Source organism: Leptopilina heterotoma, unplaced genomic scaffold (assembly GCF_015476425.1).
Source record: "Leptopilina heterotoma isolate Lh14 unplaced genomic scaffold, ASM1547642v1 Lhet_465, whole genome shotgun sequence".
In the NCBI taxonomy this organism is placed as follows: domain Eukaryota; kingdom Metazoa; phylum Arthropoda; class Insecta; order Hymenoptera; family Figitidae; genus Leptopilina; species Leptopilina heterotoma.
In genome coordinates this window covers 46,516-179,207 of record NW_025111095.1, presented here as the reverse complement: position 1 = coordinate 179,207, position 132,692 = coordinate 46,516, and the positions used below count along the sequence as shown (strand labels likewise).

Sequence of the window (132,692 nt, the reverse complement as noted above, 5' to 3'; positions counted from 1 at the left end):
AAACCTAAAACTAGGGGCCCGTCACCACCGTCCTTGGCTTACCCTCACCCTATTAAATTTTTGATCTTTTGATAATTTTTTAATATCCAAGGTCACTCGAACTGTCAGGAAGTTTGATATTTTTGATTAGTTTATATTGTCAACTAGCGCAGTAAAAGAAGGAAAGGTAGAAAAGTCAGGATAACTCAAAACTATTAAATTGATAATTTTGATAATTTTTTAAATATCAAAGTTCACTCGACTGTAAGGAATTTTGATATTTTCGATTAGTTTAAATTGTCACTAGCTTAGAAAAAAAGAGGGGGAAGGTTAGAAAAGTCAAGAATAACCTAAAACTATAAAAATTGATAATTTTCCATAATTTTTTAAATGTCAAAGGTCACTCGAACTTGATATTTTTGATTAGTTTAAATTGTCACTAGCTTAGAAAAAAAGAGGGGAAAGTAGAAAAGTCAAGGATACCTAAAACTATTAAATTGATAATTTTGATAATTTTTTTAAATATCAAAGGTCACTCGAACTGTCAGGAAGTTTGATATTTTTGATTAGTTTATATTGTCACTAGCTCAGTAAAAAGAAGGAAAGGTAGAAAAGTCAAGGATAACTCAAAAACTATTAAATTGATAATTTTGATAATTTTTTAAATATCAAAGGTCACTCGAACTGTAAGGAATTTTGATATTTTCGATTAGTTTAAATTGTCACTAGCTTAGAAAAAAGAGGGGAAGGTAGAAAGTCAAGAATAAACTAAAACTATGAAATTGATAATTTTGATATTTTTTTTAATATCAAAGGTCACTTGAACTAGAAGGAATTTTGATATTTTCGATTAGTTAAAATTGTCACTAGCTTAGAAAAAAGAGGGGAAGGTAGAAAGTCAAGAATAACCTAAAACTATTAAATTGATAATTTTGATAATTTTTTAAATATCAAAGGTCACTCGAACTGTAAGGATTTTGATATTTTCGATTAGTTTAAATTGTCACTAGCTTAGAAAAAAGAGGGGAAGGTAGAAAAGTCAAGAATAACCTAAAACTATGAAATTGATAATTTTGATAATTTTTTAAATATCAAAGGTCACTCGAACTGTAAGGAATTTTGATATTTTCATTAGTTAGATTGTCACTAGCTCAGTAAAAAGAGGAAAAGGTAGAAAACTCAAGAATAACGTAAAACTATGAAATTGATAATTTTGACAATTTTTAAAATTTTAAAGATCATTTGAACTGTCAGAAATTTTTATATTTTCGATTAGTTTAAATTGTCACTATCTCAGAAAAAAAAGGAAAAGGTAGAAAAGTCAAGAATAACCTAAAACTATGAAATTGATAATCGATTTATTACTATTTTTGGTAATGAAAAAATACTTTTTTCAACTTTGGCAAAACATGGGCAAAGTATGGGAGAAGGAAAAAACGATAGTTTCCTATTTTTGGAAAAAAAAAAGTTAGGAATTTCAACTTTGGCAAAAACATGGGCAAAGTATGGGAGAAAGAAAAATCGATTTATTCCTATTTTTGGTAATAAAAAAATTACTATTTTCAACTTTGGCAAATACATGGGCAAAGTATGGGAGAAAAAAATCGATTTATTCCTATTTTTGGTAATGAAAAAAATACTATTTTCAACTTTAGCAAAACCATGGGCAAAGTATGGGAGAAAAAAAATCGATTTTATCCTATTTTGGTAATGAAAAAATTACTATTTTCAACGTTGGCAAAAACATGGGCAAAGTATGGGAGAAAGCAAAATCGATTTTTTCCTTTTTTTGGTAATGAAAAAATTACTATTTTCAACTTTGGCAAATACATGGGCAAAGTATGGGAGAAAAAAATCGATTTATTCCTATTTTTGGTAATGAAAAAAATACTATTATCAACTTTGGCAAAAGCATGGGCAAAGTATGGGAGAAAAAAAATCGATTTTTCAACATTTTTGGTAATGAAAAATACTATTTTCAAATTTGGCAAAAACATGGGCAAAGTATAAGAGAAAAAATATCGATTTTTTCCTATTTTTAGTAACGATAAATTACTATTTTCAACTTTGGCAAAAACATGGGCAAAGTATGGGAGAAAGAAAAATCGATTTATTCCTATTTTTGGTAATGAAAAAATTACTATTTTCAACTTTGGCAAAAACATGGGCAAAGTATGGGAGAAAAAAATCGATTTATTCCTATTTTTGATAATGAAAAAATTACTATTTTCAAATTTAGCAAAAACATGGGCAAAGTATGGTAGAAAAAAAATCGATTTTTTTCCTGCTATACTTTGCCCATATTTAACCAAAGTTGAATTTGCTAATTTTTTCATTACCACGCGGGTAGAAATTTGAATTTACTGTCTCTTTCACTCTAATTGATTTTCTCTCTTACACTGAGACAACGAAGTAGTCAAGGCAACTAATAAAATGGATAGAAATACCATTTTGGTTAGTAAACTATACTGCGGCTAATTCGATGGTTAGAGATACAATTTATTTTTGTAGAAAGTTAGGTTGTCGCAGTTAGCATTTTATTAGTGAGGGAAACTTATTTCTGTTATGCCAATAACTAATAAATATTGTAACAGACATCTTCTAGTTAGTTAACCTTACTAATAAAAAAGGAAATAATACAATAATTGAAATAGTTAAAAGTCAATTACGTATTAAATAATATTTGCATTTAGAAAAAATAGTTTTATTATAAGATAAATATATCCTACTTTTTAAAAAGTCGGATGTTAAACCACTTAAACCTGCACTAAGAGAAATTTTTGCATTAAATGGTATTGAAATATTTAATGCGCTTCGAATGCCCTCTGTCGTGAGTTTTTAGTATGAAAACATACTGAATTCGCTCAGAAATCATACTAAAAAAGCGTTATTCGTTTAGCTCCGAACCATCATTTTTCATGATCTTTGGACTGCGCAGAAGGTTCTCGGGAAAGAGTTTAGGTGACTTGATCTCAGAGAAAAAGGCGATATGAAAGAACGGGTTCTTTTCAAAAATTGCTCAAATCGGTGAAACTGCTTTGTTTGCTTTTCTCACACAATTATTGGACGCACCGCAAATATTGAAAAAAATAAACTTTCAATAAAAGTAAATAAATAAACTCGTTACTCGGGGGTTTCCGTGTTCGCTGATTAACGAATCCCATGTTAGTTTTTTAAAATTCAAAATGACGGATCTAATATGGCCGACGATAAAGTTAATAATTAATCTATTTCGCTTAAAGCTAGTTACTCGGGAGTTTTCGCGTTCGCTGATAACAAATCTGATGTTAGTTTTTCAAAATTCAAAATGGCGGATCCAATATTTTTTTAAAAGATTTTCTGGTCACTTTTTCGTACGAATTTCATGTGAAATGATAAAGAATTTTTATTTAACATTTGAAAAATTCCGTTAGGAATTGCGAATGGAATTCCGTAAGTAATATCAGCTAAAAATATTTTTGGATAAATTGTCGTCCACTTTTCGGTTCCAATTCCTCAAGTACTTCGTGCGTATTACTAGTGGATTTTTATTCAAATTTTTGCAAAAATTCCGCTTGGATTTGCAAATGGAAATCCGTACGTAATATCTGCTGAAAAATTTTTTTGAACAATTTCCGCTCTCTTTTCCGTACGAATTCTGCTAGAAATTTGTGTGCATTACCAATGAATTGAATTCAAAATTAAAAATTTGTAATAATACATACGAAGTACTAACGGAATTCATACGGAAAAGAGAGGGGAAATTGTTCTAAAAAAATTTTCAGTAGATGTTACATCCGTATTTCCATTCGCAATTCCAAAAGAAATTTTTAAATAATTTTGTATAAAAATCCGCTAGTAATAAACACGAATTACTAGCGGAATTCGTACCGAAAAGTGAGCGGAAATTTTATAAAAAAATTAGAGGTGTGCAAAAAGCTCGAAGCTCGATCGAGTATTTTCGAGCATTTCACTATTCATGCCGAGCTCAGGCCGAGTCGAGTTTCATAAAAAGCTGGGAATTAATCACAAAACCAAAGAATTCATTTCAACTTTCGTCTCCATGGACAAATTTATAGCGGATAATTGAAAAAAAGGCTTTTAAATATCATTTTATTGGTCCAAAAAATTTAGTTTACATTAACAATTCTTGCAAATCTCAAAAGTGATTCGTCTTAAGAGATGAAATCGAGCAGAACATTCATCAAAAAGTAAAAGAACTCATTTCAACTTACGACTCCTGGGACACTTAGATTTATAGCGAAAAATTGATAAAAATGACATTTAAAAATCATTTTCTTGGTCCCAAAAATTTATTTTTTATTAAAAAATCTTGCAAATGTCAAAAGTGATTCGTCTTGAGCGATGAAATCGAGCAGGCAAAAAATCAGCAAGCCAAAGAACTTATTTGAACTTTCGTCTCCAAGGACACTTAGATTTATAGTGAAAAATTGATAAAAATGACATTTAAAAATCATTTTCTTGCTCCCAAAAATTTATTTTTTATTAAAAACTCTTGCAAATATCAAAAGTGATTTGTCTTGAGAGATGTAATTGAGCAGGCAAATAATCAGTAAGCCAAAGAACTCATTTCAACTTACGACTCCTGGGACACTTAGATTTATAGCGAAAAATTGATAAAATGACATTTAAAAATCATTTTCTTGGTCCCAAAAATTTATTTTTTATTAAAAAATCTTGCAAATATCAAAAGTGATTCGTCTTGAGAGATAAAATCGAGCAGGCAAATAATCAGCAAGCCAAAGAACTCATTTGAACTTTCGTCTCCAGGGACACTTAGATTTATAGCGAAAAATTGGTAAAAATGACATTTAAAAATCATTTTCTTGGTCCCAAAAATTTATTTTTTATTAAAAACTCTTTCAAATATCAAAAGTGATTTGTCTTGAGAGATGTAATCGAGCCGGCAAATAATCAGCAAGCCAAAAAACTTATTTTAAATTACGTCTCCTGGGAAACTTACATTTTAAGTGAAAAATTGAAAAAAAAGACAAATAAAAATCATTTTTTTGGTCCCACAAATTTATTTTTCATTAAAAACTCTTGCAAATATCAAAAGTGATTTGTCTTGAGAGATGTAATCGAGCCGGCAAATAATCAGCAAGCCAAAAAACTTATTTTAAATTACGTCTCCTGGGAAACTTACATTTTAAGTGAAAAATTAAAAAAAAAGACAAATAAAAATCATTTTTTTGGTCCCAAAAATTTATTTTTTATTAAAAAATCTTAAAAATGTCAAAAGTGATTCGTCTTGAGAGATGTAATTGAGCAGGCAAATAATCAGTAAGCCAAAGAACTCATTTGAACTTTCGTCTCCAGGGACACTTAGATTTATAGCGAAAAATTGATAAAAACAACATTTAAAAATCATTTTCTTGGTCCCAAAAATTTATTTTTTATTAAAAAATCTTAAAAATGTCAAAAGTGATTCGTCTTGAGAGATTAAATCGAGCAGCCAAATAATCAGCAAGCCAAAGAACTCATTTTAAATTACGTCTCCTGGGAAACTTACATTTTAAGTGAAAAATTGAAAAAAAGACAAATAAAAATCATTTTTTTGGTCTCAAAAATTTATTATTTATTAAAAACTCTTGCAAATCTCAAAAGTGACTCGACTTGAAAGATGATATCGAGCAAGCAAATAATTAGCAAGCTAAAGAACTCACTTCAACTAACGTCTCCTGGAACACTTACATTTATAGCGAAAAATTGAAAAAAAAAACAAATAAAAATAATTTTTTTGGTCCCAAAAATTTATTTTTTATTAAAAAATCTTGCAAATGTCAAAAGTGATTCGTCTTGAAAGATGAAATCGAGCAGGCAAATAATCAGCAAGCCAAAGAACTTATTTTAAATTACGTCTCCTGGGAAACTTACATTTTAAGTGAAAAATTGAAAAAAAAGACAAATAAAAATCATTTTTTTGGTTCCACAAATTTATTTTTCATTAAAAACTCTTGCAAATATCAAAAGTGATTCGTCTTGAGAGATGTAATTGAGCAGGCAAATAATCAGTAAGCCAAAGAACTCATTTGAACTTTCGTCTCCAGGGACACTTAGATTTATAGCGAAAAATTGATAAAAATGACATTTAAAAATCATTTTCTTGCTCCCAAAAATGTATTTTTTATTAAAAAATCTTGCAAATGTCAAAAGTGATTCGTCTTGAGCGATGAAATCGAGCAGGCAAAATATCAGCAAGCCAAAGAACTCATTTCAACTGTCGTCTCCAGGTACACTTAGATTTATAGTGAAAAATTGATAAAAATAACATTTAAAAATCATTTTCTTGGTCCCAAAAATTTATTTTTTATTAAAAAATCTTAAAAATGTCAAAAGTGATTCGTCTTGAGAGATGTAATTGAGCAGGCAAATAATCAGTAAGCCAAAGAACTCATTTGAACTTTCGTCTCCAGGGACACTTAGATTTATAGCGAAAAATTGATAAAAACAACATTTAAAAATCATTTTCTTGGTCCCAAAAATTTATTTTTTATTAAAAAATCTTAAAAATGTCAAAAGTGATTCGTCTTGAGAGATGAAATCGAGCAGCCAAAGAACTCATTTGAACTTTCGTCTCCAGGGGCACTTAGATTTATATGCGAAAAATTGATAAAAAAGACAAATAAAAATCATTTTTTTGGTCCCACAAATTTATTTTTCATTAAAAACTCTTGCAAATCTCAAAAGTGACTCGACTTGAAAGATGATATCGAGCAAGCAAATAATTAGCAAGCTAAAGAACTCACTTCAACTAACGTCTCCTGGAACACTTACATTTATAGCGAAAAATTGAAAAAAAAAACAAATAAAAATAATTTTTTTGGTCCCAAAAATTTATTTTTTATTAAAAAATCTTAAAAATGTCAAAAGTGATTCGTCTTGAGAGATGAAATCGAGCAGGCAAAATATCAGCAAGCCAAAGAACTCATTTCAACTGTCGTCTCCAGGGACACTTAGATTTATAGCGAAAAATTGATAAAAATGACATTTAAAAATCATTTTCTTGCTCCCAAAAATGTATTTTTTATTAAAAAATCTTGCAAATGTCAAAAGTGATTCGTCTTGAGAGATGAAATCGAGCAGGCAAAATATCAGCAAGCCAAAGAACTCATTTCAACTGTCGTCTCCAGGTACACTTAGATTTATAGTGAAAAATTGATAAAAATAACATTTAAAAATCATTTTCTTGGTCCCAAAAATTTATTTTTTATTAAAAAATCTTAAAAATGTCAAAAGTGATTCGTCTTGAGAGATGTAATTGAGCAGGCAAATAATCAGTAAGCCAAAGAACTCATTTGAACTTTCGTCTCCAGGGACACTTAGACTTATAGCGAAAAATTGATAAAAACAACATTTAAAAATCATTTTCTTGGTCCCAAAAATTTATTTTTTATTAAAAAATCTTAAAAATGTCAAAAGTGATTCGTCTTGAGAGATGAAATCGAGCAGCCAAATAATCAGCAAGCCAAAGAACTCATTTGAACTTTCGTCTCCAGGGACACTTAGATTTATAGCGAAAAATTGATAAAAATGACATTTAAAAATCATTTTCTTGCTCCCAAAAATGTATTTTTTATTAAAAAATCTTGCAAATGTCAAAAGTGATTCGTCTTGAGAGATGAAATCGAGCAGGCAAAATATCAGCAAGCCAAAGAACTCATTTCAACTGTCGTCTCCAGGTACACTTAGATTTATAGTGAAAAATTGATAAAAATAACATTTAAAAATCATTTTCTTGGTCCCAAAAATTTATTTTTTATTAAAAAATCTTAAAAATGTCAAAAGTGATTCGTCTTGAGAGATGTAATTGAGCAGGCAAATAATCAGTAAGCCAAAGAACTCATTTGAACTTTCGTCTCCAGGGACACTTAGACTTATAGCGAAAAATTGATAAAAACAACATTTAAAAATCATTTTCTTGGTCCCAAAAATTTATTTTTTATTAAAAAATCTTAAAAATGTCAAAAGTGATTCGTCTTGAGAGATGAAATCGAGCAGCCAAATAATCAGCAAGCCAAAGAACTTATTTTAAATTACGTCTCCTGGGAAACTTACATTTCAAGTGAAAAATTGAAAAAAAAAGACAAATAAAAATCATTTTTTTGGTTCCACAAATTTATTTTTCATTAAAAACTCTTGCAAATATCAAAAGTGATTCGTCTTGAGAGATGTAATTGAGCAGGCAAATAATCAGTAAGCCAAAGAACTCATTTGAACTTTCGTCTCCAGGGACACTTAGATTTATAGCGAAAAATTGATAAAAATGACATTTAAAAATCATTTTCTTGCTCCCAAAAATGTATTTTTTATTAAAAAATCTTGCAAATGTCAAAAGTGATTCGTCTTGAGAGATGAAATCGAGCAGGCAAAATATCAGCAAGCCAAAGAACTCATTTCAACTGTCGTCTCCAGGTACACTTAGATTTATAGTGAAAAATTGATAAAAATAACATTTAAAAATCATTTTCTTGGTCCCAAAAATTTATTTTTTATTAAAAAATCTTAAAAATGTCAAAAGTGATTCGTCTTGAGAGATGTAATTGAGCAGGCAAATAATCAGTAAGCCAAAGAACTCATTTGAACTTTCGTCTCCAGGGACACTTAGATTTATAGCGAAAAATTGATAAAAACAACATTTAAAAATCATTTTCTTGGTCCCAAAAATTTATTTTTTATTAAAAAATCTTAAAAATGTCAAAAGTGATTCGTCTTGAGAGATTAAATCGAGCAGCCAAATAATCAGCAAGCCAAAGAACTCATTTTAAATTACGTCTCCTGGGAAACTTACATTTTAAGTGAAAAATTGAAAAAAAGACAAATAAAAATCATTTTTTTGGTCTCAAAAATTTATTATTTATTAAAAACTCTTGCAAATCTCAAAAGTGACTCGATTTGAAAGATGATATCGAGCAAGCAAATAATTAGCAAGCTAAAGAACTCACTTCAACTAACGTCTCCTGGAACACTTACATTTATAGCGAAAAATTGAAAAAAAAAACAAATAAAAATAATTTTTTTGGTCCCAAAAATTTATTTTTTATTAAAAAATCTTGCAAATGTCAAAAGTGATTCGTCTTGAAAGATGAAATCGAGCAGGCAAATAATCAGCAAGCCAAAGAACTTATTTTAAATTACGTCTCCTGGGAAACTTACATTTTAAGTGAAAAATTGAAAAAAAAGACAAATAAAAATCATTTTTTTGGTCCCACAAATTTATTTTTCATTAAAAACTCTTGCAAATATCAAAAGTGATTCGTCTTGAGAGATAAAATCGAGCAGGCAAATAATCAGCAAGCCAAAGAACTCATTTGAACTTTCGTCTCCAGGGGCACTTAGATTTATATGCGAAAAATTGATAAAAATGACATTTAAAAATCATTTTCTTGGTCCCAAAAATTTATTTTTTATTAAAAAATCTTGCAAATTTCAAAAGTGACTCGTCTTGAGAGTCCTACGTCAGAGTCACTAATGGCGAATTTATTGTTCTTTTCACTTTTGCGGCATGTTAATTTAAATTCCAATTCCATTTCGATTCTTCTCTGAAATTCCGTTCTTCAATGAAGTGCTCGAACCACCGCCAGATCAACTCAATTTCAGCTACACTCTGAGTCTGGTGCAAATCACCAGTTATATAACACATTCGGTTCCGATTTGGTGCGGGGAAATGTTTCTCCCATCAATGATGGCATTCTCCTCTGTTTTAAAAAAATGCAATCAATTAGAAGAAATGATTATAAAAATTTGAAAATCTGACAGGATGAAGGTAAGATCCGATGAGAGAAATTAAAAATTTAAACACTTAAGAAAAAATTATGAAAAGCTTACTTTGCAGAAGAGACAATTCGCCATCATTTCGTTCCAATTGTTCTAGGGTACGTGCTTCGCCCAGGATTGAAAACCAAGGACAACGCATTTTTCGCATTTGACAACCTCGCGTGCCACGAATAGGTAGTGCTTCATTTTTGGAAAATTGTTGATGCAATGATGAAAATTGTCCCTACATTGTTTTCTTTATACAATTTTCCTATGATCAATTAATTCGGCCGCTTCATGAAACTTTTATACTGATGCTGAAATTTTTTTTGTTATTTAAATAAAAATAAGAAAAGAATATTTTAATAGAATAAAAACAAATTCCAGCGTTCTACAATTTATTATTAAAAAATTATTATTTACAGATTAAATTTTACTACTTTTGAGGAAAAATTTTCGAATTTTTATTAAAGAAATTTTTTTCAAAAATAGTGAAAGCTAATTTAAAAATAGCAATTTCTAATAGAGCAATTTAATTATTAATTTAATTTCATTCTAATAGTAATTTTTATTTTTTTATCAAAACAGATTTAATTTAATTTTCCGTATATCAAAAAAATTTCTCAATGAAAAAGAGAAACATTATTGATTAGTGTAAAACACGAGAAATTGATTCTTATTTTTAAAAAAAGATAAAAATATTCAATGCAGAAAAAGTTATAAAAATTTATTTAATAAAAATTTTCATTCTATTATTTTTAAAGGTTATGAATTGAAAAAAAAATTTCCTAGTTTATATTTATATTTTTTTAATAACTAATTATTTAATTTGTTTCCATATTTAAATTATTTATTGAATCAATGAATTAAAAGAAGCTTTATGTAAAATTCTTTTTTTTTTTAACATAACCACTTTTTAGATTTGTTTTCTTATTACAAAACATTTTTTTTACTTACCAATATAAAAATATTTGTCACCTCACTTTAATCACTAACTTTTTTTCACCATTCATTACCATTTTTTAAAAATTTTAATGTATTTTTAACTTTAATGTAATGGTAAACATTAAACTGTTTAATGTTTACAACGATGACCAACGATGACATCAAAACACACGTCAATTTTTTAGGCATGGGATATAGAAACTCAAGTTTGACAATAAATTATCATTTTTCTGCAGCAACTTCAGGGGGAAGGCATTCGTACGTTCTACTGTACATAGGTTAATCAGTAAACTGATTTCAAAAGTTACAAAAGTAGAGAACTATGTACATAGTGACGTTTTTCGTACATATTTTTCTCGAACTTTGGTTAACTTTCCGCGAGAGAGAGCACTATCTACAAGTTTAATTATGCAAATAAAATAAAAATAATACAATAGTTTGCCAATAAAGCTTTTATTTTGTATTAACACATATATTTAATGCAAATTAAAAGCAATTTTAATTATTCTTTTTTTAAAGTTAACATTTAATTTAATAAAAATTTCATGCAGAACATAATAATCAAATAAAATAAAGTTATAACTTATGATGGTAAATAAAATTTATGTATTGAGGGGCTAATAGTAAAAATGGTTTAAAATAATAACGGGAGCAAAAGTAGAATAAGTAACTTAGAAGCAAAAACAGATTAAAATGATTGTGTAATTATTTCTTGATAAATTAATTATAATAATTACAAAATATTAATTCAAATAAAATAAGTTTTTTTATTATTGACAATATTTTTTAAGCATTAATATAATTAATTTATCAAGAAATTACATAATCATTTTCACCCGTTTTTTCTCTCAAGTCACTTATTCAACTTTTGCTTCCATTATTATTATTATTATAAACCATTTTTACTATCAGCCCCTCTATTGTTCGTCATTTTTCGTTCGGTATTTTCAAAATTAAAAAATATAATATAATTATAAATAAAATAAAATATAAAATAATAATAAAAATATAACAGAAATAAAGGATTGTGTTAGAAAATAATGTAGATGGTGACGCTTTAAACAGGAAAGTGGAACGACAAAGCAATTTTAATCGTACTATCTACCACATAGTGCACTTTTCATGTATTCTCCATAATTTTTGGATAAAAAATGTGCACTATCTACAGTTTTATTAATAAATAATTAAAATTAATAAATTTTTTGCACCAATGAAAAGAGCGTGTCCGAATTAGTCAAGAACATAAGTTTGTTTACAAAATTTTTAATTTTATTAAGAGATCCAGATGCAAACGCGTTTCCTTCAATATCTCCGATTGAGCTAAAATGTAGATAGTGTCTTTTTTAAAAAGGACGGCAGTGTTGTAAACATACATAAAAAAAGAAAAGATACGAAGGAAGCGAGAAAACGTGTATTAAATGGAGTTGATTATCTCGTTTTTTAGACCCGAGGCAATGGTCGGAAACAGCTGTTATGCACTGGCTGGACTGGGCCATCAGGGAATTTTCGTTAGCTGGAGTAGCGATGCAGCCCTGGCAACACATGACCGGAAAACAGATTTGTGCCATGGGGAAGGAATCCTTTTTGGCACGTGCTCCTGCCTTTATGGGGGACATCCTGTGGGAGCATCTCGAGATGCTTCAAAAAGGTAATCAAAGACAATCTTCATATCTTATTACATAAAAAAAATACTATCTTTTTTATTTCATTTCATTTTTACTTAGGTACTATTTCTTTGTTTATCATTTTTATTATATTCAATATTATTGTTTTACTTTTTATTGTTAATCGACAATTTTTATTAAAAATATTAAAGAATAATCAATATTTAGGTACGTATTTAAGACTTGGCGATTTGAAATGTAAATTGAAATTACTGTTTGTTATAAGTTGACGATGTGTAGAATCGTAATTTTTACTGGTGCTGGCGTAAAAAGAGAGAAAGACACGGAAAAAAAAAATATATATATATATATATATATATATTTAAAGGAGACATCCTGCTGTGATTCTATAAAAACAGATCGAATTTCCGTAAAATCGTGATATCCCGCGGCAGGTAGGGGCAAAAACCTCTATATATATATCCATATTAGGGCGAACAATGACGCGTAGAATGACGATCACCCCTGGGGGGCGTTGAATCGTCCCGTAAAATTTTTTATTTGATAAATGAGAATGAATGAAAAAATATGAGATGCTTTAAGCCATAGAAAAACTTTTAAAGTCCGGATGCACTGGGTTTCCAAAATAGGACCTCAGCCACTTAGTTTGGGATTTTTGAGCGCACCGTAAAAACATCTAGGAATATCTGCTTCAATTCTAGCATCACACTTCCGGCTCTAATTGTTCTCCCTCTCCCTAAATATTATATATATTATTTATTTATGCAATAAACAAACTGACTAATCATTTTTCACGTTTTTCTTTTTACAAAAATAAAAAAAAAACAAATTTTAATTATTTTTTTCATATAATGAAATAGGTATAATTCTTAGTTTCAAAAAATGAACAAAAATTGTTGTTCTTATGACGAATTTGGTCAATTTTGGTTAGATCTTAGATAAAATGAGATTGTTTGAAAATTTAACTTCACTGAAAAAAATATATTTATGGTACTGCCATAAATATGGCCAATTCTCACATATTATATTGGTGGATATGGAACAGTCATACAGTATTGTTGTTTCAGCCAAACGCAGTGTGGAACAACCATATGTATGTGAAGAACACCAATACTGTATTTTAAGAACAGCAATACAGTATTGCTGTTTCAGCTACACGGAGAAAAAGGAATTGTTAAATCTACTAATTAATTGTTAATATAGAACTAGCAAATCTGATTTGTTGTTGAAACAGTTTTTTTGTTCTCCTAACAAATCAAAATTGTTGTGATAACAATTAATTTGTTTGTAGAACAAAAAAAATTGTTGCAACAACACAGGAAATGAAAAGTGTTGTTTTAACCCGAATTCAGGTTAAAACAACACTTTTCATTTCTTGTGAACAAATCAGATTTGCTAGTTGTATATTAACAATTAATTACACAGTGCAACAGCATTTTTATTTTTGGAATCGCATAGGGTGATTTTTATAGGTTTTTTGATGCTGAATGCGAATCCGTAATCAGAATTGTTCCATCACCCTAGATTTTTGAGAAATTTGACCTTGAAAATTAAAAAAAGGCCGTTTTTGGGGTACTTTTTGGTTTTTTATCAGGATATAAAAAATTTTCCTAGGGTTTTCACTATGTGCGTACGAAAGCCCATATCTTCCTTAACAATTTGAAATTTGGACCTTTTAAAAATATCTATTTTTCGATGAGTTATCTTTGTTTGAAGTTCGAGTCGCATCATAAAATCAGCAAAAATGCCGTTTTTGAGGTATTTTTTTGTTTTTTATCAGGGTACCAAAATTTTTTCTAGTGTTTTCATAATATACGTACGAAAGCTCATATCCTTCTCAACAATCTCCAATTTTGACATTTTAAAAATATCTATTTTTCGATGAGCTACCCTTGTTTGAAGTTCGCATCGTAACGTCAAATGGGATAACAGTGAGAAAAATATTAACATAATATTAATATTATTAATATTAACCCATTAAATCTCAAGCAGAAACCAATGATTCATTAAAGAAACTATTATATTTTTAGGAAAATCAAAAATAAATTGACCATTTTTTTTGTTTATCATTTCAAATTCTTTAACAATAATTTAACAAAAACAAAGATAACTCATCGAAAAATAGATATTTTTAAAATGTTTAAATTGGAGATTGTTGAGGAGGATGTGAGCTTTCGTACGCATATCATAAAAACCCTAGAAAAAATTTTTGTACCCTGATAAAAAACCAAAAAGTATCCTAAAAACGTCCTTTTTCAATTTTCAAGGTTAAATTTTTCGAAAACCTTGGGTGATGGAACAATTGTGATTACGGATTCGCATTCAGCATCAAAAAAACTATAAAAATCACCCTATGCGATCCCAGAAATAATAAAAAAGTGAAATTCTGTTGCACTGTGTTAGTAGATTTAACAATTCCTTTTTCTCCGTGTATACATACGTCCTAACCATACTCGTATATCAAAATTGACATTAACATTTTTTCAGTGTTCTTGCACAATTTTTGTCATTCTTACACACTGAAAATTTTTTTTACACTTTTTTCTTAGCTCTGCGATGAATGAATCTGTTGTTACGTCAAAAATAACGAGAAACCTTTTTAAATATGCCTATCGTTCCTCGTTTTAAATTAGTTTCAGGAATGAATCTAATTTGGGATGAGGATAAGTCAATGAGCCTACTAAATGTATTGAGAGAATAATTTATTTAAAAACCAACAAGAAAGAAAAGTATTGACAATAATACAATGAGTATAATTGAAATAATAAATCTTACTGTAGGAATAACGATTAGTGGTGGTATATGAACTGGTGATGATAATCTGGTAATCCAATCTTGAAGTGTGTTGAGGGCTAGACGTAAAGGAGCCTCACACGGTTGTCCTTTATGGCAGGGTATTGGTCCTCTTGTTTACACTAATGAGATAGTGTATTGTATTCCGAAAATATCTGCTTTCTTCCAGACGGTTGTCGCCTCTTGAGCAAATTTCGATGGTTCGAAATTTGGAATGTGTTGTTTGAATATTAGATGTTCGTTGATGGTTGAGATTATTTCCAATTTAATAAATTTGCAAATTGTTTAAAATTTATATTTTGCAAATTGGTGGTTGATTTGGTTTGCAAAAGGTTGATTTACAGTTCACTTCAAATTTAACACTTGGGGATATATTGTTCACTTTCGAACAATCCACTTTGAAAAGAATACTTGGAGATATACTGTTCACTCTCAAAGATGTGCTTTGAATTCACTTGTAAATTATGTGATGTGCTAACGTTGACTGAACGATGTAAACTGGTTGATTCCCAAAAATTACTCTCTTGTACTGAACGATGTTATAAGGTTGATTTCTAAACAATTACTCTCTTGTACTGAACGATGTTATAAGGTTGATTTCTAAACAATTACTCTCTGGTCAAACAGAACTGCTACCCCTTTTTATATAGAAATTTCCTCATTATCCTAATGCATAGCGAGTCGATACGAGTGGAAATGCTTAATCTTAGATTCCACTTTTTAAGTCGCAACGTTTGTTTGAATCCTCCGCATCGCCGATAGGAAATTCCCTTCTTTAGAGGTCACAACGTTTGTTTGAATCTTCCGCAACGCCGATAGGAAATTTCCTTCTTTAGAGGTCACGATGTTTGTTTTGAATCCTCTGCAGCCATGCGTAACTAATATGATTCTCCCTAATCGTTATTCCTTTGAGATTACTTTGAAATATTATTCTTTCCTGGATTCGTTTTTAAGAAATACATAATGTAATTACAATATTGTTAGAAAATATACTGAATATAATGCAAACTTAAAACCTAAGAATTACAAATACTGAATATAATATAATGATAAGATACAATATTTAAATATAAGATACATGCATTAAAAATGAAGATGAAATACAATATATAGAAATTAAATACATAAGTAATAATATATAGTTAAAATAGAAATATTAATAAGAAGTTACGGACGTAACACTGTGGACTTTAAACTTTTTTCAATGAGTTAAAATTTTACTAATCTGTCCTCTTAAGTTATTTAAAAAAATGTTATTTTAAATGCGAAGATGTACAGCAAACTTGTTTTTTGAAACACAAAATCTGTTATTATTAAACTGTTAAAAATCGGACTATTAATTTTGTCATTGGTTCGATTTTGAAAAGGAATCTATTTCGAGGTATGATGATAGGTTTTTGTATATTTGGTGGTTTGGGCACAACATATGTTTTCGAACCGCAAGGAAATCAGAGCATTCAGAAGTTCGGTGTACAGGTGGTAGCAAGGTGCCATAGTTTAAAAAAGAGAAAAAATGGACTTTCGAAAAGGGAAACGAGAATTAAAGGCGAATGATAAAAGAGGAGAAAAAAGAGTGAACCAGACAGGATACGGAGGTTCACCCATGATTTAACTCCCGTTAAATAAAACTCCGTGCTTCCTTATCTGTTCTCTCTCTCTCTCTCCCTTTTGCCAATTCACTGTCTTCCTGCGCGGCAATCGCGGTTTAGCTCTCGATTCGTATTTAACGGCTTTATTCAAAATTTTCACTTTACTATATATATAGCATATATTTCGCCGGAAATACTCACGGTTCGTGAACGTTAGATAAACAAGCTCCACAGTTTTATGTGACTCCAGCGAGTTTTCACTTTTAATCGCCACACATATATGCTATTCATTTTCGTCAGCTCGCTATATCGTAAATTCACGGTGACTCCTTTGTTTTCTCATTATAAATTTAGTTTCTCGAAAAATTTCCGTTCTTCTTTTTTTGCATTCAACACAAATTTAGTTCAATATTTTTTCAAAGTTTACGTCTAAATTAAAATCGATTAACATTCTTTTATGTTTTAATTAAACTGATGAAATTTTTATATTTTTTAATATTTTAACTGAGCTAAGCAAAATTAAATTCGATGCTAATTTATTTTCTAATGTTTCAATCAAGAGAATAAAAATTAATTTTGATTGTAATTCTATTTTTGGGTTAAAAAAATTATATTAATTTAATAAACTATATAAATATAATTTTGATATAAGAATAAAAAACTTTGATTCTTTATAAAGTGCGATTTTTTTCAATCTAAAACTACATTTAAAAATAAGAATTATTCTACTTTTAAGTCTAAATGAGAGGGCATTGTATAAGGTGTTCTAAAATTTTGTAGCTCCGAAAATGAAATTTATGAGAGCGATGCGCGCGTAATTAAAGAAATGCTTCTAGACAAGCGGACACCCTTTTTTATCGCCTGACCTTTATTAGGAAGTTAATGCATGCAAATTGAATGCACGATTATATTTTTCATCGCCTTTGTTCTGAAACTGAAATTCCAATCGAACAAGAGTTGAAAATACATATAATAATATATTTATAACACGCTTGCAAAAATTTATTTACGTGTAATGTACGGAGATAATCCGCTTTGATTTCTCGAATAAGAACGGATATTAAGAAATGTTCTTGCGTCGCGAAAAAAAACAATTAGAAACTAAAGAATTGTATCCTTTGGTCTAAATTTGCAATTAAATTGCGTTTCATTTTTTTCTGTAACTAAAATACTACTTTTTGGACAAATTTAAATTTTACGAAAACTCATTTTACATTTTTCCCCTGTATTTATTAGAAATTTTTTTACATTTACATACGAATTTGTTTGAAATTTTATTTGCTTCAATTATAATTATTATTATATATATGAGAATAATCAAAAAATTCCCATTTATCGCTTGACTGAATTTTCCAATTGCTGCCAAATTGCTATTTACATTTTTCTGTTCTTTCAAAATTGTATTTTTCGACATTTTAGTCAAGAAAGAAAAAATTGAATCCTCGATAAATAGAAATTGAATTTTTGGTGACTCTGCTGGGGCTCGAAACTCAGGACCTATCAATTGGGTTGATTTCTCTTCCACTGAGCTACAGAGGTCTACATCCAACAAATTTTCATAGTTTTATCGACTCAATAATCAAGATGTTTCGCATTCTTCTGCTTATATGTATATTTTGAATTTGATTGCTTTCAACTTAAAACATCAATTCGAGTTAAAATTTGAACAAGTGTGATTTAAAAAAAATGCAATCTTTCATTAAAGAAATATCGGATAAACGAGGATTCAGGCAAATAAATTTCAGCCAAGTGTAAATTTAACGGAAAAACAAAATGAAATTGAATCTAAAAACACTGATATATAAAATAAAAAATAAAAAGAAATCCGAAAAAATTGAAGAGATGTTTTCCAATTGCAAATTTTTATTTCAACAGAAACTAATTTGAATATGAACTAAATATCTCCGCTTATGAAATTAAGTTGAAATTTTCATACAATTCTTTAAAAAGTGTTGAAAATTTCGCATCGTGAAACAATTGAGACAAGAGACTCGAGGACCAGTTTTATTCTTGCCGTCATTTGATTAAAAGATTTTAACTTGGCGCGTGTCGGCGAGAAATGTTATAATACGTTATTTTTTCTACAAACCAAGTGTGCGACTTGAACGTGTCAACATTGCATCGCGAAATTATGCTGTGTGAGTATGTAAGTGTTTGTATGGCATTTTGAAAAGTTTTTTGACGAAATAACCACACAACTGCGGTGAAATAAGAGCGCGCCTCGCACTTGTGGAGTCGGTCGGCCGGAAGCCCTTGCGTAAAGCCTACAGGAAATATAACGACTATGGAGGCGTTCGCCTCAATGAAATTTCTACGCTCCCTTAATTACTTGTACGTATATGTAATCGTCGCGCCCTACAAATATTAAATTAGATAATAACTTGGATATTCATATCTGAAAAGTTAATTAAAGATAAAGACGTGAAAGTTGAAAACGAGCTTTTTCATTAATGCAATATAATATTTATTATTGCACTCGTTGATGAATCTAACGATGATTCATTCACTACGTTTCTGCCATTGTTTTGAAATTCTCATTGAATTGTGTTCTACTTTGTGGTGAACGTTCACCATCTTTTTTTTATTCAATTCATTATTATTATTTTTTCATTAATGTTTTTATTTCTTCTTGCTTTCGCTATTTTTTAATTCTTTTTTTAATTTTTTTATTGAGAGAGTCAGGCAATTTTGTCAAAAGAACAGAACAAATGTTGAATTTCTAGAATTAGTATTTTTTTTTAATTTGATAGGCGTTTTGTTTTGTTTTTAATTTTTTATTCATTGTTTTAAAATGTCCAACCCTCAAATTAAATTATTTATTTCATAAAAATAAAATATACTAGCAAAAGGTGTAATAAATTAAAACATAACAATTTATTATTTAAAACAAAATATTCCTCTAGAACAAATGATAATAAAATGTTGCTGGAGGTCGTATTTCTGGAAATTAATTTTGCGCAACTTATATTTTTATCTTTAAACATCTTCAAAGCTTATTTATGAAAAGAAAAGTAAAAGAAAAATACTTCTATTTTTTGGTAATTTAAACAAAAAAGGGTCTCTTTCAGGAGAAAGTGCTACTTTTGAACTTGAATTTTTCAATTTGAATTTTTTTTTTTCAATTTGAATTTTTCAATTCACTTTTTTATGTGTGAACTTGGTTTCACTTATCAATAAGTGAAATCCGCACTTATGTATAAGTGAAATATTTAGTTAAAAAGAAATCCACCTGCCCATTATATTTCAATTATTTATACTTTTAAATGTTTAGAAACAATGTTTTTATCATTTCAGTTAATATGTTAAAAATTTTTTTTTTTATTTAATTATAAAAATTATCATTTAAAATTTAATACAAATTTTTAAAAATGTCCAGTTAAATAGGGGAAGTGCGCCGGTTGTGGGCACCCTCCGGTTGTGGGCACCCCTACGTAAACTTCGACGGCAAGCAGACTTTACTGAACTAAGTATTGCAAGTCGTGTTCGTTGACAATACGGACTTTTCGTATTGATAACGAAACAAATATATGCATTTGTGTAATAGCTGTGAGCATAATAAAGAAAATTTGCATTAAATAAATAAAAAAGTAATTTTGTATTGTTTTCGAAGAGCAACATATGGATGTAGATTCGTTCAGAAAAAAAGGGTTTAATTTTTTTTTTTGCAGTGTTGTCATTATATTTTGTGATTTACCTTCGTGTTTAACCAAAATCCTGCATCACAAAATGTGTTGGTCTTTTTAAAAAATGACTGTCATTCCCGGTTGTGGGCACCTTTATGTTAAGGAGGCTCTACCATCTGACAATGATGAGGACTACTGTCTCATCTATCTAAACTTTCTGCCAAGGAAAGTGACAGCCGCAAACTCCATTAAATGCGATGAATATAGTCGTTCAGTGCATTAGAAGTGCGTTATGGTATGCGTACTAGCTACTTCACATGCAAGCATTATGCTTTTGTTAGCGATGAGCATAGTCTGAAAACGTGTCATCATTTTTGTTCTTTATCCCGGCAAATTCTCTTAAAATAAAGAAACTTTCATTTCTTCTTTATTTGTGTTGGTTTCCTTTAATATTTTTCCATTTTTAGCGGATTTTTCAAGGGTGCCCACAACCGGGTACAAAATTTTTTTGTCAAAAAATTCCCATTTCACTAAATTTCTAATAAAACTTTTTTATTTAAAGGAATCAATTTAATTCCTTCACTGACAGTCACCTTAGACCTCTAGCATTAAATTCGTACACATATATTTGAATAATATGCACATGGACAAATGTTATGAGGCAAAAACAAAAGGGTGCCCACAACCGGAACACTTCCCTTATTATATTAACAGTAATCTAATAACCAACTTTTTATTTGCTTAGTATTTATATAATATATAAGAGAAATCTTGAACAAAACGTTAAAGTATAACACAATAAACTAACTCTTTATCAGTAGCACCCAATAATTTTCTATGAGTATAAGGCAACATATTAAGTGGCATTGTGGTGTTTCTCGTTGATCATTAAAGTTAAGCGACATTGCGTGCGGTTAATATTAGGATGGGTGACCGTTTGGGGATTTTCCTTAAAAAATGTGAAAAATTTATATGTTTACAAGTTTCAGATTAATAATAAGAAGAGTGTTAAATAGATTATAGTAAATAAATATTTTTTTTATATAACATTAATCCTGATTATTTATTTACAATCATTAAGGGGACACCTAATGGAAAAATGACAAAAAAATCGATTTTTTAAAATTTGATTTTCTAAAAGTAGACTCAATTAGGAATAGAACAAGACTTTTTAAAACCTTTTCTGAAGAGTAGAAAAAATCTGATTACATGATTCTGAATACCATGAGTTTTTAGTATTTTTTCTTTTTTCGTGTCTCCTGTCAAAATTGTTTTTTTTCCAATTTTTTAACTTTCGGTACACTTTTCTCCGAATCTACTAAACCGATTTGTAATTTCTTTTTTTACTTTGTTCAGTAAGGTTCCAAGAATACGAATAAGAAGTTTAACATCATTTTGAGTTGTACAAACGGAGATATGAGTCAATGAATCAGAGAAAATGGGATTTTTATTTTGCTTTGGGTATAAATATTCATAAAAAAGTTTCTATTGAAGATAACGTCGTACTCTCTAAATCTGAATATGTGAAATTTCACTTATTGTACGTTATAAGTCGTCCTCTCGATCAATAAGTGCATATACACTTATAAATAAGTGAATTTTTCACTTATTCTGAGTGAAATTTCACTTATTACCAGTGTATATGCACTTATTGATCGAGAAGACGACTTATAACGTACAAATATGTGAATTTTCACATATTCAGATTTAGAGAGTATTACTTCTTATTCATATACTTGATTATATTTGTAATCGAATAAAAAAAGGGCGAACGCAATTGCAATAATAGTTTTCGAGAAAAGTGTACCGAAAGTTGACTCTTTTTGCATTGTTTTTAGGTGACTTAGGTGTCCCCTTAAGAAATATATTTTATAACTTATTCAATAAGTTAATACAATTCACTTCTTAATGTGTGAGTATTCACTTATTTCATAATTGAATATTCACTTATTCATAAGTGAATATGATTCACTTATTCATAAGTGAATATAATTCACTTATTTCATGTGTGAATATATTCACTTATTCTACGTGGAAGAGTTTTGAAACATGGAATAAGTGAATATTCACTTATTCAGATTTAGAGAGTAGTTTTATTTGATTCGCGAACTTAACTTTTAAAAATACACGCTAATATCGTTCACTAATCCAAAATAAAATTACACTGCTTAAATATATTCAGTTCGATTAAAAGGGGTTGAGACAAGTCACACCCAGAAAGTCTCCCCCGGACAAGTCTCCACAGAGACATAACTCCCCATGGGACAAATCTTCCCATGAACAGCTCCTCCCAGAGGACAAGTCTTCCCAGGGACATCTCTCCCCAAATGTAAATATTAAAAGTAAATAATGTCATGTGTGGACAGGTCTCCCCGGGACATCTCTCCCCAGTGAAAAATTGTTTATTAAAACAGTGACGAATTAAGGACAAGTCTCCCCAGGACAAGTCTCCCCGGGACATATTTCCCCAGTAAAAATTATTTATTTAAATGGTGGCACATTCAGGACAAGTCTCCCCGGGACATCACTCCCCAGTTGAAAAATGTTTATTAAAACAGTGGCAAATTCAGGACAAGTCTCCCCAGGACAAGTCTCCCTAGTTAAAAATGTTTATTAAAACAGTGTCAAATTTAGGACAACTCTCCCCGGGACATCTCTCCTCAGTTAAAAAATGTTTATTAAAACAGTGGCAAATTCAGGACAAGTCTCCCCCGGACATTACTCCCCAGTTAAAAAATGTTTATTAAAACAGTGGCAAATTCAGGACAAGTCTCCCCGGGACATCACTCCCCAGTTGAAAAATGTTTATTAAAACAGTGGCAAATTCAGGACAAGTCTCCCCAGGACAAGTCTCCCTAGTTAAAAATGTTTATTAAAACAGTGGCAAATTCAGGACAAGTCTCCCCGGGACATCACTCCCCAGTTAAAAAATGTTTATTAAAACAGTGGCAAATTTAGGACAAGTCTCCCCAGGACAAGTCTCCCCGGGACATCACTCCCCAGTTGAAAAATGTTTATTAAAACAGTGTCAAATTTAGGACAAGTCTCCCCGGGACATCACTCCCCAGTTAAAAAATGTTTATTAAAACATATCACGCTCGCTAGGGTATCCAAATTTCTGGCCGTGTGTCGTATACAATTTTTCTGTATCCCCAGCCGAAAGTACGTTAAATAATTATTGTTTGAATAATAAAATAGCTCAATAAGTTGCCCGCCCGACTTTTGCAAAGTCGAGGCGAAGCTGAGACTTAGCTGGTCGGGGCGGGCATGAAAAAAAATTATAAGTAAAAAATAATTGTAAGTAAAAAATAATTGTAAGTAAAATTTAAAAAATAGTAAACAAGAAATTTTCTTTTACAAATAAATATTTAATAATTAAAAAATAATAAAAGAAAATAAGAAATTTCATGCATTATTTTGATGACTGTCAGTTGTTTTCAAAACGTGAGCTCTGTATGTAACGTGTCTGTGTGGTTGCTATGCTAACATGTACGTGTGTTGAAATTCTTGTAACCAATCAGAGCGCTCGTTGGGTCTGTCGAGCCGGCCACAAAAGTCGCTATTCCCGGAGCCAAATCAGACCGGGAAGACAGTACTTTCGGCAAAGGGATACAGAAAAATTATTTTTAAAATCAAATTTAGTGCTGAACACGAATATGATGATGGATTTTTGATATTCTATTGTTCAAAAATTTTACAAGTGTTTTTTCATAAAATGTGCGGTTGGGGCGAAACTATTCGCCCACTGATGACAGCGAAAACTACGAAACAGTGTATTTTTTTTGTGTGCTTGTTTTTAGGTTAGAATGGTAAGAAATTGGAAGAGAAAAACCAGAAAAAATCCTCCAATTAACAAATTAATTTATATATATATATATATATATTTTAGTATTATATCATTAATAGCTGCAAGAATAGTTACGCCCCTCGTTTTTTTCGACATAAAAAAATTTTTTTTTCGTAAAATCGCTGTAGTTCGAAACAGAATCGAGTTACAGCAAAATGATACATGGCAAAATTGTTGCTAAGAAGTCAAGCTTTCAAACGGTTCTACTCATTTTTTATTTTTTTGTAAATACACTTTTTGGACTCAAAAATCCAAACAAGAATAGTAATGCTCCACTCTACCCTACCACTCGATCCGTCTTGGTGCAAAGAATAAGATTTTGGAAATAAATGAGTAAGATTTTCTTATACAGCAACATAATTTTGCGGAAATAACTCATTTTTTGATAAAAATGCGATTTTTTCAGCTTTAATTGTGATTAACTCTATAAATTTTCATAAAATTTATACTTTGTATAGACCAATCGATTCGTCTTGATGCAAAGAATAAGATTTTATTATATACCCAGCTTAAAATCCCCATACAGGATCCTTAAAGGATCCTCTGGGGATCCTGTGCAGGATCCCGTACGGGATTTTGGGACAGGGTTCCTGTGCAGGTTCCGATGCAGGAACCTTATAGCTATCAAAGGTTCCTGTACAGGAATACTTGCAGGATCATGTATACAGGAAACTTTGTAAAGGTTCCTGCACAGGAACCTTTACAGTTTTGTAAACTGCAGGTACTTAAGTATAAGGGATCCTACACAGTTTCCTCAATTAATTAATTTATATTTTTAACTCCTGCGCAGTAGTTTTCTATGAGTTTCTCGAATGCGCAATACATTTTTCTGTCCAACATTGTTATACGAGCCCAACATGTTGAAATATGAAGTCTATGTATGTCAAATGTTGCTTAACATATAAAAATTTAAAAAATTAAAAAGTTTCCTATACAGGATCCTGCAAGTGTTTCTGTACAGGAACCTTTGATACACGGAGAGAGATTCTGTTTTAATATTTCGTATTATTATATTAGTATTTAGTAAAACCGATTGCAATTTGGGGAAATCATGTACATTTATGAATTAATATTACCATTTTTAAGAAAGTTTATAATCAAATTATTACTTTGTATTATTCTGAAGTAATAGAAATTGAAATAGTCAATAAGAAGTTGTAATATTATAAGTAAGAAAGTATGCAATAGTAAAAAGTATTACCAGATGATTATACTAAATACTATCGAAGAATTACATAAGTTGTTAATTTAGTTATGAATAGTATTATCGACTATAATAAAAATTATGACCAGCCTAGTAGCAGGCCATAGCAGGCTATGGGCTGACGTCAGGCTGACGTAGAGCGGTTACGAAGCTGTCCGAGATTAGCCGAATATTTCAGTCGAGCAGTTCCGAAATTATCCGAGTCAAACCTCGTGGCAACATGTGCACGTTGTGTTTACCCCAAAATATTTTAATTTGATGTGTCAAAATGTGTCGGAATTGGGTGAACAATTTTATTTTGTTCATTCAATAATTTTAATCGACAATGAAGATTTCCTAATTGTAGTAAAAGGCATAGTCCATTGTCTTTTAAATGAGCATTTGAGAGCATTCAAAATTTACACGGAAAAAAATTAATCTCTAAATTAGAGATTTAATATGAGATTTAGGCATAAACTATCACTGGAATCGGATATGTGATTTGAACAGATCTCTAAAACTGAAATTTAGAGTTATATCTAATCCGCATATATTATCAGTGTGAAGAATCCGTATTTTTATGCCTGAAAATGATATTAGAAATCTCAAATTTTATGATTTATCACAATTTAGAGTGAGAATTATTCAAAGAATGTATATTTTTCTTTTAGTATGAACTTATAAACAAATCCATTGACAATCATAAAAAATTGGACATTTTTTGAAGATAATATGAATTTTTTATTATTTCATTTCTTTATTTGAATCAAATAATCTCAACATCACACAATATAAACATTCTTTTTCTATTTCTTAATAAAAAAACATGGTTTGGTACAACTTTCAATATAGGTTAGGTTTTCAAGTGTCAAACGAAAGTTTAACCTGAAAATACTAATAAATAAAAATATGTCCCACACGTGATAACGCGAAAAACATTCGTAAAATATGGAAAGTGAAAACTGGGAATGAAACTGCATTTAAAATATAAAATTAATACTTAAATAATTAAAATGGTTTAAATATTCTTTGACAATGATGAACTTAAAACGCAATGTAATTCACATCAGATAAGTTGTGAAATTAACAAATCTCTAAATCAGAGATGTGAATTTAATTGTGACTATAATGTCTATTTTAGACATACTTACATTCCATTGGATTTCAAATTAATATTATTTCGAGTTTAGATATTAATTTTTTTCCGTGTACGAAAATGAATTAGGACATTGGAAGGTATTTAAAAAAAATGATTTAAGATATGCTGCATTTTCTTATGCCAATAAATTAAATGATGGGTTTTTTTATATAACGAAAAATTGGATATAATTTCAATAGAAATCATTTTTCAGAAACAAACAATTTTAAAAACAGTATAATGATAAACATTTATGAATAAAATTTTGACCCAGCATACAAAAGTATGTATTTATAATGTAAAATAAATTAAGAACTTTTTTAAACAAAATATGGAGAAAATATCACTTTCTCACAAGTTCAGAAAATTTCTCGAGTTTAGTATATAAGGAAGTTGAGAACTGTATCTCCCAATGTACAGCGTGCGTGCGTTATTGCGTTTATTTGTATTTAAGTTAAGTTTATATGTATGCGTTTATAGGTTTTAACATAGATCTCCGAAATTGTATATAGTTTGTGTTTGTATAGTATGATGTATAGTATGATGCTTGCGTTAGCTCATTGGTGTGTGTGCGAAATACTTTCGAAACGATAATTCTATCCTCCTCCTTCCTACGTCTTTTTATTTCCTGTCCTTTTCGACTCACTCATAATTTTTAGTATTGACTATATTAAAGATTGAAATATGTATTTTATTCTAAAATTTAAAAGAACTATTTCAATTTTTCTTATTCTTTCGATACTTTCACGGACTGCGATTTTAATATAGTCATTTTTAAAAATTATAATTCTTTTATTAAATTGTATTACAATTTTATTAATTTTTGTAAAATATATCAAGGGCTGCCTACTAATATGCACAATATTAATTTTTAATATAAAACACGATTTCCCTAAATTGAAAAAGAATATATTAAATTCTATTGCCAATTTTAACAAATATTAATACAAAATCTCTCTCCGTGTAGCTAAGGTTCCTGGATCGGAACCTGCACAGGAACCCTGTCCCAAAATCTCGTACGGGATCCGGTCGGGATCCTGCACAGGATCCCGAGAGTATCCTTTAAGGATCCTGTACGGGGATTTTAAGCTGGGTATTAACTTCAATAACCAACTTAAAAAAATTTTTTTAGAAAAAAGTCAAAAAAAAATTTTTTTTAGCCAAATTCGTTAAAACCTCTACAAGTTATCGTGTTCACAAAAAACGGGATCCACAAATACATACATCCGGACAATTGTTCAGGGCCTTATGTAACGTAGTCCTATATATTTATTTTTTTATTTTATTTATTTATTTAACAGGCAAAAAAAGCCCTTAAATACATATAATGTTTAATTATTATAAGACACCAATATATTGTAAATGACATTGAATTGCAAAGAACTGATACAATCAAGGACCTTGGACTCACTTTATGTGTAAAATTTTCATTTAATGAACATATCTCAAATTCTGTAAGTAGATCAATTGGAATGCTTGGTTTTGTTGTAAGAAACACAAATGATTTTACTTGTGCTCGTGTGCTCAGAACGCTTTTCCTTTCTTTAGTAAGACAAGGACTTCTGAACATCTCTATTATTTGGTCTCCTTACTATGATTATTTAATATTAAGATTGGAGAGAGTCCAAAATAGATTTTTACGTTTTGCAGCAAGAAGGTTAGGGATTTTTCATGATTATTTCAATCATGATTACAACGATTTAAGATTGAAGTTGAATCTCCCTTCAATTCAATCTATATTATTGTATAATGATTTGCTTTTTTTATATAGATTATTAAGTGGTTCAATAAAATGTCCTGCATTACTTTCTAAATTCTGTTTTTACGTTCCCTTAAAACGCACTCGCCATAACCCTCTTTTTTATGAACGTACTCATAGAACAAATTATGGCTATAATTCGTATGTAAGTAGAGTTTCTCGTGAGGCAAATTCTGTAAAGACAATTGATTTCTTCGAAGCCTCAAGCACGAAATTTATTAGTAAATTGAGAGCAATAATACTACAATACTAGTGTCTACGATTATATAGTTTTTCTTTTTGTACTTATATGTACTTATATGAAGAAAATTTGTTAAAAAGGTTCTATCGATAATTAATTTAATGAACAGATTTTGATAAAACTTGATGTGCAGCTAGATAAAGTTAATATAAAGACGTAGTTAATTTTTTGAGACCTCTAGGTACCTATGAAAAAAGTTATAAACATTTTTGATTTTCAACATTTAACATTGAGTCTTATGGGAATTGAGTAGTTTGTCATATATATTTACATACTGCAAAGTATTAAATGAACAGATATTGTTCTAAATTTTTAAATTACTAAACCGATATGCAATAATTACATATCTGTAAAAACAATTGTCAATAGGTACCTGTGAGATTTACAATAAATCAATTTATAAACAAAATTTACGTTTCATCTGAAACAACACTTTTTGGCAACATTGCATGCACTATACACATTAAATTTGAGCGCGAAATTTAAATGATAATTTTCATCACAGGTTAGAAATAATTCGGCGTTGCCAAACGTTTTACGTTACCAAGTGAGTCAAATCATTAAATATTTGTCACTGTTTTGACTAGCTGCGTCAAGCGATAGAACTACCTTAAAACGATTTTTAAAAATTTTATAAATTAAACGACTACAAAGCTTCCTCACGAGGGAGCAAAATGAAAATTGTGCTTAATGGCGATCGGGAAAAAGTGAGGGTAAAACAAAATAGAATCTTTGAGGCAACCCTGTTATGGTTGTAAATAAATAGTGATAATTGAAATGAAATATTATTTTCACAGATGTCGACGTGGAAAAGGCGTCTTTGGAAAATGTGCCCGCCAATTTATACGAGAGTGTCTGCGTCCCGGATTTGGGCGATTTCTTAGGCTATCAGAACGCGGCGAATCCAGTCGCCACATCGGAACACAAAAGTCCAGCGACTCCTGCCAGTTCGACGACTTCAAACTCTTCCGGCCCACAACGTTCGTCTCAAGCAATTCAGCCACCTGCGTCGATCATCCCTCTACCGCCGAGGCAATTTCACTCCGAAGGTGAGTCCCACTTTGTATAAATTTATTCTCTTGATAACAAATTTTTAAAGAAGGAAATAATTGCAAAAAAGAAAATGTGGAAAAAGAGAATAAGGAAATTTTTGTTTCTGATGAATAATTTGAAATATGCTTTAGGAGAAAAATGAGAGCTCGATTGTTTTCGCTTTTAGAATAGAGAATAATTTGCTTAATGACCGATTTTCCGAGGCAGAAAGTTTCCAGTTGCGAGATTTTACGTCATCGTGTTTCGCGTTGAAACGACAACTTACATTATTTTGCTCGCATAAGACGTCTCGTCCGCCCCCCGCACCCACGTTTTCAACGACAAAAGACTTTTGCCTATTCTCAACCGATTGCAAATAGACAAACGAAAGCGTTGCGACGATGAAATTTCTCATTGTTACGTCACAAATTTGATAGCATCTGCATCGAGTCGTCGGGAGTTGTTACTTACTCTCTTCTACATACATTAACATTAATACGTTCTGCGTCTGCGCCAGTATATTTTCAATTGCACAAAGAAAATTAGTCCAAATATTTTGAAAAATTTACATTTTTATCTAATTCTGTGAAATTCAAAAGATTAATCAGAGATGGAATTTATTTACTTGAACTGAAAAATTACATCAGAAATGTTAAATAATCAATTTTAGGTTGCCGAAATTGTGTGAATTTTCATTTTTCTCTTCTCTAAAATTATTTTATCACCATATTTAATTTTGTCGTCTTTTTCAAAATCCGAAAATTTTTATGTTTTCATTTGTTCCGGTTTTCCAAAGTTTCATGTTTCCGACTTTTTATTTGTTCGAATTTCTTTTCCATCGAAACTAAATTATTTGCACAAAAAAAGATACTTTTCTTAACCATCAGAAAAAATGGCGCTAGTGTCTTACATTTGAGTAAAATTGAATTAGTTAAAATTAGTTAAAATTTACTAATTCATCATTAAAAAAATGTTAACATCTTTCTATTTTGTCTATATTTTAATGATTTTTATTAAAAAATTTTGCCCGAAACTTTTATTTTGCAATAGTCTTAATTATAATAAATTTTTATTTTTCAAGTTTTAATTATTTTATAAAGGTTAAAATTTTATTCTTATTTCGAACAAATTTTTAATTATAACAATTGAACTTATGGTAAATTGAAAATTCGGACAAGTAGAATTTTGTAAATTTGTAAATTCCCATTTACGAAAAATAAATAACAACTCTTGAATGGAATTTTGGACAAGTAAAATTGTTTTCTGAGGGAATTGCGGACAATCGGAAATTGTGATTGGAAATATTCGGTAATGAAATTGATTTTCGCTTCTTGAATTCGAGTGGATGAGTTTCGCTAGATTCGCTAGATTCGCAGTGAATAGAGAAAAAATTGTGGAAGAAAAAATAGGCAGAAATCGCCACGAGTCAAATGGAATCATCTCTCTATTGTCCGCACCGAAGCATGGAGGGCCGGCTTTCCCTCGTTCACCCACGGTCACTGCTGCCGTGACGTAAGTCTCGGCCCCGTCTAGGTAATTGTTACTTACGCTACCAGAGAGTCGGCGTGTGTGGGTGCATATCTGCATACGCTAATGTCAGTCATCATCTTCATTGATAATCTTGAGTCTTCGTCTGTGAATTCGTTTCAATGCTCCCGTTGCCAAAGCACAGTCTCAACTACTCACAACAGCATAAAAAACACTTCTTATTTCCCTTCTCTGCTTAAACTCTCTAGCATTCTTTTCAATTCATTATATTTTTTACTTTTCATTTAAACAGAATTGTAGGCTCGAATTTTCTTTATCATTCTTTATCAGATTGCGTCATTTAAAAGGTTCATTTTTTATTTTCCAAAGTATAAATTTAATTCAAATTATTAGTTTGTGTCATTTCTAGAGGAATAATTTCAATCAAAAAAGAAAAATTAAAAGTCTTAATCTTTTAATTTATATATATTTCCTAATAATTGTAGAGAAAAATTTTCTTCCCACTTTGAGATTTCATTCATTTCGGTGCAGGGAAAATAAAAATCTGGAACAAATTCGCAATTCGCTTCACCGGATTCGAACCTAGTACCTTTACCCTTTAACATTATTGTTCTAACAACTAACCGCCACGGCTAAATGTAGATACAATCTGGAACAAATACAAAAAGCTATTAGGAAAATAGAAAATTAGATAAATTGAAAAAAGCAAAAAACAAATTCGATCAAGTGAAAACTGAAAAATAATTTTTCAATAAATTCAACTTCTGACGAAAGAAAATTTGGATATAGTACATTTGGAAAAATAGATTTTTCGAGATAGAGATGAATTCTGAAAATAGCGGAATTTTTCGGCGATAAAATAAATAAATTGAAGTTTTAAAAAATATAAAGGAATTTATGAATTTTTGTTACCTTACGGAGTTAGGAGGACAAATCAGTTCCATTGTAAGGAAGTTGAAAGCGAAGAGGATAAGCGAGAGTCGAACCAGAGACCTCGAAGAGCTACGAAACATAACGTAATAGCAGGTATATACCGGCAAGCAGAAATAATGAGTCTATTATGAGGTCGTTTATCGTTTGTGTTAGTCCATTTTATACATTTCACGAACTTCCATTTCAAACGACTCGATCGTAGACTCGTCTATGCACAATATTTTCTTCCCTCCACTCCAAAAGTTTTACTAAACTTGCTCTTTCTTTTCCAAATGTTTCTCAAAATTTATATATATAGAAGTCGTCAACCTTTTTGACAATATATTGACGGGGTGATGCATTCAGTTTCAGTCATATTTATGGAGAGAATAATTGAATCGTGAATTTCGAAACGAGCTCAACTATAGAGTTTTTTTTTCAAATTTCACTTTTTTGCATTTTTTGCATTATTACATATTCATTGACGTTTTCTTAAAAAAAAACTTCATCTGAGGTACTTTTAGCGGAAAAAAAGTTATTAAAGTTATTAAGAAATAAACAGTTTTTTGTGCACAGAAAAAAATGCGAATGGTAAAAACAACCACATTTGTGTAGTTAGAAAAAAAGTAGTTAAAACTACCATATTCAGCAGCATTTTAACTACACTTCCTCAGTTAGTGGAACCAAAATGAAGTAGTTGGTTTTATGTAGTTAAAATAACTACTTTACGTAGTTGAAATAACTAACAGATGCTTGTAAATGGCTCAACTATAGTGTAGTAGTAAAAACTATTGTTAAAAACTATTGTTAAAAATAGTTAATTTTACTATTGTGTTAGCAAAAATAACTATTTTGTATTAGTTGCAAACAAAATGAGACTTACTGTTTTTATATAGTAAATACAAGCTCTGAAAGTTGTTACTTTTATGATTTATGAAGTTGAAACAACTATTTCTTACTAGTTGCAGAGAAAGAAAGAAATTTACTGTTTTCATATAGTAAAATCAGTTGTTGAAAATAGTTAATTTTACTATTTATGCAGTTGAAAAGATCATTTTTTTCTACAGAGAAAAAACGTGAGTGGTAAAAACATTCACATATGTGCAGTTAAAAAAATATAGTTAAAACTACCATATTCAGCAGCATTTTAACTAAACTTCCATAGTTAGTGGAACTAAAATTGAATAGTAGGTTTTATGTAGTTAAAATTACTACTACACGTTATGATTGTGAATAACTCAACAATAGTGCAGTAGTAAAAATATCCATTTCTTGCTATTTGCAAAATAAATTAAAATTTACTATTCCAAAGAGTAAAAACAACCGCTGGAATTTGTTATTTTTGTGTTTAATGTAGTTAAAAGAACCAATTCTTACTAGCTTTTAATAATTTATCTCTATGGTGGTAAGAAACATTTATTTTTATAACTACAAAAGTCATAAAAGTAACAATTTTTATGTTGTTTTTACTATATGAAAATAGTAAGTTTAATTTTTTTATAACTAGTAAAAAGTGGATAATTTTACTACAGAAATTCTGAAAATAACTATTTTCAACAGTACTTTTAACTACTGCACTATCGTTGAGTCATTTAAAATCATATGCTGGCTACATTTCAACTAAGTCCTTGAGCTTAAAAAATTAGTTACTGCAACTAAACGGAGTAGTTATTATGACTGAATCTAAGAAGAATGTCCTCAAGTACAATGCCAGTCATCGTAGCGTGCGAGCGTGGTTAGGTGGTTAAGTTATCGGTTTGCGAATGTTAGGGTCGTGCGTTCAATCCCCGGCGTTTGGGGATTTTTCTCTGTTAGGTGTATAAGAATTTAATATATAAATTATATATGAACAAAAATAGGTAAGAGAAAATATAAAAAAATGGACTTCAATAATAATAAAAAACAAATAAATAATTTCATTTTACTACTTTAAATAGTTAATTTAACTATTTTTTACAGTTGTTACAACTACAATTTGTTACGGGCGCCTATAGGAACTATGAAAATTTAGTTACTGCAACTAAATGAAGCAGTTAGTATGACTAACAACAAATAGTTAAGATAACTGTTTTAGTAGTTAAATTTACTGTAAAAATGGTATTTATTACTACATTTTACAGTTAGACTAACTATTCTGTCATAGTTCATTTTACTAAATAATGTTACGGGCGCCTATAGGAACTACAGGAAATAGTAAAAAAGTAGTCAAATTTACCATATTTTTTTTTGTGTGTGTCTCCTGTAAAATTTCAAAAAACCCAGTTGAACCCTTTTCGAAATTCACGATTCAATTATATTGTTTATAATTTTGTATTATTTATTTAAAAATTACTCTTTACTACTTTTTTATTTTTACTACTTCTGCAATCTGTGAATGTACTTTTGAGCCAATATTGGCACTAAAACTTCGCCCAATATTCACAATGGATTTTTTATTTTCAAAAATATTCCAACTAATTATTGAATTAGTTCATTTTCTGTTTTTTTCAGTTCCTTCTTTATTTCAAATTCAAATATTAATTTCTCATAGCGTTTTTCGTAATATTGAATTATAGAAATAAGTTGAAATTGAAGTTCATCACGTATAGAATCTTGTATGTATATATATTTTTTCGTCACGTAGCGAGACAACACATTCTCAGAGAAATTACACCAACATTGAGGAATATATATATATATATATATATATATATATATATATATATATATATATTGTAATAAATGTACAATACTTGCAAGAGCAGAGGTGACTCGTGCAAAATTATTGAAGGGGAGGGGGGATTTTGCTTGACACTAAACCAAAAATGGTTTGTCTCGTGACGCCATTGCTCATTTATGGAAATCGTTAGTCAATTAAATTCGTCATGTATCCCAGGCTGATCAAATTTATTAAGCAACCATCGTATTAGTTAGTTACTTTGAAAACTCAGACTGCATTTTGATTTCTCATTATTTGCCGCATTGTATAATTATGTATATATATATATATATATATATATTTTTTTTTAATATCTAAAGCGAACAAGGTCCCCGAAAAAAATGTCCTTTATGCGCTACAAAATTATTCTTCATGACTTGTACTTTTATGCAAAGATGATTATTTGTTAATTTGCATTGTTTTTCCTATTTTTAATCAATTAAATCGTATCGTTGCGCCTTATATTGCAATATTTCAAAAACTTGCAAGATTTTATCTATTTTCTTTGTCCGTTCTCACCAAATTTAAATATTCTATATATTTGAAGAAAAAAAAATTTAGTGAAGTGTTGTCGCAGTAGTTAATTCAAATAAAAAATATTTGGAAAATTTAGATTTTATTACTCTGAAATTCGGGACGCATGACGATTCCCGACAAAAATCCTCTTTTATAAGAATAAGAATGTGTTGAAAATTGTTTATAAACACAATTTTTTTTTAATTAATATTAATGAATGAAAATAATAATTAATATGAAGATGGAAATAAGAGAATGTTTAAAAAAAATGGATTTCATAATATATAAATAAATAAATTTTTATTGAACCCAAATAATTTTGAAGAGAAACTTTGTTTCGATAAATTTTTGTTAAATAGAATTATAGTTTAGCAAAGATTTTAGGTAATAAATAGTTTATAATGTAAAGTTTACATTTATTAAAACTTGCATATTTCAAAACTTAAATTCCAACAAAATGTCATTTTTCAGAATTTTTGTTTAAGCAGCTTTCATTGTATGCAAATTATTATATAGAGAAATTTATAATTGACTAAATGTTTAGTAAAATGAATTATTAAATGTTAATATTTTTATTACAACAAAATGTTCTTTCATGTTATAGTTATTAAATAGATATTAAATTCAGTTGATTGCTTATTTAGACAAATTCTATAATTTTTCAATTAATATATAAACGAATTTTCACATTACAAATTTTTTAAATAATCTAAATTTTATGTGACGGAGTTTACATTAGATCGAATTTTAATTTATCGACATTTTTATTTGCTGGAATATCTATTAAACGAAATGTTCATTTAAACGAATTTTTAATAGACAAAAAATTAAATTAAATTAAATTCCTTCTTAACCTAATTTTTATTTCTTCCAAATATTATTTCACGGAAAGTTAATTTGATCGATTTTTTATTTTCAAGATTCGTTGTCTAATGAAAATTCAATGAATAGAATTTTTGTTTAGTGGAATTTCCATTTTTCAGAATGTTCAAATGCTATGAATTTCATTTGTAGAATTTTTATGTGGCCCAATTGTCATAAATATTAATTTCTACATTACCGACATTTAAACACCGAAACTCAATTTGTCCTACTTTCTTCCATTGTTGTCCTTGTCTTACTAATGGAAAAAGGTAAATTATTAATTATAAAATAGTTTGCATACAATGAAAGCTGCTTCAACATAAATTCTGAAAAATGACATTTTGTTGCAATTTAAGTTTTGAAATATGCAAGTTTTAATAAATGTAAACTTTCCATTATAAACTATTTATTACCTAAAATATTTGCTAAACTATATTTCTATTTAACAAAAATTTATCAAAACAAAGTTTCTTTTCAAAATTATTTCGGTTTAATAAAAATTTATATATTATGAAATCAATTTTTTAAACATTCTCTTATTTACATCTTCATATTAATTATTATTTTCATTTATTAACATTAATTAAAAAAACATTGTCTTTATAAACAATTTTCAACAAATTCTTATTCTTATAAAAGAAAATTACATGAAAAAGAAGTTTTGACAAATAAAATAAGGTCTATTGAATATTATACAGGACTTTTGTCGGGAATCGTCATGCGTCCCTGAAATTCAACTTGTACTTTTGTAAATAAATGGAAAATACATTTTGGCACGGAGAAAGTAAGTTAAGAACGCATTGGTACTTTATTCTGTTCGTCTCTTGTGCTGATATATAAAAGAGGCTGGTTTGAAATTTATTTTCAAAAAATTTGAATCGAAACCCCTAACCGTCTTTCAAGTTCAAGTAGTTTGACGAGGTTTTCTTGCGCGCATCTGCTGTGTGCTCGATTCTTGATCTTGTTCCCTTTTTTCCTTTCTTTCTTGTTCTTCATCTTCTTCTTCATCACATATAGTCTTTAAAGTACTCGAAGTGAGCAACAATACCTACGGCTTGTCGTGGGCACATTAAGGGTGCATTAAGGGAGGAGCACTCGAGGACATTATAAAGCTATCTGCCCCTTAGAATACGTGTATAGTGAAGTTCGGTTCCCTCCCCTTGGTACCACCCCTGGCTCGACTTCCGGTTGTAACGCGAGCTTCCAGTCTTTTCTGCTCCTATCCGTCGAGTTTCAGTTCCGAAACGAGTCGCCGAGAAATGCCACTAAAATTAAATGAGAGAGAGTCTGTGTTTCCTCAAGCGACGCTTATTCGTGTCGAGAGTACCAAATGAATTTTCAGCTTTTCAGTTTCGTTCTTCTCTCTAAATTGGAAAATGGTAAAAATGTTTACTGATTTCAATTAGTGACTATCTTGAATTAATAAATTTTACTACAGTAAATGAGTAGAAATGACTTTTATTGGCAAAATTTACTAATTGAAATTAGTAAACATTTTTACTAATTGATAAAATAAATAGTCGTAGGTACATTGTAAATGTGCTGCATCTGTGCAAAGGGAATGAATGTATATTTATGCGCCTTTATTGTGCCCCAACCAATGTTGCACGGAACTATGAATGAACCACTGAATGAATACAACCTGCGTCAAACGGAATGCTCCTCTTCTCTCCCATTCGCCTGGTTCAGAATGGCCCTCAAATCCTTCTTCATCCCTTCGAGTTTGATGCCTCTGCTGAGCATTATTACTCTGCGAGCATTCCTCTAACCATATACACTGTATATGCGCCGTATTTCAACAGAATTCTGAAGATTGTCCAAAAGTCAGGTAATTTTTTCTCTCTGCGTAAAGAAACTCTTCTTTAGGATTTGAAGAGAAAAATTTTTCAAAATCTGTATGAAAAAAGTTTTCTTTTTTTCTTTTTCATAAAGCACAAGAAATTATTTTTTGATTTATTTTTAGTTTCACAATCATAATATGCAATGAACTAACAATAAATAAATTTATAAAAATGAAATTCCTTATGAAACCTACATTATAAAATATTATAAAAATTATTAATTCGTTTGAACAAATAGTTGTTATTTTTTACTTGCTTTTCACACATTGCACCTAGACAAGTACCTACATAATAAATTTTTAAATTTCTCAAACTGAGAAATTAAAATTTAATGAAATGTAAATTCTGACATTTAAAAGTTCGACTCACTAAAATTTTCTTTAGGGAGATTTCTGCTAAATTAAAATTTGCATTAAATTTCTTTTAAATACAAAGTTTGTGAATTAAAAATGTTATCAATTGGAAATTCTGTTATAAATAAACATTTTGTGACCATTCAAGTCACTGAAAATTAAATGAAAATTCGCGTTAATTTAAATTCGAAAGTTTTATAATTTTGATGAACGAAAATTTTATTTAATAAAATTCGGTCCAAAAAATATTCTGTAGTTAATTATTGTTATATGGGATAATCATGCACCTTGATAAAATAAATAAAATTAAACATAAAAAGTCAAAAGAAGATAAAAAAAGAAAGGAATTGATTAGTATTGAGATTGATTCTATAATTTTTATAATTCTAACTGCTTGAGATAATACTAATTCTAACTGCTGATATTTTGAATAGATATTCATAATGTTCTTTATAAAACACAACAAAGAATTGTATGCTTTCAACAGCTGAAATCAATTGTTAGTAGTTGAAATTCTTGGAATAGTTTTTGTTGGTTGATTAATCATTGGTTGTTGTATGAATTAATTTTTTGATTGTTCCAATTTTGGGTACTTAGTATTAGGTATAGTATTAGTATTAGTATTAGTATAGTATAGGTATTTTCTTAAAAGTTACAATTGCCGATAATTTTAGTTTTTATAGTTACAATAATTAGTTGTTGTTGCAATTTTGAACACTTCGAGCTGTTGGTTGGTCTAATTGTCTAAAGTTCTCTTAATCTAATTCAGTAAAATTTTCACTCCACACCAATTAGTAATTAACTTTTAGATACCTTAACAGCATATGAGTGTTAGATCTCCAATGATAATTTTTCGTGCACGGAGAGAGAATATATATTAAATTTTGTAAAAATATTTTCAAATTGGGGAAAAAGTGCGACAAAGCGAAATTTTGATATCAAAAAATACTAAACTTTAAAAAAACTTATATGAAATTTAGTAAAGTTATATTAGAATTTAATTAATATTCTTGATATTTGATATAATTATACTAAATTTCACATAAGTTTTTTTAAAGTTTAGTATTTTTTGATATCAAAATTTCGCTTTGTCGCACTTTTTCCCCAATTTGAAAATATTTTTACAAAATTTAATATATATTCTCTCTCCGTGTGCGATGAGCAACAGTTAGCTTATTAATTTATTTTATATTTTCAGAGAAAAATCATCTTTTTTTCTTTCCATAGTTTAAAATTTTTCGATTTAATATAGTAGTTTTAATTATTGGCAGTCTCAGTATAAATGGAAAAATTGGAATCATAATAATATTTAAAAAGAAATAATAGTGTAATTGAAGACTAAGCAGATACAAAAGGTAGAATTTTCTACAATATTATCTAGGGATGGAAGAGAATAGTGAAAATTGAGTCTTTTTCCATCTCTCTCTCTCTTCTTTTTCTGTTTTGTTGTACACTCGCTCTTGAGAGCATGGTAAGTTCGTGTATATATTGCCATTGAAGCTGTTGGCATGGGACTTGACTATGACTGGTAGTAAAGGAACGAAGCACGAGGCGAAAGATGCGAGGGGGGAGCAACTTCCGGTCCCCCTCGATATCACGTGCGAGCCACTGTACTGAACCCCCTGCCTCGCCTCTTCGGCATCCGGTGTTTCTCCGCACCCCACCAAACTCTCTTTTCTTCTCAAGAACCCTCTCAAAAATAGGCTAGGCCCCATGAAACTTTGGATGCGTGGGCGAAACCGAGCCACGAATCTGGGCCCCTTTTTTAAACGACATGTATATCCTATTTAAATACTAGTTTAGAGCAGTTTGTTTAATCAATTTATAACCCACGATGCCCTCCATGCTTTTCATTATTTCATGTTTTGAGAAACCCTAAACAATTTTTTAAAAGTAAATGACTATATCGTAATGAACAAATGGCCTAAAAAAGGATTTAGAACCATTTGCAAAGTATAGACTATCTGCCAACAATGGCAATAAAAAGAAAATAATAAGGTGCGTGGTTGTGCGGCTAATACTGGTTTTCTAGCCAACAATTAGTTACCGATTGCGCTATCACAATTATCTGTGACTTTCGCTTTAAGCTTAATTATTTTGCAATGCAGGCACACATTTGCAATATTCGACAATGTGTGTGTTTGTTTTGTACTTCAAATAGCCATTTCTCCAACTGTACATTTAGTTTTCCTTATTAGAATTATTTATTGACCAGACTTTATTCTATGCAAGTGATAATTAATCCCCACCATATTTTATTAAATTATTCTTTCATTATTTTACGGTTGTATGAAACAAAATTTTATTGTCTAGTTATCGCAACCAAAGAATTTGGTTGATTTGAGTCTTTCAACAAATACTTGGTAATGACTGCCAAATACTTTATTTCAAATAACCGTAATAATTTTTGAAAACTATAACTGAATTACTTGGTAAAGAATATTTCTTTTTATCTTTTATAGTGATTTCCCGAGTCAAAATACTTTCAGCATAAAATGTAGGATTTATTTAGGTCTTAGCAGTCGTAACGTAGGATCTGATTCCAATACAATTAATTCGAATTAGACCCTCTTTTGACTCCAAAAACTGGTGGAAATTTCCCAATCTTCCATTTGAAGAAGTAAAAAGGGTCTAGTTCGAACTTGGTATACCCTAACCTTGTACCCTGCGCTTCACTCCTTCAAGTGGAAGATTGGGAAATTGTAGTTTATTACCAGTTTTCGGAGTCAAAGAAGGGTCTAATTTTAACTAATTTTGCAGGAGGAAAGGAGTGCCTAAATTTCAACTATTTAGTATAATTGCTAATTTTTTTTAAATTACTAAATTAGTAAGTAATGACTAATTCATTTTATACAAGTACTAATATTAACTACAAATTTAATAAATTGAATTTGTATTATTTAATTTAACCTATGACTTATTAGATATAAATAATACAAATTTAAAGAAGTAAAAATGATTTACATTAAATTGATATATTTCCTTCAAAAAATAACATGAGTGACGTTCATCATTAAAGCAGAGTATTCTTCCCAAATTCAAATGCATACCTTAGACGTAAATGTTGATCTTATTGTTCTATTGGAAGTAAATTGAACTTGACGTCACTGATTGTGAGTTTAGAATTTGGCCAAGCTTCGAAAGAAAAAGACAATTGAAGAAAACCTAATTCCATTAGTGTAAATACCGGAGGAAGTAAAGGAAGTTTTCCGAAATTTAGTTTTAGTTTTACAAAAATAAAGTTGTTGGAACTCCAGTTAAAATTACCAATAATTTGACATAAGTTTAAACTATCGTAAATCAAATTATATCATAAACCATTATAGTTGAATAGATCAACTAATAGTTGGAACAACCATCAGGCGCATAAATTCGCCCTAGAAATCAAAACGTCGAATGTTGATTTCGTTCAGGAAGAAAAATATAGAGTAGGGGAGGGTGGTCCCATACCAACCCCCTAAAGTGCAAAGGCTAAAAATGTGCCAAAAATGTGTTTCTTTGTCTTCGTCAAAATTTTTTTGAGTAAAGGAACTATTCTTTAATGTTTTCTGACGGTTGCCGAGGTTTCTGATTGTCATTAATAAAAGATCTAAAGAAAAAGCGAAAATTTACGTTTTTAACTTTTTCAAAATGGGTGGTCCGAAACCGACCCCCCATTTTTTTGGGGAAAATCTCAAGAATAATCAAGATATAAAATTTTGATAGTAATTAAAATAAAATTCAACAGTCTGTAATGAACTGTTAAATTATTTTGACTTCATTTAAATACATTTTTGGACCTTTTTCCAAAAGAGTTAAAGTTAAGTAATAAATGCTGTGATTGTTAGTAAAATATTTTCTAAATTCCTAAAAAATAAAAGTAAATATGCAAAACCTATCCTCACTTCATGTGAACAATAAGGAAGAAGAGAATAAACAATTACAATGTAAAAATATGGGGATCGGGTTGGGATTACCCCTTGGGGGTCGGTTTCGGACCACCCCCACTATTTTCACAAAATGTTTTGCCAATCACTTATATCAGTGGAATCAATTTAATTTGAATGTTGTACGTTGAAGTTAAGGTCATATACAATCAAAATTAATTTCGTAAAAATTTTCCTGTATTCAAAAAACACTGTTAGCTCGAATTCCGTATAGGTCAAAAATTAATTTAAACAATGCTAAAATCTAATATTGCTTGAATCTTCAAAATGAAATCAAACGCATTGATAAAACCTGTGGCCCAGTTGTTGGTGTTGTGAAAGTGTTCGACTGATGGTACTGACGAATTTTTTAGTGGTACCATCTTCAAGAAACATAAGGGGGTCGGTATGGGAACACCCTCCCCTAACTTTTACTACTTCCAAGTGAATTTTGGTTCACTTGGAGTAAATTTTAATAGTTTTTAAAAAAATTTTACTCCAAAAATAGTAAACATTAACAGAAATGCGCAGACCAGTCAGTGCGGTCAGTGTAAGTTTTACTTTGAGAATAGTAAAAAAATAACGAATAACTACTTTATTAATTGGCGCACCAAGTTTTAGAATGTTTATTTGATTCAAAAGGCAAATAGATAAAAATAAGTTAACTCACAAAACAAAAATAATTACAATCTTTTGAGTATTCTTATACCTACTTGAGGATACAATAAACTAAAAATGCTAATTTTTCGTATTTCTGCCAAATGGAAATTTTATTCTCTTGGCCATTTTATGACATACTTCACTATGAAAGCAATTCGTTTTTGCGTTATTAGTGAAAAGACTCATTTTTGTTGATGCTAATAATTGTACTTTCAACTGTCGATAGTTGTAAACAATATGATACATTGTTGTACAAAAAGATTGCAACTATCGTTGTTTCTATTAGTTGGGCAAGTAATGCCAGTTGCAATAGTTTACTGCGCTATTTACTATTCTGGAAGCACCCTGAAGGATAAGTTGCGGTGGTTCGAGTCAAATGAAGTGAATCTAGGGGATTAAATTTGGTTGCTGGCAGTTGTTTTGGAAGATAGTTAAATAGTAATGGTATTCCTTTACATAAGAATTGTAGTATGTAGCAGCTGTTGACAATAGATAGTTGTTCCAAAAACGTACTATGAAAATTAAAAAATGAAAATAACAAGAACAAAGATTATTGAGAAAGATGTGTCTAAGAGTTGTGAATCGACGAGAGAATTTCTGTTTTGGGCACATGTCCTGGCAAAAGCAGGCAAAAGTCGCTTGTGTGATCGGTACGGATCCTACAGTAGCAGCTAGCAGCAGGTGGTTGAAGGATCGAGGGGGCGTTAGCTAGCCCCTCTTTCCCCGCACACAATCAAGACTCCCTACTCCTCAAGCAACCACCACCACCACCAGCAACATTGTGGGACACGCAGTGTGCTCCGCAAACGAAACGAAACGAAAATACAGGGCATCCGTGTGGTGGGGGATGTTGGAAAGGGGCAAAGGTGGGGGAGAGACAACCATGGAAAGGAAGAAGGGAAACATTGAGCCCGATAGCGGAAACGGTTTGTGGCCCCGTCACAGTGACACGCGCGCTCACGTCAAGTGGTGTGTCCTGCCCTTGTCCAAGAGTCTCAAAAAGGAAAATAAAATAAAACTCCATTTTCGAATCCCTGTACGGCATGTGGCTCATTCAAAAATTCCACGAATATTCCACAATCATTTGTCTTGTGTTCAAATCCTCAGCTATCGCGTTGCTGAGGAATCGGAAATATCATCCGTTTCCTATTCTGTGAATAGTGTGGTTTGTTGTACTTAAAAAGTGTGATACTATTTTTGTGGTGTCCCGATGCGTTTCTGTGTTCCCAAGTGAGAAGCCCTCGCCGTCTACCTGAACACAACACCTGTTGATCAAATTTTTATCCTTAAACGTTGTCTTCCGCGTACTTAAAAATATATCTTCCGTGAAGTATTCCTTTTTTTCACTTGGAGTAATCATTATAGTACTTAAGAAATTCATCCAGTGAATAAGCATCTAAATAGCCGAAATTTATCTAATAAATTTTGTGTTTGTTCGACTGCACTTCCAATTACCCTTAAATATTTATTTCATACAAAACTATTCAAGAGAAGAAAAATTTTTATAAATTCAATAGAATTGGGCAATAAAAAAATTGTTTTTTGCCACATATTTCGATAAAGGTCGGATGCCGTCAAAGAAACTATTTCTCTGAGAAGTTGTTTTGTATGATGCCTATCAGTGAACAATTTTTATCTTCATGATACGGAAGAACAGAAAGTGGAAAAATAATTATCGATATATTACGGTTTTCTTTTGGGAAAGAAAAGAATGAGTGAAAAAACAAAAAGAAATTAGTGCAGATAAAATGAATATATAGAAGGAAAGAATAAAAAAATACCAGTGAAGAATAAAAATAACCAGTGAGATACCATTGTAAAGCTTTATAGGATATACCAATGAAACCCATCAATCTGTGATCATCAGAAATACAAATTATTTACAAAATAAAATCCGTTTAGCATTAAATATTTTTTCTATCCGTTTTTTCACACTTGGTCTATTATTTAACTCGTTTCAATTAGATTTTCCAAACAAGTTTGCAAAGAAACTTAAATTGAAGAAAGAAAGTAAAACCAAATAGAAGAGGATAAAAGAAAAAGAAAGAATTTTGATGCAGCGGACTTTGAGCGAAGTGGAGTACTGTTGGAATATTTTAAAAAACAAAGGAACAGAGTGTCGAGGGCTAAACAATAATTGAGAAAAACGTCACGGCGGGCGTTGTGAGTGTCGAAACGTCGGGGTCGCGGCCTTCGGGGCAGGCGCCGGCCACCGCGGCGCTCATTGGCACCTATTTGAGTAACCATCAAGAAGCGGGACTTTCGGCCGCGAATAATTCAACATCATCGGAAATGGTTCTCCACATGTTGGACACACTCGTGAGTGCTCATGAACCCTTTTACGCGGATTATCCCACATATCAGGAATCGGAAACTCTATCCCATTCCCATCAACATCCGCAACATCATTCGTTAGCCAGGAGCACTGTCATGCCACCGGTGACGTTGGATGCGACGACTCACACGCCAGGTACAGACGAGACTTTTTACAACCCTTTTCGTGTCATACTAATCTTGTGTATCCTTATACACAATAATTCATTAGCTGGGTTCATTAAGGCCGATGATGAGAAAATTTCCTTAATTAACAAAGTCGATGTGATTTTCATCAAAAAGTTGTTTACTCAACCTTTTTCTAGTATTTTTTTTTGTTTCTTTAAAATTTATTTTAATTAGTATTTTCTAATAAAAGAGTTGCATGTACAGTAATGTCTACAAATGCCTTGTACTTGAAGTTGTTCCTAAATACCATTATTTAGGTCAACAATACTTTTATCATTATTTATTGTAGATTCTACTTTACAATAAAATTATACTACCTATAGATACATCTATAATACCTATTAATACTCTCTAAATCTGAATATGTGAAAATTCACATATTTGTAAGTTATAAGTCGCTCTCTCGTTCAATAAGTGCATATACACTTATAATAAGTGAAATTTCACTCAGAATAAGTGAAAAATTCACTTATTTATAAGTGTATAATAATATAATACACGGAAAAAATTAGTCGCTGAAGTTTTCAGCTACTAATTGAAGACTATCTCGGATATGAAAGAAAACTTTACGGACTTTTTGAAATACTCTTCGCTTTTAGCAGAAATTCTCTAAAAAAAGTTGAGGACTTTTTATAAACCTACACGGAGAGAAATCTGTTGCTATTATTGCTTGCAGAATCTTTACAAATTTTATTAGTCACTGCTGAATAGAATTTTAGCTTGAGGTTATAATAATTTATATACGAAATCATCTATTTAATGTAATGGAGAGTTCGATGCAATAAAAACAAAAAGCAGCTGCTAATTTTGCACGAAATCTTTATTATAAATATAAAGAGAACGTGCTATAAAAGTATTAGATTCTTCTTATAAGAATCGCTCGAACTCCGACTGATTTTCAGGCGGACTTTATACAACACAATCTTACCTGCGTATACGCACATATAACTCACACACACATATATTTCTCTGGATGGTTTCGAGGAACGGAACGCGTACAAAGCGGTGACGTTTGCAATAACATAACCTAACAATTTTCACATGTTGCTTATATATTCAAACACGAATAAAAATGCAATAATTTTTAAATAATATACTTACTATTAAATAAATATTATCTTTTTATAACAGCAACAAGTATTAAATACTACATATAATATATAATGTTTTACCAGACGACAAAACTGTCCAGAGAAATATATGTGTGTGTGTGTGAGTTATATGTGCGTATACACAGGTAAGATTGTGTTGTATAAAGTCCGCCTGAAAATCAGTCAGAGTTCGAGCGATTCTTATAAGAAGAATCTAATACTTTTATAGCACGTTCTCTTTGTATTTATAATAAAGATTTCGTGCAAAATTAGCTACTGTCTCTTATGCTTATTGCATTGAAAGTATTTTTACAATAAGTATATGAATCCATGCTAAAAATATAAGAGAAACGTTAAGCAATTTAAGTAATGTGCTCTTTCGAGTAATATTAGCAGCAGATTTTTCTCCGTGTAGTAGCGAAAAATAGTCGTAGAATCTCTCTAAATTTGAATCAGCGAAAAGTCGCTGATTCACCAGCCCAGAGTATGCAGCTGATGAAATAGCGTATATACACTGATGAAACAGCGTATATGCACTGATTTTCCAGCGTATATACGCTGTTTCATCAGCTGCATACTCTGGGCTGGTGAATCAGCGACTTTTCGCTGATTCAAATTTAGAGAGATTATTGTAACACTTTGATAGAAATTTTCGTCGACGAGTCGCGGAAATAATTTTGACTGACTTTGTTTACGTATTTTTTATTTTTATTTATTTTTTTTTATTTATTTTTATTTTTCTTTATTTATTTTTTATTTATTTTTTTCTTAGCGATTTCAAATCAATTATTAAATAACAAAATTATAAAAAATAAAACAGTTTGTACAGGTACATATCATTACTTTTCAATGAGAAAGTGACTATTTTTATTTTCATTGGTATCGCGCACCTTTACGATGGGGGAGTTTGAAAATCTGGTAAGAAATTTAAAATAATTTGTTACAATTAAATACCAACTTTAAATGAATATTTTGTTTCATAAAAAAATATAATCACTCTCGAGCTTATTTCATTATAATTTAATTGTAAATAATACTTTTAATACGCACATTATAAATTTATAGAAATTTTAGAATTATATTTTAATATTTATTTACATATTTTATATTCAAAATTTTTAGGATTGTTTATTATGAATTATTATAATTTATTATTGATTATTATAATAATATATAATATATCAAATCATATTATTCAAAATAATTAAAAACATAATAACATACAATGATATAAAATATAATTATTAATCGTTAAAGAAGTTTTTACAGTAATTAACAGAAAAAAATTTGTTTGGTTTAATTATTATTTTCATTAAATATATTATAATTCTTTTATACATGTGATAAATTAAAAATAATAAAATGGAAATAAGTGTAAAATAGTCCTTAACGCATACTGAAATACTCTTTAAAATTCTAGAATATGTTGAGCAGAAATATTTGAGATTTATAATTTTCAAAATATTGCACTTTTTCTCGCAAGCGGTAAAGAAATGTTTCATTTAATATATAAGGACGACGAAAAAGTAGATTTGTAGCGTGCGAAACTGCGAAAGCGTAGGGTAATATGCGTGTTAGTGTTAGTTATTTATAGTTTGACGTAGGAAATTAGTGTTTAAATAGTGTTCGATTACATGTGATAAGTGTCGTGATTATGTATAAATGTACGAGTGTAATTAAATATAAGGCATAATAAGAATAAAATAAATAAGAACTGAAAGAATTTTTTTTTAATTGGTCGGCCGAATTCTTCATTTTCCGCGACTATCATTGAAAGTTTAGAATACTATAGAACAAGATTTCCGCGACTGTCGCCAAATCGTTCGCGAGCCGGCTGTGTTTTCATTTTCCGCGACTGTCGCTGAAAGTTTCGAATCCTTTTTCTAAATTCTCTTCGAATGTAGTTTATTTTTCCTGCAACCTGTTAATATGATTTTTAAAACTCAGTGATTTTAAAAATTTAAATACTTTCCACTAAATCCGAGAGTCTTTTACAAAGTCGCGGAAAATTTCAGCAACTAATTTTTTCCGTGTATGCACTTATTGATCGAGAAGACGACTTATAACGTACAATAAGTGAATGACAACAACTGAATGAAACAAAAATATCTCTCCCGCTAAAAACAAAAAGATGTTTTGTTTAAAAAATTTTTTTGATAAATTATTTATGTACCAAGAAACTGCAAAACATTTGTGACACGCTCCGAAGAAAGGTTAAGAAGCAAAGGAAGCAAATCATATTTTAAGGTTATGTTTGTATTATTTTTGTCTTGCTCAAAAGTTTTTATTAATTATTTTAAGTAAAATGGAAACGTAAACATTTTTATTACAAAAACTACAAACATAACCTCAAAATTTTTGTTTAACAAAATAATTGGTTATAAACGTTGTGAACTCAAATGTTTATTAAATTAATTATTTTTGATTAAATAATTAATATACCTACATTATATTACAACTACAATTATCTCTTGACTGTTTTGTACTAAAGAAAATTCATTTATTTTAAATTCTATTTAGTTATAGCTGAGATAAACTCATTTTTTATTATATATGAACACACTGAGAAAATAATTGGTTGCGACTATTTACTTATTATAAATAATTTATGCAACTTAATTAATTTAACCAATTTCATTATTGGATTTAGAAAAATTTTAAAATCGACCCAAAAAAGTAAAATTTAATTTAAATGTTATGGTTGATTTTAAATTATTTATAATCAACTTTTAAGTTTAAATCAAACATAAAATTTTTAAACATAATTTTTGTTGAAATCAAAACAGAAAATATGTTTGAATTAAACATAATTATTTAAACAAATAATATTTTTGAATCAAAGCAGTAGATATATAATAATAATAATGTATATTCAAAATTGAATTATTCACTGAGAAAACATTATACTTAATTCAAATAGAAAAATAATTTTAAGTGATTTTGTTTAATTGAAATTAGTTTGTAAGCTTAATCCCATAACATATAGAAAATACACTGTAAAAAAAGGAGTTAAATGTTAACTCCCCAGAGGATTCTATAAAAGTCGCACCCATTGGGGAGTTGAAGTGAAGAGAGTTGGATGTAGGGTGTTAAAACTGTACCTTATGCTAACTCCCCAAGGAATAAACAACTCGCGTGGGTGTTTATGAAAGGAGTTAATAAATTAACTCTCTTTTGGAGTTGATATTTAACTCGAAAACTTTTACACCCAACACCGGTGACCGTCAACTCCCTAAAATTTTTTACATTGTAGAGGCAGAAAAAAATACTTATATTTGATGATTTATTTTTGGAAAAATGGAAAAAGAAATAGGATTTCTTTTTAAAGAGTTTATTAAATACATATATTGAAGTGTAAAAAAAGTTTTTATTTAAATTTTACTACAAAATGACTGCGACAGATGACATATATTCAAATCGACAATTTTTTTTTATTTCTAAAACGGGAGGACTGTTTTCTTGAAAAGGATAAGACCTGGAACAAAAAACCAAGAAATTTCATAATCTATATATGAGCCGTTCGCTAGAAAAACGACTTAAGTCGACTTAAGCGGTTTTTAAAAATTTTGTTATCAGTGTATTCTACAAGACATATAGATTACATATATCAAGTTTCTAAAGTTGTGGGTCACTATTTATGAATTAATTGAGGTGTTTAAACTTCCTGGGTCCCGAAATTGAAGCACTTACGCAAGCGCGCGTTCACGTCCTCTGCTACCGCGCACAGTGGGAAGAAATGCAGTGTTTTGGACGAAATTCTGCCGACAATACAAATCTCCACCGATTTCAATTTTTTTTTAAATACTAAAGAAGGTTTTTCCTACAAGCCTTCACTGCTATAAATTTGAAATTTTCAAAAATTTTGGATTATTACAAAATCGAGTAATTTTTTCATTTTGTTAACTAAACTTGTGCATTATAATGTTGATATTTAATTGAATATTACTATAAAATATATCGTAAGACTTTTTAGAATAATAAATATGTTTTAATACATTAAAATAAAAGTGTTCTTTCATAAAATACTTAATTTTGTTTCATTTTTAGTGGTTCGCCGGAAAAACCACTTAAGTCATTTGTTATAAAATAATGTTATTAAAGTAGCAAAACATTGTTTACTCGACCTTCTTTTCTTTTAAAGTATTCTTTGATAATACCTTTGTATTGAGAAAAATGAGCGATATAATTAATACGTAAATTATATTAGTAATTCGTTTCTGAATCTTTAATTTAATTTTTTCGTCAAAAACTTAAGTCGACTTAGGTCGTTTTTCTAGCGAACGGCTCATATAGAGCAATTCCACGCCAAGTGATCATAAGAATTTTCGATGATTTTAGCAATATTAAAAATACTTTCAGAATTTGTTCCTTTTTATACATAGAATAAAAGTGTATAAAAGTTTTTTTTAAATTTTCAAAATTTTTTAAGTTACCTCTTACTCAAAATTTTGGTCGGTTTTTCAAAAAATGCACATAACTTTTTTTCTTGTTAACCGATTAAGATAATTTTTTTTGGAAAATACTCATAATAAGAAGTACTTTAAAGAAAAAAAAATAAAATTTAATAAAAAATTTTTTTTTTGCCCGAAAAAAATTTCAAAAAATTTTTTGAATTCAAATTTTGAAAAAAATATATCTTCGATTTGAAAAATTTTTTTTGGTAAATATTGTCAATTAAGTAAAGAATACTTCCTGTAAATTTAATTATGGGACAAAAATAACTTTACGAGAAAAAAAATAAAGTGTGCAGCGCGGCGTGCCGGGACTTGTGCATGTATTCACTTATGGCCGCGCAAGTTTCGTTTCAAATCACACTATAGGTCACAATTCTTTACCAAAACGCTTTTTCTTTTTTATAAATCTTCGTAATTAAATTCTCTATCAATCTCTCGAGCCTTATTTTTGAATTTTTGTTTTAAACATTTTTTAAATAACAATGAGTATTAAAAAAATCATAAAATCGTAAAATATATTTTTTTTAGTTTTATTGATTAAGAAAATTATTTAAAAAACCTATTAAAATAATGTTTGATTGATAAAAAATAAATTAATTAAACACTTTTTAATTAATTAATTGTTGTTATTTTTTATAAACTGTATACTTAGGCCTAGAAATTACTAGTTTCTTCTCAATTGTACAATTTTTCATGAGTAATATATCTACTGATGATAAAAAAACAATTATTTATTAAAACATTGTTTAAACAATTAATTGTTGTTATTTTTTCATAAACTATTTATACTTAGGGTAAGAAATTTATATTTGTTTCTTATGTACTTTTTTCATTTTTTCATAAGCTTCATTTGGGTTAGAAATTTCTAATTTTTTCTAAACAATTAATTGAAAAATTGAAAATTATAAATTGTTTAAACAAGGGTTAAATAATAAATTTTTAGTTTTTCTTTTATACTTGAATACTTTACTTATGAAAAATTGCACAATTCAGAAAAAATATAAATTTTTAACCCTAAGTACAGTTTATGACAAAATAATAACTTTTTATTGTATAACAATTTTTAACTAAATAATTTTTTATTTTTTATCAATTAAAAATTATTTTAATAGGTTTTTTGATTAATTTTCTTAATTAATAAAACTAAAAAAATATATTTTACGATTTTATGATTTTTTTAATACTTATTGTTATTTAAAAAATGTTTAAAAACAAAAATTCAAAAATAAGGCTCAAGAGATTGATAGAGAATTTAATTACGAAGATTTATAAAAAAGAAAAAGCGTTTTGGTAAAGAATTGTGACCTATTAGAGTGATTTGAAACGAAACTTGCGCAGCCATAAGTGAATACATGCACAAGTCCCGGCACGCCGCGCTGCACACTTTATTTTTTTTCTCGTAAAGTTATTTTTGTCCCATAATTAAATTTACAGGAAGTATTCTTTACTTAATTGACAATATTTACCAAAAAAAACTTTTCAAATCGAAGATATATTTTTTTCAAAATTTGAATTCAAAAAATTTTTTGAAATTTTTTTCGGGCAAAAAAAAATTTTTTATTAAATTTTATTTTTTTTCTTTAAAGTACTTCTTATTATGAGTATTTTCCAAAAAAATTATCTTAATCGGTTAACAAGAAAAAAAGTTATGTGCATTTTTTGAAAAACCGACCAAAATTTTGAGTAAGAGGTAACTCAAAAAATTTTGAAAATTTAAAAAAAACTTTTATACACTTTTATTCCATGTATAAAAAGGAACAAATTCTGAAAGTATTTTTAATATTGCTAAAATCATCGAAAATTCTTATGATCACTTGGCGTGGAATTGCTCTATACTACTTACTACCTTTGTCAGTGCGTACGGATTTTTAAATTGGATGTAAACTTTATTTTTTATAAACAATTTACTGTTTATTTTTGGCAAGAAATCAATTATTTTACTCAAAAAGTGCGCTATTTTTACAAAAATTGATATAAAAAAATTCCTGTAAATACTTCCAAAGGTATATATAGATTATGAAATTTCTTGGTCTCTTGTTCCAGGTCTTATCCTTTTCAAGAATAGAGTCCTCCTGTTTTCGTAATAAAAAAATATGTATTTAATAAACCCTCTAAAAATAAATACTATTCCTTTTTTCATTTTCTCAAAATAAATCATCAAATAGGGGTCTTTTTTCTGCCTCTAGAGTGGTGTTACTTCTTAAAATTTTATACATGGCAGAAGAATGTTCAATAAATGGTCAAAAGATGCGCCTCTAACAGCACTAAGAAAAAATCCTGTACACACGTCTGAGAACTGTTTTTAAATATTTATAAGATAGGGGGAGGGGGTCGAAAATATTGTTACGTAAATGAATGATCTCAATTTTCAAAGGTAAGAAAACAAATAAATCTAATGAATAAAATTGAAAGACTATACTGATTTTGTGTCTCTCAATGAGATCTACCATTTTAAAAAATCATCCCTTTACTCAGATATAAAAAATTAGCAGAAGTTTAACAAAAATGTAAGAAATATTATAAAATTTTCTTCATTTCTTAAAAACTTCAAATTTAATGTAGTTTTCCAATTTTAAGGGGGGACATCTAAGTAACTCACGAAAAATCGGCGTATTTTTAGAAATTTTTTTTGGCTCATTGAAATGGTCAATTAAAAATCTGTAAAGTACATTTTATTCCATGAGTATTGATATGCAAAATATATATTTTTTTAAATTTCATTACAAAATGGCTACTGTGCAGCATTTTATTAGAATGTCTGTTTTTTAGGGTTCCATGGCCGGTCAACTAACGTCCTCAATTTTTGATTTGGAAAAAAACTAAAATGTTGTCATTATCTATGCATCAACATCTATCGACACACGTAGAATTTTTTCTATATTTTATTTTTCGCAAAATGGTGCGTAATTGAACAAAAAAGTGACAATTAAAAAAAAAATTACAAAATTTTTGATATAAATAAAAGTAATATAAAAAAAAATCCTACGTATAGCTGTTGATGTATATAGAAAATGACAACATTTTCGTTTTTTTCCAGATAAAAAATTAAGGACGTTAGTTGTCCGGCCATGGAATCCTGAAACGAGACGCATTCTAATGAAATCCTCACAGCCACCATTTTTTAATAAAATTTAAAAAATATATTTATTTTGCACATCAATACTCATGCAATAAAACGTACTTTACAGATCCGGAATGGTTAGGACTTTAATTTACACAAATATCTTTTCAAAATTTACTTTAATCCGTTCAGCCTTTTCGACGTGATGCCGGGTCAAAATATTCTGAACAGAAATACTTACATATACGTAGTTTTCTTTATTGCACTTTAGAATTCTTATCACTTGAAATAAGAGAAAATAGTATGTGTCAATTTTTATATAGATTAATATGACAATTAATATAAGAGGCACTTATTTTGTTAAAAAAACCGACGATTAAACACCAGTAATTTGGTGCCACAAAAAATAGACACACTGTAAGTGCTATATTTGCCGATTGAGACTAAAAGAACATTAATTTCATGCAAAAGGAATGAATTGTTTTTTAAGATACATTGTTTTCAAAATGGTAGTACATACATATGTAGATGTATCCTTATCGTCAACTTCTTTTTTATTCCACTTTTATCGTTCAATTTTTATTTTACTGTTTTTTCTCTTGGAAGAAGGAATTTTTAATATATTCATTAGTCTTTTTATTCTTTTCCAAGATTCTTGGAAAGAATTTTTCTTTATAATATTTATATTTATGTATAAAATATAACAAAAAAGTAAAAGTTAATGTAAATTGCAAATTTTTATTAAGCATTTTTATTTTATTTTGTCAATATTATTCTCATTGAACTAAAAAAGTTGTTGAATGTTTTTTTTCTATTTCGTTGTACCTAATTTCCAGAGTAAATTAGTACATTAATTCCTTCTATTAATATTATCACTAATTTACTAATTAGTGAATTTACTGATAACACAGGCCTACAAAATTTATAATTTTGTCAGACCCAGAAACAGGATAAGTCATTTCCGATGTAATTTGTCACCCTGAATCCAAAACTGGCAGCGAAATTGCTCTATCACGTCAGAATTCTGAGATATTCTAACCTAAAAGAGTAAAAAAGGCCATTTTTGGCAACATTCGACTCTCAATAAAATCTACAAAAAATTTTTTTTATCATTGGAACAAATTTTAAAAGAAAGTACAATTATTCACCTTTCAAAATATTATACACCCGATCCGATCCGACTTTTTTTCACTAAGGTACAACAATTAAAAGTTTAGGATACGTGTACCTAAAAACTGAAAAAAGGAAGAAAAGAATAATTGGAAAGTACTTTAACTTAAGCATCTGATCCTTAATATTTTGGGATCGTTGATTAGAAAACCGATGTCGGATTTTCAAAATTCAAAATGGCGGATCCAATATGGCGTCTGTCAAAATAAAAAATTGATCGGATTCGCTTGAAACTTTTTACTCGGGGGTTTTTGAGGTCGCTAATTACAAATCTGATGTCAGATTTTCGAAATTTATAATTATTGTGGATCTAATATGGTATTATATGTTAGGAAAATCGAAAAACGTGAAATTCGAAGTCTTTTGAGTACTTGAAAAAAATATTACCACACCTACACTGAAAAACTGTTGGTAGAGCTGTTCGCCCAATGCGGTGAACTGCTGCGTTAAAAAGAAACGCACAGCTCACTTTATTTTTGGGCGAGTTACTCTCCTTTTTGGGCGAGCAACTCTCCTTTTTGATAGAGCTGCTGACCTTTTTGTCAAGCAGCCGCTCGCCAACGCCATTGGTAGTCAAGTTTAGGAGAGCAACTCGCCTAATTTTGATAGAGCTGTGAGTTTAAAGTTAAGTAGCGCTGCACAACAGTCAATAGCGGAACTGCTCTACCAACAGTTTTTCAGTGTATAGATATCTAAATTGAGAAAAGATGTATTTACAAGTCCAGATATAAGCAAAGGAGTGATTCTGTATTATATTCTAAAAACGAAACCAACTATACGAAGATCCTTTGAAGAAAAATGTGTAAAGGTTCATAAAGAAAAATAAAACTTTTAATTTTCTTTACTAAAAGAGTGTATAAATTATGCCCTGAATGTTCGAATTTTACGTTTTTCGATTTTACTAACATACAATATCATATTAGATCCGCAATTTTAAATTTCGAAAATGTGGCATCAGATTCATAATAAGCGAGCTCAAAAACACCCGAGTGAAGAGTTTCAAGCAAATCCGTTAAATTTTTTAAAAATATGTCTCCATATTACATCCGCCATTTTGAATTTCGAAAATCTGACATCGGATTCGTAATTAGCGACCTCAAAAACCCCCGAGTAAAAAGTTTCAAGCGAATTCGATCAATTTTTTATTTTGACAGCCGCCATATTGGATCCGCCATTTTGAATTTTGAAAATCCGACATCGGTTTTCTAATCAACGATTCCAAAATATTAAGGATCAGATGCTTAAGTTAAAGTACTTTCCAATTATTCTTTTCTTCCTTTTTTCAGTTTTTAGGTCGTGTAACCTAAACTTTAAATTGTTGTACCTTAGTGAAAAAAAGTCGGATCGGATCGGGTGTATAATATTTTGAAAGGTGAATAATTGTACTTTCTTTTAAAATTTGTTCCAATGATAAAAAATTTTTTTTGTAGATTTTATTGAGAGTCGAATATTGCCAAAAATGGCCTTTTTTACTCTTTTAGGTTAGAATATCTCATAATCCTGACGTGATAGAGCAATTTCGCTGCCAGTTTTGGATTCAGGGTGACAAATTACATCGGAAATGACTTATCCTGTTTCTGGGTCTGACAAAATTATAAATTTTGTAGGCCTGTGTTATTAAGTTTATTGACTAATTATTATTATCATTACCATACAATAATTTACTTATAGTTCTATAATTAATTTATAATTTCTAGTAAATGAATGACTTTGATAATTATCATAAGTGGACTATAGTCTCAAAATTACGTGTTTTGAAAACTAATTGATTTTAAAATTTTTCACACTAATTTAATTTAAGTGGCGTAATGAGGTTTTATATATATTATAATTGCAAAGGGAAATTGTTATTTTATTTTGTTTATTACGAAATTGCAGCAAAACTTATTACGAAATTGCAGAAAATATCAAATTTGCAGGAAAGTTGTAAAAGAGAAATTTCACAGTTGCTTAAACATTTTCTATATTTATGGCATCAAATGAGACTTAATTGAAAGTACCGCGTATGTATATATATACCTATATGGATATACATTATAGACGACCTTTCATTTCGATTAAACCGAAAAATTTTGGCTTTCAGGTGTATATATATACCTATATTAGTGAATGAAAAATTTGTATGAGTTATTAAAATACGAACTGATATAGCTATATTCTAAAATTATCTTTATTTTGAGAGTGAAAGTAACGAAAGATGGAAAGAGAGAAATGTAACATATTTAACATAATATTCTAAAAATACAAAAGTTAGTTTTTAAATCAAATTTCCGTTTCATACGAAAGAAAAAAATTAATTAAAGAACAAGTCAATTGATACCATTTTCATGAATGCACTGACGAAGATTAACCAATATATAAATTTAGTTCGGTATAATAATTACAAAATTAATTCACATCCTGTGGAAAATTTGAAAAGGAAGGAGACAATATAATTTTAATTTTTTTATCTTTGGAAATGTTGATGATTTAAAAAATTACTTTACCTATTATTTTATATATCTAATAAAATTTAGACTAATAAAATTCTCTTTAAAAGTAAAATGAGGTCATCTTAAATTCAATATCAGCTGTCTTAAAACTATTACATCTTAATGTAAGACTTCCTTTCTGCCTTAAAATACAGTACACTGTAAAAAAGACTTGTAATTTTTTACCTGCAGAACGTGCGAGGATAAAAACCACCACTGAGTGTGTCTTTTTTTACACAATTCTAGGTAATTTTATCTAACACAATGGTTTAATATTACACTAATGAGTGAGGACATTTGAATGCTTTTTTGAACTTCTGATTCCCAGTGGGCAGTAGGATGTCTTAAGGATATATCTTCAGAATATTCTAAAATGTCCAGGTTAACTTAAGGGGGGAAACCACATTAGACGTCTGAAAAAATCGATTTATCGATTTTTTCTTTTTTGCATAAATTGTTAGTTCAGGTATTCAAAAATAGGCTAAAAAAGTTTTTAGAGCAAAATTCGAAGTCCTCGCTGTACTAGCGATGAACGGAGCGCGCTTCAGGTTACCGTAGATTAGTATAGAATAAGCGTGAGACTAAGGAGAGCAGAAAGTCATGAAAAGAGGAATTATTAGACTTACATGCTACTTATGAAGCACATGAAGGGATATATATATATATATATATATATATATATATATATATATATATATATATATATAAATATATATAGTGCTGGAATAGCCGATTAAAGTGTAATCATTTTAAAAAAATTTCTTTGTATAAATATCAATTTTTTGATACTTTTTTTCAAATGCGTTTTTCTCAAAACAGGATTTTTGAAATTGCCGTGCAGTGTAGCTCAAAAAGTTATTGACCGATTTTAAAATGAAAAATTGGAAATTGTTCGTTATTAAATTTATCATTAAGTGAACTAAACTTGAAAAGAAAAAAAAAATGTTTAGTACCTTTTTTTAAATAAAAAAGTTGCACAAAAGTAGGCAAAAAATCGAATTTTTTTTTAAAACTAGTGTCAATTTTTCAATTTTCAATATTTTCACTTAAAAGTTAGTTCACTTAATAATAAAATATTTAAAAAATGTGAATAAACTTGATTTTTTGCTTTCGGGCAAAATTTGTGGGCTCAGGACTGCACGGCAGTCATGAACTCCGGCGGAGCAGCTGTATATGCAATAGCTCCCAATTTGGGAGATTTTTTATATAAACACTTAAAAAAAATATGAGTTACAGTTAAATATATGAACAACATGGTGGAAATGTTTTATTTAATTCACAAAAATTCTTACTTTAAAAAAAAAATTCGCGAAAAACGGCTAAAAAACAGCGTTTTAATGTGGTTTCCCCCCTTAAAAAAAGATAAGATGTTCTAGGTCTGACCCAGAGATGTCTTTAAAACTTCTCTAGAATGTCCATAAGATACTTTGGGGACGTACCGACAGATTGGCTCAGTCGGATAAGTGCCTGGCGTTGGTGGTCGTTTAAGGACCAAGGGTATAAGTACCCTTGGTTCGCGCCCACTTGGCTTGGTATTTTTCCGGCACGTGAGACAATCTGAGCGGGAGGTTTGACGTCGAGGTATAATGATGTGCACCGTCGATTATTGTCCGGTACACACCATTAGAACTCGACTGTCGATAAACCGGTTGTACTCAGAGAGGTTTTCTACAGTTTCCCTCTTCTCTGGCGAGAAAACCCATTGACGGGTGGTCCAGGCGTAATGCGAGTACTCCTAATAAAGTCGGCTGTAGACGCAAAATTAGGTTAATATATATAGAAAAATTTCTAAAGTAGAATGGTTATGCTTAATCCAAAAAAAGTATTTCTCGGGGACTCTTGTCGAAGTGCGTAAGGCCAATAGGGCAGGAGTATAAAACAATACTTTGGGGACGTATTTTGGATATACTTGGAACATTCTCAGGACACATTGAGGACATTTCAAGTCTGTCCTGAGAATGTCCTCAACGTGTCCTGAAAGGTCCAAAACTTGACCTAAAAATGTCCTACACAGAAAAAAAAGTCTGACTCCGTTTACACCTTAAATTCAGCCTCAAAAAGAGGCTGAAAGTAAGACTTTTTTTTTAGTGTGTAAGTGTGACCCGAGAATGTCCTAAAAATGTCCTCAATGTGTCCTGAGAATGTCCAAATCATGTCCTAAAAATATTCTCAACATTTCCTGAGCATGTCCCAAATACTTCCAGAAAATATCCATATGACATATTTGGACGTCTTCAGACCAGACATACAATTTGATTAAGACGCCTTCCAGTCTGCCTTTAAGACATCTTCAGGATATCTTTTTTAAGACATTGTTAACATATCTTTAGGATATTTTAAAGATGTTTTTTTACAATGTCCTAAGCACGTTCTGTAAAGGATATCCCACGGATGTATGTGCCCATACTGGGTTGTCAATGAAATTAATATTTTCAGTATATATGAGGAAAAAATCATCCTTCAAAAGGGTAAATTCACATTCTTGATGGACATTTACAATGTTTTTCAAGTAGCTTCATTCTGTTCTGAAAATTTTCAAGATTGTGTATTTCTAACCTCAAAATGATTATTACTAACCTTTTTGAATGAAGTAAAATTATACAATTATTTAACGAAATTCGTTGCGCAATCATGTAATTTCAACTACGATATTCAATACCTTTTTTACAGTGTACTGGCAAAGTTCTCGCACATAGTACAAACAGTTTACTAATATACTTGACTTATTGTGAATACCTGATGACAAACATTTTTTACGGTATTATTCTTGTCACCTCGAAAAGTTTAAATGTGACGCGTTCTCAAGAAAAAAAACCTAAAAAGCAAAAGATTTTAGGTTATGTTTAAAATTTCTGGAGTAATGGCGCTCTCACACCTTTGATTGCTGCCTGCCTGCCAGCCTAGGTCTGTGCGGTATTAAAAATCCATAACCGGTTTTCGGTTTTTGAAAAAACCGGTTCTTCAGTCGGTTTTCGGTATTAAAAAAAATACCGGTATTTTTTTAAAACCGGTTTTTTAAGAAATACCGGTATTTTTTTTAAACCGGTTTTTTTTAAATCGGTATTTTTTAAAAACTGGTTTTTTTAAAATACCGGTATTTTTAAAAAAACCGTTCTTTGAATACGAGTTCTTCAAATACCATTTTATTTAAAAAGAAAACTGGTTTAAGAAAATTTGGTTTATTACAAAAATCAGGTTGTTTTTCAAAAACAACATTTTTTAATTGATCTGTTAAGTAAAAAAAAATCACTGTATGTCTAATAAAAACAAAAAAGATTAATCTTTCTCAATCATCTGTTTCTGTTCTTGCGTTATGTCACTTTTGCGCAGGTATAATGCGCAAGTCGGTTAGATTCAGTATTTCTTGAAAAACCGGTTTAAAAAATAAAACCAGTATTTCTTGAAAAACCGGTTTAGAAAATAAAACCGGTATTTCTTGAAAAACCGGTTTAAAAAATGAAACCGGTATTTCTTGAAAAACCGGTTTAAAAAAGAAACTCGGTTTTTCGAGAAAAACCGGTTAAAAAAACAAAACCTTAAACCGGGAATACATAACCGGAAACCGGTTTCCAGTAATACCGAAAAAAACCGGTATACCGGTTTACCGCACAGGCCTACCTGCCTGCAGGTTATCATGGTAACCACATAAGAATAAGAGAGTCAGACAATTTAAATTATGTTTTCTCTCCCTTACTCTAGTTGTTCCACCAAAGCTGTGAGTGCGTCTTAAAAATACAGAAAGAGAATCAATTACTATTACTAATTATTAATGTTTAAATCTTCATCACATCCAAAATATTTAATACAACTGGTTTTAAATTTTCATAATTACAAATGAACTTTTAATCAAGATAAATCTATAACACAAACATAACCTATATAATTCGTTTGCTTCTTAGGTATGTATCTTGGGAGCGCGTCACAAATTTTAATTGCGTTTTTCAAAAATAATGAAACACTTATTGAATGAATAAGAATAACAATTCGAAAAATTATTCTAAGAAGTTGTTCTATTCTTTTGGATAAATATATATATATATATATATATTTATCCAGTATATATAGAATAGGAAATTAAATAAGAATGACTAAAAGAGGTTTATATAGAAATTTTCTTTTTATAAGTGAAGAATTCCACAAAGAGCATCGGCACTTTATGTATATGCAGAAAAAAGACAGGAAAAAACTCCCACGTCTAGATTCCGTGACACTTATTGCGCTTTTTGATAACGAGTAGTGTAGTGATTGCACCGTTGACTTAAGTAATATATTGACTGTAGCGAAGCATATCTGCCAAACACTTTGTACGCGAACAGGTGAGCACCTAATAATTATTCACTTAACGATAAAGGTCACACGCACAGTAGTAGATGCATGTGTACTTTCCGCCTCAACCCCCTCTCTTCATTAACTGCATTTATATGAAAGCTAAAGTGACCATACGTCCCGGATTGTGCGGGACTGTCCTGGATTTTTCCCCTTTGTCCCGCAAAGGCTAGCGTCCCGCAAAACGTCCCGCATTTGACATAAAATGTCCTGCATATCCCGGAAAATAGTTAAGAATATCCTGCATCTACAGGTTAGCACAGTAGCGTATATAAGTGTGAGAGAGATAGACTTAGTGATATTTTAAGAAAAATTCAATCGTCAGAACATATGTGATTCAATGTTACAAAATAAGCATAATATAAATATGTAAATGTCATAAGACGAGCCTTTGTTTCAATTCCGCTCAAATTGACGCCTACAAATTCCCTGATTCTTTTTTCTTGTCACAAATGACCTTTTTTTTTGTTTACTAAATCATATAAATAAGCGGGTGTCCCGCATTGACACTATTTTCATATGGTCCCTTTAATGAAAGCAAGTTTACTTTTTGTTATAAAAAGCTATTCATTCCCAATATATTAAATTGAATATGCCTCTTCGAATAATTTTAAATACTATTCAAAAATGTAGAGAACTTGAATCTCAGTCACCTAAATTTCTGTTTGTTTCTTGACCTGAATTTTGAGGTTATGTATAATCGGCGAAATGAAGTTTTTTTTGCTGACAAAGATGTGAACATGTGAACATTTTGTAAAATATACTAGCTCCTCCGACGGCCGCTAGCGGCCGTCTACGCGGTGCTAGTTTTTATATGTCCATTGTCCAAGTCCATTATTTCATTAATAACAATATTCAAATTTTTTCAGTTAATAATTTGCTTATTTATATTTGAAATGTTAACGTTTTTTTTTGACAATGCAAAATAAGATTTATTATGAGTACTTTCTCTTAACAACAATAAAATTTATATATTCGCGCTCTTTTTAAATAACATACGACTGCAGCGCCACCTTCACATGTACAAAAAATTTTAAAAACACCCTTCTATTAAGATTTTACATTCTCATTGCCCATTCTTTACTTCGATACTTTTCGATACATTCGACCTTTCCACTCCATGTCTTTTTCAAGAAAGGATTAATTTTAAAAGGTGGCGATATCTTGTGTAATGATACTGTTGCCTGGTGCTTTTGCCGCAGTTATCACCTGCTCATATGTATACGAAGAGTGTGTGCCTCACGTTCAACCTGGTACCATGTCCATGAAGAATATTTGAGTATTAAAAGCGTCGAAAGACAACACAAGCAAATAAAAAAAATTTCTTTTATACGTAAAAGTGAGTGTGTGTGAGTGTAGACGGCAAATTCAGACTCGTGTTGATTTCTGCGTGTGCGAACCGAGTGTGGGAGAGTTCGCAGGTCACCAGTCTACCGAACAATGCGCGCGGTTTCGTTGCCGCGTCGAGGACGACTTTTTTCTTTTTCTTTTTTTAATACACAAGCGCATCGCACAATTGTCGCGTATTACTCACGCGACATTTCTAAAATTCTTTGCGTCCCGAGACTATTTAAAAAAGGAAAAGACGAGAAAAAAGAAAGCTCCGAATTCTCTCTTTTATATAGATTATAATTATTTCTCATCCAATTCGTCAGATAAACAATGGCGCTTAATCCAGTTCATTTTTCTTTATGGTTCAGAAAAAAATTAAAGAATCATTATGGTTTAAGAAATTATAGTTCTTTTTAGGGTTCCATACACCTACGGTGTATCGGCGGAACCCTATTGGTGAGACTCTGTTGTCCGTAGCCAAATCGTGTCCCCCCCTAGCGGCTAAACTATTTGACCTAAAGAGCTCAAATTTGGTCCACATATGTATTTTCACTCGTAGATTACAGGAAAAATATAGCGAATGTGATTGGACGTGATGGGCATAGCGTTGTCAAGGAAATAACAAGATTTTTGGCCAAAAATGCATAAAAAGTGACCATTCCCCCCCCCCCCCCCCCCCCCCCCCCCCCCCCCCCCCCTTAACTTCTAAACTATTCGACATGGAGAGCTGAAATTTTGCATGCTGGTGTATTTTTACTCGAATATTACAGGAAAAATATAGAGAACTTGATATGTAATGATGGCCATAGCGTTGTCAATAGAGCTGTGCAAAATAATTCGAACCGAACTGTTCGAATTTTTTCGCCTAGTTCGAATGTCGAAAAACCGACATTCGAACTAGCCCAGTTCGGATGTCGAATATTCGACATTCGAGTTACTACAAAATTCGAACCGAACCGAGAATTTTTTTTAGTTATTTTTTTATCAAATAATTTTAATATATTTTTTTTTATTTTAATTCTACCAATTACCGATAAATGTTTCAAGTATTGTTTTAATATATTTGTGTACGGAACCCGCCATTGCAGTGCGAGTACAACTCGCACTTGTCCAATTTTTTTATATTTATCTTTATGAACAAAAATCTTTATGACAAAACGATTTTAAAACAGTAAATTTTTTCAAGCACTTTTTAATATTTGATAATTGATGAAGGGCTAAGTGTCATTATTAATATAATATATTTACTCAAAAAGTAGGATTCTTTTTTCGAAAAAGAAAAAGTAGATATAAATCTATAATTTTTTTCTATTACACAAAAAATATCATGTAATTTATTATTAATTAGGGCACATAAAGTTTTAATGTTTCTCTTTTTTTTGCTTTTTGAGAAGAATGAATTTTAGAGACAATTCACATTCAAATGAACGAATACATCATTAAAAGAGTTATTCATGCGCAATTTGATAATGACGAGCATCCGCTGTGAATTTTTAAAGAGAGACTTCTACCCAGAAAACTGTGCAAAAGATTAATTATTTAATGATTTCTTGTCAGTTTAGTACTAAATTATTTTCGTAATTTTCTTATTTCATTAGTGTATGATTATAATTCAATGAAGCGTAGCGTTATATGTTTATGTATATATTTATAGAAATTTTAGTTTTTTAATTCATATACGCAGGCATCACAGTTGGTCCCCTTTTCCCCTTTTGTCCCCTTTTTCCCCTTTTTTGATGATTTGTCCCCTTTTTCCTCTTTTTCGGTGATTTGTCCCCTTTTTCCCCCTTTACTGATCAGAAATAAAATATTTTTAAATATATTTCAATGTATGATCATAAAATTTATATTCAATTTTTGAATTATCAAAAATTTTAATGGAAAATCTTTAAAGGTAAATTTAAAAATGAAAATTAATGAAAATGAGCTTCTAATTTTTTTAAATTCAATATTTTCAGTATTTTCAATTACATATTTCCAAAAATTCAAATAAATTAAAAAATAATAATATTTTAGAATTATTTTTTACATTTTGGAGAAAACAATTATGTTCAAAATATTTAATTAAAATTTATCAAAAAAAATTAATTAGTTTTTTTAAATTCAAAAATTCTTTTTAGAAATTAAATTATTTTTGAAAAATCAAATTAAAATATTTTTAAAAACTAATGATTACAATTGTTTTATAATAATTTTTTAATATTCAATTATTTTCAAACAATGTAAATAAAAATTCTTCAAAAATTTGATGATTTTTATCAATATTTTTCAAAAATTCAACTATTTTTAAAAGATTTTACCAAATTTTAATTGTTTGGAAATTTTCCAAAATTGAAAAACTATTATCTTTTAGAAATTATTTTAAAATGTTTTTAAAAAAATTAATTGTAAGAATTTCTTTATAATTTTTTGAAAACATTATATCTTAAAAAAAATTATGGAGAGTTACAATTATTATAAAAAAATTGAGTTTTTGTATTTTAATTGAATTCTAGAAGAACTTTTGGAAAATTATTTAAATTAATTGATTCACAGATGAAGTTTAGTTTAAAATTGTAGAAAATAATTGAATTCAGGAAGGATTATAATTGTAATTTTTAGAAATTATTAAAATTCGAATAAATTTTACTCATTTTCCGTAAACATTCATATTTTCCTCTAAAAAGAATTTTGATAGGGAAAATAATTTTAATGTCAGTAAATTGTCAGGGAAATTGATAAACTGAAGCTTGTGACCACCTTGTATATTATATTAAAATTAAATCATTTAAAAAAAACTATACAAGCGATATTTTTCTTGAAAAATAATATTTGTTTTTTCCGAAAATTTTAGTAATAAAATTTCAAGTTTTTAAATGTTATAAATGATTATTTTTTTAAAGACTGAATTTCTTTGGATAAACTTTCTTAAATGGCTGTAACACTCTGATATAATAGAAAATTGTATTTTCCTATTGTTTATGTGATGTAAATATTTAAAAATTATCTTAATATTAAAGTTATTTTCTACCAAAGAATCCAGAACTGTAAAAAATTTGTAAGAATTTAACTCATTTTAATTTGTTGTTTGTTATATTTTTTGTCCTCTTTTTGTCCCCTTTTTGAGGAAAAAAATTCCCCTTTTCCCTTTTCCCTTTTTTTTTTTTTTGAGGATAAAAGGTACTGTGATGCCTGTATACGCGATATAAAAAGTTTGTACATACAACAATGGGAACAAATTTCAGAATATTTCAATATTTCTCTTGTTGCTCCAACCATACAAAACCATTGCCTATATGGATCTCCCGTATTTTTCAATATACATAGATACAACCGTATCACAGCCATATATCTGGATGTGTCAACTATTCCTTTCTCTTCGTGTATCTCTCTAAATTTGAATCAGTCACATTAAAAATCACTGTTTAACTGACAATCAATTAGTCAAATTTGCAACTACTCAAATAGTTGTTTTCTACTAATAATTAGTTATTTTTTACTAAGGGACCATTCAAGTATTACGTAAGCATTTAAGGGGAGGGGGGTCTAGCTATTGCTTACTTCCATTAGAAAAAATGGCGCTAACGCATTTAAAAAAATCTTACGATGGGGGAGGGGTGGTCTAATAACTTGAAAAATATGCTTACGTAATACTTGAATGGCCCTTAATTGGAATAGGGCACTCTTTAGAGAGTTCTTTAATCAAAATATTTTAAACCTATAAACATTGTGCTTATCCAGTAATATCACAATGTCGACAAAAGAATTATACATAAAGCATTACTTTATATTCTATAATCTTCATCATTTATGATGAGAAATTCTTCTTAACTCATCTCTATAATGTGAGACTTTGTTATTAGTTGGTGTTAAACAAATATGTGTTCTTTCTTTAAATCTTGGTTAAGATAAACGTCACAGATGTTGCAGAAAATGAGAGAACCGGAAAATATACTTTCGATACATTTTTTATTTAATTCAAAAGAAGGTGTTACAATTTTATGGCGTTCCTTTCCAAAGTGCCTTAAAAAAACGTCACATAAATGTGACGTTTTACATTGATTATAAAAGTTTTTTAGTTGTGTAACATTAAAATCAGTTTTCATTAAATATTTTGTATGTAATGAAGACAAACATTATAATGGTTTATACACGGAAAAAATAAATTCTGTAAAAATTCCTGAATTTTTTCCATAATTGAGGATTTGTGCAAAGTTCCAGAAATTTTTAGAAATTCAATGTAAGTATATCTGAATCGTTCCGAACTAATTACGAAACGGTTTTTGTGAGACTTTCAAAATCAGCATTGTAAATAAATTCCTGGAGAAATACAGGACTGGTCTATAATATTATCGAAATTTTGTCGTAGAAATTATATTTCTTCTAAAATAGTATTTACAAGCGTCTAATCAAGGAGAACTCCAGTTTAAATTTCATAATAATTCCCGAACTTCATCGAAAGTAAAGATGTGCCGAGCCCGTTTCTCACAAGCGCTGAATAAAAGTAAAGTCTAGTATATAAGAGACTTCCCAGGTCCCTACAACCAGTGTGCGATTCAATGCGTCGTGTATTTGCGTTTATTTGTGTATAAATTATGTGTGCGTTAGAATATATGTAGGTAGCTATAAGTGTATTATGTATGTATGTATATATGTGTGTGTGTGTATCCTCCTCAACCAATCACAGTTCGCCTTGCTTGACGAATGTCGATCAAGTATATACGCGTATACACAACTTCTTTTTTTATTTTCTTTGCTACGGAATTGTTCCGGAACTATTCTGTAGCACTTATAAGAGCTTCTTCATATATGAAGCGACCCTCTGAATTTTTCCCGAACTCATCGGAAGTTCTACCGTCCAGACTATCTGAAATACTCAGCCGCTACATTTCGTAAAAACTATCACATAAATACCGAGTTCTTACCATATAATTCCTAAATATCTATTTTGAAAGTTCGACATTTCTTCCAAATAACAGCTCTATAATAATTACCGACTTTTGCTCATATCCTCAATTTCGGAACGAATTCAGGAACTATTTCCGAATTATTTTTTTCCGTGTATTGAGAACTGTGATACCCATTGTATATTTTCATGTGAAAAATTAAAAACATAATCTGACATTTGACTTCTAGATCCCCTTTTCAGAACACGTCACAAAAAATACACTTATAAATCCAGGTTTAATTATATTCTAAACATAAATTAGTAAATATTTGACAAATATTAATTTAACATCACTTTGAAATATCTTCCCAAGTATTTGTATATTGAATAAAATTATTTCTAATTTCCAACTATAAAAGAGACTGTTCCTTGCAATATGTCAAGCATTTAAATCACTTCGCTCCCCAACAAAAATAAATTCTCTGTTAATTCCAATAAAAGCACTAATGATACACTTTTTTCTTCTCAACAAAACTAGTTTCCCGGTCAATAATTTATACTTTTTTCCTTAAGGTTCTCCCCTTCAAAAAAGAAGTTCCCAGATTTCCATATATTTGCCTATATATACATCTGTGAAAAAGGACATATGTGGCGTGTTTCTTTTTTCTTTTATATTTTAAATGAGTCGTCAGCAGCTGGTTTAATGAATCTGAGCTGCATTCCCATCGAGATCGGGAATTGTAGTACGAGCTGAGAGAGAGAGAGAGAGAGGCGAGAAATAAGTACGGGGTGGGGGCGGGGAGGGTGAATGGTGAAAAAGGAAGAAAGTAAGCAAAAAGAAACAGCCGCATATCAGCCGGAGAACAGGTGTTCACAAGACGTTGGGTAAAGGCCGACACACACGGAAAGAAGCGCATCGAGCGCGCAGAATGCAAGAGAGCAGCAACTGAGGTGGCCAGGCCAGACAAGGGGCACGCGCCAAATTCGACGAAAGACCAGTCAAATTGTACTCGCTATGTGGACAGCTGTTCTATCAGACTCGTTCCTCTTTTTGTTTCAAACAATATGCAAGTCTTTGACCATTTTAAACTCGTGCAATTAAAAGCGCAATTATGGATGTTTACAAATGACGAAACTTGTTGCTTTTGCGAGTGAATTAACAGGTACCCTCAAACCAAACGCAAATACGCGGAAATTCGATGCTTCATTTAAAATCTCTTACAAATAGAATAAAACTTTTTAAAAGTTTTTTAGGCCCCCTCGTTACCATTGCGTTAAATGCATTTTTATAGCTTTTTGGACCCCCATCCCTTCTAAATTGGTTTATGGATGGCTCTTAAGAAGCAAATCATTTTATAAGGTTTGTTTGTATCAGTTTTACATTGATTATATTTTTCTTCTTAATTTTGTAACAGTAAAAAAATTTTTTATAAAATACTTTGAATGTAATGAAAACTTAAGTATATTATTATTTTGTATATTTTCATTTCAAAAACTTAAAACATAACCTGAAATTTTTAGCTTTTTAAGTCCCTTTGTTCTGTACGGAAAAAAAAGTTCACGAATCTCTCGTGAACTAGTATATCACTTTTGGATGGGACACAAAATTATTGAAAATCAACAAACACAGTTCGTCAGAATTTCATCAACTCCTTCACTAGAAACATAGTACGGTTTCCGAAATTTTCGTCAAAGTTAACGAAAAATTCGTGAACTTTTAAAAAATGCTAAAAACAAGAAAAAATAATTTCCAGACACTACTTTTTTATAGTATTTCACTTAATTTGATAACTTGACGCCTATACGCACCCAACTACACAGAATACACAATTTTATTGCCATTAAAATTCGTTATTCGCTTCACGGGATTCGAACGTAGTACCCTATACCCTATAACATAATATTTCTAACAACAAACCGCCACGGCTAAACCTATATACACAGTACATTTGCAAATGACACGATTAGCTTTGTCTGCTGTAAAACTCAGGACCGTGCAAAGTAGAAAAAGACCCTTGTCGTAACCTTTAAGTTAATTTATGAATTATTTGTTTCAAAAAAGAAATTACCACACAAAAATATTCACTAAATAATAAAAAACACTGTTTCTAAATAATAACTTTCATCAAAGAATTTGCCCCAATGTAAACACCGATGACACCGACTGAATGATGAAGGCTTGATCAGCCATATTTGATGCGCATTACGAACTGCGCATACTACTGAAACTCGCGAGTTCACGATTTTTTCGTGAACTTGTACCTCTACTTTTGACGAACTACTCATCCTTAACACAGTTCATCAAAAATTCATTAACTTTGTTTCAGTTTTTCGTTGACGTTCGCCATTTCTAATCAAAAGTGAATGAAAATTTTGAAATTTTGTGTCCCATCCAAAAGTGATATACTAGTTCACGAGAGATTCGTCAACTTTTTTTTCGTGTGGACGCGTCACATAATACAAACAATTATTTGCTACACTCGGTTTTTTAAAACACTAATGACAATTTTTTTTTAAATTGTATAATCAAAAATTAAATTCGAGAATTTTAAAAATTAAAACAACTCATGACAAATTAGGAAAAGCCGATGTAGAGGCAAAGATATGAAATGGGTAAATTTCGGCACAGAAAGTTTTTATTGCAAAACACATAAAATTATTTACACTCATAAAAGAATCTTTTGAAACAATCAAATTTTAGTTGAATTGATCAAATAAATGCACTGTTATATATATATATATATACATATAGTTAACCAAACATTGATCAAACTTTATTTAAAATAACCTAAAAATAAGTGTTTGATATTTAAAAATAATTTTTTTCTACGTGTATTCAAAGTTATTCGCTGCACTATATTTTGAGTTAAAAATAAGTATGTTTTCATTAGGTGGACCTCGTAAAAATGGTGTTTTGTAGATTTTCTATCAACGTTGAAAAATAGGGCCGATTCTCCTTATTGTTCCTTCTTGACTGTATAGGCGTAGAAAGAAGGTAACATTGTAGGACAAAGGGACGTATTATTATTGCCAAGAAGTTACTTTCCCTATCGCATTAAGTTGTACATGGCTTCACCTGCAGTCTTGCTCGCACTAGGCTCGCACCCTATTTTACGCATTTATATATATGCCATATATATAATTGTGTATGTGTTCGCTTTCGTAGGTGTACGCGCCTGATTTAATATGTATATATATATAGCAGCAAAGCGTGGGAGTTTTGCTCGAAGCTGGCCCTCACGCCATGCTTGCATGCGTTCACCTTTCCTATACACATACACTGTTGCTGATGAGTTCAAGTGCACCCTTCAGGTGCATTTTCAGGTGCCACTCAAAAAATGGCAAAACCATTTAATGTCATAAATTTTCCTTCTTGTTACAATATTTTATCTGCTTCCAACCAATGTTCAATTCTATTTTTAAAAAATATTAATTTATTATGTACTTGTTCTTTAAGTTAATTTTAAATATCCTGAAATTTATAAAAACTGTTGAACTGAAAACTATATTTCTCATTATGATAAAATAAGAACCGAAATTCCTTTGTTCTTTGACGGAAATTAAAAATGTTAATTCTATTTTATTTTTTATCAGATTCTGAATTACATAAATGCAAATTACTGTTATCTTTTTCTAATAATTATTCAAGAAGATAATCAGGTAAAGAGATAATTAATTAGAATTTCTTTTGAAAAAAATGCATATTACTAATACAAGGGGTCAACTTCATTATACTTATTGCTTGAATATTTTAAACCTAATGTTTCACGAAAAAATCTCGTTTATGTGTTATGTAGTATTAATTTTTCCCTTTTTTTTCGGAAAATAATTTTTAAAATGTTTTTTTTTATATTTATCATTTAAGACCATGTTATTTAGTGGTAACGTGTCTCACTATGGAAACACGCGTGACCACTAAATAACATGGCTTTAAGGAGATTTTATTCTTTTTTTGCATAAATTCCTATGATCACAAATGTTAAAATTATTATCCTTCTGAAAGTGTTGATTCCTTTTTACGCTTCGCAAACAAATTCCAGAAATTGGCAAAAATAGTAACTTATTGTTTTTTTAATAATTAAATTAACTGTTTCTTGAGATTGAAGTGAGAGGGAAGGAGAAAAAAATGAATAGAGATTGGTAAGATTTGAAGTAAGTAGACTGAAGATGGCCCTGAAATAAATAAAATTTTCATTTTATCCCGCGAATTTCTTTCCCGAGTTGTCAGTAATGCGACGAACATAGGCGGAGTTCACTTCCACCAATCGTTTGACTGCAACGCCCACGTTCCATCCATTCCTCCCGTCCAGCTTACCAGATCTTGTTCATTCTACTCCCGCGTTTCCATCTCCTCTATACCTCGATTTTCTTGTCTTCATGATAATATATCAGTCAAACGTATAAGTATGATTATAAGTCAACTAACTTATCTCCTCTCCCCTCTTACGACGTAGTATGTCTTTTTGACGCATTAACTCTGTCAACAATTACCCATGACTTAATATGACTTAATATTAATATTTCCAAACCCTAAAGATTCAAATACAATTTTATTTTTCGAGTTTAGATCAGTCCATCATTTTCCAGTGTTATAATTTGGAATTGAATTTGTTGTTAAAATGTCATTGAATATATAGTAAAAATTTTACAGTTCTAAATTCTCCTGGTTCTTAAAAGATAAATTCCAAAAAACGACCGTCACATGGGATGACATAGGATTTTTACTTGTAGTAAAATACCATAATTTTATTCTTCTCCAGCTATCAGTAAAAGAAGAATAATTTTTTTAGTATTTATTAAAATTACAGTTTTGGTATTATATAATAAATAATGTACAATAAATTATTTAAATTTATTAAACAAATAAATAGGTATTAATAACTGAACAATAATAAAACTGATGAAGCAAAATTGTTATAGGTATACGAAAATAATTTCACTTGAAATAACATTAAGCAACAAGGGCATAAAGGCAGCCATTTGTTTACGGTGATTTTTGTGACACGAGTGGAGGTCGAGGGCGCCGTAGGCGCCCCGAGACCGAAACAAGTGTCGCAAAAATCATCGTAAACAAATGGCTGCCTTTATTCCCGTGTTACTTACGATATTTTTTATTCCTAATGCACAAAAGTGTCGATTTCAGATAGCAGACGACAGGGAGTAAAAGTCATTCACTTGTTCGACTTGTATGAAAATGGCGGCCTTTTTTTTACCTTGGGCAAAAAAAAAGCATGGGACCAGCTGTTTTTTTGCCCTTGGGGAAAAAAAGGTCGCCATTTTCATACGGTTGAACAAATGAATGACTTTACTCCCTGTCGTCAGCTATCTAAAAGCGCCATTTTTGTGCATGTGGGATAAAAAAATTGTTTTTATATGCCTATTAAAGTTGTAGAAATATATATGTGCAGCTTTCAAGTATTTAGGGTCTATAAGATATCTAGTTACAGTATTAGAATAGCCAATAGCGAATAAGATGATTGTCAAAAATATAAGAGAGGTGTGTCTCAAACGAGACCCCTCTTAAGAATATCAGATTGTTCCCCTTTCTTTTTTTAAGAAGAAGACAGCTGAAAGTTTTTTATATTCTTCTTGTTTGTAACACTGTTAATATACTTTCTTATATTTATTTTCCAAGAGGGAACTGAATACTTTATTCACAATTAATATTTTAATTTTTGGAAAATGAATTCTCAAATGATAAATTAATTTTTCGTTTGCTTTGCAGGAGGTTACAATCACCTACGCAGTCCAGTGTGTCAGGATGACAATCAAAGAGAAAACTCACCACCACCACCTCATAATCACAGCAATCAACCGCCAAACAATTCTCATTCAACCACTCCTAGCAGCAACTTGAACAACAACAATAATAACAATAATCCAAACACTAATAGCGCCTACATCCATCTACGAAATTTAAATCAGCTCAAAACGGAATGTAAGTATAGCTCTAAATCAAGAGTTATACTCAGTCAAAAATTAATTAATATTCCTAAATATTTCATTGAAATATTAAAAGGAAGTTGAAATGATTTTTTGATTTGTGTAACGATTATTGTGTTTTTGTAGCAAACTACAGCAATCATCATATAACGGAACATATACAAAGTGGAGGAGGCGGACTACCCAGCGGCGGCGACCTTGGAGCGAGTGGCAACGAAGTCGATCTGCGGGTCAGCAACTCGACATCGGAGAGTTACATGACTCCTGCCCATTATTCTGGCTATGATGAGACTTCCGAGTATCACAACTTGCCGCAGGATCATCAGCCACCTCATCCCTATAATCTCGATGGATCTCCCGAATTCTATAGTGCCAGTGGTATTCAGCTGGAACCAAAGTACCAGCCACCTCCCTTCAAAAACTACTCAAGAGGTGTGTAAATTTGCAAAGTCCCAGTGAGAAATTGCCAATAGACTTTAATCGGTCCAATATTGGTTGCCGTGCTGGGCGCCGATTGACTCCCAATATTGGACCAATATGGGCTGATGTTTGGGATGTAACGGGTTCGCCGAGCATCGGTTGTTAATATTGGTCCAATATTAGCCGAATATTGGCAACCAAGAGAAAAAATTTTTTTAAATAAATTTTTTAATTAAATAATAATAATAAAAAATTAATGTTTATAATTTTTGTTTAATATATTTATTTGTTTAATTATTTATTTTTAATAATTCATGTAAATAATAAATAATTTATTATTTATAAATTATAAGTATTTAAAAATGCAGCAGCTATTAGGAAATAGCATTCTGCAAAAAAATTCTATCATTGAAAAATCAATGATAGGCGAGAGATATCTGCGTCATTAAATAGATTCGCAGATGATAGGCAAGTGAATCGATTTTTAAAAAAAGCATCCGCCATATTGGATCCGCCATTTTGAATTTTGAAAAACCAACATTGGATTCGTAATCAGCGACCCCAAAAACCCTTAAGTATACAATTTCATCAAAATCTATCAAAGCGTTTGTCCACATTAACATATTGTTGTAAACTTAATTATTTGTTAATATAAATTGTTTATAACATTCGAATATTTACCTGCACAAATTTTTTACAATTTACAGAGTACTTAAGGTGTGTTTCTAAAAAGTTTTTAGCACGTGTTATTCGATTATAGAGGCTGGAGATAACTTTTTTTTAAAAATAGATGCTTTTGTTAAACTTTGCAATAAAAAAATAAATATAAACAAATTGAAATTTAAAATTCGGCCTCGACAAATCTCTTTCAAATTTAATAATCTTTCATTTAAAACAAAGTTTAGTAAAATCGGTTAAAAAATGAAGGCTCTACACGGAGAGAAAAATCAAGCGTTTGTAGTATGGACAGTTAAGCTTATTTCGTAAAAGAATGCACATGCGCAATATGCGTAAAACTTCTGCTGTATTTGTATAAATTTCTACGTTATCAGCATAAAAGTTCTACCTGTAACGCATGGGACGTCAGTATACTACGATTGCAAGAGATCCATGCTTTTTTAGTATATGTTTCATGCAACTGAGGTATAAAAACATGCCTCTTTAGCAGGACGTTCATACAAAATTAGCATAGGAAGTCTCCATACTACAAACGCTTGATTTTTCTCTCCGTGTAGACTATTATGAACAGTAAATTGCAGTTTGGTCCCACTGTGCTACGGCGCCCTCGACCTACACTCGTGTCACAAAAATCACCTTAAACAAATGGCTGCCTTTATACCCTTGTTGCTTAATAGGGGAGAGTAGGGCAAGACGGGGTACTTAAGGTTTAAAGCGCAAAAAACAAAAATTATCGAATATATACTTTATTATTATTTTTTATTATCATCTTTGGGAATCAGTCTTTCGTAAAAAAGCCGTACAAAGGCCATCTGTTTCTTAAAAAAGCTTATAATTAATAATATTGAAAAAATTGCAAATCTCCCCATCTTGCCCCACCGGCGGGTAAGATGGGGTACCCGTAGGGGCAAGATGGGGTACTAACAAAAAACAACCTATTTCTGTCGACAAATTCTACAAGTAAAAGTTGCATCTTCATCTTCATGCATAACTGCAGTGAGCCCATTGACCGCAGACAAAAAAAGCAGCCCAGTCTTCATTTCAGTCTAAATAATAACCATTACAATAGAGACAAGGTGTATTTTCCACTTTACCATCGCTAATTGATGATTTAACCTGACAAGCTTTTTTCTTTTTGGTCACTCTTATTTTATTCAGTCTTGATTTTAGTAGTTTTCTTAACTTCCCTTATTTCTCTTTTTTTTTGCTTAATTTGTGAACCCCGTCTTGCCCCACTCTCCCCTACCCTATCTTGCCCGCACCTACGAAATTTAATAAAACGATTAATTACTACAATTTACGATTCAACAAAGAAAAAAAACATATGCTTCTCTTCTTCTGTAACCCTTGACAGATAAAAGATTTGTTCTCATGGCTTTTAGGTTTTGTAAACAAGAAACTATCGTCTCGATGCAGTATTATGTAAAATATAATCGCGATTGGTTAATTCGTTTGTTAAATAAAGCCGGTACCCCGTCTTGCCCCACTCTCCCCTATACTATTTAAAGTTATGGGCAAAAAACGTTTTTTTGCAAAATTAAAAATCAAAAAAAAATTTAGTTAAACTTTATTAATATATCAGAAAGTACTCTCCCTTTATGTCCGCAGGTGAGATCTACAATTTAAAAAAAATTCAACCCAAAAGCTCTTCATGATTTCGAGATATTTATGAAAATGTGATGTTTACACACACATACACACACACACACACACACACACACATAAGGAAGTAAAAAAGCATTAAATTAATCATATGTTTATGGAAATATAATGAGTAACATTAAAATTTTAGAGAATGTAAACTTAATTTTTAATCTGAATTTAAATTTTTTAATTTTCATTGTACGTGCAGAAAAATTACTTAACTTATTGAAATTAAAAATAATCATACAGCTCTGGGGTCGTCCATATACCACGTAGACAGTTTAGGGGGGAGGGGGGGTTCGACAAAAATCCACGATTTTCCACGAGGGGGGAGAGGGGGGGTCAATACAAATGTCCACGTGGACACAAAAGATTAATTTTATATCTTTTTTTTCTTTTTATTCAACTTTATTATTAGATTGTTATCAGACAATATTTGCTATCCGAAATTTATTTAACTGTCAAAAAAACGCCAAACTCTTTTTTAATTTATATTACAAAATCATTATCGTAAATGCACAAATATGAATATATGCAAATTTGACAATTAGGAATACAAAGCAACCTCTACAAATTCTTACAAATTCTAAAAAAATAATTTCTATTATTGTTTATGTGAAGGCTTAAAGCTATTGGATTTTAGAAAATTTAAGATTTGTTACCGAAGAGATTAAGTATTTCTACTAATATAATAATTGAAGATATATTGCTGCCAAAGTCCTCTCTATAATACTAAAAATTACCTATTTAATAATATTTTAAGATAATTTAATCTTTATTGAATTTTAAAGAAGTTTGTTATAAAAAAAATTAAAGAATTTTTTAATTGTATTTCTTATTAAATATCTTTTTATTATTCACTTTTTTAAAATAAAAAACCCGATTGTCCACGTGGACAATCAGGGGGGGAGGGGTTCGTCAAAAATCCACGATTGTCCACGAGGGGGGAGGGGGGGTCAAAAAGTGTTTAAAAAGTGTCCACGTGGTATATGGACGACCCCTCTCTAAATTTGAATTATTAAAAATGTTTACTACTATGTGTTTCAAAAATGTTTGACCCTGGAGAAAAATTGATATTACACAGTAGAAAAAAATCTCTATAAAACAAGACAAAATAATAATAATAATAATAATAATAATAATAATAATAATAATAATAATAATAATAATAATAATAATAATAATAATAATAATAATAATAATAATAATATATAATTTCCATTCATAACATATGACTAAAAATTTTTTTTACAAAGATATGAATAAAAAAAGCGTGAAAAACAGGAACTTTTGAGTGATTTTTACTAAAGGACACTTTGACTCTATAAATTTCATAAAAAAATGGTAGGAGAAATCTGAAAAAATTCATCAACATTCCTTAATATCTACTTTCAACATATTTACAAATTGTTTTTTAAAAAATTTTAAACAATTGTTTACATATTTATTTTTAACGAGAAGTGCAATTTTGGCTTGTAATTGTGATAGAAACTTCAAACAAAATTTAAAATCTTTTAAATAAATTTTTTATTCTAAATTTAATAAAAAAATTATTGTACAAGCGTAAATTTCTTTTATATTAACAATTCTTTTTTAAAATTTTTTTTTAAAAGTCACTCAATAGGGAAAAGTAATTGATACCCTCCGAAAACTTAGGTAGTACTGTCTCGTTTATGGCTATGTCATTTTTCCTATTTTCAGGTGCCATGCAAAAAAAGGCTACACTGGATAGCAATCCTTCCAGAAGTTCAAGGGTGTTATTGAAACTTATGTATGCCCTCTTTGTATGCAAAGGAAAAAAAAATTCTGAAAAAAGAATTGTTAATATAAAAGAAATTTACACTTGTACTTGTATTTACACTTTATTCTTTTATTAAATTTAGAATAAAAAATTTATTAAAAAAATTTTTAATTTTGTTTGAAGTTTCTAGCACAATTACAAGCCAAAATTGCACTTCTCCTTAATAATAAATATGTAGACAATTTTTTAAAATTTTTTAAAAAACAATTTGTAAATATGTTGAAAGTAGATATTAAGGAATGTTGATGAATTTTTTCAGATTTCTCCTACCATTTTTTCTATGAAATTTATAGAGTCAAAGTGTCCTTTAGTAAAAATCACTCAAAAGTTCCTGTTTTTCACGCTTTTTTTATTCATATCTTTGTAAAAAAAATTTTTAGTCATATGTTATGAATGGAAATTATATGAAGAATAAAATAATCTATTTCGTGCATTTTGTCTTGTTTTATATAGATTTTTTTCTACTGAGTAATATCAATTTTTCTCTAGGGTCAAACATTTTTGAAACACATAGTAATCTGTAATAGTAATTGACTTTTTGCTTTTGAATTCGTACATTTTAAACAGTAATATATAATGAATAAATAAATAGTAATTTTTACTAATTCATTTTTAATAATGAATTAGTAAAATTAATTAGTAACCCGTGTGGAAAAGTGGTGTCGGCCCACGCCGGGGGCCCGCATGGATCGCCCACATCCATGAGGGGCCCACGTGGGTCGGCCCCCGGCGTGGCCCTCGCGTTTGCCCTCATCTCTGCCCTCGACTTACCCTCGACTTTATTTTTCAAAATTAAGTTAATAAATTAATTATTTATTAATAATAAACAAGTTCAATTATTAATAAATAACATTGTTACTAAACGATTTTTACTTTTTTTAATTAAATCGTGACCAAAAAAAAAAAAATTCTGACGCACTCGGGAATAGAACCTACGACCTACGGACTATCAGACAAACACTTTACCACTGTGCTAAGGGACCTACTTGAAATTTATTTCTTTATAGTAGGTCACTAGCTGACTTGCTTTTGATGATTCAATAAAACATTGTTGACACTAATACACCATAACAAAAAAACGTGTTTTTCATTGTTTAAAATCATTATAAACATTGATTTTTGTTATGTAAAAAAATATTTTTTGTTTGGACTTAGAAATTTTTGCAAGTCAATGCTGTGGGCGATCCATGCGGGCCCCACGCGTGGGCCCTCAAGGATTTGCCCTCATGTGAGTTTTATATTTTTTTAAAAGTACCATTAAATATTTGTTAAAAACGTGTTTTTCATTGTTTAAAATCATTATAAACATTAATTTTTTGTTGTAAAAAAAATTGTTTTTTTGGACTTAGAAATTTTTGCAAGTCAATGATGTGGGCGATCCATGCGGGCCCCTCGCGTGGGCCCTCAAGGATTTGCCCTCATGTAAGTTCAATATTTTTAAAAAAATGTCAAAACATTTCTGTTAAAAACGCGTTTTTTATTGTTTAAAATGATTGTAAACATTAATTTTTTGTTGTAAAAAAATATTTTTTGTTTGGACTTAGAAATTTTTGCTAGTGAATGATGTGGGCGATCCATGCGGGCCCCTCGTGTGGGCCCTCAAGGATTTGCCCCCATGTGAGTTCAATATTTTCAAAAAAATGTAAATAATTTTATGTGAAATATGTGTTTTTCATTGTTTATAATCATTCTAAACATTAATTTTGAAGTAATAAAAAATGATTTGAGGTTTGGACTTAGAAATTTTTGCAAGTCAATGATGTGGGCAATCCATGCGGGCCTTCGGCGTGGCCCTCATGGATTTGCCCACATGGATCAGCCCTCGTCGGCCCCCGCCGGGGGCCCTTACGTCGTGTGGGCTTGATGGGGGCTTTTTCCACACGGGAACTTAATAATTATTATTATTATTTTTATTATTATTATTAACTTAATTTTTAATTAGTAACTTTAGTTTACTATAATTCAAAAGCAAAAAAAAGTCATTAATTCAAATTTGGAGAGAGTATTTCTTATAAATAAGAAAAGAATGTCATTGAAAATTAAAGTTAAAAAAGAAAAATTTGATAAATTCCTAACCGTAAAAAATACTAACAAAAAGCTGATGATTATACTACTTGATTATAAAAAAAAATAATATTTAATATATTTTCAAGAAAATTGTACTTTTGTAATTCTCAATAATGACATACTTCACAGAGAAAAATTATACACATAAAATAATTAAAATACTTCTAATTTAATTAATTTTTTGTAAATCACCTTGTATATTCAAAAATCGCCTATAAGCTACACTGAGAAACCTTTGGGTCAGCAGCAGACTTTCGATAGGCTGCTACTGACCATTTTGGAGGAACGCTACAGGACTATACTTTTGGGTTGCTGCGGTAAAATCTTGGGCGCGTGACAGTCCCAAAGTTGTTCAGCTGCAAACCAAAGGCGGCATTCCCACTACTTCGGTGAGCTGCTCACCAACATTTAGGACTGTCACGCGCCCAAAATTTTACCGTACCGTACGCTCGGGCTGTTCCTCTCAACCGCAATATCTACTTCGAGTTGCCTTATTGGACAGACCTAGTCCCCACCGCGCAATTCGAAGTAGGTATTCCGATTTGGAAAGACAGCCCGAGCGTAGCTGCGGCTCAATTTTATTATGCTAATATTTCATCACTTTTACCTTGTTTTTCTAAATTCTTTGCATATTTGACAATGATTTTATAATAAATTTAAAAAAATTTTTTTTGTAAAAGGTCGCTTTGACTTTAAAAGAACTATTTTTCCGGGTATTGTTGGAAAAAATTAATTTGTCAAAAGATAAGACATGAATTATTATTTAAGTAGATACTATATTTTTGGATAACAAAAAATGCATATATATTTACGGAAGTATTTATGTTAGAATATTTAGAATTGTAATAATATTAAAAATAAGTAATAATAAAAATGATTCGCAGGTCGTTATCATGAGGGGTACAGCGAAGGAGGGTACGGCCAGTACGACGCATCGTCATTCCAAACGGTCCCAGGCAGCGGAAGTGGGACTGGCGGGGGTGGCGGTGGCGATCAATGGGGATCGATGGGTCCACTCGGTGAACACTTATCGCATCATCCTGCTTTCTTAGCTGGTCTAGGACCCAGGGATTCATCAAATCCCCATCATCCCTCAGCCATTGGCAACAATCCCGACCAGAAACCCCTTCTTCAAAGCGCCATGTTGGCTGGCTACACTGGTACGTCCTCTTCTCTCTTCATTTACATCCTGTAAATTAATCAAAATTATCAACATTTTCTCAACTTTTCAATTAATCATTATTACTTAAAATTAAAGCAGATCATTAACAATTTGTTTTAATTAAAAACAAATCGAAATTATCAACTATTATTCCTATATTTATTTGAAAGAATAAATGGCATATTTAAAATTATTTAATATATGAAATATTAAGATAATAAATTTTAATTATAATGAGTTATAATTTTAAAAATCGCTTTTTGTACAATGATTAATTTTGCTTCTTTCGAATTTATACAGGAAGTGGTCCTTGCTTCACGGGCTCTGGTCCAATTCAATTGTGGCAATTCCTATTAGAACTTTTAACGGACAAATCGTGTCAAGGGTTCATTTCGTGGACCGGTGACGGTTGGGAATTTAAACTCACAGATCCAGATGAAGTTGCACGGCGATGGGGAATAAGAAAAAATAAGCCGAAAATGAATTACGAGAAGCTTAGTCGCGGTTTGCGATATTACTACGACAAGAATATTATTCATAAAACTGCCGGTAAACGATACGTTTATCGCTTTGTTTGCGATCTCCAGAGTCTCTTAGGGTAAATTTTACTTTTCATTTATTCATTAATTTCTAAAAGTTAAAACATTTTACTTTTAAAACTTAGTTCATTAAATGATTTTCATATTAAATTGATTAAATTATTAATAGTAAATAATTTTAATATATATTCTAATATCAATTTTATTAATTTTTCACTTTTCTTTACAGATACAGTCCCGAAGAATTGCATGCAATGGTGGACTTGAAGCCGGAGAAAAAGGAAGAAGACTGAGAATTCGTTGGGAATTGTGCACTAAAGAAAAAAAATTGTGTCACTGACAAACGACTATCCCAATCTTTTATATATATATATATATATATATATATATATATATATATATATATATTGATTAAAGAACAAAAATAAAAAATAGGAAAGAAAGTGATGTGTGAATTTTCAGAAAGAGAGCGAGAGAGAAATGTAATTTGAAAAAACTTATGGAGGACCAATTAAGCGTCTTCGTTAAAAATAAAAAAACATTGTTGAAAAATGAATCGGTCATATGTACCAAAGACAGGGTCCGCATACCATTGGTGCCTAAAAAAATGATAGAAAAAAAGAAAGAAACGACTAAATTGTGAATTTGTTCTTAAGTGATTATTTGCCACACAAGATTTTTAGAAGATATTTATAGGAGTAAACTCGACAATTTATACATATTATATATAATAAACATATATATTTTTAATTAATGTTACGTGATTTCTAAGCACCGTGGCATCAAATCATCGAAACGATGCATCTAAATTATTTTATGTCGCATCATTTAACATGTGTGTTATATCTCGTTTGATAGATGACGCGATATGTGATTGTTATTTACTCTAATTTTACTACAATAAATCATTATAACTCAATGCTGGTTTTTAATATTGTGAGTTTTTCATTTATTTTCCCAATGCTCATAAAACAAAAAATTATGCAGATTTGGAAATTGTAAAAAGCAGAGATATAAATCATTTTAATTTTTATATATTCTACATTTTTATTATTGATTTAATATGAAATTTATGTTATATTTAAATATTATTGAGTACAAATATTTAAAAATATTTTTGAACTACAATTACAAGAATAAATAAAATTTTAATTATTAAATGATAATTAAAAGATTTAAAAGAATAAAAATGGGGAACTTAAGCATTTTATGACGAAATAAAATTTAATGTGTAAAAAATATATATATATGTGTATGTCGCATGAAAAGTGCCCAATTTGTTGATTTTATGGGGTAATCGCAATTTTCTAAAAGTTTAATTGTTTAAAACCAATCCACAAAGTGCCCTACGTTATATTGTATTTGTGATAATTTTGTTTTTCATTGCTTAGTCGATAAATTAACATTGCAAACTGACTATTGAGTCAGTAGTAAAATATTGTTAAGTTAAAGCATATCCCCTGATAGTAGGCAACTTATTAAACCGATGTGTAAATTATCTTCCAATCAACTTTAATTTTCTTTTAAATCATTTTTATTCATATTAAACCAAACCCATTTTAAATTTTCTTTTCTTAATAACGATAGAATGTATACGGTGTAAACTCCTTCATACTTGGCTATACAAGTGTTTGTTTACATCACGTAAATTTTTAATCTTACAAATATTTCTTATATACATTTCCTAATACTAAGTTTTGCGTCTACAGAACGGCTTGAAATTAGAAGTAGGGTAAGTGCGCCGGTTGTGGGCACGCTCCGGTTGTGGGCACCCCTACACGGAGAAAAAAATCAGGGCTTTGTAGCATGGAGTGGTCTGTACCTTTAGCGCATGGGCGCTTCCTTGCGGCGAAAGAACGAACTCGTACGATTGTAGCAAGGCTCCTTACTAAAATAGGGCGAGCTCTTGCTGCAATCGTACAAATTCGTTCTTTCGCCGTAAGAAAGCGCCCATGCGCTAAAGGTACAGACCACTCCATGCTAAAAAGCCCTGATTTTTTTCTCCGTGTACGTAAACTTCGACGGCAAGCAGACTTTACTGATAACAAATATGAAGGAGTTTACACCGTAAGCCTTAAATATAAGCCTCCGCGAGCATAAACGGATATGCCTCCATGAGGATATACTTGCGTCTGCGCAAAGTGTTTGCCTGCAGCTGTGTTGTGAAAGAGTTTGCCTTGACCACGTGTTCGCGCAGGCGCAAATATATGCTCCTGGAGGTATATCCGTTTATGCGCGCGGAGGCTTATATTTAAGGCTTACTGTGTAAACTCCTTCTATATGCATTTGTGTAATAGCTGTGAGCATGAGAAAGAAAATTTGCATTAAATAAATATATTTATATTATTAATTATTACTTTTCTATAGAAAAGTAATTTTGTATTGTTTTCGAAGAGCAACATATGGGTGTAGATTCGTTCAGAAAAGAAGGGTTTAATTTTTTTTTCAGTGTTGTCATTATATTTTGTCATTTACCTTCGTGTTTAACCAAAATCCTGCATCACAAAATGTGTTGGTCTTTTTAAAAAATGACTGTCATTCCCGGTTGTGGGCACCTTTATGTTAAGGAGGCTCTACCATCTGACAATGATGTGGACTACTGTCTCATCTATCTAAACTTTCTGCCAAGGAAAGTGACAGACGCAAACTCCATTAAATGCGATGAATATAGTCGTTTAGTGCATTAGAAGTGCGTTATGGTTTGCGTACTAGGGGGGGTGAAATGATGAAATCATCAGAAATGTGTTTTGAACAATGTTTATAAATTCTTTTGATTTATTTTAACCAGAAATAAGGCAGATATGCTGTCATAACCACTGATTATCCTGATATTTTTTCTCGACTTGCGTGACGTGTAGCAATTTTTATTTTTAACTAAAATTAAAAAAAAAAATTTCTTACATTCTTAACTTATTTTCTAAGAATATGAACCTCAATGTAGGTAAAAATAATAAAAATTTTAAATTTTGAAGGTGTTTGAAATTTTTTCTTGAATTTTCACAATTTTTTTTTATACTAATTACACAAAAAAACACCCTTAAAATCGTGATATCACCTTGAATGGTGGTTCATATTCTTCGTAATTTTATAAAGAATAAAAAACTTCCAAATCTCATTATAATCGGTAAATATTTGTTTAAGTTAGACTGCACGCAATCATAAAAAATGTGATTTTGAGAAAAACGCATTTACAGTTTCAATTTTTTTTTTTGTTCATCAGAAATTTTTTTTAAAGTCACAAAGAGTCATATAATAATAGAAAAAATAATAAAAAATTTCTAAATATATATAGGGGAAGTGCGCCGGTTGTGAAGTACCCCTACGTAAACTTCGACGGCAAGCAGACTTTACTGATCTAAGTATTGCAAGTCGTGTTCTTTGACAATACGGACTTTTCGTATTGATAACAAAACAAATATATGCATTTGTGTAATAACTGTGAGCTTAATAAAGAAAATTTGCATTAAATAAATAAAAAAGTAATTTTGTATTGTTTTCGAAGAGCAACATATGGGTGTAGATTCGTTTAGAAAAAAAGGGTTTAATTTTTTTTTGCAGTGTTGTCATTATATTTTGTGTTTACCTTCGTGTTTAACCAAAATCCTGCATCACAAAATGTGTTGATCTTTTTAAAAAATGACTGTAATTCCCGGTTGTGGGCACCTTTATGTTAAGGAGGCTCTACCATCTGACAATGATGTGGACTACTGTCTCATCTATCTAAACTTTCTGCCAAGGAAATTGACAGCCGCAAACTCCATTAAATGCGATGAATATAGTCGTTCAGTGCATTCGAAGTGCGTTATGTTATGCGTACTAGCTACTTCACATGCAAGCATTATGCTTTTGTTAGCGATGAGCATAGTGTAAAAACGTGTCATCATTTTTGTTCTTTATCCCGGCAAAGTCTCTTAAAATAAAGAAACTTTCATTTCTTCTTTATTTGTGTTGGTTTCCTTTAATATTTTTCCATTTTTAGCGGATTTTTCAAGGGTGCCCACAACCGGGTACAAAAATTTTTTTGTCAAAAAATTTCCATTTCACTAAATTTCTAATAAAACTTTTTTATTTAAAGGAATCAATTTTATTTCTTCACTGACAGTCACCTTAGACCTCTAGCTTTAAATTCGTACACATACATTTGTATAATATGCACATGGACAAATGTTATGAGACAAAAACAAAAGGGTGCCCACAACCGGAACACTTCCTTTACTCGCACTTGCCTGGACCACCCGTCTGATGGGTTTTCTCGCCAGTGGAGAGAGAAACTGTAGAAAACCTCTCCTGAGTACAACCGGTTTATCGACAGTCGAGTTCTAATGGTGTGTACCGGACAATAATCGACGGTGCACATCATTATACCTCGTGTCTCACGTGCCGGAAAAATACCAAGCCAAATGGGCGCGAACCAAGGGTACCCACCCTTGGTCCTTAAACGACCGCCAAGCGAGGCATCTATTCGACTGAGCTAATCTGTCGGCATTAATTTTTTAATATTTGGATATGATTAATTTTAATTTTTTCTTTATTTATTTATACCTGAAAATATACAGCTCTTTTAAGAGCCTTCTAAAGTGTAGTAATACCTTAAATTTACCCTGAGGAGTGTAAAACTTGACAAATTTTCAGTGTCAACTATAGGACAATACACGGAAAAAAAAAGTTCCCAGATATTTCAGGAATTATTTCCTAACTCTTGGATACGTGGTAACAGCTCTGAACTAGCGTCGAACATTCAATGGTAATCAATGAATGTTTGAAAGAAATTCGGGAACTGTATTAGAAAAAGCTGTAAATAGTCCAATAGTCTTTTTTTCATTTCTTTCTCATGTAAAGTCCATGGCACTGGCCGCAACTGTTTCTGAAATTTTCGGGAACTCGTCAAGGAATCTTGGTGCGCAGAAACTGTGCGCACCAGTCTCAACGTCAGTAAGACTTGCGTGCCTTATATATTTATTTTATGCTGAGGTATTTAACGCTCCTGTTTAGCTCACATGGATAAGACGCCGGACTTCTATTCCTCGGGTACGCGAGTTCTGTTCCAGCCGCCGTCGATTTTTCTCTCATATGGTTTTTTCTATTTCAGAAACTTAATAAAAAATAAAAATTGTATGTGACCTTCAAGGATAAATGTGTGTGAGTGTGTGTGTGCGGACGTGTCAAGGAGGGGAAGTGGGAGGGGGGAAGCAGAATCCATTTTTTCTTGCATTCGCCTGACTTTTCGATTTTCTTGAACAGTTCCCGACTTTTTCAAGAACAGTTTGCCGAGAAGTGGTGAAATAGTTATAATTTGTATAGAAATAGTAAATGACATATTTAAACGAGGCAAAATTTAGTTCTCTGTGAACTACCCGCCGTATCCAAGAGTTAAGAATGAAGTTCCCGAATAATCTTCGAACTTTTTTTTTCCGTGTACTCTGTTGTTTGTAGATTACTATTTATATCTAGTGTAAAATAAGCGTAATTAGTTTAAAAACTCCAGGAATGTGTAGTACTTTATTTTATCTGTTTTATTATATTTTAAAAAATAAACTTTTATTTGCAAAAAATTTATTTAAACAATTAAAAATATTTAACTTAGTTAAAAACAATTTTAAATCGCAGAACATTTTTAATTTTTTAATGTAGTTTTTAACTTTTCAGTGATTATAAACGAGGTTCAGAATTCATTAAATCTTTTTAGTAATAATTCTTTAAAAACAATTTTTTTCTTGAAAATAAAAATAATTAAAATATTGAACATATTAATTAATTTAAATTTTGTTTCAATACAGTTTATTATTCTATAACATCCACAGAAATAAAGAATAAATAAACAATAATAACGCCGGAAACCTCAATGTAGTCATTTAAGGATTGTCACGCCAGAAATTAAAATGTGGGCCTGATAGGGTACTGGACAGCTTTCCCAATCTCTGGTGTGGCTCTGGGTAGAGAAACTGACCAGTGCCCGACTAGTGTGTTCCCGACCAATGCCCTACTTAGGGAAAAACTGGTCAGGGCCTCGTCAGTTTTTCTTAAAATTGCCCTATTTTGTGAGGTTAATTTTATTCAAAAGAAATTACAATAAAATTACTGTAATTAAAAATATTATTATATTAGAAACATAATGAACACAACGTATTTATACATAACATAATGAGGTATTATAGTCATTGTGACTAATTTAAAAGTGAAAATGATAAAAATACTATAATTTCAAGAATAGAAAAACTTAAAAATTTTTGAAAAATATAATTTTTGGTTTTATGATTAATTCATTTTTCTTTTGGAGGTTGTCGCTCCTTCCTGCCTCCTTAATTTTATAATATTAATAAGGGTTATAATTTTTGTTTTTAAATGTATAAGTAATAATTAATATTTATTTAATAAATATTTTATTCAAATTTATTAATTATGTTTAAAAAATAGTTATTAAATATTGAAGGTGTTAAATTTAACAATCTCTCCGAATCATGTTCTCACTTTAAGGTAATATAATATAAAATAATTATTATTATTAAAATAATATAATATATATACAAACCAAATGATAAATTCATCCTATAAATTAATAATTATTAAAATTCATTAAGTATAATTTGTTAATAATTGTTTATTAATTATTATTTGTTAAATTCATAATTTTTATTTTTAAATAAATTTATAATAATTAATTATTTAATAACTATTATTATTTGTTATTTATAATTTAGTTATTATTAATAAATAAACTTTATTATAATATTGTACTTAAAGGAAAAAAAAATTATATGTATTTTTGTTTTTTAAATATATTACCATAATTATTTTATAAAATGTTTTAAAAGAACACGCTTTTTTAACTTAAATAACTGTATTAAAAAAGTTAATTTTAAAAAATTAAATTTATTTACATGCTTTTAAAACGAGGAAAACTGTCGAGGCCCTGATCAGAGCCATATTTCATATCTAGTGAACACCCCACTTAGGGTTTTGGCCAGAATTTCTGGTCAAACCCATAAGATAAAAAAATTCTTAAAAATGTAGTATAATTACTCCGTTTAATTAATTTCTTCAATTGTTTATAATTTTATTATGGGAACTAATTTAAAAAACTTTACACTTTATTCAAACGAGGAAAACTGTCGAGGCCCTGATCAGAGCCCTATTTAATATCTAGTGAACTTGGGAAATCCAAGTGGAACACTTGGGGTTTTGGCCAGAAATTCTGGTCAAAACCACAAAATAAAAAAATTATTAAAACGATAGTATAATTACTCTCTTTAATTGTATTCTTCAATTGTTCATTATTTTTTATTAAAAGTAATTTTAGAGATTTAATTTTGTTACACTTTATTTAAACAAGGAAAACTGTCGAGGCCCTGATCAGTACCCTATCTAAAATCTAATGAACACCCTACCTGGGGTTCTGACTAGGAATTCTAGTCAAACTCCTAAAATTAAAAAATTATTGAATAACTACCCAGGAGGAAAAGTCGGACGAATGTCGGATTATACAACCGCCTGGGATCCGCGCCCGTACGGACCGCCAGCACCGATGGTCTGTACCGATTCGGATCCTAAAATGCAACCGGCGCGGAACAGATTAGGCTCCGACTTTTGGATCCGCCTTTCTACTTTCGTCAGTACTGGCGCGGTACTGGATTTGTTCCGCCTGCAGATTTCATTCTTCTACGGGCGTCGGAAGAATGACGGATGTTAGGTCTGTACTGGCTCGGTGCTGGGGCGGATCCGACTGCGGATCTCGTCATTTATTGTTATAGTTTACATTATCAGTATAATCATAAATTTATTTTATTATTATAATTAATTATTACAATAACTAATTGCATTTATTATAATATTATTATTAGTTAACCAATAAATAAATTAATACTATTCATGCAAAGGAAGAATATAAGAAACTTAATTTTTTCATTATATATATAAAAATCCAACTTTATTAATGTGCAATTAAATAAATAATTTTTAATAAATAATAGGGTAAATGCACTAGTAGTCGGACACTTAAGGATACAATCTTAAATTATGCTTTTTTTCTTGAAATAACAAATATCTACAAATATCTTTAATTGCTATCTGCTGGAAAATGGAATTAAAGCATATTAGAAGTTATTAATATAATATTTAAACCCTATACGTTTTAATATTTATGATTAATTATCAACAAAACTTTGTGCCACTCATCGCGCTACTCGAAAATGGTTGTATCTATAGTCGGACACCATGATTTTTAAAACATTAAATAAAATATTTCTTGTTTAATTATTTTCGAAAATACCACTATTTTCATAAAATATAAACTTCACACATTCGTCTAGTATACTTTTTAAAGTAATTATCACAATGCATTATTACTTATTTGCCAAAAAACACGAAAGTGTCCGACTACTAGTACTGTCCGACTATACCCGCACTTACCCTATATTAATTTGAAAGAAGTAAAATATATTTAACTTGAAAGAAAATGTGATCAATATATTATAATGCCTACAATAAATACCTAACATATTAAATACAATATATAAAAAAGAGATTATTATTAATTAATTTATTATTAATTAATTAATAATCTCTTTTTAATTTAAACAATATATTAAGTAATTATTTATTGACACTTTTCTGCAAATTAAATAATTAAAAAAATTTGTTGTGCATTAAAATTTTATTCAATTTAATACTATTACTTATATGTTATAAATTGTTTTGCAGTGAAGTTATGTTCATATTATTCGATATATTATGTAATAAAATATTAAAAAACATAATAATAAAAATATAACATTTTTTTTAAACGAAATATTGAAATATTCATAAATACACATTCAGTAAAGTATTGAAAATATACCGGAATTACATCAGTTCATATTTCCAAATTGGCTATTGCCGCGTAGTAATTTTACAATTTTTATTTCAGCTAGTGAGACTTGAAAGCATTTAAGGTTTGAGAGTTCCATGCGAGCGTAGCATAGTGGTTAGCGTGCGTGATTTCGGTGCGTAAATATTCGGTTAGGCGTAGGTTCGTACCCCCAAGCGTTAGGATTTTTCAAATGTCTATGTAATAAAAAATTGCGTTTAAGTGTATAAAAAATAAAAAAATGTGTAAAGTGAACTATCAATGAATTGTTATCAGTATTTATCTTTTGCAATTAATTATTATTTTTTTATTGATATTTGTTGAAATTATTATTTTGATCCGAGCCGGTTGTCAGGCGGTAGAATGCCAGCATTGCCAGCGCACATCTGGCTAGGAAATGAAAGATCCGCAGTCGGTACAGTGCCGGGTCCCAGCCGGTTGAATTATACACGGAACGGCTTCTCCCGGCCGGTCAGCGGGCGGTAGAATGCCAGTTCCGAGACGGATGGCTAGCCAGCTCCTGGCCAAGTCATCTTTTGGTAGAATACCAGATCTCGGGCGGTAGGCAGGCGGTTCCCAGCCAGTACCACTACTCCGGCGTCGGTACAGGCGAGGATCCGCGCCGGTTGGAAATTTCCCACTGGGTAAAATAAATAATGATTGCCTTTCATTGATAATAGCTTCTACAACAAAAAGGAATTCTAAAAACTTTATTAAAAAAAAATTTAATAGGGAAAACTGTCCAGGCCCCGACCAGAACCCTGTTTTAAATAGGGCAGAGTGGGGCATTTTCTGCACGGGCGCTTAGAATATAGTAATTGTTACTAGTTTTCAAATTAGTTTTATTTTTATATAGGATAATTTTTTTTATAAATTCGCTTTTAAAAATCTTACCAAAAATATCTTTTAAAATCTGACAAGTTTTGCTATTTTTATTTTTTATAATAAAAATTAATAATAATAATAAATTTAATCCATCATGCTTTAAACATTTTTTGTATTATTAATTTTTAAAGAGCCGAAAGTACATTCGCACTGTGATTCTATTGCAAAATGCGTCCGGCTCGGTGCAGGTTTCAGCCCGCCAAGCACCCGGCGTTGTATTGGCATTCGTCCGTCTAGCAACCAGCGCGGGCCAAATTATATTCTTTATTAAAAATTAAAATAAAAGAAATGTTTAATTAACTATGCAAGGTGAATGTTAATTAATATTTAATATTTCTTTCAAATTAATTAGATTCATCTTCCCAGGCGCGAGCTGACAGTGAGTTCAGGCTTTACGAAGCTTGATTGAGGGTTGGTCAGTATTGGTCAAAGCTTGGTGGGACAGCGAAAGCAAGGCTGCTTGAGTCCGGAATAGTAACATCGATGTAAACCTGACGCTCAGTCTTTGTTGAAGACTGGCGTTCAATCTTCAATCAATGCTGCGGAAGCCGAAAGCAGGACTGAACAAGACTGCTTCCACTGTTCCCAAATTTACACGCTTCTCACGCGTTCATTCAATATAACGTGAATATATTAATTATTATTATTAATAATAAACAGTATTGTTATTGAGGGTAAACTCTGTGAAGAGATACCAGGATGCACTTCCTTTGCGGAAACTTCCTGCTATCTTGGAGAGACACATCGACCTCCACGTCCGAACATTCATGTTCACGTGCCCTTGGATATCATAGACGTCGCATCAATGCTCCGGCAATGCTATAACGTCTATGTAACTAACGGAGGCGGTTCAGGGTCCATCTTGGCCAGATGGTAGTAGCCTGTTTAGGCTCGATCGTTCCCTCGATACGGGGCAAAGAATTAAAAAAAAATTATGAAATGGATAAAGAATCAATTAAATTACTCCAAGTGGGTACCTCTGTAGAGGGTAATCCCACCACCGATTCTGATCGGGTTGAAGCCCCGGTAGTCGGTGCAGACGGCTCCAAGGATTTTGGAGGGAGCCAAAGCAAAAATTCTGAGGATGTGGGACTTAGCAGATTCGAAGAAAATGTTTTAGAACAGGTCGATCTGATCCCAAAAATACTTGACAGCATGTGGCGTGCTTGCAGGAAACAAAGAAACATTAGCAAGGATGTTCAGGATGGAATGGTGGAATTGGGGAAGGTGCACGAGGTGCTTCGCAGTAACCTGCGTTTTATACCTAGGCCCTTCATTAGCCCAAGCAAACCAGAGTCGAATCCTGAAATTCCTAGATCGATGTCTCACGCCACATCTGGCGAGAGCAAGCCCATCGACCCAAAGAAGCGCCCTAGAGAGTATGAAGGTCCGGAGACTGATTCTACTGTGACCACTCCCAAGGGTAAGAGGGTTAAGAGCAAGGAGACCAAGCCAAACCCTACTGTTATGGAGACGGAGGTGAGTAAGGCTGCTTCGGCCAAGGTTGCTTCTTATTCGGAGGCAACTGTGGAAAATAAGCCTGAAAACGAAAAAGACTTTGAAACCGTCTCCAATAGGAAACGGGAGGCCCGTAAGAGAAAGGCCTTGAAGAAAGCGGAGGAGAGGGAGCGACTTCAGAAGCGTCCCCCCAAAATTAGAACAACGGAGGCAATAAAAATTTCGGCCCGGAATCCAGAGACCTACTATGATCTTATAAAGCTGGCAACAACTTCGGTAAATCCAGAGGAAACTGGCACAGAGATTGTGAAAATTAGGAGAACTCTTAAAAAGGAGGTTCTCGTTGTGGTAAAAAAGGGGGGTGAAACTTCAAAGTTCGCTCAGAATCTTACCTCCGTTCTTCAGGACAAGGCCGAGGTTACGGCTCTTGTCAGTAAAAAGACCCTCGAAATTCGGGAACTTGACGAAACAACTTCAGAAGAGGACGTTTTAACCGTCTTAAAGCAGAAGTTGCAAAAGCCCGAGTTAGATGTGACTTGCCGACTTCTGACACGTTTTGGTGGTACGAAAGTGGCACTAGTACGCTTGAGTGAAACGGACAGCGAGAGTCTGCTTAAGCTAGGCAAAGTGCGTATTGGTTGGATAAACGCATCCATCCGAACGCACTTAGAAGTGACAAGATGTCAAAAGTGCCTAGCCTATGGACACGTGACCCGAATTTGCAAAGGCCCTGACAGAACAAAAAACTGTCGGAGATGCGGCGAAGCGGGACATTTCGCCAAGAGTTGTACTGGCGACAAGCCAAAGTGCATTACGTGTACAGATTTGGGAAAAACGGAAGTCAACCACCCACATAGCACAATAGTATGAGGTAAGGTTATGTTGAGTACTAATCGTAAGGCTCATAAGGTTACACGATATTGCTGTGGTAGACCTGAGGTGAACTAAAAACTTCCGCCATGGAGGTAAGGTTACATGTTAGGGTGTGGTGACTATATATGATAAGGCCATGGTAACCTTACACGTTAAGGTTGAGGTAACGTTACATGTTAAGGTTGATGTAAGGTTACATGTTAAGGTTGAGGTAACGTTACATGTTAAGGTTGAGGTAAGGTTACATGTCAAGGCTGAGGTAAGGTAATTATTAAGTTGTAAGGTTGAGGTAAGGTTGTGATAAGTTTACCAGTTATAGAAAATATTGAAAAAATAATTAATAAATAAATATTCAATTAAAATGTTAAGTGTGTTGCTCTTCTCTATTTTGGAAACCTGACATGAAGCAGAAAATTTTGAAAACAAATTTGGGGGGACTGGGATTCGAACCCGGGATCGGCGCGCATAAACCTATCATTCTAACTAACTGAGCTAAGTAGAGAACTGGCAGAAGGAAAATTAATGTTGCCTTTAAGGTGAACCAAGAAGATGATTAACTCCTTAAAGGCAACATTAATTTTCCTTCTGCCAGTTCTCTACTTAGCTCAGTTAGTTAGAATGATAGGTTTATGCGCGCCGATCCCGGGTTCGAATCCCAGTCCCCCCAAATTTGTTTTCAAAATTTTCTGCTTCATGTCAGGTTTCCAAAATAGAGAAGAGCAACAAACTTAACATTTTAATTGAATATTTATTTATTAATTATTTTTTCAATATTTTCCATAACTGGTAAACTTATCACAACCTTACCTTAACCTTACCTCAACCTTACAACTTAATAATTACCTTACCTCAGCCTTGACATGTAACCTTACCTCAACCTTAACATGTAACGTTACCTCAACCTTAACATGTAACCTTACCTCAACCTTAACATGTAACGTTACCTCAACCTTAACGTGTAAGGTTACCATGGCCTTATCATATATAGTCACCACACCCTAACATGTAACCTCACCTCCATGGCGGAAGTTTTTAGTTCACCTTAGGTCTACCACAGCAATATCGTGTAACCTTATGTGCCTTACGATTAGTATTCAACATAACCTTACCTCATACTATTGTGCTATGTGGGCATATCCCTGGAAGAATTTCCTGCCCGGTTTACAAGGAGGAACTGGAGAAACTTAAAAGGGCAAATCCCTAAAGCTCCTTCAAGTCAACCTGCATACAAGTAAGGATGCACAGGTGCTCCTGATGCAAACAGCTAGGGAAAATGTGGTCGATATCCTGTTCTGCAGTGAGCAGTATCAAGGAAGCGACCTCGCACCTTGGTATCAGGATAAGGCGAAGAGAGCCGCCATCAAGCTGTGCAACCCAGAATTGCGGGTTGACAAGTTCTTGGAGACAAGCAGCGGGTTTGTGTGGATAGAGGTGGCTAATATACGTATGTATAGCTGCTACTTCTCACCCAACGACCCGCTGACCACCTTCGAAGCCAATATAGAAGACCTAGAATCGAGCCTCATAGAATCCAAGCTGGATGTCATCATCACTGGCGATTTTAATGCAAAGTCGCCAGAGTGGGGTGAGACGAGGCTCGACAAGAGAGGAATTCTGATTGGAGAAATGATCTCCAAGAACGATTTATTAGTTGTAAACCGGGGAAAAACATGGACGTTTAGACGAGGTGCGATCGGATCGATTATAGATCTAACGATCGCATCGTCTAATATATTTAGCCGCATAAGCGACTGGCGGGTCTCTGAGGAATATACCTCAAGTGACCACCAGTACATTGAGTTCTCAGTCTCAATGGGAGACACACGAGGAGGAAAAAGACAGGAAGCTCCTAGTCGCAAAACCTCCTCGTGGAACATTAAGAAACTCAACAAGGAGAAGTTCAGCCGGTCCCTAGAAGAATCTATCTTAATTGAGGATTCTGGTTGGGTGAGGAGGCCGAAAAGTCTAAATGGAGAGGTGCGAGCGGTGCGAAATATAATCTTCACCGCTTGCAATGCGTCGATGCCACGTCGCAAAGGAGCCTTTCCAAGGAAAAAATCCTTGCACTGGTGGTCAGAAAAGCTGGCCTCCTTGAGAAAGGAATGCCTCATCTGGCTTTTAAAATCGTGACTAAGAAATTAGTGACGAGGCAAAAGACCCCCGGCCTGGACAATCCCGATTGGGTCAGAAAGATAATAAGTTCTTTGTTTCCTCCTGCAGAACCATACCTTAGACGGGACTGGAGTTCTTGCAAAGTCGGAGAGGAAGAACTCTTCACACTTAGCGAATTGCACAAAGCAGGAAAAAGATTGAAAACAGGCAAGGCGCCTGGAATCGATGGGATAAGTAACGAGATCCTAAAGTTGGTAATCGACACTTCACCCCAGATTCTGCTTCGATGCTTCAATCTTTGCCTTGAGAGAGGAGAGTTCTTCCGCGACTGGAAGCGACAGAGGTTAGTCCTCTTGAGGAAAGGCGAAAAACCTCTAGATAAAGTCTCATCATACAGGCCTATATGCCTGCTAGATACGATGGGTAAACTTCTAGAGGATATGGTTCTGCAGAGACTGCAAAGCCACTTGACCGAAGAGAATCGTTTATCAGATCACCAATTTGGTTTCCGTAAAGGCAAGTCCACAGTTGATGCCATCCAGGCAGTTGTGGACAAAGCCAAAGCAGGAAAAAACAAATTGGGACCTGGGAAAAAGAAGAGCTTCTGCGCGTTGGTAGCAATTGACATACGCAACGCGTTTAATTCCGCAAGATGGAAAGATCTCATCGAGTCGATGGAAAAGAAAAACATGCCGCCCTACTTGTTGCGGATAATGGATAATTATCTTAGCGACAGGTGGGTTATATATGAGGGAGACACCTGCACTCTCAAGGAAGAGATGCAGCGTGGGGCTCCTCAAGGCTCGAGGGTGGGTCCATTTGTATGGAATGTATCTTACGATGATTTTCTGCGAATGGATCTACCCGAAGGTGCGGTGATCATCGGCTTTGCGGACGACGCGTTGTTCGTGTGCACTGCCGAAAGTGAGGAGGCTCTTGGGACATTGGTGAACGAATGTCTGCGACTAGCAAAAAGCTGGCTGGATACCAGAGGTCTTGAAATGGCCCTGGAAAAGACCGAGGCACTGCTGGTCACAGACAGACGTGGTTATGAGCTCCCACGAATCGTGATAGACGGATTCGAGGTCAAGTGGAGTAAGCAAATTAAATATCTTGGTGTGGAGTTGGATGGAAGGTTAAACTTCCATCACCACATGGCTACGGCGTCAAATAAGGCGATCGAGTGTGCGGCTAATCTTTCACGGTTAATGCCAAATGTAGGCGGACCCCGTGAACACAAACGGAGACTGGTGGCAAGTGTCGCCCACGCTAAAATGATCTATGCAGCACCAGCGTGGGCCCCATCCCTGAGGTGCAAAAGATGTGTGACCATCTGTGAAAAGATACTGTCGGCGCAGAGATCGATAACAACGCGTATCATCTCTGCATATAAGACGGTATCTACGAGTGCTGTGCAGGTCCTTGCAAGTGTCCCGCCAGCAGATCTTTTGGCGAGGGAAAGGGAAGAAATGTTTCTCTTTTCTAAAGAAAGAAGTTCCTTAGATGAGGAAATAAGACCAAGCAAGGGCCTGATCCGCAAAGAAGCGAGGCACAGGCTCATAGAAAGATGGCAAGAAAGATGGGATGGTGAGGAAAAAGGTCGATGGACTTATCGCCTTATCCCGGCACTCGCCACCTGGATAAATAGGAAACACGGTCAGGTTTCCTATTACTTGACTCAGGCGTTCACAGGTCACGGGTGTTTTGGCTCGTACCTGTGTCGCTTTAAATTACGCGAGAGCGAGGTGTGTGCATATTGCCAGTTCCCTGAGGACAACGCGGAGCACACCCTCTTCTCATGCAAGAATTGGGACTTGGAGAGGCGGGCCATGTTCGAAGGTGTAAACAATCAAGTTTCACCGGAGAACATGGTATCGCTGATGACCCAGTCAGAAGAGAATTGGCGGCAAGTCGAGAACTTCATAATCTCGGTTATGTCGAGAAAGGATCTCGACGGCCGCCAAAAAGCGTAATTTAAACAGCTTTTAATTTTGTTCGTTTGTTTTTTATTAATTTATTTTGTGATTTATTTGTCCTTATACATTTTTTAATTGTTTGTGTTTTTTTTTATTCATCTTTGTACAGTTTTATGTTTTCAATTTTTTATACGCGTTTATTTTTTCTTTTTTTATTAGCGATTCAAACAGCTAAACTAGCGCCTCCGGTGGCCGAGTTTAAACTAATATATACACGACTTTCTGCATGGTGCTCAATGTAAATATCAACATTTTTAAAGTTTTTCAGTTTTATTTTTATTATATTAAATCAATTTTTTTCCTAAATTGTTAACCTTATTTAAATATTTATTAAATAAATTATAATAAATATGGATAAGAGCATCGTTACTCATGAACAGAAGAAAAGAAAAAACGGGATCGAAACAATTATTATGTTCCGCTCTAATTCTAATAATTAAATAATTCTAATATTAATAATATTATATTTCTAATAATCTAAAATTCTAATTTTATATTATTAATTTAATGTCTATAGAGATTAAATTAATAATATATAATTAGAAGTAATATAAAATTAGAATTTTTGTCAAACATATTAAAACATAACCAAAAAATGTTCTTTCTAGTTGATATGTAATCTTTAGATTTAAAATTTGTACTGCAAACTTTCATTTTGTCGGTTAATTTTTTTTCCTGTTTTAAATGCAATAGCCTACTGTTTACGTCTTACAACATTTTTTGGAAGCTGATAAAGATTTCCTGTTTTTTTTCAATTCAGAGCGAATAACAACTATTGTTTCGTTCCCGTTTTTTCTTTTCTTTCTGTCCGCGAGTAACAATGCTCTTTCAAATTTATTATAATATATTTAATAAATATTTAAACAAGTAGAACAATTAAAAAAACTTGATTTAATAGTGGAAATAAAACTGAAAAACGTTGATATTTACATTAAACACCATGCAGGGAGTCGTGTATATATTAGTTTAAACTCGGTCACCAGATGCGCTAGTTTAGCTGTTTGAATCGCCAATATATCCGTTTATAATTTTATCTTCTGACTTTTTACACTTAATTACACATTTGTTATTTTTAATTATTGTTGTGCTGTTAATTCCGCTTTTATATTGAAATAGTTTTAAATTTTTAACTATTAACGCAGGATAACCGCAGAGAAGGGCAGAAAGTCGCATTAGCGACAGAGTTGGAGCGCCACCCTCGAAGGCTAAAGTCTTACGACAGTTCCGAGGGAGGGTAAAGGGCTCCAGAAGAAGGGTTACGGGTTTTAGTGGGTCGGGCTGGCAGTAGGTCGCCAGTTTATTAAATTTACTATTTGATATATTTATTTTTTAATTTTTTTTTTATTTCCTTTTGTTTTATCACACCAACCCCACATAACCTTGGAGTGCGGAGTCCAAGGTATCTGTAGGCAGATTTCCTAAAATTCCCTAAGCAGAGAAAAAAAAACAGTATTGTTATTAATATATATGTATTTACATATTTAATGACAATAAGTTATTATTATAATAATTATATTATTTTCATATAAATATTATATTACTAACAATAAATGTCATTTAACATAATAATATTGAAAAATAATTTTAGCAAAAAAAGACAATTTGTGATAATTGGTACATTTTTTAACTTCATTTTTAACAGACTTTTAATATTATTTACAAACAAGTTCACAAGTTTTTATTCACAACACTTATTAATTATACAGATTAAATAGTAATTTTATTATTTTATGTAACGCTTATAATGAAAAAATCCGCTAGCATGTGGGATCGAACTCACGTCCCCCCGCCCCAGACGCATTCCGGAAGTCCTTGACGCAACCACTTAAACCGCACGGCCACTGAGTCTCGATGAGACCTCGGACTAATGTAATATATTAATGCCAGTGCCGTATACTTTGTTACTTATAAGGGCAAAGTGAAAACTATGACTAAAAATTTTACACATACTATAATCCTGAATTATTTTAATTATTAAAAATGAATATTAAATAATTCATAATAAAATTGTAATCATTACAAAATTTAACTTTTAAAACATTTTACAATTAAAAATATTTAATGGATAATTTAATAAACATCGATAAATAATTGATATTTTTTATTATTCAGTAACAAAATTATTAACATTTATTATTAGATATATTAATAATATATTATTTAAATAAATATAATTTGGAATAATAATGAATTATAATGTTAAATATTATAATTATTATTAATTATAATAATATTTATTAATTGAATAATAATTATTTATAATTATAATAATTAATTAAATTAATATTAAAAGTTAACATAATTAACTTAATTAATATGATTAACATAATTAATATGATGCAGTGCCAGGAATATTTATTGCACATTTTAATTATTAATTATTAATTATCTATAATAATTTTAAAAACATTTATAAAAAAAAATTTTCCATTTAACTTTTTTTAAATATGAATGTTACAATTATAATAATATATTTATACTAAATAAATATAAATATTCATTTATCAATTGATAACTTAATGTTAATTATTATTATTATTTGAAACAATTATTATAATTATAATTATTATAATATTATTTAATTAAGTGAACACGGTAATAAATAAAGATAAACTGAATATTGTGTAAAGATTGATACAAGCTTGAATCAAGATTAGATGTTCGAGCTTCACTCATAAAGATTGACCGAGTCTTGAATCGAGCATGGGACGAGCATTGGGTCCAATGTTGGACCAATATTGAACTAATATTGATTGACAGTGATGTAAAGACTGCTTCTACTGTGAGTTACCCACACTGAGCGTTCAAGACTCAATCAACCTTTAATCTATCGTCAGCATTGGTCTTTCGCGCCTGGGTTTTTCTCTTTTTTAAAAACAGTTATAAAGTATAAATGAAACGCAGTAAGTTACAAATATTTATTTTAGTTAATTTTGTATTGATTTCGAATAGTTATAAAGTGAAGTGTTCAACTAATTATTCCTAAATAATAAAATAAAGATAAATATTAAAAACATTGAAGATTAAATAAAAATATAATGAAACTTTAAATTTATTTGCATAATATAAATAAAATGCTAAAATATTGAACAATATTTGAGTAAAAATTATTATTTACTTTATATATATATAAGTTTTTGTTTAGCGGTATTGTATATTGGCGTTGTTTTGCTCACATCCGCAAGCGAGCGAATAGCGTAGTGGTTAGCGTATTAGACTTCGGTGCGTAGATTACGATAGGCTTGGGCTTCGTATCCCACTGCGAGCGTTTAGAATTTTAATGTGTAAAAAAAATGTTAAATGTGTAAAAAATGCTTCAAATGATCTATAAATAAATGTTAATTAACATGCACCATGCATAGTTAATTAAATATTTTATTTAATTTTTCAATAGAGAATATAATTTGGCCCGCGTCGCTTGCTACACGGAAAAAATTTTGGTGCACCGTTTGTACGTTAAGGTACATCCGTTGTGTTAGTAGCCGATTCAAATTTTATCCCTTAAACCGAGACATATTTCGTCCCTGTTTCGGTGCGTTAAGTTAAGTTAAATTTGATTGGCACTATACTGGCTTTATGCCTGTATATCCGGCCATGACCTGGTGAGTTGTTTCGGTGCGTCAATCGTGTTAATGCTGCGCAAGCGTTGAACTTTGAATGGAGTCTAATGGAGCACTCACAGCTCTGCCTGCCTGCGCAGGCAGTAATTGGAGTAAGAGAGAAAGTCAATTAGAGTGAAAGAGACAGTAAATTCAAATTTGTATTGCTGCCTACTAGCTGTGAGTGCGCCTTAACATTTGTCTCCAAATCTGGGACCAGTGCTATATTGAAAAAATGAAAAAATGTTGAAAAAATGGCATTATTATTATCTTATAAAGATAATAATTACAGTGTAGGCATTTAAAACATATGTAGACAAAAAAAAATATTTTTACTATTTTTTTAAACAACTACTTTGTTTTATTTTAACCTTATTTTTCAAACATTTCAAAAATTTTATTTTTATACTAATTCTTATTTAGCTACATAATTTTTTTTTTGAAATTTAAAAAATTTTTCAGAAATAATTTACAATTTTATAATAACAATATTTTAAATAAAATTATATACACTGCAAAAAGAAGTATCTTATTTAAGATGTTTTGGTAGTCATTTCTAAGATGTTATGGTAGTCACTTTTTAGTCATTTAAAATATCTTAATTTAAAATGTTAAAAGCATCTTCATACGCATTTTCAGCATATTTTTTGGGAAAAAAGTTTTGAGGTTAACTATGGGCTTATATGTAAAACATTTTATGCATCTTAGGTTTTAGTAACTTAAATTTTTTTCGCATCTTACAATTCACAAGTAACTTATAGCTAAACATCTTATTGAGACAGAAACATCTTAATTTAAGATACTTTAAAAAACTTCACAGAAAAAAATAAGTCTTGAATAAAGTCTACAAACGAGCTAATTTTAAGATGTAACAAAAAGTAGTCATCCTAGACTTAAAATTAGTTTGTAAAAAGAGTCTTAAAAAAAGTCGGTACTCAGGCTTGAATGAAGTCGCTATGTAGTCTTAAAAATAACCGATAGCCAAAAAGTGGACTTAAAAGTAGTTTCCTTTTAAACTTCAATTTACTCGCAAGTCAATATAGTGACTAAAATAAAGCTTTCTTAAGGTCATGTTATTCAGTGGTCACGTGCTCCATATACTTTACTATGGGAACACGTGACTACTGAATAACATGACCTTAAATACTTAAAAGTAGTAAATAATACAGTTCAAATTTATTTTTCTATTGAATATAGAGTTATAGTTATTAACTATATCAGGAGATGCCGGTAACAGATTGTAATATAAGCATCTGTAAGAAAAGTTAAATTAGCTATTTAAAATAATAAAATGAAATTATTTATTTATTCTTTTATTATTGAGGTTTAATTTTTCATCTACTTTCATGATGACATTTGTTAACATGTACCTTATAAGTGTCATTATTTAATAATAGACAAGAAATCGGCTAATTGAATCAAATTCATTTCAGTTCAGTGTAACTATGCTTGCACATAATATAATAAAAACTTTTCATACATATTTGTTTTAAATTTATCTTCTATGTATAAATATAAACGAGTTGTAACAATATATAAAAGTCACCATTTTGTATAAGCATTTCGATACTTTTCGATTTTTACTGCGCAACTTTTTCTCTGAATAATATTGTAGCAATGAATTTATTTATTTATTTTTTTGTTTTATTTATTCGGTACACAAACATATGAAAATCTATAGGTGATTAACAGATAAAGGAAACACGTACACTCAAGGCAAAGCCACGACAACTAATGACACGTCACCTGATCACGCCCAAGCGCGTCTCCCCTTCCAGAGGACTATAGACGCTAGGGGACTAAAAATTAGTCTACATTTCGACTTCATTTTATCTGTTGAGTTCTTAAAGTAGCTTAAAGTAACTAGTCTCGCTGAGACTACATTTAAGACTCACATATAAAATTAAGTCATAAATATTTATTGCTTTAAGATTAAGGCGTGTTAACAATACTCTTAAGTTAATTATGAGGCTAAAATATCGTTACAGACTAAAATTAAGCCTGATTTTAAAATTAGCCCTTCACAGTTTTAAGACTTTTTTCTGTGTTACAGGAAGTATCTTACTTTTTTAAGATAGAAGAAATAAGACGTATAAAGCATCTTAAAAATCAGTATCAGCCAGTTTATTAAATTTACTATTTTATATATTTATTTTTCTTTTTTTTATATTTTCTTTTGTTTTATCATACCAACCCCACATAACCTTGGAGTGCGGAATCCAAGGTATCTGTAGGCAGATTTCCCACACAGAAAAAAAAGTCTTAAAACTGTGAAGGACTAATTTTAAAATCAGGCTTAATTTTAGTCTGTAACGATATTTTAGCCTCATAATTAACTTAAGAGTATTGTTAACACGCCTTAATCTTAAAGCAATAAATATTTATGACTTAATTTTATATGTGAGTCTTAAATGTAGTCTCAGCGAGACTAGTTACTTTAAGCTACTTTAAGAACTCAACAGATAAAATGAAGTCGAAATGTAGACTAATTTTTAGTCCCCTAGCGTCTATAGTCCTCTGGAAGGGGAGACGCGCTTGGTCGTGATCAGGTGACGTGTCATTAGTTGTCATGGCGTTGCCTTGAGTGTACGTGTTTCCTTTATCTGTTATAATCACCTATAGATTTTCATATTTTTGTGTACCGAATAAATAAAATAAAAAAATAAATAAATTCATTGCTACAATATTATTCAGAGAAAAAGTTGCGCAGTAAAAATCGAAAAGTATCGAAATGCTTATACAAAATGGTGACTTTTATATATTGTTACAACTCGTTTATATTTATACATAGAAGATAAATTTAAAACAAATATGTATGAAAAGTTTTTATTATATTATGTGCAAGCATAGTTACACTGAACTGAAATGAATTTGATTCAATTAACCGATTTCTTGTCTATTATTAAATAATGACACTTATAAGGTACATGTTAACAAATGTCATCATGAAAGTAGATGAAAAATTAAACCTCAATAATAAAAGAATAAATAAATAATTTCATTTTATTATTTTAAATATAGTTAATGTAACTTTTCTTACAGATACTTCTATTATTTAATCTGTTACTGGCATCTCCTGAAACTGCAATAAAAATAGTTAAAAAGCAGTCAAATTAACCAGGTTTTCTTTATGTGTAAAACTCTGACAAGAATTATGATGCATATCTTCTTCTAAACGTTTTTTATTTAGAAAACATAGTTAATAACTATAATTTTATATGCATTAGAAAAATAAATTTGAACTGTATTATTTACTACTTTTAAGTATTTAAGAAAGCTTTATTTTAGTCACTATTTTGACTTGCAGAGTAAATTGAAGTTTAAAAGGAAACTACTTTTAAGTCCACTTTTTGGCTATCGGCTATTTTTAAGACTACATAGCGACTTCATTCAAGCCTGAGTACCGACTTTTTTTAAGACTCTTTTTACAAACTAATTTTAAGTCTAGGATGACTACTTTTTGTTACATCTTAAAATTATGTCGTTTGTAGACTTTATTCAAGACTATTTTCCCTGGGGGAACGGGTTGATGCTTTCTTGACGCGAAAACGTCAAGAATCCGTCAAAAGTTGACGTTAACAAAAAAAGTGTTTTAAATGCAAAAATATGATAAAGTAAGTATTGGGTTTTGTATAAAAAGTGTTTATTAATCGTTTATGACCATATTTGTTACAAATTAATGTAAATTAAGTGAAATAAAAGATAAAATATGTGGAAATGTCAAGTGAATGTGTATTGATAAATTAGTGTGTATTTATTGAGAAAGTGTTATTGTCATGATTTTTTAATGTCAGATAAATAGTTAAAAAGTGTAATTTTATTATTATAATGTGTTATAATTAATAAAAGTTAATGTTTTAATAGTATGAATAATGTATATATAGCAGCTATGAAAATAGTGAAGGACGGTTACCTACAATAACTGTTGATATGTCGCCGCGCGTTTTGCACGACAGATGGCGGGAGTGGCATTTGTCCATGTGTTTTATCACATGAAAATTAAACAAAAATACTATTTTTACATTGCAAGATACTTATAACCTTTCTTTGAATTATTTAAATTCAAAGAAAATAATGATAAATAATGTATAACTACTTAAGGACGCTGCACGGTGGGAAATATTTAAAAGTACGCATAGGCGTAGCGAGCGATTTCTCCTCAACTTCCACTCTTTTCCCCTCTTTTCGTCCATCTTGGTGAAATTTTTTGACTTTGATAATTAATTAAAAAAAATCCAGATTGAAAATGAAAAAAAGGGCGATTTAGGGAAAAATAATATTTAATAGAGAATATTCAACAAGTTTTCTTATGACGATTAGATGTTTCTATGGGCGTGAATATCAATCCGCGTTTTCCAAAACATAGCAAACTGACAGCTCAATATGGGAGGTTAGCCATGGCCGACTATATCAGGTTGCACCGTTTGCGTAATACAGTAGAAATGGTAGAAATGAACGTGAGGAACAAAAATATTAAATGTCAATTATACTCTCATTGTTTACTATTACATTTATTATTTGTTTATTTATTTATTAATGTTATTATATCTATTATTATTTATTATTTTACTTACTTTTTTAAAATATTATTATGGAAAAGTATTAAAACAATAAAGGAAATTTTTTTATGAAAAAATTATTAAACAAATAAAATTTCTAAACAAAAAAAAGTAAATAATAAAAAATTATGAAATGTATAATTTTAAAAATTTTTTATTGTTATTTTTATTATTGATATTTTTAAGTATATGAAAAATCTAATTTAAATATTCCACAAAATTAGTTTTAAAGTAATTTTTTATAAGGAATTCAACGGTCATAAAATAAAAGCGGACAGAAAATATTTTGACCCTTTTTCAATTATCATTTTTCTTAAAAATTGGTGGATTTCGAAACACACGCGTAATTTAGTAGAAAATATGTTTTTAAATCCATGAAAAGAATTCCAAATGAAATCGATGATTTTCATAATTACCTATAGAAGTATTGTTTTGAAAAAAATCTTTGTTTTTAAACTGAAAATTCTAAAAATAACATTGTTATTCAATTTTTCTATATGGAAAATTATTTGTTTACTTATTTAATTTCTGATCAAAATTTAATCTTAATTTTTCTGTATTTCTATTTTTCATCAATAAAAATTACGATATGAAATTATTTAGAAAAATAAATGTCAAAAAATGCCCATTTTTAATAAAAAAAAAGCTGCAATGTATTGAAAAAAGACGAAAATTTAATAATCTACTTCAAAAATTGTTAGAAAAAAATTGCAAACATCAACGTCCCCTCACAGCACCGGGATATTCAGGATATCCCAGAGACGTCCTGGGGATATCGATTTGTTTTCGGAAGTTTGGATATCTCTGGGATATCCTAGGGACGTCCATGGATATCCAGAGGATAATCCAGGGATATCCAAACTTCCGAAAACAAATCGATATCCCCAGGACGTCTCTGGGATATCCTGAATATCCCGGTGCTGTGAGGGTCGTTTTCTCAAGACAAAAATGGTTTTCATAATTGGAAATAAATTCTGAGTACCTCCGTGTTTCAGAAAAAGGACTTTTTTTCATAAAAAAGATCCAATTTTATGACAAAAATTATGTTTAATAATATTTTCATAAAAAATTTACATTACTTTGTTTTATACTTTTCCATTATAATATTTCTAAAAAGTAAGAATAATCTTTATAAATAAGATCAGACTTTTGTCTGTACATTGCATAGAATTTTAAATTTCATGTTTAGTTTTTCTATTTGAGTAGTAAGAATTCAAAAAATGACAATAAAAAAAATTATGTATGTATGTATGTATGTATGTATGTCTGTGTGTATGTATGTATGTATGTCTGTACGCATTATTTTCTCCGGGATAAACACAAAGACTACTTGACCGATTAAAACGAAACTTTACAGTCTCTTTGGTCTTAGTCTAACTTAAATTTATAGCCATATCCGATTGAAAAATATTAAGCTGAACGAAAGTTATAGCTTTTTTCACAAATTTCAAAAAATAAAAAAAATGCAAATTTTTAAATTCTTTGTCAAATTGATGTGACACTTTCTGTAGCTACTTTTTAATATTAATACAACTAATTTTCACTATAAAAATGAAATATAAATAATATATCCGAATTTTTAAGCCAAAATCATATTTTTGATTTTCGACAAAATTTTTAATTAATTTTTTTTGTTGAATATTGTTTAATTTTTTATTAAGTTGGTAGTGATATCGATTGATGTTTTTAAATTTTTAATTACATTCATTACATTTATTTTATTAAAAAGTTTAGAGTCATGTATTTGATGCCGATTACAAATTTTCTAAAATCAATTAACGTGAGAGTTTGCAAACAATTTCTATATTGATATTTTCAGGTTTTAAGTTTGAAATTTTCATAGTATGTATTGTCATATTTAACGTAGAAAATAAAATATTTATGTTCAATAAAAAAGGGTATACAGTAAAAGTATCAATAATACTGAAATTTGACTTCAGCGGGTACTGGGACACAGAAAGTCCTTAAGATGCCATTAGGGCAAATTGGGATTTATGAATCAAAATTTTCTTTTTTTGAATTCAAGAAATGTTTTAGAAATGACTTTGAAAATAAATAACAAATTCCTATTTATGAATTAAAATTGTTCTTCTTGAATTTTAGAAATGTTTGGGGTATGTTGTTGCTTTCCAAAATTCTATCCGGGCATTACGCAAAAACGGGTAAAATGTAAAATCCCATGTGGAAATTTTTAATAGGGATATGGAAAAATTATACCATACGGTTTTACATAGGAATCAATATTGTTTCCTTTGTAAAAGTGGATCCCATGTAGATTTCCCATGTGGGAATCAAAAACGTGTTATAATTTCTACTAATACATTTAACAGAGTGTCTATTAATCGCAAAGGTATCCCGAGAAATAGCCGGGAATTTAATTCGACTAGAAAAATCGGGAATTTTTTTATCTAATTAAAAAAAGTTTTATTATATTAATTCATTTTTAAAAAATTGCTTTTTGCTTTAATTTCTATTGATGTAATATTTTTATTTGTCAAAATTTAAGACTTACTTTCAGATTACAATATAGGTCTTATTTTCGATTTTAGCAGTCGTAACGTGGGGCCTACTTGCAATACAATTAGTTCGAATTAGACTCTACATAACTCCAAAAGCTGGTGGAAAATTAGTATTAATTATTAATGCATTAATTGAAATACTACGAATGCATAAAGTACTACAAATTGATAAATACTGTTCTGTAAATCTGAATTAGTTGAAAATAGTATTTGATAGAAAAAGTCATTTACTGATTCAAATGGTAATATTTTGCTAATGTAATAGTTAATGGTAACTAATTAAAATTAGTTTTTCCCAGTCAAATTAAATTCCCAATTGGTAGACACCTGTTCAAATATATTAGTAGAAACTAAAACCCGTCGAAGACGGGTACGACAGCTAGTAATAAATAATAATAGATAAATAAACAAATAAATATAATTATTTATATAATATTAAATAATAAAAGTAATGACTTATTATTTTTGTTGATCATCTACGTCCCTACATTACCATAGCGTAAATACTTTCAACACGAAAATGGTGCAACCTGTTATGGTCGGAAAAGGCCTACATCGAGCTGTTGCTTTGTTTTGTAAAACGCGGATTCATATTTACGCTCCTAGAAACATCTAATCGTCATAAGTAAGTTTGAATTATATTCTCTATTAAATATTATTTTTCCTTAAATCGCCCTTTTTTTCATTTTCTGTCTGAATTTTTCAAAATTAATTATCAAAGTCGAAAACTTCCCCTCTTTTGGTGTAATTTTTTACTTTGATAATTAATTTTTAAAAATTCAGACAGAAAATGAAAAAAAGGGCGATTTAGGGAAAAATAATATTTAATAGAGAATATAAAACAAGTTTTCTTATGACGATTAGATGTTTCTATGGGCGTAAATATCAATCCGCGTTTTACGAAACATATCAAACTGATAGCTCTATATGAGAAGTTGGACATGGCCGACCATAACAGGTTGCTCCGTTTGCGTGGTACAGTAGGAATGAACGTGAGGAACAAAAATATTAAATGTCAATTACTCTTATTGTTTACTATTATATTTATTATTTGTTTATTTATTTATTATTGTTATTATATCTATTATTATTTATTACTATATTTACTTTTTAAAAATATTATTATGGAAAATTATTAAAACAATAAAGGGAAATTTTTTATGAAAAAATTATTAAACAAATAAAATTACTAAACAAAAAAAAGTAAATAATAAAAAATTATGAAATGTATAATTTTTTAAATTATATTAGTTATACAAATTTTTTTAAACAAAATTATTTTAAATACCAAGATTAACTTTTTTTATAGACAATTTAAAAATTAATACACTAGGAAGAATATTGACACATTCAGAAAAAATAAATTTTAATGGATAATTTTTTTTTTATTATTTATCAACTATAGTTTATTTCTAAAAAAATTATACATTTCATAATTTTTTACTATTTACTCTTTTTTGTTTAGAAATTTTATTTGTTTAATAATTTTTTCATAAAAAATTTTCCTTTTATTGTTTTAATAATTTTCCATAATAATATTTTTAAAAAGTAAGTATAATAATAAATAATAATAGATATAATAACAATAATAAATAAATAAAAAATAATAAATATAATAGTAAACAATAACAGGGTTCCTACAGAATCTGGAAATCATGGAAATGGTATGGAATTTTTAAAAGGCTTCTGGAAATCAGGGAAATAATGGAAAAGGCCTGGAACTTTTAAAAGTTTCTAAATTTTTTCTGTTTTCTATTTTTTCTCTTGAATAGAAATTCAAATAATAACAAAGCTAAATGGCATAAAAGAGAAGAAAAAATATTGAATTTTAAGAAATTCGATTTTTCGGATTTTTGATAATTTTATATAATTTTAGATTTTTTACCAAAGAGTCGAGACTATTAAATAAGTAAAGTATTTTCCAAGAGCCCAAAAATAATGAAGCTCAATCCCATAAAAGAGAGGAAAAAATGTTGAATTTTAAGAAATTTGGTTTTTTGAATTTTTTCGAATTTTTGATAATTTTAGATTTTTTACCAAAGAGTCGAGACTATTAAAAAAGTAAAGTATTTTCCAAAAGCAAAAAAATAATGAAGCTAAATCCCATAAAAGAGAAGAAAAAATGTTGAATTTTAAGAAATTTGGTTTTTTGATAATTTTAGATTTTTTACCAAAGAGTCGAGACTATTAAATAATAAGTAAAGTATTTTCCAAGAGCCCAAAAATAATGAAGCTAAATGCCATAAAAGAGAGGAAAAAATGTTGAATTTTAAGAAATTCGGATTTTTGAATTTTTGATAATTTTCGATAATTTTAGATTTTTTACCAAAGAGTCGAGACTATTAAATAAGTAAAGTTTTTTCCAAGAGCCCAAAAATAATGAAGCTAGGCTTCGAAGTGACACACTTTTCCACTTTTTTTGGTCAAGCCTACTTTTTGCTACTTATTTTGTCAAAAAGCTACTAAATGCTACTTTTTTCCAAAAAAAGGTAAAAAAAATTTACAGAATTCAAGAATTTTAGTTTTTTTGGTGAATTTCGTAGATTTCAAAAAACCCGCCAAGTGAATTAAATTTATTATTGGACGCGTGATTATAATATATTATAATAATTACTAATAGTGGATGTTTATTAAATTACAACTTTTTAACGTTTCGAATTTTTCGTATCTAATTTTATTATTCTTTAAGCTTCTTAAAAAAATTAAAAACTAAATTTTTCACTATATAATTTAATAGTAATACCTTTTTTGACTTTATAAAAGTTCCATCAAGTATAGAAAAAATCTATTAAGAATGAAAACTTAATTCTTTTGGTTATATAAATTGTTTGATTAAAAATCCAAAATAATATTTGTTTAACGTGATTATTTATTATATTATGTTTACAAACTTTATGTCAAATTTAAAAATATTAATTGTATTTTCAATAATACAGTGTTTTAAGTCGGTTGTTCAATAATAAAAAAATCATTTATAAAGATTTAAGATCTATCTAGAAAAAAAATTATAATTTTTTTTATTGGAATTAAATTGCTCATAATTTATTATTGTACAAAATTATGGCTATGTGGATTCTAAAATTAAAAAAATTTATATGACTAAAAACAATCCATTTTTTCCATTTTGATAGTTATTAGTAAATTACTAAAAAATGTTTACGTTTCATTTTTAAAAATTAGATGGCTGATAAAAAGTTATTGATAGTTTTTTAAAAATAATAAGGAGAAAGAAGGTGTCAATTTAACTTCTCAAAATTATGAGCCTGTTATTAAAAAACAAATTCTTATGAAAGATCTCATTTAAGTATTATTAACAATTACATTTCATTATGTAAATAAAACTTTCGAATGTAAAATATCGACAAAAAAGCTATTATATTTTCATGTTTTATGTTTATTTTTGAATTTTTGATAATTTTCGATAATTTTAGATTTTTTACCAAAGAGTCGAGACTATTAAATAAGTAAAGTATTTTCCAAGAGCCCAAAAATAATGAACCTAATGCCATAAAAGAGGAGAAAAAATGTTGAATTTTTTAGAAATTCGGATTTTTGAAATTTGATAATTTTTGATAATTTTAGGGGAGAGTCTCCAGTTGTGAGACACCTCCAGTTGTGAGACAGTCAATTTTTTTTTAACATGCAATATTAAAAAGCCGATTGGTTTATATAAAAACATTTCTTTTTATAAGAGCCAACTTTTTCGTGTACACCGAAGCGGATATATAAACTGTTTTTGTTAAATACTAACACTGAGGGTGATAATCGACTAAAAAGCGTTTTTTTCAATAAATGCAAAGTTCTTTTTTTCCAAGTTAATTAATTGGAAAAGGTAAATGTAATGCATTTTCTTTTAGGGTTTTCCTTATATTTTGTGATGCAATATTGCATTGTTCCAATCTGCGGTTGAAAATAATTTAATTTTCCTTTTTCAAAATAGCGCCAATTTCTGAGTGTGAGACACAGCATATCACCAGTTGTGAGACGGTGTCACCCATCTGGGCAGCATAAAAAATACGACTTTGCAGGCATACTATTTAAATGTTGTTTTGATTTTTTTTCTAGTATTTTTGGGCATGTCAAGTGGAAAAAAGTCAATTGATTCAGAAGAAATCAATTTTAATGCTCTTGTTGAAGCTATTAAATTGAGTTTATTTGATAGTCATATTTTGGCAAATAAATATTATTATTTAGTATATAATAATATATATTATTAATATATTTAATTATTTCTACTAAACATAACGTTTTATGTCAAACTTATTAAATTTTAGCAATTTTTAATGAGTGTCTCACAACTGGAGACATTTTTTTTTTTGAAAAAAGCGATGTGCTCGGAAAATGTATCGTAAATTTTTTTGAGTTCAACGAAACACTATACTTTCTTTTAATAAAAGTTGCGTATTTCTGTTACCTTTCGAACGGTGTATTTTATTTACAATTTTGTTTACCCGTTTAAAATTTACGGGTCAAAAATAAAACCCGTCTCACAACTGGAGACTCTCCCCTACATTTTTTACCAAAGAGTCGAGACTATTAAATAAGTAAAGTATTTTCCAAGAGCCCAAAAATAATGAAGCTAAATTCCATAAAAGAGAGGAAAAAATGTTGAATTTTAAGAAATTCGGATTTTTGAATTTTTGATAATTTTAGATTTTTTACCAAAGATTCGAGACTATTTAATAAGTAAAGTGTTTTCCAAGAGCTAAAAAATAATGAAGCTAAATATTATCAAAGAGAAGAAATACTGTTGAATTTTAAAAAAATCGGTTTTTTCGAATTTATGATAAATTTTGATAATTTTAGAATTTTTACCAAAGGGTGGAGACTACATCAGGTTGCACCGTTTGCGTAGTACAGTAGGAATGAACGTGAGGAACAAAAATATTAAATGTCAATTACTCTTATTCAGGATTCCTACAGAAATCCGAATTTAAAATTCCATACCTTTTCCATGATTTCCAGGTCAATTTTTTACGAAATTCCAATTTTGGGCTCTTTAAAAACACTTTACTTATTTAATGGTCTCCACCCTTTGGTAAAAATTCTAAAATTATCAAAATTTATCAAAAATTCGAAAAACCAATTTTTTTAAAATTCAACAGTTTTTTTTCTCTTTGATAGTATTTAGCTTCATTATTTTTGGGCTCTTTGAAAACACTTTACTTATTAAATAGTCTTGAATCTTTGGTAAAAAATCTAAAATTATCAAAAATTCAAAAAACCGAATTTTTTAAAATTCAACATTTTTTCCTCTCTTTTATGGGATTCAGCTTCATTATTTTTGGGCTCTTGGAAAATACTTTAGGGAAAAGTGCAGATAGATGCCCCCTTTCTCAGTTCTCCAATATGAAAGAAACTATATTTATGGATTATTAGTTTTTTTATACCTATTGGCCATAACAATTTTACTGTAAAGTACCAGCTCGCTGGCACCCCGGGGTTATTAGTTATAATAATGTAAAAATTTCAGATTGCTGAAAATGTCCAAAAATTTTCAAACTGCTGGACAAAATTCCTCATTACAAAAATCGAGGATATTTAACATGTAAGAAAATATTTTCAATTATTTAATTGTTTCAATTTAATCAGAGAAACATATTAGATCGACGTTTTCCATTTTTTATAATAATAGTTGTAATAAATGATAATAACTTACCGCGGGGGGCGTCTTACCCACCCAGGTGGGATATATGGCCAAATACAGACCTTTTGAATTTTCGTTCTGATTAATTTATTATTTATTGTAGGTATTTGGTCCTTACATATGTTAATGATAAATAGTAATAGTGTGTAAAAATCGAATAGTCAATTAAAAATATTAATATTTGTAGAATTTAGATGTAATTTTCGAATAGGGGGGGCATCTATCCGCACTTTACCCTACTTATTAAATAGTCTCGACCCTTTGGTAAAAAATCGAAAATTATTAAAAATTTAGCTTCATTATTTTTGTGCTCTTGGAAAATACTTTACTTATTTAATAGTCTCGACTCTTTGGTAAAAAATCTAAAATTATCGAAAATTATCAAAAATCCAAAAATCCGAATTTCTTAAAATTCAACATTTTTTCCTCTCTTTTATGGCATTTAGCTTCATTATTTTTAGGCTCTTGGAAAATACTTTACTTATTTAATAGTCTCGACTCTTTGGTAAAAAATCTAAAATTATCAAAAAACCAAATTTCTTAAAATTCAACATTTTTTCCTCTCTTTTATGGGATTTAGCTTCATTATTTTTGGGCTCTTGGAAAATACTTTACTTATTTAATAGTCTCGACTCTTTGGTAAAAAATCTAAAATTATATAAAATTATCAAAAATCCGAAAAATCGAATTTCTTAAAATTCAATATTTTTTCTTCTCTTTTATGCCATTTAGCTTTGTTATTATTTGAATTTCTATTCAAGAGAAAAAATAGAAAACAGAAAAAATTTAGAAACTTTTAAAAGTTCCAGGCCTTTTCCATTATTTCCCTGATTTCCAGAAGCCTTTTAAAAATTCCATACCATTTCCATGATTTCCAGATTCTGTAGGAACTCTGTTATTGTTTACTATTATATTTATTATTTTTTATTTATTTATTATTGTTATTATATCTATTATTATTTATTATTATACTTACTTTTTAAAAATATTATTATGGAAAATTATTAAAACAATAAAAGGAAAATTTTTTATGAAAAAATTATTAAACAAATAAAATTTCTAAACAAAAAAGAGTAAATAATAAAAAATTATGAAATGTATAATTTTTTTAGAAATAAACTATAGTTGATAAATAATAAAAAAAATTATCCATTAAAATTTATTTTTTCTGAATGTGTCAATATTATTCCCAGTGTATTAATTTTTAAATTGTCTATAAAAAAAGTTAATCTTGGTATTTGAAATAATTTTGTTTAAAAAAATTTGTATAACTAATATAATTTAAAAAATTATACATTTCATAATTTTTTATTATTTACTTTTTTTTGTTTAGTAAATTTTATTTGTTTAATAATTTTTTCATAAAAAATTTCCCTTTATTGTTTTAATAATTTTCCATAATAATATTTTTAAAAAGTAAGTATAATAATAAATAATAATAGATATAATAACAATAATAAATAAATAAACAAATAATAAATATAATAGTAAACAATAAGAGTAATTGACATTTAATATTTTTGTTCCTCACGTTCATTCCTACTGTACCACGCAAACGGAGCAACCTGTTATGGTCGGCCATGTCCAACTTCTCATATAGAGCTATCAGTTTGATATGTTTCGTAAAACGCGGATTAATATTTACGCCCATAGAAACATCTAATCGTCATAAGAAAACTTGTTTTATATTCTCTATTAAATATTATTTTTCCCTAAATCGCCCTTTTTTTCATTTTCTGTCTGAATTTTTAAAAATTAATTATCAAAGTAAAAAATTACACCAAAAGAGGGGAAGTTTTCGACTTTGATAATTAATTTTGAAAAATTCAGACAGAAAATGAAAAAAAGGGCGATTTAAGGAAAAATAATATTTAATAGAGAATATAATTCAAACTTACTTATGACGTTTAGATGTTTCTAGGAGCGTAAATATGAATCCGCGTTTTACAAAACAAAGCAACAGCTCGATGTAGGCCTTTGCCGACCATAACAGGTTGCACCATTTTCGTGTTGAAAGTATTTACGCTATGGTAATGTAGGGACGTAGATGATCAACAAAAATAATTACTTTTATTATTTAATATTACTAGCACTTCGTCGACCGCTTCGCGGTCGACTTTTTTACTTTCTTCTTTTTTTCTATTCAAATTGTTCCTTTTTTTTAATATTAAATTGTTTATTGTGACTCATTTAAAAGTACCTAAATTTTTATTTAGTTTCTCTAAAGTTAAGTTAATAAAATCAAAATTGACACTTCATAATGATATTGAAAAGAGCGACTGTAGCTCCATGTTCTAACTATGTATGAGTTTTTAAGGTACTAATATTTCTTTAGATTTGGAAATGTGAGTGTGCCCTTCTATGTTTCATTTTCATTGCTATAACTGCGAGAGTACATTCAATTATTTTCGATTTAAATTCGAGATTTCTCACTCATGTCTTTTTTCTAAAGGATATAAATAATTATATTTATTTGTTTATTTATCTATTATTATTTATTATTATTCTTACTTTTTAGAAATATTATAATGGAAAAGTATAAAACAAAGTAATGTAAATTTTTTATGAAAATATTATTAAACATAATTTTTGTCATAAAATTGGATCTTTTTTATGAAAAAAAGTCCTTTTTCTGAAACACGGAGGTACTCAGAATTTATTTCCAATTATGAAAACCATTTTTGTCTTGAGAAAACGACGTTGATGTTTGCAATTTTTTTCTAACAATTTTTGAAGTAGATTATTAAATTTTCGTCTTTTTTCAATACATTGCAGCTTTTTTTTTATTAAAAATGGGCATTTTTTGACATTTATTTTTCTAAATAATTTCATATCGTAATTTTTATTGATGAAAAATAGAAATACAGAAAAATTAAGATTAAATTTTGATCAGAAATTAAATAAGTAAACAAATAATTTTCCATATAGAAAAATTGAATAACAATGTTATTTTTAAAATTTTCAGTTTAAAAACAAAGATTTTTTTCAAAACAATACTTCTATAGGTAATTATGAAAATCATCGATTTCATTTGGAATTCTTTTCATGGATTTAAAAACATATTTTCTACTAAATTACGCGTGTGTTTCGAAATCCACCAATTTTTAAGAAAAATGATAATTGAAAAAGGGTCAAAATATTTTCTGTCCGCTTTTATTTTATGACCGTTGAATTCCTTATAAAAAATTACTTTAAAACTAATTTTGTGGAATATTTAAATTAGATTTTTCATATACTTAAAAATATCAATAATAAAAATAACAATAAAAAATTTTTAAAATTATACATTTCATAATTTTTTATTATTTACTTTTTTTTTGTTTAGAAATTTTATTTGTTTAATAATTTTTTCATAAAAAAATTTCCTTTATTGTTTTAATACTTTTCCATAATAATATTTTAAAAAAGTAAGTAAAATAATAAATAATAATAGATATAATAACATTAATAAATAAATAAACAAATAATAAATGTAATAGTAAACAATGAGAGTATAATTGACATTTAATATTTTTGTTCCTCACGTTCATTTCTACCATTTCTACTGTACTACGCAAACGGTGCAACCTGATATAGTCGGCCATGGCTAACCTCCCATATTGAGCTGTCAGTTTGCTATGTTTTGGAAAACGCGGATTGATATTCACGCCCATAGAAACATCTAATCGTCATAAGAAAACTTGTTGAATATTCTCTATTAAATATTATTTTTCCCTAAATCGCCCTTTTTTTCATTTTCAATCTGGATTTTTTTTAATTAATTATCAAAGTCAAAAAATTTCACCAAGATGGACGAAAAGAGGGGAAAAGAGTGGAAGTTGAGGAGAAATCGCTCGCTACGCCTATGCGTACTTTTAAATATTTCCCACCGTGCAGCGTCCTTAAGTAGTTATACATTATTTATCATTATTTTCTTTGAATTTAAATAATTCAAAGAAAGGTTATAAGTATCTTGCAATGTAAAAATAGTATTTTTGTTTAATTTTCATGTGATAAAACACATGGACAAATGCCACTCCCGCCATCTGTCGTGCAAAACGCGCGGCGACATATCAACAGTTATTGTAGGTAACCGTCCTTCACTATTTTCATAGCTGCTATATATACATTATTCATACTATTAAAACATTAACTTTTATTAATTATAACACATTATAATAATAAAATTACACTTTTTAACTATTTATCTGACATTAAAAAATCATGACAATAACACTTTCTCAATAAATACACACTAATTTATCAATACACATTCACTTGACATATATTTTATCACATATATTATTTTTATTGACATATATTTATTTTTATTTTATATTTTATTATATATTTTATATTTTGACATATATTTTATATTTTATTATATTTTATTTTTTATTTTGACATATTTTATCTTTTATTTCACTTAATTTACATTAATTTGTAACAAATATGGTCATAAACGATTAATAAACACTTTTTATACAAAACCCAATACTTACTTTATCATATTTTTGCATTTAAAACACTTTTTTGTTAACGTCAACTTTTGACGGATTCTTGACGTTTTCGCGTCAAGAAAGCATCAACCCGTTCCCCCAGGGTTTTTTCTGTGCAAAATTCCCTAAGCAAAAAGAAAAAAAAAATACTTATTTTTTCAGTGTAATTTAATAATAATATAATACTAAAAATGTTCATAATAATAATTTTATAAAGTTATTTATATATATTTTCGTCTTTTGGATTAATTTAAATAATAATTTGAATTTATAATATTAATTATTCAATTATAAAATTAATATACACGGTTATTTTAAATCCTTAAAAGAATTTCTTCACAAAATTCAATAACTGAGATTCAAAATTGTAGTTATTTTCTTGATTCACTGCATTTGTCTCTGTTAACGTTCAAGTGTTGTCTTCAACATTGGGGACAATATACGTGTATATTGTGAATTTTGGTTTTTGTTTCTAAAGTCTTACTGTAAATACAAAATAAACATATTTATTACTTAGTGAACTCAATAAAGTTTCCCATAAGAAATCACATTAATAAGAAACAATCACTTTGAGAAGTTATAAAAATGAAACTACTAACCTCAGCAATCAAATGTTTTCCACGTTTGAAACTTCTCTAAAACACATTAAGTCACTTACAAGCTACTATTGTTCACAAAATAATTAATAGTCACAATTATTGCATTGAAAAGTATTGCCAGTTACCGCAGCAACAATTTTTCAAAAGCAAGTAACACAATTTATCGATAAACGGCGCCAATAGCATCAACTCCACCCGAAAACAGAATTTTGTTCCTAATAGCCCCAGTTTACGGTAATAGAAATTCAAATAAATTTGAAGATTTTGCAGCAATCTTGCTGCAAGATTTACGTGCTATCTGGGCAGTGTAATATTATACGATTATAAAAAAATTGCAACAAAATTTATGTACATTTTGTATAACTGTGTAATTAACATTACCGCGAAATATTTACTATATCAAGCGGACATTTTAATATATTATTTTTTAAATATATAATTATGTACATTTTTTTTATAATTTATTCATTTATTGAAGCGGATTTAAAGGGGAATGAATATTAATAGAATAAATTTAAAATAATTTTAATTTTCTTATTTTGTTTTATTTTGAAAAATAGTTTATTCTAATAAAATTTGAAAATATTTGTTTTTTTCAGGAGTGTTCGAATTTTGTTTTTGATTTTAGTTTCTAAATTAAAAGGAAATTTGCTTATAGTGCTTGGTACGAGAGATGTGAACTTGTTGTAGAATTATTTAGCACCATGAATAAATTAAATAATTCAGATCGCGACCCCAGCTATGAACGCTCTCAAAAAAGTCATAGTGCGTATTATATGCGCACGTAGTGTGTATAATCAAACTATATACTGTAAAAGGAATATTTTCCCTTTAAATTTTTTTATTTTATCAAAGAAACGAAAACAAAAAATTTAATACATATATTATATTAATAAAAGAAGAGGCATTTATTTTTTATATTGGGAAATTACTTTTGAAAAAAATGAATAAGCAAAAATTGTTATTTTTTACACTTCTCATTGTCTTCTCATTTATTGGTGAGCTAATATTTTCATAAATTATTAAATTAAATTTTGTGAAAACAAAAAAATTTTATTTTCGTTTTAAACAATTCTCTACATTTTTAATACTTTTTTTTTAAAATATTAAATTAATTAATTATGTCTATAGAATTTATGGAAGCTAGACGTGGTCGTTCCTATGGTTATTCTCGCATTCGTGGAACTAGTAATAGACGAAATCGTGGACATTATCACGGAGGATGGTATTATCATAGAGGTAAGCTGAAAAAAAACATTTGTTTAAATAAAAAAATGTCCAATTATCCATTATTTGGAAATAATATTTACTTTTATATATATATATATATATATATATATATATATATATATATATATATATATATATACTATTACAATCTTTAAATTTTATATAATTTTAAAAAATTAGTCAACTTTTACTAAAAGTAATTGAATTTGTTTCTGATACAAAACTAAGATATTTCCAAATAATAATTTAGAAATTAAAAGAAAATTATTTTTTAAAAATTCTATTGCACAAATATTTGATTAAAATTATTAAATTTACTATACAATTAAGATTATTTTTATTTTCTTCATTTATTTTTTTTTAAATCATATTATTATTGTTGTTAAATTAATTATCACTATTAGAATTATTCAATAATTATTCGTTTTTTTGATCATTTGAAAAACAATTTTTCAGATCTCAATTCAACACCGAAATTAGAAACTGGAACGAATTTTTGGATATTTGGTTTAGTACCTTTGACGATGATTTATTACTTTTAAAAAATATCAACCATTTGTTGAAACAATTCAAGTTTTTCATTAGCAACAGAATTTTACTGTCCTATTTACTTATTATTATTATTTTTATTTTCTTTTATTACTATAATATTTGTTATTGTTAAAAATTTTAGCATACACTAGTTAACAATGGTTTTGCTGTAGTTTAATTTTTTTGAGGATATTTTTTTCACAATTCTTCCTCGTTATAAATAATATTTCAATCAAATAACATTATCATAATAACAGAGAAATAAAATTTTTTAAAATGCATGAAAATTTGTCTTCTATTGAGATAATTAAAGCAAATTAACAATCAATTACTAATTAGTAAATAAATTTATTATAATTAGCATCTCAATTGTTCCATATTAAAAATTAATTATTGATTTAGAAACAATTAGATATTAATTAATTTTCCTGTTTGTGACAAATTAATGACAAAATCAGTTTAAATTAGTTAAATTTCTCATTATTTGGTAATTAATTTCTTACTAATTAGTTTAAATGAATGAATTATTTCCATCGTTGTTTTATTAATGAATTTGTTTGTTAATTACTAACTTATAATGGTTAATTAAATAATTTACAAATGAATTTATTAATTGAAATTAATTGAACGATTAATTAATTATAGTAATTTAATTATAATTATTAATTTCAAAATATATTACTTAATTCTTAAGATAGTTTATGTATTTTTATTAAATATTGTATATATTATATTTCTTCTATTTTTGTAAAAATAAGACTGTATATAGAAACATTATTATATAAAGAATACAATAAAATTCCAAAGCAATACTATAGGAATGTAAAATAAATGAAAAACAAAATTTAATATTAAATATTTATTTATTCTTGACCCAGAAACCTAATAACGATTTCAGATCAATGTCAATTTTAATTCCCCTAATGAATGAAACAATAAAGTTATGTTATATGAAAAAATAATGCTTTGCATTCTTCATTATGCAACTTGGACACTCGAAGAATTAACAAGACTTCTACGAATTAGTTTTGTTAAATGTGCATTCTGAAATGTTCGTAATATGTAACGTGAGTTATAATGGTTCTCAATGAAGAATAATATAATTTCATATATTAATGAAAAAATTACAAATTCAAATATAATAATATTAATTAATGTAATTTAATTTATTCGAACATTCCTAGATTCAGTTTCATATTTGTCATGCAGCGAACTTAATTGCCAGTCCATATTTTGATTTCGGTTTAAGTTTTTATTTACAACCAGGTTTCCTTTCCTTTACCAAAAATGGCACCACTCTAAATTGAGGTTTTAAACAATCTGGACGAGGCCATGGATATCTGCAAAGAAAACATAATATTAGACTTCATTGGAAATATTAATAATATTTTTCGTTGCAATATTTGTTATTGGAGTGTTCCAAGAAATTCCGATTACAGTAAGAATTCTTATGGAATTCCATTTTCGAGACGTACTTGGAGAGTAGATGGGTAGATTAGCTTTTTAAGTAAAAAGCTGATGCTTATAATAACAAAAAATATTAAAAATTTTAAATTATTTAAAAAATTATGTGTGAAATTTAAAAGAAACAATTTTTAATGAATTTATGTTAATAAGAAATTGAAATAATTACCTTAATGAAGGTCTGAAAAGTCCTCTGTTGGGAAAGCCGAGAGGTCCTCGACTAGGAGACCATGGACCGAGTGAATCAACTGGTCCTCGGTTTGATGACCAAGGACTGAGGGGATCAAATGGTCCTCGATTTGGTAACCAAGAACTGAGGGGATCAATTGGTCCTCGGTTTGGTGACCAAGGACTGAGGGGATCAAATGGTCCTCGATTTGGAGACCAAGGTCCCAGAGGTCTTCGATTGGGTGACCAAAGTCCGAGAGGTCCTCGATTGGGTGACCAAGGTCCGAGAGGTCTTGGATTGGCTGACCATGGACCGAGTGGATCAAACGGTCCTCGATTTGGTGACCAAGGTCCGAGAGATCCTCGATTAGGTGACCATGGACCGAGTGGATCAAACGGTCCTCGATTTGGTGACCAAGGTCCGAGAGATCCTCGATTAGGTGACCATGGACCGAGTGGATCAAACGGTCCTCGATTGGGTGACCAAGGTCCGAGAGGTCTTGGATTGGCTGACCATGGACCGAGTGGATCAAACGGTCCTCGATTTGGTGACCAAGGTCCGAGAGGCCCTCGATTGGGTGACCATGGACCGAGTGGATCAAACGGTCCTCGATTTGGTGACCAAGGTCCGAGAGGCCCTCGATTGGGTGACCATGGACCGAGTGAATCAACTGGTCCTCGATTTGGTGACCAAAGACCACCATTAGGTAAACCTGAACTGGCAGGTTTTTGAACAGGAGTGCACTGTAGCGTTGTCACAGTAGGTCCAGAACTTTGAGGCATTCCACTTGGAAGTGCATTCCACGGATATCCACCAGGAAGAGTATTTGGATTTATTGGTCCTGGATATCCACCACCCAAGATATTTGGATCAATCAGTGGTAGTCCACCTGCAGCCGAATTGGGATCAAGTTGTTCAGGATATCCCTCAAGGGAATTCAAATCTCCTAATAGATTTCCATTTGAAGAAGGATCAAAATAATTGGGGTCAATAGGATAACCACCGCCAAGCGAATTTGGATCAAGTTCATTTTCGAGTAAAGGATCATAACCACCATTAAGAGAATTGAGATCACCTTCAAGGGATGAAGGATCGAAGGGTCCTGGATAGCCTAGAAGGGAAGTCGGATTGTAGGGTGAACCACCAAGGGAGTTCAGGTCGCCCAATGGCATTCCGCCTCCAAAGGAATTTGGATAACCTCCGGCATTGGGATCTGTACCATCAAGTGGATTAAGTTCGAATGGCGTTTCACCTTCTCCTGAATTGAGGTCTGGATTTTCACTTTCTAGTGAATTTGATCCCAAATCGTAGGGATTTCCGTATTCGGATGAGTCAAGTCCTGACGAGAGACTGGCATCCACTATCAGTGGAATGGTTGGTCTTGGTAAAAGTGATGGGTACATGCCCAAAGGTGATCCTGAAGGTAAGTATCCATTTCCTAGTGGGGAAGCTCCTGGTCCCAAAGGTGAAAATTCATTACCAAGTGGTAAACCTCCGGGTCCTAATGGAGAGAGTCCATTACCTATCGGTAAACTTCCAGGTCCTAACGGAGAGAGTCCATTTCCTATCGGCAAACCTCCTGGTCCATATAGCGAAATTCCATTACCCATTGGTCCACTACCTCCTGGTCTTAACGGGGAGAGTCCACTGCCGATTGGTAAACCTCCTGGCCCTAAGGGATAACCACTTGGTCGAATTGGAGAAAATCCTGGTAGCAGTGATGCAAATGGATTATAAGGTCTTGATGACATTTGTTGGTAGGGTCTCAAAGGAAAACCTCCTGGTCCTGGAGAAATCGGAGCATACGATCCTAGAGGTGCTGAAGAAAGTGGAATATAAGGTCTTGGCGACGGTCGCATGTAATTCCCAAGTGGAGAACCTCCTAATAGTATTGGTCTATAGGGCAGAGTTGGCATAGGTGATGGTCCATTATTCATACTCCCAGGCTGTGCACCTGGGCTGCCCCCAAAAACCGGCATTCCTGTTCCTTGATTTGGTGGTGGTAAGATACAAAACATCGATGGTCTCACAAGTGGTGGGCCAAAAGGACTGCCTCCTGGTCCATAAGGACTGAAAGGATTACCTCCTGGACCATAAGGACTGAAAGGATTACCTCCTGGACCATAAGGACTGAAAAGATTGCCTCCTGGACCATAAGGACTGAAAGGATTACCTCCTGGACCATAAGGACTGAAAGGAATACCTCCTAGACCATTAGGACTGAAAGGATTGCCTCCTGGACCATAAGGACTGAAAGGATTTCCTCCTGAACCATAAGGATTTCCTCCAGGACCATGAGGACCAGAATTTGGTGAATACGGACTACCCGGTCCATATCCTGGCCATACGATAGGAGATACTGGTATGTACTGATTCAGTGTAAGTCCACGAGATGGAGGGTATCGTCCGTGACCTCGACCATGATGTCGGTGATGGTGACCATGATGACGATGATGATGATGGCGATGCCGAGGATGATAGTGACAATTATGATGATGACAATTACTGCGACCGCCACAATTTTTCTGTTGAAAGAATTCACAATTTTAAAGCTTGGCTATCAAAGTAATTTTATTTTTCTAATTTATTTATTAATTTCATAATTAACAAAAGAGATAAACATAATCCACAGAGTTGTTGATTTCTAGAATTCAAAATGGCTAATGGTTTAATTGTTTGAAATAGGAAACAAATTGTTTGGGAATAAAATAATAATTATTATATTATATTTTGTAAAAGAATTTTACAATATGGGGAAATAGTGCAACAAACCGAAATTTTGACATAGAAAATACTAAACAGTGAAAAAAGTAATATGAAATTTAATAAAGTTATATTAAAATTCTTGATATTTAATATAATTATACTAAATTTCATATTATTCCTTTAACTCTTTAGTATTTTTTATATAAAATTTTCGCTTTGTCGCATTTTTCCCCAAACTGTGAAATACATTTACAAAATTTAATATAATTTTCTTTCCGTGCATTTTAAATAATAAAATTGAAAATGGATTTAAGCGGAATCGAAATAATACAAAGTAATAAATTAAAAACTTATTATAAAATCAGATGACTTTGAATAGAGAAAAAAATTGGAGATAAATTTTGAGTTTATATGAGAATAAAAATTTAGAATTTAAAAAATAAAAAGATAATAAAAAGTGAGTTTACCAAAAATCGTATGTTGCAATCGCATGCTCCATAATTGGCGAGTGCTGATGCGAAAATTGTGAAGAAGAGAAAAATTATTTTCCAATCCATATTGAGATGACTTGAGGATGATCTCAACGGACTACTGACGAAAGATTTTTGGCATCAAGATATAGTCAAGTCCCCACTAAAAAATCGCATCCTGTTTTCATATTTCAAAAATGCTTCCGTCCAAAAATTTTCATTCTTCTTTTCTTTCCTTTTATTATTTTTTATTAAATTGAATGTAACCCGGAAGAAAAACTATAAATACAGATATGTATATAACGAGACAACTTTAACAAAGAAAATTGTTACTAAAGATTTAATAAACTTTTCTTAGAAAATGTATTACTTTATTATATGTATTGTATTAAATAAATTTTTTAAGTTTATATGCAGCTCATTATGTTATGTAGTTTGTATTTTTAAATCACTTATTTTACCACTTGTTTCATTCCAAGCAACAAGAAAAAATACATTTCTTTTTCCGAGTAATTTCGTTTTTCTTAGAAAATTTATAAAATGTAAAAAAGAATATTATTTATATTTTTACTAAAAGGGCTTAGGGGGTTAAGTGAGCAAAAACTGCCCCCGGATCTATTTTTCTCAAATTTGGCCCATATATTACTATCCATATGACTATAACTTTCTGCAATTTTGAACTCAAAATTCGCTTTTTTGGGGGAGTTATGGAGAGGGAAAGCAAAATCAAAAAACTCATTTTTCTCGAAAACTACTAAACCGATTTTAATAAAATTTTAAGAGGTTGTAAATATAGATAAGACAATTTTAGAAAAAAAAATCAAAATTTTTTTCAATAAAAATTTATGAAATTAAAAAATTTTTTTTTAGGGTTATTTTTTTAAGTGACCACTTTCTCTTTTGTTGTAAAAAGTACCTTATAATGTCCCCTTTAACATACATTTTTTCCAAATTTTTTAAAAATATAGTTTTTGAGTAAAATGTCAAAAACCATGGTCATGCTATTTGTCACGCACGGTAATGCACATATGTATATACATATGGGCAATTTCATGTGATAGCCAAATAAGTATGGAATAAGTATGGAAAAAGTGACCCGAATATGTTTTTCCCATTCATTCCTACCCACTTAAAAATAACTTTTTGAAATTTTTAACTCAAAATTTTGAGTTTTCTGGAACTTATGGAGGGGAAAAAAAATCGAAAAACGCATTTTTCTCAAAAACTACTGTATGCATTTTAATCAGCTTTGAATATGTTGAAAAGACAATTAAAGAGATTCTAAAAAAAATTTCAAATTTTTTTTTTAAAAAATTACAAAAATCTTTTTTTTTTTGAAAATTTCAAAAAGAAAATTTTTTGAAATTTTCAAAAAAAAAATTTTTTAGTTCTATTAAAGTGACATTTTTATGTATTTTCTCATTTCATTCTCTTATGTGATCTACTTAATAAAAAAATTTTGCCCGACATAATTTCAGGGTGTGTCACGGTAAATAACTCAAAAACCATACCTGGTACATTTTTATATTGCATGTAAATGGTTAATTAATTATTTATTTATTTAATTCCAAATTAATACTCAGGGGTTTTCTGAATACAAGTCTGAAATCGATGTTAAAGAAAATTATTTCCAAAGAAAAATCCAAAAAAATTTATTTTGGCATTTAAAATTTTTTTCTTTTTGGATCGTTGAAGCGGTGCATCACACTTTTTTTATTTAACTGTTTTAAGTCTTACTTTTTGAAAAATAATGGCGATATTCAGATATTTAGAGTGCGACACGGTAAAAAAAACTCAAAAAATCCTAAAATTTGATTTAAAAATTTTTCAAATTTTTTTGTTTGTCTAAAAATATTTTTTTATATCAACTTCAGATTTGTATTTAGCAACCTCAATAACGCACTAGAAATAAGTTGCAAAACTATTAGACAGGTTTTTTAAAATTAACCATTTACATGCAATATAAAAATGTACCGGGTATGGTTTTTGAGTTATTTACCGTGACACACCATGAAATCATGTCGGGCAAAATTTGTTTATTAAATAGATCACATAAGAGAATGAAATGAGAAAATACATAAAAATGTCACTTTAATCCTTTCTTAAAAAAGACATGGAGTGGAAAGGTCGAATGTATCGAAAAGTATCGAAGTAAAGAATGGGCAATGAGAATGTAAAATCTTAATAGAAGGGTGTTTTTAAAATTTTTTGTACATGTGAAGGTGGCGCTGCAGTCGTATGTTATTTAAAAAGAGCGCGAATATATAAATTTTATTTTTGTTAAGAGAAAGTACACATAACAAATCTTATTTTGCATTGTCAAAAAAAACGTCAATATTTCAAATATAAATAAGCAAATTATTAACTGAAAAAATTTGAATATTATTATTAATGAAATAATAGACTTGGACAATGGACATATAAAAACCAGCACCGTAGACGGCCGCTTGCGGCCGTCGGAGGAGCTAGTAGAACTAAAAAAAAAAGATTTTTGGAATTTTTTGAAAAAAAAATTTGAAATTTTTTTTTGGATCTCTTTAATTGTCTTTTTAACATATTCAAAGCTGATTAAAATGCATACAGTAGTTTTTGAGAAAAATGCGTTTTTCGATTTTTTTCCCCTCCATAAGTTCCAAAAAACTCAAAATTTTGAGTTAAAAATTTCAAAAAGTTATTTTTAAGTGGGTAGGAATGAATAGAAAAAAAAATATAATTGGGTCACTTTTTCCATACTTATTCCATACTTATTTGGCTATCACATGAAATTGCCCATAATATGTATATGGGCAATTCCACGCAAGATTTACCTATGACCTTGAAAATTCGGTTAAACATATTTTTTTCTCAATCTATATGGAAAAAAAAGAAATACGTGTTTTTTTATTTTTGTTTAATCGCCCAAATTTTCGAGTTATGAATTTTCGAAATTTTGGATTTGTAACTGTAGACATATTTTCAGTAGCTTATAAGTCTGAAAATATTAAGTATAGAAAAAACTTGTCAAGGAATAAAAGTTTTAGTTTTCTTTCAACTTTTAATAAATGTAAAAAAAAATTTTTTTTTAAATTTTTTATTAAAAAAAATTTTTTTTTATAAACAAATTAATTTTTTTTAACTTTGGACCCTTTTCTTTTTTATTTTTTTTAAATTTATTTATACCTTATAATATACAGAAGATTTTCCAAAAAGTTTTGGAGTGGGCCGACTCGTTTAATAAGTTGTACAAAATTTTCAAAAATCACGTGCAAGGTGCTCGTGTTCTACGAAACGTCCCAAGTAGAAATGTCCGGAGTTAGGACGGAGTTAAACACCGACATGGTACTGACTCAGTACTGACCGTCGGTACTGACTTTCGGAACCCGATCAGTACTGAGAGTATACTGACTCCAAAACCGAATCAGTACTATGTCGGAGTTAGAAAAGTTCTAAAATCAGTACTGGCAGAAAACTGGCTTAACACTAAATCAGTACTGCGAAGGAGTTAAAAAAACAATCAAAATTTGTTATAATGTAATTAAACATTAAACATCGTTTGATTTATTAACAATTAAAATATTTGCAAAGATTTGTAAAAACATTATTCATCAACAATAATATCAAACATTTTATTAATTTATTATTAACTAATAGATATATTTTAATAATATAATAATAAATTATTATTAATTAATTATTTTTAGAATTATTACGTTTTATTAATAATAAAAAAAATTTTATTTTTTAAAGCTGTATATATATTTTTATTTATTTATTTAACAAAAATTTTTCTTAAATAAATTTTTTTTTATTATTATTTTAATAAATAATTAGATTATAAATAATAAATAAATAATTATATTAATAATTTTTACCATATTATTATGATGTATCTATTAATTACTACATAATGACTTGATAAAATGTATATAAAGATATATGTATAATAATTTTTCTTGAAATAAATATAATATGCAGTGGATTTATTATTAAAGCACTGTATATATCGGTCCCACAATTCAAAAGGAAGTTTATGCGAGGTAACTCCCGAGCTTGCGTGGCTATGCGGTATGTGTATTCGACTTGCGTCCTCGAGGTCTAGGGTTCGGTCCCCCGTGCGTGCGATATTTTTCCGTCTTAGTTTAAAGTGTTTTGTGTATAATTCTTAACAGTGTTACATAAAGTATAAGTTTAAATAATTAATAACCAGTAATAATAATAATTTAGTCATTAATTTAAATAAATAAGATTTAAATAAATAATGAAAAAATAAGAAAAATATTTTTTTAAAACTTATTTTAATAAAAGGAATTCTAATAATTAATTAATAATAATTAATACTAATAATAATTATTAGTATTCAATAAATTACTCCCCATGCTTTAATAATTAAATAAGGAGCTTATACTGACCGCCGGTAAAAATCAGTACTGGACAGCGTTACCAGCCAGGGTTTTCCCAGTACTGACTTAGTACTGGAGTCAGTACTGCAATACTGGCAGTCAGTACAAGATCAGTACTATGCCAGTATTACATTTCTACTTGGGACGCCTCACAATGGAATTTTTTTACAATTTATTTCTCAAAAAATGTCTACAGACTAAAATTTTTAATCGATTCGAGTATTTTTTGTTTTAAATAAAAGGAGAACAATTTCTGAACATATCCCTCCATGCAAACCTAAGAATCTTCAATTGTTTATAATTTTTTTTTAAATACAAAAAGTTAACAAATTAGTTGTGTAGTTTCCTTTAAAAATGAATGATTATTTTCTTATTTTGCTACTACACATGTCCTAAATTAGATTCAATTAATATAATATATGACCACCAGATAAATAGTAAAACATAAAATAATTTATCTAAACACTTATAAACAATATTAGTTAACAAATAGTTAACTTTGGTTCCTCTCCATAAAAAAAACTTTGTTCTTTCATATTCATATTGTACTTTAGGTTCATTTAATAAATACATCTCCCTTTCGTTAAAAAACAATTTTTAATTGTTATAAACAATAATAGTTAACAAATAATGAACTTTGGTTCCTCTGCACCAAAAAGAATTTTTTTCATAGTTTTCATTGAAGTTTATTACAAAGAATATATGTTAAAAAATAGTGAACGTATGAAATAGTTTGTTAAATAACTATAAACAATTTAATATATATATATATATATATATATATATATATATATATATATATAAATTTGTATTAAATGTTTTTTTTCTTTCCTTGTGTTTTTGAAATTAAAATAAAAAAATTAATTAAAATAAAATAAATGCAATTAATATATATTTTACATTAAAATGTTTATTGTTTTATTTTGAGACAAACATTCTTTGCAATAAACTTCAATCAAAACTATGAAAAAAATTCTTTTTGGTGCAGAGGAACCAAAGTTCATTATTTGTTAACTATTATTGTTTATAAGTGTTTAGATAAATTATTTTATGTTTTACTATTTATCTGGTGGTCATATATTATATTAATTGAATCTAATTTAGGACATGTGTAGTAGCAAAATAAGAAAATAATCATTCATTTTTAAAGGAAACTACACAACTAATTTGTTAACTTTTTGTATTTAAAAAAAAATTATAAACAATTGAAGATTCTTAGGTTTGCATAGAGGGATATGTTCAGAAATTGTTCTCCTTTTATTTAAAAACAAAAAATACTCGAATCGATTAAAAATTTTAGTCTGTAGACATTTTTTGAGAAATAAATTGTAAAAAAAATTCCATTGTGAGGCGTTTCGTAGAACACGAGCACCTTGCACGTGATTTTTGAAAATTTTGTACAACTTATTAAACGCGTCGGCCCACTCCAAAACTTTTTGGAAAATCTTCTGTATATTATAAGGTATAAATAAATTTAAAAAAAATAAAAAAGAAAAGGGTCCAAAGTTAAAAAAAATTAATTTGTTTATAAAAAAAAATTTTTTTTAAATTAACAAATATAAAAAAAAATTTTTTTTTACATTTCTTAAAAGTTGAAAGAAAACTAAAACTTTTACCTTTTAAAAAACTAAAACCTTTTTTCCTTGACAAGTTTTTTCTATACTCAATATTTTCAGACTTATAAGCTACTGAAAATATGTCTACAGTTACAAATCCAAAATTTCGAAAATTCATAACTCGAAAATTTGGGCGATTAAACAAAAATAAAAAAACACGTATTTCTTTTTTTTCCATATAGATTGAGAAAAAAATATGTTTAACCGAATTTTCAAGGTCATAGGTAAATCTTGCGTGGAATTGCCCATATATATGTGTGCATTACCGTACGTGACAAATAGCATGACCATGGTTTTTGACATTT

General features: G+C 29.8%; 2 protein-coding genes across 2 annotated transcripts; one reads left to right on the top strand and one right to left on the bottom strand.

Annotated features, from left to right (window-relative positions):
• Positions 1-12,120: 12,120 nt before the first annotated feature.
• LOC122507361 (ETS-like protein pointed) lies at positions 12,121-83,194 on the top strand (the record flags this gene model as incomplete). Its single annotated transcript, XM_043620022.1, has 7 exons — positions 12,121-12,328; positions 29,276-29,527; positions 73,747-73,959; positions 74,091-74,396; positions 81,459-81,734; positions 82,037-82,334; positions 82,505-83,194. Coding segments are annotated over 7 exons (1,617 nt in total), but the record flags the coding sequence as incomplete, so codon positions are not given.
• Positions 83,195-122,427: 39,233 nt separating this feature from the next.
• LOC122507363 (protein pygopus-like) lies at positions 122,428-126,542 on the bottom strand. The gene is made up of 3 exons (XM_043620024.1): positions 126,390-126,542; positions 123,217-125,741; positions 122,428-122,923 (listed from the first exon to the last, which is right to left on the bottom strand). Exons 1-3 carry the CDS (start codon positions 126,477-126,479, stop codon positions 122,836-122,838), a joined length of 2,703 nt encoding a protein of 900 aa, XP_043475959.1. The 5' UTR covers positions 126,480-126,542; the 3' UTR covers positions 122,428-122,835.
• Between the last annotated feature and the right edge of the window lie 6,150 nt (positions 126,543-132,692).

What these genes read in the sequence shown, in the direction of transcription:
- LOC122507363 (XM_043620024.1), bottom strand. Translation starts at nt 126,479, where the DNA reads ATGGATTGGAAAATAATTTTTCTCTTCTTCACAATTTTCGCATCAGCA. An exon ending in ATTGCAACATACGATTTTTG is followed by an intron (nt 125,742 to 126,389) that starts GTAAACTCACTT and finishes TTCTTTCAACAG; the next exon opens with AAAAATTGTGGCGGTCGCAG. An exon ending in CTTTTCAGACCTTCATTAAG is followed by an intron (nt 122,924 to 123,216) that starts GTAATTATTTCA and finishes TTTTCTTTGCAG; the next exon opens with ATATCCATGGCCTCGTCCAG.